This window comes from Oncorhynchus keta, chromosome 11 (genome assembly GCF_023373465.1).
Source record: "Oncorhynchus keta strain PuntledgeMale-10-30-2019 chromosome 11, Oket_V2, whole genome shotgun sequence".
Taxonomy (NCBI): Eukaryota; Metazoa; Chordata; class Actinopteri; order Salmoniformes; family Salmonidae; genus Oncorhynchus; species Oncorhynchus keta.
This window is the reverse complement of record NC_068431.1, coordinates 54,705,426-54,849,604: the sequence shown is the minus strand read 5'-3', so window position 1 is coordinate 54,849,604 and position 144,179 is coordinate 54,705,426. Positions and strand designations below refer to the sequence as shown.

Below are 144,179 nucleotides of genomic sequence, written 5' to 3'. Positions count from 1 at the left end.
CCCCTCTGTTCCGATTAACCGTGTCTCTTTTCGTATGGATGCTTCCGCGCTTCTTGGTTCAATATTCCTAAGGACTGCTACTCTAACTCCCACCGTTCCGCAGCGGATCTCATCCGGCCCATGTCCTTTCTGACAGCAGACCTCAGCTGGCTCGTGTCCTTTCTAACATCGGACCTCAGCCTCATATCCCTTCTCAATTGGGAGCACAGCTGCTGTTGGCTTTGAGATGGCTGAGCACACCTCGCTTCTAGGCTCTGATCTCGTACACGGTCGGCTCTCGCAGAGTGTCTGCGGCAACTGTCCCCGAGCTTGTGTTGGGGACGGTACGGATGGTATCGCGCCGTCCCAACCTTCGCTCTCTCTCCCCCGCTACTCTCTCCTCTTCCATCCTATCATCTCTTCCCTCTGCTCATACCTTCTCCAACCTATCTCCTGATTCTGCCTCTTCAACCCTCCTCTCCTCCCTTTCTGCATCCTTTGACTCTCTATGTCCCCTATCCTCCAGGCCGGCGCGGTCCTCCCCTCCCGCCCCATGGCTCGACGACTCATTGCGAGCTCACAGAACAGGGCTCCGGGCAGCTGAGCGGAAATGGAGGAAAACTCGCCTCCCTGCGGACCTGGCATCCTTTCACTCCCTCCTCTCTACATTTTCCTCCTCTGTCTCTGCTGCTAAAGCCATTTTCTACCACTCTAAATTCCAAGCATCTGCCTCTAACCCTAGGAAGCTCTTTGCCACCTTCTCCTCACTCCTGAATCCTCCTCCCCCTCCCCCCTCCTCCCTCTCTGCAGATGACTTCGTCAACCATTTTGAAAAGAAGGTCGACGACATCCGATCCTCGTTGCTAAGTCAAACGGCACTGCTGGTTCTGCTCACACTGCCCTACCCTGTGCTCTGACCTCTTTCTCCCCTCTCTCTCCAGATGAAATCTCGCGTCTTGTGATGGCCGGCCGCCCAACAACCTGCCCGCTTGACCCTATCCCCTCCTCTCTTCTCCAGACCATTTCCGGAGACCTTCTCCCTTACCTCACCTCCCTCATCAACTCATCCCTGACCGCTGGCTACGTCCCTTCCGTCCTCAAGAGAGCGAGAGTTGCACCCCTTCTGAAAAAACCTACACTCAATCCCTCCGATGTCAACAACTACAGACCAGTATCCCTTCTTTCTTTTCTCTCCAAAACTCTTGAACGTGCCGTCCTTGGCCAGCTCTCCCGCTATCTCTCTCTGAATGACCTTCTTGATCCAAATCAGTCAGGTTTCAAGACTAGTCATTCAACTGAGACTGCTCTTCTCTGTATCACGGAGGCGCTCCGCACCGCTAAAGCTAACTCTCTCTCCTCTGCTCTCATCCTTCTAGACCTATCGGCTGCCTTCGATACTGTGAACCATCAGATCCTCCTCTCCACCCTCTCCGAGTTGGGCATCTCCGGCGCGGCCCACGCTTGATTGCGTCCTACCTGACAGGTCGCTCCTACCAGGTGGCGTGGCGAGAATCTGTCTCCTCACCACGCGCTCTCACCACTGGTGTCCCCCAGGGCTCTGTTCTAGGCCCTCTCCTATTCTCGCTATACTCCAAGTCACTTGGCTCTGTCATAACCTCACATGGTCTCTCCTATCATTGCTATGCAGACGACACACAATTAATCTTCTCCTTTCCCCCTTCTGATGACCAGGTGGCGAATCGCATCTCTGCATGTCTGGCAGACATATCAGTGTGGATGACGGATCACCACCTCAAGCTGAACCTCGGCAAGACGGAGCTGCTCTTCCTCCCGGGGAAGGACTGCCCGTTCCATGATCTCGCCATCACGGTTGACAACTCCATTGTGTCCTCCTCCCAGAGCGCTAAGAACCTTGGCGTGATCCTGGACAACACCCTGTCGTTCTCAACTAACATCAAGGCGGTGGCCCGTTCCTGTAGGTTCATGCTCTACAACATCCGCAGAGTACGACCCTGCCTCACACAGGAAGCGGCGCAGGTCCTAATCCAGGCACTTGTCATCTCCCGTTTGGACTACTGCAACTCGCTGTTGGCTGGGCTCCCTGCCTGTGCCATTAAACCCCTACAACTCATCCAGAACGCCGCAGCCCATCTGGTGTTCAACCTTCCCAAGTTCTCTCACGTCACCCCGCTCCTCCGCTCTCTCCACTGGCTTCCAGTTGAAGCTCGCATCCGCTACAAGACCATGGTGCTTGCCTACGGAGCTGTGAGGGGAACGGCACCTCAGTACCTCCAGGCTCTGATCAGGCCCTACACCCAAACAAGGGCACTGCGTTCATCCACCTCTGGCCTGCTCGCCTCCCTACCACTGAGGAAGTACAGTTCCCGCTCAGCCCAGTCAAAACTGTTCGCTGCTCTGGCCCCCCAATGGTGGAACAAACTCCCTCACGACGCCAGGACAGCGGAGTCAATCACCACCTTCCGGAGACTCCTGAAACCCCACCTCTTTAAGGAATACCTAGGATAGGATAAGTAATCCTTCTCACCCCCCCCCACCCCTTTAAGATTTAGATGCACTATTGTAAAGTGACTATTCTACTGGATGTCATAAGGTGAATGCACCAATTTGTAAGTCGCTCTGGATAAGAGCGTCTGCTAAATGACTTAAATGTAAATGTAAATGTAATAGGTGGCATATACCGTATCAGCGGGCACAGCTGGAGTGTGATAAGCAAAATCTGGGCTTGTGGAGCGTGCTGTGACAGTATTGTGCTCCTGCAACCATGGTGTAGCTTCCTCCTCGCCTTGTTGCTGCTGTACTTGCTCTACCTGCTGATCTTGCAGCATCCGAACATGTGGGCCGAGCCACCTCTGAGTGGTCTTCTCCACCAGTTGTTTATGGTCACATATGAACCTCTCCGTGACACCCATGGCTCGTAGAGCGTTCAGGGGCAAGGCGGTAAAACGATAAAGTTCATCCCCAGGAACTTGGAACTGTCCTTCGCATGATCGTACATATCTAGGAAGGCTTTCACACTGGTGTCAATCTTCTCCATCTCGAGTCCTTCCCTTGTGCTATGTAAGCTATTATCCCAGGCAACAGCAAACACTGACCGGTCAGTGTCTCTGACAGCAACTCCCTTCGCTTTCTACTAAGGCTATGGCAGCCTGGCACGACTGCCTCCTCTTGAAGAACAGGACCCTGACAGATCACGAGAAGGAAAAGCTGGACCGTGTCAACGTGAGATCCACCAGCTCCAACGGTGTCGATGTGATGATAGGCCCAAATGAGAGTGTCTTCACCAGACCCATGTATGTGCAGTTGACACACTACCACCACCTCGACGCCCTACTAGCCCTCATGGCGTGCTACGTCAACCCAGGAGTGAAAAGTTCTTACGGCTATCCCGTGAGACAAGTTCACCCTGGAGAGGGGCAGCCTCCCGACCGATAATGCTAAAGTGAATATTGCCATCCTATTCACACTACACCCACCAGCGGAAAGTCCATGTTCCACCCTGGACCTGTGCCCCGTATCCTTATGCTGTCAGGGAGCACAGCCATTGCTGGAAGAGTCAACCCTCAAGACATTGACTCGGCCGCCAGCTACCGTACACTGTGTCTCATGTGGATGCACGCACGCATGTATGTACGTACTATGGCCGTGAACAAGAATATGAATAAATTGTTCAACTGTCCATCTCACAGTTCCGTGTCTGTTATTACATTGACTATGTATCACTACCCCTACACCTGTCTCTCCCTCAGTACTATGCTAGGCATAGCTCGCAGTGTTTCATATCCCACATAGGATAGGCTTTGCACTCCCATCACTTACAGAGACAAGTGGTAGCACTATGCATCAATTTCCCAAATGTACTTTCAGCTCCAGGTTAGTGTTTACATTGGGAGGGAAATGTAGCATAAACCACCCCCGACAGAGATACGGTTGATTAGTCAGTCCTGCCAAGCAACTCTCCTCCGAATGTACTCTGTGAGACTGTGACATGGGGTAGAGTAGCATAGTGTTGCCGAAGTCAGTTGCATACATTGTCGCCACAGAGACATGTGGACAGAGAACAGGACAGTGTTTCATAGAGACGCCACAATAGCCACCGGTGAGAATCCCCGGACATGTTTCATATCACAGGCCTTGTGGTATGTGGCCCAATGCCACACATATCCCAAGTTCACACATCATCCGGTGCCTGTGCACTAAGCACCATCTAGCAACGGTCCTGGTATACTTGACACCCATTTCATGTGCTGCATCGCACTGAAAAGAGAGATGCGGAACCCTGCCCTCAAGTCAACAGCACCACTGTGGCAGCCAAGTGCAGGGACTATTACCTAGATGGGATAGAGCAGGACGTGAGACCAGCACTAGGGGGAGACTATGGGAAATGACCAAGTACAAGTGCTTTGCTCTACGATTACTATTATGCTCACATGCCACAGTGTTCCTAACCAAGAGATATGTTATTGATATAGTTTTAGAAAAGTTTGAGAATGAGTTTGGTGTAAAGGGGCAGACTGCTGGAAATCACACACGGGTCTGCCCGTGAAATGTCCAGGATGTGAGTTTTTGAGGCAGGACCTCCCACTAGTGTCCACCCGGGGGAACTGTTGTATAACATAAGTGAAATGTGTTTGTGTAATAACCCTCCCGTGGTCCTGGGGGTCGGGGTGACCCAGGTCCTGTGTGTGGAGGGCTCCCCTTTCTGCGCTGTGCGCTCGCGGGTCATAGCGACCCAGGCCCTGTGTTTCCAGGGCTCTGCGCTCTGCACTCATGGGTCAGAGCGACCCTGCCAGCCACTGGCGAGGCGTGTGCCTTTGAGCGTAGTAGAGAGTCTGCGAGTGTTAGAGTCGTGCTCTGCGCTCGTGGGTCAGAGCGACCCAGGCCCCGTGTTTCCAGGGCTCTGCGCTCGTGGGTCAGAGCGACCCAGGCCCCGTGTTTCCAGGGCTCTGCGCTCTGCGCTCGTGGGTCAGAGCGACCCGGCCAGCCGCTGCACAGGTCCGGACGTGCTCTGGGCTCACCGCTCTGCGCTCGTGGGTCAGAGCGACCCGGGCCCCGTGTTTCCAGGGCTCTGCGCTCTGCTCTCGTGGGTCAGAGCGACCCAGGCCCCGTGTTTCCAGGGCTCTGCGCTCTGCGCTCGTGGGTCAGAGCGACCCGGCCAGCCGCTGCACAGGTCCGGACGTGCTCCGCTGTGTGTGTGCTAGAGAGCAGCCGAGTGTTGTAGTTGCGCTCTGCGCTCGTGGGTCAGAGCGACCCGGCCAGCCGCCGCACAGGTCCGGGTACGTGATGCACTGGGGTGGTCTTTGGGACATAGAGCCCTTGTGATAATCTCGTAGGTGGAGATAGTCACACGTCTAACTTTGTACACGGTTCCATATGCACCCGTTGCCTAGAACAGGGCCTCTCTTGTATTTCTCCATTCTGATTGGTATAGTGGTTCAGTTATAGTAGCTTATATATATAGCCTCATTGACTTTTTGAGGGGGTTGTTAAGGTCTGACCAAACAGTGCTTGTGTATTCCACATCTGTCTGACCAATCCGACCACAGATGCACAAGTCAACCATGATGCTGCCTCAAGCCTGGTAATCCGACAATGGTTCCTTTGAGGACCCTGATTAGGACAAGACCGTCCAGCCATTCATTTGCAATATAAGCACGATGATGCTCCTAGCTTGGTAATTGGAGGACCTGTCCTCCAAACACCTGTTCTATCTATCTTGCCTCACTAATCAAAGGGTGCTGTTATCCTGCAAGAATGGCCCAGCACTTATACCGGTCTCACCTACACTTCCAGATAAATGGAACCTTCTCACCACAGAATGGTATCCTGTCCATAGAGACACTGTTAGAGAACCCATCCTTTGACAATGGACCAGGCTCCAAGGGTCTGACAGACCTTAAGATGTGCATTAGGAAATTCCTCGATTGCGCCGCAAGTCATACACTGTCACTGTGTTAAACGGACAAGGGTAAGGTAGTGAGCTTGTGTAACACATTGATTCTGTCTCCTTATCCCCCCCCTCAAGGTTCAGAGACCCCAGGATAAGGGAGTTCCGCTTGCATTCAGCCTGAGTGGATATATCGCCGTGAGAGATCTCACCGAGTCCCAGTTCGGGAGCATAGCATGTCCGGGTCTGTCTATTTACACAGAGGGTAAAATCAGTTTTGGTCGTGCACAAAGCAAGGCTTTGACTGCTTTGGAAATGGCAATACTGTTCTATTTTACTGATTTAATGATTTTTATTTTTATTTTTTCGGGACTTAAAAACGGTGACCCCGGACATGCCGAATTTGCGACATTCTGGAAAGGACCCAAAAAATAATTTTTAACCATTTTCACAAAAAAAGTGATTTTTTTATTTATTTTTTCGGGACTTAAAAACGGTGACCCCGGACATGCCGAATTTGCGACATTCTGGAAAGGACCCAAAAAAATCATTTTTAACCATTTTCACAAAAAAGTGATTTTTTTTGTTTTTTTTTCACGAAAAAGTGATTTTTTTTATTTATTTTTTCGGGACTTAAAAACGGTGACCCCGGACATGCCGAATTGGCGACATTCTGGAAAGGACCCCAAAAATAATTTTAAACCATTTTCACAAAAAAGTGATATTTTTAATTAATTTTTTCACAAAAAGAGTTTTTCGTGACTTAAAAACGGTGACCCCGGACATGCCGAATTGGCGACATTCTGGAAAGGACCCCAAAAATAATTTTAAACCATTTTCACAAAAAAGTGATTTTTTTTGTTTTTTTTTTCACGAAAAGTGATTTTTTTATTTATTTTTTCGGGACTTAAAAACGGTGACCCCGGACATGCCGAATTGGCGACATTCTGGAAAGGACCCCAAAAATAATTTTAAACCATTTTCACAAAAAAGTGATATTTTTAATTAATTTTTTCACAAAAAGAGTTTTTCGTGACTTAAAAACGGTGACCCCGGACATGCCGAATTGGCGACATTCTGGAAAGGACCCCAAAAATAATTTTAAACCATTTTCACAAAAAAGTGATTTTTTTCAATTTATTTTTTCACAAAAAAATAGATTTTTTTTAAAAGTTAGAGATTGGTAGCCCCGATTTGAAATCCAACTTTTTCTATGAAGAGCAGAGAAGCAGGGGCAGATTTTAGCTTGCGGAACTTTTTTCCTCAAAAATGCTCAGAAAGTGGTCAAAACAAAGGTTGAAAAACACATGGTAATGCAGTTACAAAAACCGCTGTACCGTAGTTCCGTGTGGAATATTTTGATTCTGCACACAGCCATGAATAGCGGAGAAGTAGACGAATATCCCATTCATTCTAACTTCTTGTCTAACTTGTTGCAGTATTGGTCAAAATAGACACTTCTTGCCAAAATGTTACAGAAACTGATGTTGGTGCTGTCATATTTACATATATTCATACACATAGCTCATATATCAAGCACATATATTTAGGTGGCCTTAGTGCACTCAGGCTGCTTTAAGAGCCTGTTTGTGACCATAGGATTAAAGCTTGCACAACACACCCCATGACTGAGACACAAACTGCTGTTGCACAAAACATGGCTCCCCATTGTCACAAGGATACTAACCGCACAAACAGTTATAGAGCGCCAAACTAATCCGCCTGACTCAAGTCATTGCACGTACCCCTTCCAAAACAGGAACCAACCTAGCCCCAGCCATTAACTGCCCCTCTCAGTTCCCCTTATCTCACGACTCCTTGACACACAGACATTTCATTGCACGAACACACACACCTCACTCCTCTCGCTACTGGTCGGGTGCCAAGAGTAGAGGACTCTGCTGTGCACCAATGGGGCTCCTGCTCTGGCTAGAGCAGCTCCGCCTCCAACCCTTCGGGACCATTCAGAAGACGAGACGACAAGACTCCACCTACATTATTCCATGTATAAAATCTGCTGAAACCGCTGTCTAATGCCTTTTTTGCTGACTCCTTACTGAGTCATATGACTGGGTCCGTGCACGCTAAAACTGCAGGACAAGATATATTTTGACTCAATAAACTGCCATTTTGTTACAACTGAAATGCACTCTGTCCAGCGTCCATGATTTGGTCTCAACTCTCCAGTATTTGAACACCAACAAAACTTGGTAGCAGAGGATGGTTTTCTTCCTGAATTAGATCCACGATAGGTCGGTGTGAGAGGAGAGACAAATCATCCGGTTCGAATCAGACGGAATTGTGACCTGTAGTCCAGGAGACCTCCAACCATTCGACTTGCCTCGGGAAACTGATCAGAGATCTCAATCAAATGGTAAGCAGAGCCTGTTAAATCAAAATCTGCATATTGTATCTTAGCCTACAACCAAATTTTGATCAGTAGTACTGAGTGTGAGTATGAATCATTGCTAAATTGCTACTAAACTTTTGAAGGCATAGTTCAAAAGATATCTTGTGCATAATAGAACCTTTTATGATTTGTTAATGTGTTGACCCAATGAATAATTGATGAACTGAAATCTGCATAGAAAACCATCCTATTGATTAGGTTGTGTATGAAGTGAAGTTGAATAAATGAACTGAAATCTGCATAGAAAACCATCCTATTGATTAGGTTGTGTATGAAGTGAAGTTGAACAACCACCCAGGACTTAGTCACATGCAGCAGCAACAGCAAGATTTACAACCAACCACAGTTCCAAAGCATGGCAGGGAACACCATGCCCTGACCATGAACATGCCCACCACCCACGGCAGGAGAAGGGAGAGAACACTTTCAACAGCACACTGAACCAACAATGATGTGCGAAGTTGAGGGTGTCCCCCATCAGTTCCTGGTAGACACAGGATGCACCTATTCTGCTATCAAGTTCCCCCAAATGCTGTCATCTGATTCCATATCGGTGGGACACACATCCCCGACTTGACATCCAGAACTGAACCCCTGGCCTGGATGGCTGAAGCATCAACAGCTTTTGCACTCCTGAAAACAGATCTATCAGCGGCAGCAGCGCTGATTGCACCTGACTACAACAACAAGTTCCATTTGGATGTTTCTGAAAATGAAGGATTCACCTCATCCGTTCTTTTCGAGAAACAAGAGGGGGAGAGAAAGGTATTGATGGAGGTAGGACAGACAACATGTTCCAGATACGTTGCTGCAGTAGCAAAAGCTATTAACCTGTTAGAACTCTAGGGGCAGTATTTCATTTTTGGATAAAAAGACGTGCCCGTTTTTAGCGCGATATTTTGTCACGAAAAGATGCTCGACTATGCTTGGAATTGATAGTTTTGGAAAGAAGACACTCTGACGTTTCCAGAACTGCAACGATTTTCACTGTGAGTGCCATAGAACAATATCTACAGGCAAAACCAAGATGTTTGAGTGACCAGGAAATCAACAGGATTTCTGAAGGCACGTTTTCCATGATCTCCTTATATGGCTGTGAATGCCACAGGAATGAACGGACACTTACATTTACATTTACATTTAAGTCATTTAGCAGACGCTCTTATCCAGAGCGACTTACAAATTGGTGCATACACCTTATGACAACCAGTGGAACAGCCACTTGCATCTAAATCTTGTTGGGGGGGAGGGGGGGGGTGAGAAGGATTACTTACCCTTACTTACCCTATCCTAGGTATTCCTTGAAGAGGTGGGGTTTCAGGTGTCTCCGGAAGGTGGTGATTGACTCCGCTGTCCTGGCGTCGTGAGGGAGTTTGTTCCACCATTGGGGGGCCAGGGCAGCGAACAGTTTTGACTGGGCTGAGCGGGAACTGTACTTCCTCAGTGGTAGGGAGGCGAGCAGGCCAGAGGTGGATGAACGCAGTGCCCTTGTTTGGGTGTAGGGCCTGTTTCAGAGCCTGGAGGTACTGAGGTGCCGTTCCCCTCACAGCTCCGTAGGCGAGCACCATGGTCTTGTAGCGGATGCGAGCTTCAACTGGAAGCCAGTGGAGAGAGCGGAGGAGCGGGGTGACGTGAGAGAACTTGGGAAGGTTGAACACCAGACGGGCTGCGGCGTTCTGGATGAGTTGTAGGGGTTTAATGGCACAGGCAGGGAGCCCAGCCAACAGCGAGTTGCAGTAATCAAGACGGGAGATGACAAGTGCCTGGATTAGGACCTGCGCCGCTTCCTGTGTGAGGCAGGGTCGTACTCTGCGGATGTTGTAGAGCATGAACCTACAGGAACGGGACACCGCCTTGATGTTAGTTGAGAACGTCAGGGTGTTGTCCAGGATCACGCCAAGGTTCTTAGCGCTCTGGGAGGAGGACACAATGGAGTTGTCAACCGTGATGGCGAGATCATGGAACGGGCAGTCCTTCCCGGGAGGAAGAGGAGCTCCGTCTTGCTGAGGTTCAGCCTGAGGTGGTGATCCGTCATCCACACTGATATGTCTGCCAGACATGCAGAGATGCGATTCGCCACCTGGTCATCAGAAGGGGGAAAGGAGAAGATTAATTGTGTGTCGTCTGCATAGCAATGATAGGAGAGACCATGTGAGGTTATGACAGAGCCAAGTGACTTGGTGTATAGCGAGAATAAGAGAGGGCCTAGAACAGAGCCCTGGGGACACCAGTGGTGAGAGCGCGTGGTGAGGAGACAGATTCTCGCCACGCCACCTGGTAGGAGCGACCTGTCAGGTAGGACGCAATCCAAGCGTGGGCCGCGCCGGAGATGCCCAACTCGGAGAGGGTGGAGAGGAGGATCTGATGGTTCACAGTATCGAAGGCAGCCGATAGGTCTAGAAGGATGAGAGCAGAGGAGAGAGAGTTAGCTTTAGCAGTGCGGAGCGCCTCCGTGATACAGAGAAGAGCAGTCTCAGTTGAATGACTAGTCTTGAAACCTGACTGATTTGGATCAAGAAGGTCATTCTGAGAGAGATAGCGGTAGAGCTGGCCAAGGACGGCACGCTCAAGAGTTTTGGAGAGAAAAGAGAGAAGGGATACTGGTCTGTAGTTGTTGACATCGGAGGGATCGAGTGTAGGTTTTTTCAGAAGGGGTGCAACTCTCGCTCTCTTGAAGACGGGAGGGACGTAGCCAGTGGTCAGGGATGAGTTGATGAGCGAGGTGAGGTAAGGGAGAAGGTCTCCGGAAATGGTCTGGAGAAGAGAGGAGGGGATAGGGTCAAGCGGGCAGGTTGTTGGGCGGCCGGCCGTCACAAGACGCGAGATTTCATCTGGAGAGAGGGGAGAAAGAGGTCAGAGCATAGGGTAGGGCAGTGTGAGCAGAACCAGCGGTGTTTTTGACTTAGCAAACGAGGATCGGATGTCATCGACCTTCTTTTCGAAATGGTTGACGAAGTCATCTGCAGAGAGGGAGGAGGGGGGAGGATTCAGGAGGGAGGAGAAGGTGGCAAAGAGCTTCCTAGGGTTAGAGGCAGATGCTTGGAATTTAGAATGGTAGAAAGTGGCTTTAGCAGCAGAGACAGAGGAGGAAAATGTAGAGAGGAGGGAGTGAAAGGATGCCAGGTCCGCAGGGAGGCGAGTTTTCCTCCATTTCCGCTCGGCTGCCCGGAGCCCTGTTCTGTGAGCTCGCAATGAGTCGTCGAGCCACGGAGCGGGAGGGGAGGACCGAGCCGGCCTGGAGGATAGGGGACATAGGGAGTCAAAGGATGCAGTAAGGGAGGAGAGGAGGGTTGAGGAGGCAGAATCAGGAGATAGGTTGGAGAAAGTTTGAGCAGAGGGAAGAGAAGATAGGATGGAAGAGGAGAGAGTAGCGGGGGAGAGAGAGCGAAGGTTGGGACGGCGCGATACCATCCGAGTAGGGGCAGTGTGGGAAGTGTTGGATGAGAGCGAGAGGGAAAAGGATACAAGGTAGTGGTCGGAGACTTGGAGGGGAGTTGCAATGAGGTTAGTGGAAGAACAGCATCTAGTAAAGATGAGGTCAAGCGTATTGCCTGCCTTGTGAGTAGGGGGAAGGTGAGAGGGTGAGGTCGAAAGAGGAGAGGAGTGGAAAGAAGGAGGCAGAGAGGAATGAGTCAAAGGTAGACGTGGGGAGGTTAAAGTCGCCCAGAACTGTGAGAGGTGAGCCGTCCTCAGGAAAGGAGCTTATCAAGGCATCAAGCTCATTGATGAACTCTCCGAGGGAACCTGGAGGGCGATAAATGATAAGGATGTTAAGCTTGAAAGGGCTGGTAACTGTGACAGCATGGAATTCAAAGGAGGCAATAGACAGATGGGTAAGGGGAGAAAGAGAGAAAGACCACTTGGGAGAGATGAGGATCCCGGTGCCACCACCCCGCTGACCAGAAGCTCTCGGGGTGTGCGAGAACACGTGGGCGGACGAGGAGAGAGCAGTAGGAGTAGCAGTGTTATCTGTGGTGATCCATGTTTCCGTCAGTGCCAAGAAGTCAAGGGACTGGAGGGAGGCATAGGCTGAGATGAACTCTGCCTTGTTGGCCGCAGATTGGCAGTTCCAGAGGCTACCAGAGACCTGGAACTCCACGTGGGTCGTACGCGCTGGGACCACCAGGTTAGGGTGGTCGCGGCCACGCGGTGTGGAGCGTTTGTATGGTCTGTGCAGAGAGGAGAGAACAGGGATAGACAGACACATAGTTGACAGGCTACAGAAAAGGCTACGCTAATGCAAGGAAATTGGAATGACAAGCGGACTACACGTCTCGAATGTTCAGAAAGTTAAGCTTACGTAGCAAGAATCTTATTGACTAAAATGATTAAAATGATACAGTACTGCTAAAGTAGGCTAGCTGGCAGTAGCTGCGTTGTTGACACTACACTAATCAAGTCGTTCCGTTGAGTGTAATAATTTCTACAGTGCTGCTATTCGGGGCTAGCTGGCTAGCTAGCAGTGTTGTTTACGTTACGTTGAGTTAAAAGAACGACAATAGCTGGCTAGCTAACCTAGGAAATCGGTCTAGACTACACAATTATCTTTGAAACAAAGACGGCTATGTAGCTAGCTATGTAGCTAGCTACGATCAAACAAATCAAACCGTTGTACTGTAATGAAATGAAAATGTGATACTACCTGTGAATGCGACCGGGTTGTTGAGTTCTATTCAGTAGACGTTGGCTAGCTGTTAGCTGTTGGCTAGCTAGCAGAGTCTCCTACGTTAAGGACGACAAATGGCTGGCTAGCGAACCTCAGTGAATTAAGATAATCACTCCAAGGCTACACACACTAAACTACACAATTATCTTGGAAACAAAGACAGCTATGTAGCTAGCTAACACTGAACTAATCAAGTCGTACACTTCCTATCGTTTCCCCCAGGTGTCTGCAGCATTGTGACGTATTTGTAGGCATATCATTGGAAGATTGGCCATAAGAGCCTACAATTACCAAGTGTCCCGCATGGTGTCTGCGTGGAAATTGGTGCGCAAAAGTCAGGTCCCAGTATTTTTCCATCCGAATCAGAGAAGAATGCACGCTTCTAGGACTGGCATTTCAATGAAGAGATATATGACAAAACACCTTGAGGATTGATTCAAACAACGTTTTCCATGTTTCAGTCGATATTATGGAGTTAATTCGGAAAAAAGTTTGACGTTTAGGTGACTGAATTTTCGGTTAGTTTCGGTAGCCAAATGCATAGTAACAAAACGGAACGTTGTGTCCTACACAAGCATCTTTCAGGAAAAACTGGACATCTGCTATGTAACTGAGAGTCTCCTCATTGAAACATCTGAAGTTCTTCAAAGGTAAATTATTTTATTTGATCCCTTTGCTGGTTTTTGTGAATGTTGCGTGCTAAATGCTAACGCTAAATGCTACGCTAGCTATCACCACTCTTACACAAATTATTGATTTTCTCTGGTTCTAAAGCATATTTTGAAAATCTGAGACGACAGGATTGTTAAGAAAAGGATAAGCTTGAGGACAGGCATATTTATTTCATTTATTTTGCAATTTTCAGAAATCGCTAATGTTGCGTTATGGTAATGAGCTTGAGGCTGTAGTCACAATCCCGGATCCGGGATGGGGCGGCCTAACAGGTTAAAAAAACAAAAAAAAACAGCTCACCTCGTGATGTGTCATCCATTGGAGATCCACACCCATCATGGCGTCGCTGCGTATCTGATGAGTAAAGAATTCACGTTCAGTGCTGAAAGAAAAACCAAGATCCAGAACAAATGCACACAGTCACATATCATGTTTGTGAACACAGAGAAAAATATGGCAGATGCACTCAACGCAGAAGAAGGACTGCCCCACTCTTGTGCTGAAAGAGCGGCACAAGAACTAAAACTGAGACCAGACCTGAAAATGAACCACTGACCAATCCCTACCAATGGCTGTACACTGATGGCTGCTGCTACAAAGGAGAAGAAGGAAACATAGCAGCCTATGCGGTGGTGCAGCAACTCCCAGACGGCTCACACGTCACCCTTGAATCAGCCATCATCCCTCAACCAGCATCTGCCCAATTAGCTGAAATCATCGGATTGACGCAGGCCCTGATCAGAGGAAAAGGAAAGACTGAATATCTATACAGACTCAGCCTATGCCCATGGAGCAGTCCACACTGATGGACCCAGAACTTTTACGAGAAGCACATGGCCCCACACACGAAGGCAAACTAAAGACCCTTCAAAAGGTCTCGCACATCTGGTGGCACCCTCACATGAAAGAAATTACCGACTTATTTTGTGACGAATGCAACATATGTGGCAGCCACAACCCAAAGAAACCATATCAAACACCAATGGGCTCATACCCAGTACCTAATGCATGTTTTCAGGACATTAGTATAGACTACACCGACATGGGCCCCGACAATGTATTGTGGCAAACCTCTTCAAGGTTAGGAGCGTTTGTCACAAACTAAGTGGTAAACTGTCACCAAATCACCCAAGTATGAGAGTTCTTTCGAACAGGACAGTACCTGTTTGTTTGTTTCTCCGTCCTGGTCCACCCAGGCCGTAGGCGAGGTCAAGGATAGCAGGGTTCGGTACACGAATCGGGTTCTCGGTAGGTCCAGGTCCAAACGCCAACAGGTAAGTCCAAAACAATCCAGCTCATACACGGTAAATCCAGCCAATCTCTAGTCTCTTTCTCTATTGTTCATAGATCCTTCCAGCACCCTCTCTTCTTCTTCCTGGTTCTTGACCCTTTATCTGTGAGTCGGCTCCACCTTCTGAGGGTTCCCCTTGCTTCTGGGACTTGTAGTTTTGGCGGTCGGCCATTTTGTGATCTGTAGTTCTGACAGGGGTGGCCATTTTAGTGATCGGGCAGAGCCCGTTTATTAGTTCTGCTCTCACATATCTGCCACTTATCACTCGACCCCCTTCTTTGCCACATATCTCTCCCCCTAGATCCGACCCCCTAGGTCGGGCTACCGCAGCAAAATATGCATGCGGGATAACCCATCCACATTTCCCATTTCCTTCCCTGCTCTGTGTTTCAAGTCAAAATGAAACGGTTGGAGACTCAAAAACCACCGCATCACCCGAGCGTTCTTCTCTTTAGCCCTATGCATCCAGGTGAGTGGGGCATGGTCACTGATGAGGGTGAAGTGGCGCCCCAGCAGGTAGTACTTCAGGCTTTCTAGAGCCCACTTTACTGCCAGCGCCTCTTTCTCAACGACTGAGTAGTTGGTTTCCCGTGGTTCCAGCTTCCTGCTTAAAAACAGGATGGGGTGTTCCACCCCTTCTATCTCTTGGGATAACACTGCTCCCAAGCCGACCTCTGAGGCATCCGTCTGAACCACAAACTCTTTCTCGAAGTCTGGTACCACCAGCACTGGGTTACAGCAGAGAGCCTCCTGTAATGTCCTAAATGCTTTGGTGGCCCTTTCATCCCATTTGACCATGTTTGGCCCTCTGGCTCTAGTCATGTCGGTAAGTGGGGCGGCCATGGTGGCATAACTTGGGATGAACTTCCGGTAGTAACCGGTCAGCCCTAGGAAGGCTCGGACCTGCTTCTTATTTACTGGTTTCGGCCATTCTCTAATTGCCTTCACCTTCTTATGTTGGGGTTTGATTAACCCTCTTCCCACAGTGTATCCCAGATACTCTGTTTCCTCTAACCCCACTTGGCAGGGTTTGCCGTGAGCCCTGCCTTTCTAAGGGCATCTAACACTGCCTGTACCCGGGGTAAGTGGGATCCCAATCTGGGCTGTAGATCCCCACGTCATCTAAATAAGCTGCGGCGTATGCTTTGTGCGGTTTTAGGACTTTGTCCATGAGCCGTTGAAAGGTGGCTGGGGCCCCGTGTAAGCCGAATGGCATGACGGTGTATTGAAACAAACCGTCAGGTGTTGCAAAGGCTGTCTTTTCTTTGGCCCTGGGGGTCAGAGGAATTTGCCAGTACCCTTTTGTCAGATCAAGGGTCGTAATGTACCGAGCATGACCAGTTTTCTCCAGTAGTTCATCTACTCGGGGCATGGGGTAGGCATCAAACTTTGAGATTTCATTTACCTTCCGAAAGTCGTTACAGAACCGCAACGACCCATCGGGCTTGGAGACCATCACAATTGGGCTAGACCACTCACTATATGACTCTTCGACCACTCCAGCTGTCAACATTTTCTCAGTCTCTGCTCTAATCGCGGCCCGTCGAGCCTCGGGTACCCGATATGGCCTCATACTCACTTTTCTCCCTGGTAGGGAAACGATATCATGAGCCGTAACCTCAGTTCGGCCAGGTACCTCTGAAAACACATCTCTGTTTTTCTGGATCAGGGTCTTTACTTCCTGTACTTGCGCTGGGGACAGAGTGGGTGAAATATTTACTTCGGCTGTCTCCTGAATGTGTGTGGGGTATGTGACCATTAGTGTTTCTCTCTCCATGCTTTTAACAGGTTTATGTGATAAATCTGTTCCTGGGGCCGTCGACCTGGCTGTCGGATCCGATAATTGACTTCTCCTATTCTCTCCAGTACTTCATATGGCCCTTTCCATGTGGCTAGTAGTTTACACTCTACTGTGGGGATCAGCACTAACACCTTATCTCCCGGTTGAAAATCCCTCAGGGTAGCCTGCCGGTTATAAGTGTGCCTCTGGTGTTCTTGTGTTTGTCTCATGTGCTCTCTGACGATGGGCATGACTCTGGCTATCCTGTCTTGCATTGCCGTGACGTGCTCTATGACACTGGTATACGGGGTGGATTGGTGCTCCCAGGTTTCCCGGGCGATGTCTAAGATTCCCCGGGGATGCCTCCCATATACCAGCTCAAAGGGAGAAAACCCCAGCGAGGCTTGGGGAACCTCTCTAATGGCAAACATCAGATACGGCAACATGCAATCCCAGTTTTTCCCATTCTTATCGATTACCTTCCTGAGCATTGACTTCAGGGTTCGGTTGAATCTCTCAACCAGCCCGTCCGTCTGAGGATGGTAAACCGATGTCCTCAACTGTTTCACCTGCCACAGTTTACAAAGGTCCCCCATAAGGCGGGACATAAAGGGGGTCCCCTGGTCGGTAAGGATCTCCTTTGGAACCCCTACCCTGGTGAACAAGAGCACTAATTCCTTTGCAATATTTTTGGAAGTCATCGTCCGAAGGGGAATGGCTTCTGGGTAGCGAGTGGCATAATCTAGAATGACCAGAATGTATTGGTGCCCTCTGGCGGATTTGGGCAGTGGGCCCACTAAATCCATCGCTATCCTCTCAAATGGCGTTTCGATTATGGGGAGTGGCACTAACGGGCTTCTAAAAGCTGGTCGGGGAGCTGTTAACTGGCACTCCGGGCACTCTCCACAATGCCGAGCCACTTCAGCTTGAATTCCTGGCCAGTAAAACCTCCTTACAATCCGGTCTCGGGTTTTATCGATACCAAGGTGTCCATCCAGAATGTGCCCATGAGCTAGATCCAGTACTGTCCTCCGGTACGAGTGGGAACCAACAACTGTTCCACCACATCAACCCCTATTTTCGAGACTCTGTACACCAAACCCCTTTTCATGATGAAGTGGGGAAAACTATTAGGCATCATCCCACCATTTATGGGAGTACCATCTACGACCTGCACATCTGCTCTGGCTTGTTGCAGGGTTGGATCCTGGTTTTGAGCCGTCCCAAAATTAGTCAAGGACTCTGCCAGGTCTGCTGGTTCTAGATCGTCGTCCTCTGGATTCAGATCGACCCCAGCCCCACTAGTTCCGGGCTGTTCGTTATCAGCGAGGTTTGCCACTTCATCCTCCTCCTCCCCTACTAGCACCTGTGATGTTGTCCCCTGGGAGACCTCTTTTCTTGGCTTTGGTTGAAGGCCCCATGCTTCTTCTTGCTTGGTCAGGGTTGTTGGTTTCTCAAATATGCCATTCTTGTGGACCTAACTTCGCAAAGTTAGGAAAGTCTCTACCCAATATTACATCATATGGCATCTTTGGGACCACGCCGACCTCATAATCCAGCAGACCGTCCTCTGTTTGTATGCTCACTAAGGCCGTGGGGTACAGACGGGTATCCCCATGAATGCATGTAACACTGATATCCTGTCTTGTATCCAGTTTATGAGTCGGCACTAGGCCTGCAACGACCAGGGTTAGCATACTGCCGGAATCCAGCAGTGCTTCAACCTCTTTCCCTTCAACCTTCACCCTGCACATATGATTGTTTCTTGATCTTTCAAGTACAGTGGTTACAACAGGACATGCATACCGTATATAATCTTCATTTTCACCAAGGTTACATTGCATTGGCTCTTCTTTAATAGGGCAGTAGGCTGCAATATGTCCTGGTTGATTACAATTGTAACAGATAATAGGGGTTCGGGGGGGAGACCCCCTCGACACCCAGTCCCGGTTTCCGTTTTTTCCCTTAGTGTCTCGGCCTGATTCGGATTATTTCCTCATGGCCCCACACTGCTCTCTTCCCCCTCTATATGTTGGGACAGCCTTACCCTGTCCGATGGTTCGCCCATGCCTGGGGAACGGGAATCTTTCCTCCTGTGCCTGCTCAGCTGTTCCTGCTGTACAATACCGTTCAACCAGGCCCACGAGATGGTCGGCGGAAAGTACCTCGTTCTGGCCAACCCATCGTCTCACTTCTTGGGGTAGACCTCGCTGAAACTGGTTGAGAACGATGGTCTCGACGATCTCGGCGGATGACTGGGTCTCTGGTCGCAACCATTTCCGTGCCAGGTGAATCAAGTCGAACATCTGTGTTCGTGGGGGTTGCCCCGGTCGGTAGGACCACTGGTGGAAGTGGTGTGCCCTCACGGTATCGGTCACTCCCAGTCTAGTCAGGATCTCTCCCTTTAGTTTATCGTAATCCTGTGCATCTTTCAACTCCAGGTCGAAATATGCTTTTTGAGCGTCCCCTGCCAGGTATGGTGCCAGAAGCCCTGCCCATTCTTCTTTCAGCCACTTCTCCCTCTCTGCCGTCCTTTCGAAGGTGGTAAGATATGCTTCCACATCATCCTTCTGTGGCTCAGTTGGTAGAGCATGGCGCTTGTAACGCCAGGGTAGTGGGTTCGATTCCCAGGACCACCCATACGTAGAATGTATGCACACATGACTGTAAGTCGCTTTGGATAAAAGCGTCAGCTAAATGGCATATATTATTATTATTATTATATTATTATCCTGCGCTGTCATTTTTTGAAGAAAATGATTGGCCCTCCTCTGGGTATTTGCAGCTGGTAATTGAGCCCCAATTTGGTCCGCTAGCCCCTTTAGGCCTTCTCTTAACTCCCGGGTGTTTCTCTCTTGCTCTTCTCTGAGCAGCTGGTTGGTGTGGTGCTGGACCTGTAACGTGTCCTGATACATTCGCATTGCATCCTGATGAGCTATTTGTTGAGCTCTAGTTGCCTCTTGTTGGGCGGCCGCCGCTTGTAACAGGGCCTGTATGGCTCCCTCCATACTAATTTTCCTGAAAAACTGTCCTAACCAAACAAAGCCAAAACAAAAAAAAACAACCTTACTCCCCTTTGAGGTGCTAACTGAACATTTTTTTTTCTTCTACCTAACCAGTGGTATGTAAGGGAAGACCCCCCTGTATTGGACAAAAATGAATGGCAAGTCATTGGCATCGGACAAACCATATACACATTGTCCAATACCACCCAATTCGGCGTTGATTCATGCAAAGTGTATTGCAAATGCCATATGGCAATTGCCAGTTGTAACACTTTAAAAATCCAACAGGTGGCGAATCCGCTCCACCGTGGTTTTTCATATTGGAAATGTAACCCAAGTCAACGTCCAAAAGCAAAATTTAGAAAAAAATATTTTTTTGTAAAAAACTTATCACCCCTTAAAAAAGTGCTTTCTGGACCGTTTTTCGAAATTCTTTCGAATTTTGTGTCAATTACACACGTATAAGAACTGTATCAACATACTTTAGTCGTATTTTATTATCATAATTTATTTTTTATTTTTTTTACTTGTGCATAAGGAATTTTTTGGGGGGCCAAATGCCATAAGAATTTTGACATGGTCAAAAATCCTGCAGAAATGCAAAATTGACTGGCCTGATGAACACAGGATGGCCGAGCAGTGATAGTTGTACCTTTCCATCACTCGTTGTATTGATTTCATCATGTCCATTTGGTGATGTTTTTTCACTATAGAATCATATTGCAAATGCACATGCATTTGCAATATGTTTCAATGTGCATTTACCATATGAAATTTGACATGCTCAAAAATGCAAAATTGACTGGTCTGATGAACACAGGATGGCCGAGCAGTGAGAGTTGTACCTTTCCATCACTCGTTGTGTTGATTTCATCATGTCCATTTGTTTATGTTTTCTCACTTTTGCAAAGTCACTGTACATTTGCAATATGGTTCAATGGGCAGGTACCATCACGAATTTGTCATGCTATAAAAATCCTGCAGGAATGTGAAATTGACTGGCCCGATGAACTCGGGATGGCTGGGCAGTGATTCTGGTTCATCTCAATGGCTCGTTAGGGTTGATTTCAGAATGTCACTTTTGGTGATGGTACCTCACTATTTAAACATATTGCAAATGGACAAGAGTCACCAGCAAGTCACCGTCCATCAGTCAATTAGATATCATTCTGACACCAAACTGATACAAACTGACACTAAACCCACTTTTTCCAACCTGTTTAGTAGCCAACTATCACATACTTCAGAGCTGGCCCAAAATTCACAACGCCTTTGGTTTAAACCATAAAAAAAACATAAAACACGTAGTTACGTTCTAGCTGCGGGTCCATTTCTTATGTTACGTGTAGGCCTAGCTGAGGCGACCCCGAATCCCAAGTTTCGGCTCGATCGGTCATTTGATGTCCGAACAAAACCCTAATTGGTGCTGAAAATCCACTTTTTTCCATGACTTGCTACGGGGTCCTTGAATGAGCTATCGGACAGAAACGTTGGGGTCTGTCTATATGGGCCGAGACGGTCGCAATGCACCTAGTCTTGTGTCTCTGAGACATTTCTAAATGTCGCCATTTTCGTAATGGTCAAAATGAATTGAAGTCATTGCAAATGTACGAAGCTGTTTCTCGGTCCGAGAACCGTCTAGAGCCACGTAACTCACCACGCACTATCGACCTGAGGTCTAGAACAGGATTCTAAAGTTTCGGAACTCTAGGTCTGACGGTTCTTTAAAAGTTCCAACAAGGTTAACTAATGCAGGCAGTGTATGTCTCTACGCACCCCAATGGGTCCCTACTTCCAAGCTGTGTGTATGTGTGATTTAGTTTTCCTTTGAAATTTTATCGGAAAAATGACTGATTTACAGTTCATGGGGGTTGTCTAATCACATATATGAAGTTTTGGAAAGATGTGCCTTAAATGGTGTCACAGTGGCAGTTTCCAAGGGTTAAAAAGGTCAGATCTTTTCAAAACTTCATATGTGTGACTAGGTAACCCTCATGAACTGTAAATCAGTCATTTCTCCCAAAAGATGTCAAAGAAAAGCTCTCACACGCACACACAGCAAGGATGGAGTGAAAAAGTGCGGTTCTCAAAGACACAGAGAGCAGGCAATGGCATAAACATAATCTCTAGGCCGTGCCGAGTTCAACGAGATATCCCGCTTGACCGTAGCTCGCTCGGTCTAAGCACAGCGACCATTAGAAAAGTAGGCCCAAAATGAAGGCTGGCCCTCAATGTCATTTGCTTTTGGGTGACAGTGAGAGAACCGTTAAGGTGAGAAGCACAATTCGATCTCAGGAACGTACCTGAGGTCCTCCTGATCCGTGCAAGCCTAACCTTGACCGTGTGGCATTAACCCTTACCAGTTAAAAGAAGGGGTTTACATACAACAGTTTGCATTGACATCTCTCCCCAATGGAATACATTGCCTGCACCTCTAAATTCAACCTGAAGCCTATGTGGGTTATGAATGCCTTATGAACCTGTCTTCTATGACAGTCCATCAGATCACTGAGGTCTACCTGTGCCAATTCTAAGCTTCCTGAAGCAACCGGAAGTGGTTGAAATCACCTTATCAGTGTTGATCCATACACTGCCTGCAGTTTGATAGACACAGTGCATTCAACCCTGTGTAGATCAGTCTGGCTATGTCAATCAAGACATGTGTTGACTTATAGCTTCCTGTGCCAACCGGAAGTGCCATAATTGGTGTCTCTTGGGCTGTTGAGGGGTTAAAAAAGTCAGATCTTTCCAAAACTTCATATTTGTGATTAGGCAACCCCCATGAACTGTAAATCAGTCATTTGTCCCATAAAATTTCAAAGGAAAACTAAATCACACACACAGCTTGGAAGTAGGTACCCATTGGGGTGCGTAGAGACATACACTGCCTGCATTAGTTAACCTTGTTGGAACTTTTAAAGAACCGCCAGACATAGAGTTCCGAAACTTTAGAATCCTGTTCTAGACCTACGGTCGATAGTGCGTGGTGAGTTACGTGGCTCTAGAAGGTTCCCGGACTGAGAAACAGCCTCGTACATTTGCAATGACTTCAATTCATTTTGACCATTACGAAAATGACGACATTTAGAAAAGTCTCAGAGACAAAAGACTAGGTGCATTGCGACCTTCTCGGCCCATAGAGACGGAACCCAACGTTTCTGTCCGATAGCTCATTCAAGGACCCATGACGCCAAGTCATGGAAAAAAGTGGATTTTCAGCACCAATTAGGGTTTTGCTCGGACACCGAATGACCGATCGAGCCGAAACTTGGCATTCGGAGTCGCCTCAGCTAGGCCTACACATAACATAAGAAATGGACCCGCAGCTAGAACGAAACTATGTGTTTTATGTTTTTTTATGGTTTGAACCGAAGGCGTTGTGAATTTTGGGCCAGCTCTGAAGTATGTGATAGTTGGCTACTAAACGAGTTGGAACAAGTGGGTTTGGTGTCAGTTTGGTGTCAGAATGATATCTAATTGACTGATGGACGTTGACTTGCTGGTGACTCTTGTCCATTTGCAATATGTTTAAACAGTGAGGTACCATCACCAAAGTGACAGTCTGAAATCAACCCTAACGAGCCATGGAGATGAACCAGAATCACTGCCCAGCCATCCCGAGTTCATCGGGCCAGTCAATTTCACATTCCTGCAGGATTTTTATAGCATGACAAATTCGTGATGGTACCTGCCCATTGAACCATATTGCAAATGCACAGTGACTTTGCAAAAGTGAGAAAACATAAACAAATGGACATGATGAAATCAACACAACGAGTGATGGAAAGGAGCAACTATCACTGCCAGGCCATCCCGAGTTCCTCAGGCCAGCCAATTTAGCATTTTTGAGCATGTCAAATTTCATATGGTAAATGCCCATTGAATCATATTGCAAGTGCACGTGCACTTGCAATATGATTCAACAGTGAAAAAACATCACAAAATGGACATGATGAAGTCAACACAACGAGCGATGGAAAGGAGCAACTATCACTGCCAGGCCATCCCGAGTTCATCTGGCCAGTCAATTTTGCACTTCTGCAGGATTTTTGAGCATGTCAAATTTCTTATGGTAAATGCCCATTGAACCATATTGCAAGGGGTGATACGTTTTTGACAAAAAAAAATCATTTTTTCAAAATTTTGCTTTCGGACGTTGACTTGGGTTACATTTCCAATATGAAAAACCAAGGTGGAGCGGATTCGCCACCTGTGTGTTACAACTGGCAATTGCCATATGGCATTTGCAATACACTTTGGATGAATCAACGCCGAATTGGGTGGTATTGGACAATGTGTATATGGTTTGTCCGATGCCAATGACTTCCCATTCATTTTTTTCCCAATACAGGGGGGTATTCCCTTACATTTAAACTAACAAAAGTAAAATTAGACCCCATGAAATAATAAAAATTAAAACATGTAATACACTCAAATACTAAAACCAGACAGAAAAAAACAAAAACAGGAGACTCACCCGATGCTCCCCTGCTTCATATCTACCGGTGATAACACCATCCATACTCCCAACGTCTCTTCCTCCATCTCGCCAACCCAGGATGCAGGAATAGTGTTTGGCTCCGGGGTGCCCTGCACTCTGGGTCTACTTCCACACTCCTCCCCCTCCCCAGCGCTGCAGCTGGTTTGGAAAAAATAGGGGAGGCTGAGTCCCCAAACAAAAAACTCCCCAACTCCTCCTGTACCCAGTCCTGGGTCTTGTTAGGTGTGTCCCCACCCAACAGAAGTTGAGGGCCTGGGGAAACCAGCAGCAACCCAGATGTTTCTCCCACCCCCATCGCTCTCTTGGCCATCCCCGCTCTCTCACTGTCGGCCAATCGCACCCTCTTCACTCTCTTCTTTGGTGATGAAGGAAGTGGAGAGATACCACCCTCCCCCCGCCAGCTCCTCCACCATACCCCTCATCTCTTCCACCAGGGCACTTTCCCCCCACTCCACGTGCTCTTCCACCGTCTCCTTCTCCACCACCCCTCCCTCGCTTTCTTCTCTCTCATGCTCCTCCACTCGCTTGCCTTCTTCCGCCGCTTTTCCTGGTTCTCCTACTGCAGTGCCTTCCGTTTCCTTCTCTTCCATTCGCCACTTCTTGCTCCTCCTTCCTTGCGGCCTTCCCCTCTGGACCTGTACTCTGGTCATGAGACGTGCTTCCTTCCCCTCCTCTTCTTCCCCAATCCCCCGCTCCTGCACCCCCCCCAGCCGCAGACGCCTATGACCTCTGACGAGCCGGGCACCCTCGCCACAGGTGTGCTGACGAGCCACACCCGTGGCACGCCTTAGGCTTGTCACAATCCTTCGCCGTAGGCCATACAGCGCCTGCAAAATGGGGGCTGACGTGCATAAAACAACATCCCCCTGTCAGCCCCTAGGGAGAACATAGCAGGAGGATGGAGGTAGCCACCATGTCCCTTTGGGCCCTCCCTGAGGAGGGCCTGGAAGCCTCTCCTCCCATTCCAAAACCCAAGGGAGTCTGAGGTGCCTTGCTGAGGAGATGTTATCCATGTATCTCCCCAGAAAGGCCCTCACCTCTTCGTCCTTAACGTATGGGTTGTAAATGTTGACAGTTACAACCCTAAAGTTGTTCCTCGCCAGGCTTGTTATTTCATAGTGGCTCATCGGCCTCTCATCTCCCACTGCTCTTGCCCTTCTCAGGATATCATCATGTTTCTCCTCTGTATTTAGTGCCACGTCGTATGCTCCCTCCAACAAGTTGACTTGGAAGCAAAACACGTCCTTCACCGTCAGCTTTAGAATCCCCATCAAGATTGTCCTTCCAAAAGTTTCCCGTCCTAAAGGCTCCAACTCCTTTTCCTTCCAAGCAAACCGAATCGTGTTGGCCAGCCCAATCCCAGGGACCGACCGTATTGATGGATTTTGCACCATCTCCGCAAGGAGAATGGCGCACCCGGCTCACGTTCTCTTCTCTTCCAAAACAAGGAAAAAAGAAAAACCAAAGTGACTGAGCCTATCTCGTGCAACAAACACAGAGACAGGAACAATCACCCATGAAACACCTAAAGAATATGGCTGCCTAAATATGGTTCCCAATCAGAGACAATGATAAACACCTGCCTCTGATTGAGAACCACTCTAGGCAACCATAGACTTTTCTAGACAACTATACTACACCACAATCCAATTACCTACAAAAAAAACCTAGACAAAACACACCACATAAATAACCCATGTCACACCCTGGCCTGACCAAAATAATAAAGAACAAAATACTAAGACCAGGGCGTGACATTGAGTTTCTTGAGAGATCCAATGAAAGCGGAAGGAGGACAAAGAGGACAAGAAAGTGAAAAACGGAAACAGTATAACAAATATAAAAAAATTCTATGCAAACAACTTGATCGAGACCGTTGCGAATTTGTTGATATTGGAACGGCATTTCTAGCTTAAACGGTGTAGGAAGAGCGTCTCGTGATTTTCGCCCTGCAGCGTCTGCAAATATCATAGCCAACGGTTCCGTTTTGGAATATCAGAACTGACACAGAGAGCTGTTAGTGAAGAGCAGGTGAGGGGTTTCTTAAATCGCTCTCTCTCGAGAACGGTAGATCCAATTTTAAAAGCGTTTCCGGCCTTGAGAAGCAGAGAAGTAGAGGAAGAATTTATGCCAAACTATGTTTGTGTAACTGTTTGTTTAGTGGTCAAAACGATAGTTGTTTGGGAAAGTAATAAATTGCCTTGCTTGCTGGCATGATTTACAGACACTTGAAAGTGAGGCGATGGGTTACGAAAACAGCTATAGTTACAGATTGGTACAGTACTGCAAAAATGTACATCCAGAGTGCATCAAACATGATTTATAGACCTTGTTTATGGGAAAGTGTTTGTTTCTGTATTTCAATGTTGCAACTTGTTGAAAATTGTCCAGTGTTCAGTAGCATCTAGTTTAGACAGTACTGCAAAAACTAGTTACATCCAGACTGCATCTAACATGATTTATAGACCTTGTTTATGTAAAAGTGTTTATTTCGTAAATGAATGTTGCAACCTGCTGAAAATTACCCACAGTGTTCCTATCATCTAGTTTAACCATCTTGAGACTAGGGGCAGTTTGATGTTTAGATGAAAAACGTACCCAAATGAAACTGCCTATTTCTCAGGCCCAGAAGCTAGAATATGCATATAGGCAGATTAGGATAGAAAACACGCTAATGTTTCCAAAACTGTCAAAATATTGTCTGTGAGTATAACAGAACTGACATTGCAGGCGAGAACCTGAGGAAAATCCAACCAGGAAGTGCTGTTTTTCTGAAACCTCCCTGTTCCATTGCATGCCTTCCCTCCATTTAAAAGGGATATCAACCAGATTTCTTTCCCAATGGCTTCCACATGGTGTGAACAGTCTTTAGACATAGTGTCAGGCTTTTATTCAGAAAAATGAGCGAGAATGATCACGTCGCGTCAGTGGATAGCTGTGTCCCCAGAGTTTTGCATGCGCGAGCAGCTTGGAGCAGACCTTTTCTCTCTCTCCCATTTGAAAAGCTACCGTCAGGTTGAAATATTATCAATGATTTATTATAAAAACAACATGGATTGATTATAAAAAAACGTTTGACATGTTTCTACGAACTTTACGGATACTATTTGGAAGTTTCATCTGCCCGTCGTGACCTGCACGAGCCTGTGGATTACTGAACAAAACGCGCCAATCAAATGGAGGTTTTTGGATATAAAAATAATCTTTATCGAACATAAAAAGTGTATTGTGTAACTGGGAGTCTCGTGAGTGCAAACATCCGACGATCATCAAAGGTAAGCGATTAATTTTATTGCTTTTCTGATTTGTGACCAAGCTTCCTGATGCTAAGTGTACATAATGCTATGTTAGGCTATCGATAAACTTAAAAATGCTTGGATTGCTTTTCGCTGTAAAGCATAATTTCAAAATCTGAGACGACAGGTGGATTAACAAAAGGCTAAGCTGTGTTTTGCAATATTCCACTTGTGATTTCATGAATATGAATATTTTTTTGTAATATTATTTGACTGTTGCGCTATGCTATTCAGTGGTTGCTGACGAAAATGATCCCGCGACAGGGCAGCGTCAAGAAGTTAAGTTAGTTGTGCATGACATTTAATAGATAAAACAATAAGTAGCATATTGTTTTTAAATGTGTGCAATTTTCTCCTAAGACAAATCAAAAGCTCATTTAACTTCTTAGAGATAGGGGGCAGCATTTCCACTTTTGGATAAATAGCGTGCACAATTTCAACTTCCTGCTACTCATGCCAGGAATATATTATATGCATATGATTAGTAGGTGTGGATAGAAAACACTCTGAAGTTTCTAAAACTGGTTCAATCATGTCTGACTATAACAGAACTTATGTAGCAGGTAAAACCCCAAGGAAAAACTGTTCAGAATATATTTTTTCCCTCTGACAGTTCCCTCGGTTGTCTTTGCCAAGGGAAATTAGATAGCGCCCATTTTATAGTTCGACTTCCACAGGATGTCACCAGTCTTTGGAATTAGGTTGAAGTTAATCATTGGTGAAACGAAGAAGAGGCACATCCTGGAACAACGTTACACTGTTGATAGTTACGCAAGAGGGAAAATGGTGCATGTTTTGTTTACTTTCTCTATCGAATACAGTTTGCCCCATCTACAATTTGATCGATTAACTTTTAAAAATACCTAAAGTTGTATTACAAAAGTAGGTTGAAATATGTTGGCAAAGTTTATAGGCAACTTTTGAAATGTTTTGTAGTGACGTTGTGTTTTGGAAAGCTGTTTTTTTTCAGGATCAAACCTGCTTTTTAAAATGGACATTTTGGGTATACATGGACGGAATTAATCGGGATTTTTTTTTACCAATTGTGATGTTTATGGGACATATTGGAGTGTCAACAAAGAAGCTCGTCAAAGGTAATGCATGTTTTATATTTTATTTCAGCGTTGTGTACCGCCGGCTAAGCTAATTATTTTGTTTACAACTCATTCAGGGGGGTGCATGCTATCAGATAATAGCTTCTCATGGTTTTGCCGAAAAGCATTTTTAAAATCTGACATGTTGGCTGGATTCACAACGAGTGTAGCTTTAATTGAGTACCCTGCATGTGTGATTTAATGAAAGTTTGAGTTTTGTCGCGTTTTATTTTAATTTGGCGCTATGCATTTCCCGAGGCTATTGGCCACTTGAGACGCTAGCGTCTCACTATCCCGAAGAGATTAAAGGAGCTGATTTCAAAACTCTTCCACGGTAGGATACACAAGTAACCTCGGAAGGTGGTTATAGAGAAGGGGAGGACACTTCCGTTTGCCTACTAATGAATTGACACTCCTTGACCACTCATCGGTTTCTGGGTCATGGAGGAGAGAGGACAGAGAAGACAGGATGGAGGACGATCTTTTGCCCAAACAAGAATCACCTCACATCCTCATCATTCCTTGCCATCAAAGACAGTAGTTCCCACTGCTTTCCTGCCATGTCAACGATATTTACTGTATGCCCAGCAGTACAAAAATAAGTTGACTAAAATACCATAACTTCTTGAATTTTCGACTTCGTTAAACAACTTCTGTTTCTCTTCCTGTTTCAAATGTCAGTAAAAATATAACTGACGAGGGAGCATGTGATGCCGCGGAGCTGAGCAGACGTTCACAAACCAAGCTCTTCAAAGTTATTATTATGTAAAGAACATTGAAACAATATTTTAACATTGACTGATTAACTGTCAAGTACTTACCTTCCCAAAGAGCCATGGACCTCCGGCCAAGATGCAAGAAGGATGACCAACATTTTCTTGATTCCCAAGATAATCATAAAGCCACAGCTAGCAAGATTAGTATTAGCCCTCATAACTCAGACGACAGATCCAGCCTGTTGCTCTCAGTAACCTCTTCCGAGCCTGCCGGCATGCTTGCTACTCTCCTCTGGGATATTCAAGATGTTAACAAAGGTCTTGCTCTGAAAATTGACAAGAAATCGGCTGAACGCCATTCTTCCATTGATGACCTGAAATCCTCCCTAAATGACCTCCTTTTGTGAACACCTGAGGCCAAGTTGCGCATTAGCACAGTTGAAGATACCGTCACTCGACATGACCAGGTTCTGATACAGCTGCAGAAGGACAATGCCTATCTCAACAAGGTGGACCAGATGGAGAATGTTACGTTATCCTCTAGGAAAAGGGAACGCAACACCCTGCTACAACTCAACTCCCTGTAGAGTGAAAGATGAATGGGACTGTAGGTGCAGGTAAGGATGACATAGGCATAGAATTGACCATTTACTGGGAATTTATTTATTCCTTCAAACAGTACATTTGGGGAAAAGGGGCTGGATGGAACCAAAGCAAAGAAAGTAAAAAGTTAAAGCCCCTTCTCCTACCTACCCACTACTTACCTAACCTGGTGCGCTAACCAAAATACAGGGGGTAGCCCGCCCAGGTCTTACCTAGTGTGCATAGACAGTAAATACAATGAGTTATGTATGCTCGCAGGCCTCTTGCCTAAGCACTCCCTAGGTGCCTTCCCCTTCCCCCCTGGGAACAAAACCAGAATACAAACAATTTCAATAATCAAACAGTCCTTTGGACATGTTGTAACTTTAATGTGTTACAGAGTTCAAGTTTATTCATTGAGCTGTATCTAAAGATATTTCTTTACAGTTATTTACATATGTAATTGTATTTTTATTCACACACACACACACACATGCATAGATAGCTTTTTAGTATCAACCCAACTGTTTCATAGTGTTAGATACCGATTATCTCCCCAGATTGCTTAGTGACCATTCTCCTCTAGTATTATCAATCTCCATTATTATCAATCTCCATTCCTACCAAGGTAAATAGAGCATATAATTCTACACTCCTGAAGAAACCTGAGCAGATCAATATTTTTACTTTGACAAACAAACCCTCTGCTCCTGACAGTTTCATCCTTTGAGACGCATCGGAAGCCTATCTGAGGGGACAGATCATTTCCTATTCTAAAGGATTGAAGAGAAAACACGGTGCTGAACTGAATGTCCTTGAATCTGAAATATCTGAGCTAGAGAGAACCTACCAAAGAGGCCTGACTAAAGATCTATACAGGCTTTTGGTGAATAAAAAAACTGAAATATAATACTCTGAACACATATGAAGTTGAGAGGGCCATCACTAAATCAAAACAGTGTAACTACGAGCTTGAAGAGAAAGCAAAGTACAAAGTACAAAGTATTGGCATGGCAACTGAGCAGAGGAAAGTAATAGGACAATTAATGCTATAGAAACTCTTACTAAAGAGATATTTTTTGACCCTACTGAAATTAATTATACTTTTAAGAAATATTAAAGACCTCTACACTTCCCAATCAAGAAATTATCTATCAGAGATCAACGCTTTTCTCTCCTCTCTCAACCTCCCATGCCTATCAGAGGAAGACAGAGAGCCCCTCAGTGAACAGTTCTTAGTCCATGAATTGTGGAGGCCATTAAATCCTTACCTTCTAATAAATCTCATTGGGAGGATGGTTTCCCTCCAGAGTTCTATAAAGAATTTAAGGAGCTGTTGGTACCCTACCTTAAAGAGCGACTTAAAAATGCCAGGGAAGACAACCGCTTTCCAGATCCTTTTCTCAAGCAGTGTTTACAGTAATTCACAGGAAAGGGAAAAACACGCTAAAGTGCGCCTCCTACAGATCAATATCCTTTCCCTTAACACAGATTGTAAACTGGTCACCAAGATCCTATCTAAGAGACTGGAGTCATGTCGTCCCATGTTGGTCAACCCAGATCAGACTGGCTTCATAATTAATAGATTGTCCTCCAATAATCTCAGAATGTTCTTTGACATAATTCACCTTGCTAACAAAAACAAAATACCTTGTCACAGCCAAAAAGGCCTTTAATAGGGTTGAATAGCCATATCCCCTTTGCGTCTTGGAAAAGTTTGGTTTAGGCACTGTGTTTGTAATTTTGATAAAGTCACTCTACAAATCTCCTAAAGCTAGGATTGCTTTGAGGTGGGCCCCCATAACCATAAATTATCACTTTTTGTGGACAACCTTATATTATTTCTAACAAACCCAGAACATTCCCTCTCTTTACAGATCTTATTACAGTACTATAGTTCTTTCTCTGGATATAAGGTCAACTTTGATAAAAGTGAAATTTTACTGTTGTCTGTCTTTGACCATCAAGCATAAGTTTCCTTTTAGATGATCGTCAATTGGCTTCACATATTTGGGCATAATGGTGGATGGTAACCTGAACAACCTCTATATACTCAATCTGGCCAGTTTGTTGCAAAAGGTGGAGGGTGACCTGTGTATGAACTTGCCTCTCACCCTACTGGGTAGAATAATGTAATTAAAATGAATGTCCTGCCCATATTTCTATATTTGTTTCAATCTCTCCCTATCCCTGTTCCCGCAGCATTATTTTCCTCTCTCGACAAACTGACCAGACTTTTTATCTGGCACAACAAAACCCCTAGGTTTAGCCTGGATAAACTGACCCTTGATTATGGTCAAGGGGGCTTAAACCTCCCCAATTTCAGAATGTACTAAAAAAGTTTGAGGTAAATGATGACACTGGGGCAGAATTGTTTTACAAATGGACAGGAAATATATAAAAACCATCACAGACAACCCTTTAATTATACATAGAGTCCTGTCATGGTGCAAACGGCATGAGCTGTTCAGATGAGAGTGATTTCTTTCCCTTAAAACCCCTCTATGGAACAATAGATTGATTCCTATGTTTTTCCAGAATAGTGACTTTAGACCATGGTCTGATAAGGGTATCACTCTTCTGGAACATTGTTATGAGGAGGGAATTCTTATGTCTTTTGAACAGCTGAAACAGAAATACCACTTGTCTAACAGGAACTTCTTTAGTTACTTACAACTACGATATTTTATTAGGGTGACACCCAAGGGACAATGGAACCTACCTTAGATGTCACCTATTGAACTATTCTGCCATTCAGACCAACCACTGTTCAAGACCGATTTCCCATGTTTACGATGTTCTTATGTCAGGACTATCACTGCCTGAGCTTGATAAACTCCGACATAGATGGAAAAAGATCTGGGTATTAATCTTGATGACCTATGCAAGGATGGTGTTACATCCACACTGAACTCCAGATACAGACGGATCCAGTTTAATTTCCTCCATCAGCTCTATATCACCCCATCTAGATTGCAGAAGTTCAACTCTCTCCTCCCTATGTTGTAGATGTGGCTCAAATGAAGGAACATTCCTCCATTTCACTTGCAGTGTTCAAAATTACGGGGTTTCTGGCAGGGGGTATGCGATACCATATCCTCAATTCATGGGGTTGCATTCCTTTTAGATCCGGAGGTCTGTCTACTGGGTAACTTTAATAATTCCAATCTTAGGCAAAGCTACACTATAAAGTTAACAGAAATATTGCTAGCAATTGCCAAGAAATGTATGACCTTGAAATGGAAATCGGATTCCCCCCTGCCAGTGGCTATCAGAAGTTAATAGTTGAGGAATAAGTTAGAGACATTTTACAGAATTTGGCAAAGTTTGATTATATGGAGAATCTCCCCTCCCCTCACATCACATCACATTGATTTAATCTCTATATAATCCTCACGTAATATTTCACACTTAATGTATAATATGTAGCCTATGGCAGGTGACCATATGATCCAATGTTTCATTGTGACTTTTTAAAATTGTATTTATGTGTATATATATATATTTTTTTTTACACTCATTTGTTGCCTTGTAAGGTTATTGTCACTTTGTTTTATTGTTGTCTAATATCTTTTCATTTTTGTTTTGAATGTTCTTAATTAGAAAATGCAAAAATAAAATATTTAAAAATGATTAAAAAACGACCAACAGCCATTCATTCAGCTTAGACCGCCATCTTGCGGACAGGAAGAGAAACACTATACAGTGTCCGCAATGCTACTAAAAGTACATTTCTACAACGTTATGGTAAAATTTAAATCAAAGTAAATGGTACAATGTATTTAGAATTTAACTTTTTACAGCTCCTAGACTGCATCTTTTAAAACTGACCATCTGTGTTTATATGCAATATATTTGGGGCTTTCTTCAAGTATTCTGCATTAGATGGAGCCTTTGAGACATATCCTTCCATAACACAATGTGGTCAATCCATTTTAAACAGTCTATGGGCCAATTATTACATGGATAATTTTAAAGTGAACACAATTGATACATTATTATAATTTTAAGCACATTCAGACATTAAAAACCCACACAGAGATCCAAAAAGGTGTACTTTACACCATGTCGAGTTTATTTTACAGTATTTCAGAATATCTTTAGGTAAACAATTTGTTTTCTTTTTTTCCCCAAAATGTTATATCAGTACTGCCACATTTTCATAAAAATAGTTGTTGACTTCAGTCTTTGAAACTACAGTATCAATGGTGCAGTAAACCATATTTTGTAAGAATACAGCTATACAGGGTGGATTATACATGGTTAAGACGACACATGTATACTGAGCTTAATGGTAGATGCATGAACATGTCATCCTTCAGATTTATCATTAGTCAACTTTTTTTTCTGTATACAAAATCACTCACAACAGGCAGGCAGGGAACAGCCTCAAGTGATACACAGAAGGCTCAGTGATATCGTCCTCGTTCCTCGCTGACTACATTGGAGACACATGCCAGATCTCACAATGACTGGAGAGGTGTTTAACATGTCACCTAACCACATACTATGATAAAGCAGTCTGATGCCCGACTGCACAGTCTATAATGTGGCACACAACCATTGGTGGATGCAATGCATTGGGTGGCCTGGAACACAACCAGTTTCAGTAAAAAACAAATACCATAGAAATTACATGTTTATCATCTGGACTGGAACACTGCACTCAGTCTAGTGAATCTGCATTGAGAGAAATATGGTATGAGTCCTAATGTTTGGTGCAAACATGGAGGGCTCTACATGTCTACGGCTAGCCTCTGCTACAAGCTATACATCATCCCCATAGGAAAGCCCAAAGTCCACTTTACTCTAAATGTATTTAGGCACCCATGAGATGATGACAAAGCTAGTAGGCTATAGAAGTCAGACTTTTCATAATTATTTTGTGGCACTGTGAATTTGGGATGTTTCAAAATGTAATCTGGCCCTGTTAGCCAAAAAGCGTCAGTTGGCTTACACCTTTCGCACTAGCCACTTACTGTATGGCGTGCTGTCTGATATGTGTACTGTACAGTATACTGTAATCTCTCAAACCAGTTTTGCATTCTGCTCACTCATGCAAAAAAAAATCGCTAGCGATTGCCAGGTTAACAGCTCTGCTCTACTTTCACTAAGGCACTCCGCCCCACCTCATATCCCATGTATCCTTCTGCTCCTCAATGACTCATATGCCTCCCCTCCCACAGTGGTGTGGTTCATGCAGCACAGTAAAAGGCATAGACATGGGAAATATAGAATGGGCAGCTAGAGTTCTCTGTTTCAAGTGCTGCTGATACATAGCCTATCTAAACATGACCATAGAAATAGAATCAAGATAGTTTATTTCTATGAACATGACTGATTGCATGATTGATAAACGTTGTGTATTATGACTCACAGAGTTCCTAAACAATTGGATTTAACCACCTTGAACGTTCCATTTGATTCGGTAATGGACAAATTTTAATAAATTACGCAAATACACAACTGTTAGCTACAGGTAACTGCGAAATAATGAAAACACTTGAGTAAATTAGGGATACAAAGTATATAGAAAACAGGTGCTTCCACACAGGTGTGGTTCCTGAGTTAATTAAGCAGTTAACAGCCCATTATGCTAATTGTCATGTATAAAAATGTCAGGCAGGCCAGTATTTTGGCCATTTGGCCCATCATCAGGGCACGAGTGGTCACTGAATGGTTTGATGAGCATGATAATGATGTAAACCATATGTCATGGCCATCTTAGTCACCAGATGTCAACCCAATTGAACACTTGTGGGAGATTCCAGAGCGATGCCTGAGACAGCATTTTCCACCAACATCAACAAAACACCAAATTATGGAATTTCTGGTGGAATCTATGCCAATGTGCATTGAAGCTGTTCTGGCTCGTCGTGGCCCAATGCCCTATTAAGACACGTTATGTTGGTGTTTCCTTTATTTAGGCAGTTACCTATACCCAGTGAGGATGTCAGCTCTATATTCTACTTCTAGAAGAAATTCGAGTCCCTGTTTGATGATGGTGGTTCATGCACAAGAACACTGAGGGCCGATTCCTCTGCCCAGGCATTGCTGACATCAGATTTTACAATGCCTGGATTGGTATTTTACGTATCAGCTAACTGCATCATATGCTACAGCAATCTGTCAGTCAATGACACAGTCGATGACGTGGCATGCAACCATTGGTTTATGCACGTAAAATGTTTGAACAGGGGTATGTGACCTGCATCACTCTAGTCCCTTGTCAGCTGACTCCACACAGTCTTTAATATGTAGTATATAATACAAGGCCATGGAAATATGAATCTTAAAATATGGTCCCGATATCTGTATTTTTATGTTCTTCTAAAATGTACCTACAACAATGCATAAAAAATACACTAGGCATATTTTTGGGAGATGACCAAATGTACATATTTTTCACATTTGTACATTTACAGTATGTACAATATATCAATAGGCATGTATGATGTCTGTCGACAGAGCTCTGTCCAAAAAGGTTCACCTTTCAGAAGGATTTTAAATTAACATCCCTCCCTCCGTCTCCCTCAGTTCTATAATCTCATCATTCTCTCCATTGCACAGAAAGTTAAACGATAGGCAAACGACCTCAATATTCCAATCTCTCTTTAGATAAGTGTCATCCCATCAGTGGTTGAAACTGACCATCCATTTTAGGTCTGATGGGGTTGACTGGTGAAACTAGGAACATGTCGATAGCTCACCTTGCCCACACCCAAAGAGCCTAGTGGGATAGCAATGGGATTTGTATCATCAGGTTTCAAAATGGCTACCTGGACTAAAGTGTTGAGTTGAGCGAGTCCTCTTTTTGTTTACACACACCAGCTGTAAAATGTCCTTTGGTTTTGAAGGTGATGGTTATAATCATCTTGAAAGAGGGAAGAACAAGAAAAAAAAACGTTTTGATTTTAAAGAGTGAGAGTGAGAGAGAGAGAGAATAAAAGATTCCTCTGGCATCTGATGGTGTGAGTGGTACTTAGGACTTGGGTGCCTATGTACAGCTAGCCAGTCCAACCCAGTCAGAATCCAGTCGGATCCAATGTAAACCAGTCTGATCCGGATCCGTTTTCCCTGCTGACAGTGTAGGTCCAGGACCTCAGGGTGCCGGGCAGTCTGTCACCCCCAGGTGGGTTCCAGGGCCCTCGGAAGGCGGCTGCACTCCTGCCTGCAGGGCCATCCATGGTTTGAGGGGAGGCGGCAGAGCCCCTTCCTCATCCCTTGGCTGGAGACCTCTCAGCTCAAACCCCTCCTGTAGGTTCACATGTCCCTCCCCACGGACCCAACTGCCTCCGTTCAGACTCACACTCAGGTAGGAAGAGTCCCAGGGCCATGCGGCGGTGTTTGGATCCTGCATGGGTGGGTGCTGCTGCTCTCTCTCCTCTCCGCAGACCTCCATCTAGCTTTCGGGGGCCGCGGCGGAGGTTGGGGCTCTCGGGGCCCCTCCTCCAACTCCTCAGGCCACTGCAGGGTTCTTTGCCCACGGACGGTGCCCCTGGGCTGGGTGCACCTGCCACCTATAGCCCCTTTCGTGGCGCTGGGGTCTGGAGAATGGGCTGCCATACGCGGTGTGGCCTCTAAAAGGAGCTGGTGGGGGGAGTATGGGGTGAAGGCTGGATGGGATGAGAAAGATGAGGTGGACAGCTGCTGGGGGTCAAGGGTCACTTCCTGCAGGGCAGAGAGGGCTGTCTACTGAAAAAGGAGGAGACTCACACTACAGGTTGATACGCAGTGACAAGCACACACACATGCAGGCAAGTACACACACACACACACACGCACACGCACACACACCTACAAAGCTGATCGTTTTGCCTATGAATAGATAATGATAAAGACACGATATATATCTTCATCCACACGCAGATCTCTGTTCACACACATACAGCTACAATATCATCACCAGGACAGTCAGAACTATAAAGATATAGATTATGTCAGCGTCCCAAATGGCACCCTATCCCCTATATAATGCACAACTTTTTTTTACCAGAGCCCTAAAGGGGGAATACGGGTGCCATTTGGGATGCACATTGTGTGTGACAAGAGTAACTTTCTGTGAGTGAAGAGGTGTGTGTGCATTATGTGAGGACGGCCCTGGCCAACACTGAGAGCAGTTTCACGCTACTGAGAGTACACTTCACTGCACACTCAACCGTGGTGGTGGTCCTCTTCAGACCTGATTGTTTTTTCTACTGAGACCACCAGAACCAAGCACAAACCTGATTGTCTCAACAGAAAAAAACAGATCTTACCATACAAACTGATACAGACACATGCAGTGACAGACACACACATGTAGGATATATGCACACATGCCAGCATGCACACACATAGAGTGGGGCAAAAAAATATTTAGTCAGCCACCAACTTAAAAATATGAGAGAGGCCTGTAATTTTCATCATAGGTACACTTCAAATATGACAGACAAAATGAGAAAAAAAAATAAAGAAAATCACATTGTAGGATTTTTAATGAATTTACTTGCAAATTATGGTGGAAAATAAGTATTTGGTCACCTACAAACAAGCAAGATTTCTGGCTCTCACAGACCTGTAACTTTGTCATTAAGAGGCTCCTCTGTCCTTCACTCGTACCTGTATTAATGGCACCTGTTTGAACTTGTTATCAGTATAAAAGACACCTGTCCACAACCTCAAACAGTCACACTCCAAACTCCACTATGGCCAAGACCAAAGAGCTGTCAAAGGACACCAGAAACAAAATTGTAGACCTGCACCAGGCTGGGAAGACTGAATCTGCAATAGGTAAGCAGCTTGGTTTGAAGAATCAACTGTCGGAGCAATTATTAGGAAATGGAAGACATACAAGACCACTGATAATCTCCCTCGATCTGGGGCGTGTGGTCAAAATGATTACAAATCAAATCAAATTTATTTATATAGCCCTTCGTACATCAGCTGATATCTCAAAGTGCTGTACAGAAACCCAGCCTAAAACCCCAAACAGCAAACAATGCAGGTGTAAAAGCACGTACAAAAATCCCAGAACCACACGGGGGGACCTAGTGAAGGACCTGCAGAGAGCTGGGACCAAAGTAACAAAGCCTATCATCTGTAACACACTACGCCGCCAGGGACTCAAATTCTGCAGTGCCAGACGTGTCCCCCTGCTTAAGCCAGTACATGTCCAGGCCCGTCTGAAGTTTGCTAGAGAGCATTTGGATGATCCAGAAGAAGATTTGGAGAATGTCATATGGTCAGATGAAACCAAAATATAACTTTTTGGCAAAAACTCAACTCGTCGTGTTTGGAGGACAAAGAATGCTGAGTTGCATCCGAAAAACACCATACCTACTTTGAAGCATGGGGGTGGAAACATCATGCTTTGGGGCTGTTTTTCTGCAAAGGGTCCAGGACGACTGATCCGTGTAAAGGAAAGAATGAATGGGGCCATGTATCGTGAGATTTTGAGTGAAAACCTCCTTCCATCAGCAAGGGCATTGAAGATGAAACGTGGCTGGGTCTTTCAGCATGACAATGATCCCAAACACACCGCCCGGGCAACGAAGGAGTTGCTTCGTAAGAAGCATTTCAAGGTCCTGGAGTGGCCTAGCCAGTCTCCAGATCTCAACCCCATAGAAAATCTTTGGAGGGAGTTGAAAGTCTGTGTTGCCCAGAAACAGCCCCAAAACATCACTGCTCTGTCATTCCCCAAAAGGGTATATAACAAAGTATTGAGTTAAACTTTTGTTTTTGACCAAATACTTATTTTCCACCATAATTTGCAAATAAATTCATAAAAAATCCAACAATGTGATTTTCTGGATTTTTTTTCTCATTTTGTCTGTCATAGTTGAAGTGTACCTATGATGAAAATTCCAGGCCTCTCTCATCTTTTTAAGTGGGAGAACTTGCACAATTGGTGGCTGACTATTTGCCCCACTGTAGGATACATGCCCGCACACACACTTGCACAAACTCACACACGCACGCACGCACACAAACACAGGTTTAAATTAGAGTCAGAATGGAGAGAAAGACATGCAGATTTTCACGAACCGTGTCTTTAGAGTGGCCCATTAGGAAGAAATAGGGGGAACTTAGCGTGTCACTTTTCATGCACATGGAGAGGTTGGAAGGTACCATTCCTAAGGGAAGGGGAGAAAAAGCCTATACCAATCATTAGAGTTAAAGCAGGGGTTAAAAATAGACCCTTTCACAACTGTTAGCTCACAAAGTATAGTTTGATATGCAGAAAGCATTGGCAGAAGACTGGGCATGGGTTATACTTGAGAGAAATACAGAGGACAGAAGAATATTGACAAAAGATCAGACATAAAGTAGATGCTGTTTGAATGTCGGGTTATGGAAGCAGATTGAATTCGCTAAAGCTTTTGTTGTATCAGTTAATATGTATTTCAGGTTCCACAGGGCAGCAGCAGTAAGAGCAGGTAGTTATAAAAAATGTGAGGTATTATCTGCTGTTAATAGCAAACATCATGGTTAGGGCTGTGGAGGTCATACATTTTGTCAGCCAGTAACTGTCATGCAAATAACTGCTGGTCTCACGGTAATTGACCACTAATTAACATAAACACTTTTAGCATCTCCGGGCTTCCACACATAACCTACAAGCCACTGATGAAGACCGTTTGGAAAATCTACATTTGAAAAAGTTTCACAAATGCATTTAATATAGCCAACACCATCACAGTAAATTATATATTTTAAGCAGGTCTAAAGAAACATGATTTGAAGAAAATGTAGCCTATTTCAGAAGAACAGACTAGCATATTCTGAGTTGTCCTTATCTTAGGCCCTGATCTGGCTATGCCATATAGCTGTGGTTTCAGGGCCTAACATTTAGCAGATAAGATTTGCTTATAATTCCCGTAGCATTATTTATATTATTTTATAGTAAGAAGAATACAACTGAAAATAGCTGGATAAAATAGAAGGGATATATTTTTTAAATGATTTCCGATGGAGTGCGCACATGCGGCTATTCTGTGTTGAGAAGTTAACAAAGTGATAATTTGAAACAGTTTCTCCTATATGCTTAATTCAGAGTTATTCATGCAACTGTATGTCACACTCTGACCATTATTTGCGTTGTTTGTTTGTATGTTTTGTTTGGTCAGGGTGTGTGCGCTCTGCTCTGCTTCTTGTGCAGGCTGCACACACTTCATCTGTCTATCGTTCACAATTTGACAAGCACTTGATAATATTCCTAGCCATCAGACTTTTCTCAATTTAATCTCGTCTTTCCATATACTAAATAATATGTGTGAAATTAGTTTTGATTTAGAATGGGCCATTTTCATGCACCTGTTAAAGACCATCTATAATGCACTTAAATAGCGAAGGGAGGACTCTTTTCCCAGGGTTCATTTTCATGCCAGCCAGGTAGGCTACTCCGGTTGTAAAGTGAAGCAATGTGATTAAAATTAGGAAAAGTTGAGAAATAAACATAGTAGGGCTAGCCTATACAAAGCTTATGGGATCCTCCTCTTTGAAAAAGAGGCCACCAAAACAGTTCTCATGCATTTGCATAGCATAGCCTATTAAAATGTTGCGTAACATGGGCTTAAAGGAACACTTATTCTATGCATCAACCAGCTATGAGGAGCTGGCTCTCCCTGCGCAAGAGCTAATCCTCTTCTACTCAAACTCTGAATGCAGGGCTCTCATGATGTGTTTGATCTGATTTTTGATGGCATTTGCATTGAGGGACAATAGAGCGCTGAGTTCCAGGCCATTAGCGACTGACTGTTACAGTTTTTCTCAATTGCTAAAACACTAAAACCCATTGGCTGAACAAAGTTCTCAGTAGCCTGGACTCATTTAGCTAATTATGCAGTCAGGAGAGAACAAGTATTACACTGCCGATTTTGCAGGTTTTCCTACTTACAAAGCATGTAGAGGTCTGTAATTTTTATCATAGGTACACTTCAACTGTGAGAGACAGTTTTTCACTTTATATATTCACTTTGTATGTTGTCTACCTCACTTGCTTTGGCAATGTTAACACGTTTCCCATGCCAATAAAGCCCTTGAATTGAATTGAATTGACAGAATCTAAAACAAAAATCCAGAAAATCACATTGTATGATTTTTGAGTAATCAATTTGCATTTTATTGCATGACATAAGTATTTGATACATCAGAAAAGCAGAACTTAATATTTGGTACAGAAACCTTTGTTTGCAATTACAGAGATCATACGTTTCCTGTAGTTCTTGACAAGGTTTGCACACACTGCAGCAGGGATTTTGGCCCACTCCTCCATACAGACCATCTCCAGATCCTTCAGGTTTCGGGCCTGTCGCTGGGCAATACAGACTTTCAGCTCCCTCCAAAGATTTTCTATTGGGTTCAGGTCTGGAGACTGGCTAGGCCACTCCAGGACCTTGAGATGCTTCTTACGGGAGCTACTCCTTCGTTGCCCTGGCTGTGTGTTTCAGGTCGTTGTCATGCTGGAAGACCCAGCCACGACCCATCTTCAATGCTCTTACTGAGGGAAGGAGGTTGTTGGCCAAGATCTTGCGATACATGGCCCCATCCATCCTCCCCTCAATACGGTGCAGTCGTCCTGTCCCCTTTGCAGAAAAGCATCCCCAAAGAATGATGTTTCCAACTCCATGCTTCATGGTTGGGATGGTGTTCTTAGGGTTGTACTCATCCTTCTTCTTCCTACAAACACGGCGAGTGGAGTTTAGACCAAAAAGCTCTATTTTCGTCTCATCAGACCACATTACCTTCTCCCATTCCTCCTCTGGGTCATCCAGATGGTTATTGGCAAACTTCAGATGGGCCTGGACATGCGCTGGCTTGAGCAGGGGGACCTTGCATGCGCTGCAGGATTTTAATCCATGACGGCGTAGTGTGTTACTAATGGTTTTCTTTTCTTGCCTATTGTCCTGGAGCCCATCCCAGCCTTGTGCAGGTCTACAATTGTATCCCTGATGTCCTTACACAGCTCTCTGGTCTTGGCCATTGTGGAGAGGATGGAGTCTGTTTGATTGAGTGTGTGGACAGGTGTCTTTTATACAGGTAACGATTTCAAACAGGTGCAGTTAAAACAGGTAATGAGTGGAGAACAGGAGGGCTTCTTAAAGAAAAACGAACAGGTCTGTGAGAGCCGGAATTCTTACTGGTTGGTAGGTGATCAGATACTTGTGATTTTCTGGATTTCCCGTCTCTCACAGTTGATGTGTACCTATGATAAAAATTACAGACCTCTACATGCTTTGTAGGTAGGAAAACCTGCAAAATCGGCAGTGTATCAAATACTTGTTCTCCCCACTGTAACACCCAGCACCGTCTAAGATTAATTGCCAATCTAAGATATATTTTATTTGAGCAGCAGGTTCAAGAGCAGCAGGGTCAAGAGCTAAATGAGAATCCCATTCCCACCTATGTGATAGTGTGGGACAATGTCAGTTTCCACCGAGCTGCTCAGGTAAGGGAATGGTTTAACATCAATGGGCAGTTTATGAACTTGTACCTCCCTCCATACTCGCCTTTCCTGAATCCGATTGAGGAGTTTTTCTCCTCTTGGAGATGGAAAGTGTATGATAGACAACCCTACACCAGAGTAAATCTGCTGCAAGCCATGGATTTAGCCTGTGGTGATATAGGTGAGGAATCATGTCAGGGCTGGATACGGCACACACGAGGCTTCTTCCCCCGTTGCCTCAGGAGTGACAATATTGCTTGTGGTGTCAAATCAAATCAAATCAAATCAAATTTATTTATATAGCCCTTCGTACATCAGCTGATATCTCAAAGTGCTGTACAGAAACCCAGCCTAAAACCCCAAACAGCAAACAATGCAGGTGTAAAAGCACGGTGGCTAGGAAAAACTCCCTAGAAAGGCCAAAACCTAGGAAGAAACCTAGAGAGGAACCGGTGTCGATGAAGTGCTCTGGCCTGACCCAGCCCAAAGACAAGAAGAGGCACATTGATCACATGTTTACTCTTTTGATTGTTGTCCCTTTTAGTATTTATTGTATACTGTAGTACAGTGCATTGTAGGCTGTATACTGTACAATGGACAAATTGTATGGCCCTGAACATTGTGCTTTCCATTTATTAACAGTACTGACTGCTCAATAGATTTTGACTGGTTGCAGGTTCATATCAACAAAGCACAAGAATTACAGTATCACAGAGACAAAGGACAAGTATGTGAGATGCAGGGTACAGTACTGTAAAAATAGGGGTACAAGGAGGAGGAAGAACAAAAAACTAAATTGCAAAGAGCCAAGCAGAGTTGTAATTTCTGATACAATTAGAGCTACTATGATAGAACATGTTTTCGTTCATCAAAAGACAATGACGGAAAAATCTGAATATTTTTTAAGATTAAAAATGTACTTCTCCCTGAGAATTGTATGTTTTGACCAATGTGTTTTCTATTTTTCGGTGTATCGTTTACTGACTGCTTTAGAGTGTATATAATTTTGATCTCTTTGTTTATGATTTGAGAGCAATGTTTGATTTTGAACACAGGTAAAACTGTTTTGAGGCGAATATTTCATTTTGCGAGAGGAGTCAGAGGTTATGTAAATAGTGGTTGAAGATGAGGTTTTGTGTTTAATGTTTTCAGGAAATGGAGCAAGGTTTCATAAATTGTGTTTTAGCAATTGAGAAAAACTGTAACACATTTGGTAGGCTATTAATGACCATCAGCTGCATCAGAGCACAGTTTTGGAGAAGTATAGTTACTGTGACTCACCATTCAAGTCAAGTTTGACTGCTGTCATGACTCGTGACTGTGCCGTAACAGCCCTAATCATGGTTGTAACATTTGCAGTGATGTGTGAGTGAGTGAGTGAGTGAGAGAGCGAGAGAAACGTTGATGCTAAATGCAGAAGTGAGCCGAGCAGCGAATTACAGCTGCAACAAGCCTTGAAATAATCAAGAAGAAAAAGCAGCCATGCAGACCTCTTTCTCCCCTCTCTCTCCAGATGAAATCTCGCGTCTTGTGACGGCCGGCCGCCCAACAACCTGCCCGCTTGACCCTATCCCCTCCTCTCTTCTCCAGACCATTTCCGGAGACCTTCTCCCTTACCTCACCTCGCTCATCAACTCATCCCTGACCGCTGGCTACGTCCCTCCCATCTTCAAGAGAGCGAGAGTTGCACCCCTTCTGAAAAAACCTACACTCGATCCCTCCGATGTCAACAACTACAGACCAGTATCCCTTCTCTCTTTTCTCTCCAAAACTCTTGAGCGTGCCGTCCTTGGCCAGCTCTACCGCTATCTCTCTCAGAATGACCTTCTTGATCCAAATCAGTCAGGTTTCAAGACTAGTCATTCAACTGAGACTGCTCTTCTCTGTATCACGGAGGCGCTCCGCACTGCTAAAGCTAACTCTCTCTCCTCTGCTCTCATCCTTCTAGACCTATCGGCTGCCTTCGATACTGTGAACCATCAGATCCTCCTCTCCACCCTCTCCGAGTTGGGCATCTCCGGCGCGGCCCACGCTTGGATTGCGTCCTACCTGACAGGTCGCTCCTACCAGGTGGCGTGGCGAGAATCTGTCTCCTCACCACGCGCTCTCACCACTGGTGTCCCCAGGGCTCTGTTCTAGGCCCTCTCTTATTCTCGCTATACACCAAGTCACTTGGCTCTGTCATAACCTCACATGGTCTCTCCTATCATTGCTATGCAGACGACACACAATTAATCTTCTCCTTTCCCCCTTCTGATGACCAGGTGGCGAATCGCATCTCTGCATGTCTGGCAGACATATCAGTGTGGATGACGGATCACCACCTCAAGCTGAACCTCAGCAAGACGGAGCTCCTCTTCCTCCCGGGGAAGGACTGCCCGTTCCATGATCTCGCCATCACGGTTGACAACTCCATTGTGTCCTCCTCCCAGAGCGCTAAGAACCTTGGCGTGATCCTGGACAACACCCTGACGTTCTCAACTAACATCAAGGCGGTGTCCCGTTCCTGTAGGTTCATGCTCTACAACATCCGCAGAGTACGAGCCTGCCTCACACAGGAAGCGGCGCAGGTCCTAATCCAGGCACTTGTCATCTCCCGTCTTGATTACTGCAACTCGCTGTTGGCTGGGCTCCCTGCCTGTGCCATTAAACCCCTACAACTCATCCAGAACGCCGCAGCCCGTCTGGTGTTCAACCTTCCCAAGTTCTCTCACGTCACCCCGCTCCTCCGCTCTCTCCACTGGCTTCCAGTTGAAGCTCGCATCCGCTACAAGACCATGGTGCTCGCCACGGAGCTGTGAGGGGAACGGCACCTCAGTACCTCCAGGCCCTGATCAGGCCCTACACCCAAACAAGGGCACTGCGTTCATCCACCTCTGGCCTGCTCGCCTCCCTACCACTGAGGAAGTACAGTTCCCGCTCAGCCCAGTCAAAACTGTTCGCTGCTCTGGCCCCCAATGGTGGAACAAACTCCCTCACGACGCCAGGACAGCGGAGTCAATCACCACCTTCCGGAGACACCTGAAACCCCACCTCTTCAAGGAATACCTAGGATAGGGTAAGTAAGGGTAAGTAATCCTTCTCACCCCCCTTCTCCCCCAACAAGATTTAGATGCAAGTGGCTGTTCCACTGGTTGTCATAGGTGTTTGCACCAATTTGTAAGTCGCTCTGGATAAGAGCGTCTGCTAAATGACTTAAATGTAAATGTAATGGTTGAAAATATAAGTGAATCTTCAACAGAAAAGAGAGAAAGAAAGAGAGAAAGAAAGAAAGAGAGAAAGAAAAAAAGAAAGAGAAAGAAAGAAAGAGAGAAAGAAAGAAAGAAAGAAAGAAAGAAAGAAAGAAAGAGAAAGAAAGAAAGAAAGAAAGAAAGAAAGAAAGAAAGAAAGAACAATAATTAAATTAAATAACGAGAGCAAAAAACAGACAGTCACCCAGAAACAAAAAGATGAAAAATATAATTAAAGAGAGAGATAAATTGATAGAGCAGGAGAAGGAAAGCGCGAGAAAGATAAATAAATATGGGAGGTGTGTTTGGTGGATACCCACCATACTCAGGCCCCTGTCCTGTGCCTCTCTTCAGCAGCAGTCTCACCCACCTCCCCCTGCCTTGATCAGCTCGATGGCCCGGGCGTGAGTCATGTAATAATAATATAATATATGCCATTTAGTCTCGGGTACTATCCCCATTTATCTCAATGATTTGATCCCCCACCTGAGAGAGAGAGAGAGAGCGAGAGATAGAGGGGAGAGGCAGTGAGATAGAGAGAGAGAGAGAGAGAGTGGGGGAGAGATAGAAATAGAGAGAGGGAGAGTTAGAGAGGAGAGAAAAAGCGATTAAAAAGAGAAAGTAAGGATGGGACAGGATGAGCATAGAGAGGTCATACTGTATGAAGTACTGCATCTCTATTGAGATGGAAAATAATGTGGCTGCATTGCAGACAGGACAAGAAGTGATGTCACTTACCCTCATTCTGCCATTGCGGATGGCCGGCCCATCCTCGGCGAGCCGCAGCACAAACAGATCCATCTTGTACTCCCGCCCCCCACGGATACTGAAGCCAAAACCCTTCACACTCTTCTCCAGCTCTACCGTGAAGTAGTCAAAGTCCTGTGCACAACACACAACCAATAACCAACAACCTGTCTGTAGTCTGGGATGTGTAGTTTTACTTGTCTGTAATATGGGATTCTGGGGTGTGTTGTCTTACCTGTGGTGTGTAGTAGGGGATACTCGGATCGGCACTGGTCTGAAGTCTGGGGTGAATCCCGAAATGCAACTGTCCACTGAGTTTTGTCTGTTAAAGGGGATTCTGGGATTTATAGTCTTAACGTTGATGTGTAGAGTAGTCTTACCTGTGGTCTGAAGTATGGGGCAACTGTGCCAGTGGAAGCTGTGCAGTTTTTGTGTGTTGTTTGTACTATGGAATTCTGTGCTAATTCTGGGCTATGGTATGGTGTGTACTGTAGTTTGGAAGTCTGGGATATTCAGTCCTACCTGTGGTCGGAAGTCTGGGGGAAACTGTGCAGCGAGTGATGTTGAGTGCTGTCTGTAGTCGATGAGGGGAGGAGAGTGTCGGAGGTCCAGTGTTGGCGGCTGCCGGTAATCAGTCACTGGAGGGTGCCGGTAGTCGATGGGGGACTGCCGGTAGTCGGTGAACGGAGGCTGGCAGATGTCTGGTTTCACATCCTGCCTGGCTTTCACCTCTGACCTGTGGACAACAGACAGAGGGTTGAGTGTTTATGTCCCAAATGGCACCGTACTCCCTTTGTAGTGCACACACAAACACACACAAAAACCCTTCAGACTTTAACCCTCTATCTAACCCTGGGAGTTAGAGCCAGAAACTGTGGGACTCTTTCAATAGGCACCCTTCCCTTGGCCTTAGTTTCCACATTACTAAGGACCTATCATGGTCCAAACACATCAATACAGTCGTGAAGAGGGCACGACAACGTTTCTTCGCCCAGGAGGCTGAGAAGATTTGGCATGGGCACTCAGATCCTCAAAAGGTTCTACAGCTGCACCATTGAGACCATCTTGACTGGCTGCATCACTGCTTGGTATGGCAACTGCTTGGCATCTGACCGTAAGGACCTACAGAGGGTAGTGCGTACGGCCCAGTACTTCACTGGGGCCGAACTACCTGCCATCCAGGACCTTAATACCAGACAATGTCAGAGGAATGCCCTAAAAATGGTGAAAGACTCCAGTCCTCCCAAGTCAGAGACTGTTCTCTCTGCTACCGCATGGCAAGCGATACCGGAACACAATCTGAGATCAAAAGGCTCCTGAACAGCTTCTACCTAAGACTGGCTACCTGGACTATTTGCTTTGATCCCCTTTTTTTTGCACTTGCAATGGCTCAATGCGTACTCACTTGAATCTACCCACACACTCACACATACTACATTGACACTCCAACACAAACAAACACACAAACATACGCTAACACAAAAACACACACGCATATTGACGCCACACACACACACACACACACACACACACACACACACACACACACACACACACACACACACACACACACACACACACACACAAATATATATATATATATATATACATATATATATATATATATATATATATATATATACACATATACAAATATATATATATATATACACATATACAAATATATATATATATACACATATACAAATATATATATATATATACACATATACAAATATATATATATATATATATATATATATATATACACACTTTAACATACACTGCTCGTATTCTGTTAATTGTCCTGATTGCCTAGTCACTTTTTACCCCTAACTACATGTAGATATTACCTCAATGACCTCCTACCCCTGCACATTGACTCGGTAGTGGTACTCCTTGTATATAGCCTTGTTATTGTATTACTATTTCCTATTTTTATTTAGCACATTTTCTTTACTTTTTAACTCTGCATTGTTGGGAAAGGGCTCGTAAGTAAGCATTTCATAATGAAAGTCTGCACCTGTTATATTTGGCGCAAATACAATTTGATTTAGCACGCCACTGCTAGCTGCTATTGTCTATACAGCCATACTGTGTACTATGCTAGCCCCACTAGCCAATGCTAGTAGCTCTAGTCCCATTGACTTTGGCCTACTAGCCTAGCATGCTAACTGTTAATGCTAGTCGGCCTGGTTCCTATTTTGTGTTAGGTTAGCCTAGCCCCTGTACATAGCAGCCCCTGTTAGCCCTTTGTTAATATCTTATCGCTGTATATATGCCATTACCCTCTATTGCTGCCTATGTTGCTACCATAGCATTACTATTCCTATAGCCTTACTGCTATCCAGGAACTCTACACCAGGCAGTGTCAAAGACCCCAGCCACCCCAGTTATAGACTGTTCTCTCTACTACCGCATGGCAAGCGGTACCGGAGTGCCAAGTCTAGGACAAAAAGGCTTCTCAACAGTTTTACCCCCAAGCCATAAGATTCCTGAACAGGTAATCAAATGGCTACCTGGACTATTTGCATTGTGTGCCCCCCCAACCCCTCTTTTACACTGCTGCTACGCTCTGTTTATCATATATGCATAGTCACTTTAACTATACATTCATGTACATACTACCTAAATTGGCCCGACCAACCAGCGCTCCCCTACATTGGCTACCCGGGCTATCTGCATTGTGTCCCGCCACCCACCACCCGCCAACCCCTCTTTTACGCTACTGCTACTCTCTTCATTATATATGCATAGTCACATTAACCATATCTACATGCACATACATACCTCAATGAGCCTGACTAACCGGTGTCTGTATAACGCCTCGCTACTGTTATTTTCAACTGTTTTTTTACTGTTGTTTTATTTCTTTACTTACCTGTTGTTCACCTAATACCTTTTTTGCACTATTGGTTCGAGCTTGTAAGTAAGCATTTCACTGTAAGGTCTACATCTGTTTTATTCGGCGCACATAACAAATACACTTTGATTTGATTTGATATAACATATTGTAATACACTGTGTATTTCTGTCTCGGTTTAAGAAACCACTTATTTCTATTCACATTCAATCTCCTTCTTGTACTGCCTTCTCTGTCCGGTGTGGTGTGGCAATAAATGTATGAGCTGTGCATCTGTCTCCTGCTGGTCATTTCCGTCCTGTACCTATACTAAACCGGCACCTCTGTCAGAGACCATCACCAGTTGGTGGCACTCTTTTTCACACACACTCACAATTGCCAAGGCCAGCAGCAAGAACCGGATCACTTTCCTTCCTTAAACAGTCCTGCTTTACTCAGTCATCACACACACACACACACACACACACACACACACACACACACACACACACACACACACACACACACACACACACACACACACACACACACACACACACACACACACACACACACACACACACACACACACACACACACACACACACTGTAAATGTATACAAACATCCACACACTGTAAATGTATACAAACATCCACAATGCCCCCCACCCCACACACATGTACACACACAACCAAAATCCACCCTCACCCAATCCGTCATGCACACACACACACACGTCATTGCATCACTGGTATTACTGTACGGCATATTGGTGTTCTGGCATTCAGAGTTGCCCAATTTAATATGTTTTTTGAATATACCTAACTGTTGCTACATTCATTAGTAAACATTTTACATGGTTAGGAAACAAATATGTCAGTTTATAATCTCCCTTTAAGTAACTCTGTAGATACAGAGTACATACGTCTTCCTACAGACACATTGTCTTAATTCTGACCTTGCAGTACTGGGTTCACTGTCTGGAGTGGATGAGTGGGTCAACACTGTCATTCCTGCTCTCAATCTCTCTGTGTTTCGCCTGTCTGACCCGCCATTTCCTACGCTCTTGTCTTTTTTCTCTTTATCTGAGATCCTTCACTCTATTTCTTTTTTGACTCTCTAAATCCTTTAAGTAAATCTGGTGTTTTTGTTTAAGGTAGACTGCTCTGCGGTGTGGGTCAGCATCCCTGCGCTGTCTGTAGAATATTTGCAATGAACCTTTAAACCAGGAAGAATTTGGCAAGGATGTTGCATTTTTTCAAAGTGGTCGTTTTTTATACATTTTAACACCAGTGACATGAAATTGAGGGACAGCTATTACTTGTAAGTAATCCACTAAAAAATATAATACTTTCCTTTGTATTATGACATTTAAAGAGGGAGAAAAATATATTTTAAAACTCAAAATCTGTCACTAAACCATGACTCCTGACCTGAGGGACAAGCCAATTTCATGGTATTGACTGTGCTCTACAATATATATAAAACATGTTTCGCAATATAACGTTCTTACATATGTTTATTAATAATAAAACATTTCAATTTATAAAATTGTGTCATTATCTCACACTTTTAAGTGGTTTCCTTGTGAATAAGGCCAGGACAGGAAAGCCACCATTTTAGTAGAATGACCCAACTAACTCTTAGCACAAAAATGTCAAAGCATAATCAAAAGGGCATGTTTCAAAACTCTAGGCATTAACAACTCACTTGTAAACTGAACAACATCACCTGGTATTAACATCTCCTATTCCACTCCTTGTGGTCACCCACAAGTGGCCAAACACGACTCCAACACCATCATTAAGTTTGCTGACGACACAACAGTGGTAGGCCTGGTCCCTGAAAACAATGAGACAGACTATAGGGAGGAGGTCATAGACCTGGCAGTGTGGTGCGAGGACAACAACGTCTCCCTCAATGTGAGCAAGACAAAGGAGCTGATCGTGGACTACAGGAAACAGTTGCATCATCGCCTGGTATGGCAACTGCTCGGCATCTGACCGTAAGGCGCTACAGAGGGTAGTGCGTATGGCCCAGTACATCACTGGGGCCAAGCTTCCTGCCTTCCAGGACCTATATAATAGGCTGGTCAGAGGAAGCCCCATAAATTGTCAGAGACTCCAAATCACCCTAGTCATAGACTGTTTTCTCTGTTACCGCACGACAAGCGGTACCGGAGCGCCAAGTCTAGGACCAAAGACTCCTTAACAGCTTCTACCCCCAATCCATAAGAACAATTAATCAAATGGCCACCGGACTATTTACATTGACCCCCCCTCCCAATTGTGTTGTACACTGCTGCTACTCACTGTTTATTATCTATGTATAGTCACTTCACCCCTACCTACATGTACAAGTTACCTCTCTCTCTCTCTCTCTCACACACTCTCTCTCTCACACACACTCTCTCTCACACACACTCTCTCTCTCACACACTCTCTCTCTCACACACTCTCTCTCTCACACACTCTCTCTCTCACACACTCTCTCTCTCACACACTCTCTCTCACACACACTCTCTCACACACTCTCTCACACACTCTCACACACACTCACACTCTCTCTCACACACTCACTCTCACACACACACTCTCACACACACACTCTCACACACACACTCTCACACACACACTCTCACACACACACTCTCACACACACTCTCTCACACACACTCTCTCACACACTCTCTCACACACACACTCTCTCACACACACACTCTCTCACACACACACTCTCTCTCACACACACTCTCTCACACACACTCTCTCTCACACACACACTCTCTCTCACACACACACTCTCTCTCTCTCACACACACTCTCTCTCTCGCTCTCTCTCTCTCGCTCTCTCTCTCATACTCTCTCTAACTCACTATCACTCACCTTCCTCTGGTATGATGTGAAGGGTGACAGTGAGACCGGCATCTTTGATGAGCTTGACAATGTCAGCGTGGGGCATGCTGATGATGGACTGCCCATTGACAGCCAGGATCCGGTCACCAATCTTCAGGCTCCCGCAGCGGTCTGCCGGGCTGCTCTCGATGATACGACCGATCTTATGGGGCACAGCTAGTAGGGTGGTAGAAGCAATGGTTGAAATGTTAGAAAAATGAAGAATATGAGGGTTGTCAAGTGCTGGACAGAAGAAGACAAAAAGTAGTAATGTTTTCAACTTTGTATTCTGCTCTCAAGTGTTTTTTGAGAAGTGCACACACAAGAAAATGTTTGATCCTTCTGGGAAACTGAAGAAACTCTGTCTTGTGTGTGACTCAGCAAACCATTGTGGGAGCATACTACAGAGGAATCAAATCAAATGTTATTAGTCACTTGCTCTGAATACAACAGGTGTAGACCTTGAAATGCTTACTTATGAGCCCCTAACCAACAGTGCAGTAACAAAAAAAAAGAAAAATGAAAATAAATAAAAGTAATAAGTAATTAAAGAGCAGCAGTAAAATAACAATAGCGAGACTATATACAGGGGGGTACCGGTACAGAGTCAATGTGCGGGGGCACCGGTTAGTTGAGGTAATATGTACTGTAGGTAGAGTTATTAAAGGGACTATGCATAGATGATAACAACAGAGAGTAGCAGCGGTGTAAAAGGGGGGCAATGCAAATACCTTGGGTAGTCATTTGATTAGATCTTCAGGAGTCTTATGGCTTGGGGGTAGAAGCTGTTCAGAAGCCTCTTGGACCTAGACTTGGTACTCCGGTAATGCTTGATGTACGGTAGCAGAGAGAACAGTCTATGACTAGGGTGGCTGGAGTCTAACAATTTTAAGGGCCTTCCTCTGACACTGCCTGGTATAGAGGTCCTGGATGGCAGGAAGCTTGAGTGATGTGCTGGGCCATACGCACTACCCTCTGTAGTGCCTTGTGGTCGGAGGCCGAGCAGTTGCCATACCAGACAGTGATGCAACCAGTGATGCAATGCTCTTGATGTTGCAGCTGTAGAACATTTTTGAGGACCCATGCCAAATTTATCAGCCTCCTGAGGGGGAATAGGTTTTGTCGTGCCGTCTTCACAACTGTCTTGTTGTGCTTGGACCAAGTTAGTTTGTTGGTGATGTGGACACCAAATAACTTGAAACTCTCAACATGCTCCAATACAGCCCTGTTGATGAGAATGGGGGAGTGCTCGGTCCTCTTTTTCCTGTAGTCCACAATCATCTCCTTTGTCTTGATCACGTTGAGGGAGAGGTTGTTGTCCTGGCACCACATGGCAAGGTCTCTGACCTCCTCCCTATAGGTCTCGTCGTTGTTGGTGATCAGGCCTACCACTGTTGTGTCATCGGCAAACTGAACGATGTTGTTGGAGTCGTTCCTGGCCGTACAGTCATGACTGAACAGGGAGTACAGGAGAGGACTTAGCACGCACCTCTGAGGGGCCCCTATATTGAGGATTAGCGTGGCGGATGTGTTGTTCCCTACCCTTTCCACCTGGTGGAGGCCCGTCCGGAAGTCCAGGATCCAGTTGCAGAGGGAGGTGTTTAGTCACAGGGTCCTTAGAGTAGTGACGAGCTTTGAGGGCACTATGGTGTTGAACACTGAGCTGTAGTCAATGAATAGCATTCTCATATAGGTGTTCCTTTTGTCTAGGTGGGAAAGGGCAGTGTGGAGTGCAATAGAGATTGCATCATCTGTGGATCTGTTGGGGTGGTATGCAAATTGTAGTGGGTCTAGGGTTTCTGGGAAAATAGTCTTGATGTGAGCCATGACCAACCTTTCAAAGCACTTTATGGCTACAGACGTGAGTTCTACGGGTCAGTAGTAAATTAGGCAGGTTAACTTAGTGTTCCTGGGCACAGGGACTATGGTGGTCTGCTTAAAACATGTTGGTTTTACAGACTCGGATAGGGAGAGGTTGAAAATATCAGTGAAGGACACATGCCAGTTGGTCAGCGCATGCTCACAATACACATCCTGGTAATCTGTCTGGCCCTGCGGCCTTGTGAATGTTGACACACTTACTCACATCGGCTGCGAAGAGCGTGATCACACAGTCTTCTGGAACAGCTGGTGCTCTCATGTATGTTTCGGTGTTATTTGTCTCGAAGCGAGCATAGAAGTTATTTAGCTCGTCTGGTATGCTTGTGTCACTGGGCAGCTCTCGGTTGTGCTTCCCTTTGTAGTCTGTAATGGTTTGCAGTCCCTGCCACATCTGATGAGTGTCGGAGCCAGTGTAGTATGACTCGATCTTAGTCCTGTATTGACACATTGCCTGTTTGATGGTTCGTCGGAGGACATAGCGGGATTTCTTATAAGCTTCCGGGTTAGACTCCCGCTCCTTGAAAGCGGCAGCTCTAGCCTTTAGCTCAGTGTGGATGCATGGCTTCTGGTTGGGGTATGTGCGTACAGTCACTGTGGGGATGACGTCATCGATGTTGATGAAGCCAATGACAGATGTGGTGTCCTCCTCAATGCCATTGGAGGAATTCCAGTCTGTGCTAACAAAACAGGCTTAGCATCTGCTTCATCTGACCACTTTTTCATTGATCTAGTCACTGGTGCTTCCATGGTATTATGGTCAGATTTGCCAAATGGAGTGCGAGGGAGAGCTTTGTTTGAATCTCTGTGTGTGGAGTATAGGTGGTCCAGAGTTCTTTTCCCTCTGGTTGCACATTTAACATGCTGATAGATATTTGGTAAAACTGGTTTAAGTTTCCCTGCAGGTTAAAGTCCCTAGCTACTAGGAGTGCTGCCTCTGGGTGAGAGCTTTCTTGTTTGCTTATGGCAGAATACAGCTCATTCAATGCTATCTTAGTGCAAGGCTCTGACTGTAGTGGTATGCAAACAGCTACAAAGAATATAGATGAAAACTATCTCGGTAGGTAGTGTGGTCTGCAGCTTATCATCAGAAACTCTACCTCAGGCGAGCAATAGCTAAAGACTTCTTTAGATATCGTACACCAGCGGTTGTTTACAAAAATACATAGATCTCTGCCCCTTGTCTTAACAGACGCTGCTGTTCTCTCCTGCCGGTACATCGTATAACCAGCCAGCTGTATGTTGATATTGTTGTCGTTCAGCCACGACTCCGTGAAGCAGCAACCGCTGGTGTTAGAGTTTTTAATGTCCCGTTGGTAGTTTAATCTTCCAAGTATCTCGTCCATTTTATTGTCCAAAGATTGCATGTTTGCTTGAGGGAAGTGGGGGTTTATTCGATTGCCTCCGACTTCTCAGAAGGCAGACCGCTCTCCTGCCTCTCTTTCTCCACCTCCTCTTCACGCAGATCACTGGGGTCAGGGCCCTTTCCAGAGGGAGCCGTATGTCCTCCGCCTCGGGCTCGTCAGAGTCGTGAATGAAGAAAAACGATTCTGCTAGTCTGTGGGTGAGTAATCGCAGTCCGGAAGTCTAGAAGTTATTTTCGGTCATAAGAGATGGTAGCGGCAAAATTATGTACAAAAATAGTCAAAAATAAGTTACAAACAACGCAGATAAACAAACAAAAAAACACAATCGGTTGGGGGTACGTAAAATGTCTGCCTTCTGCTCCGGCGCCATCTTATAATAGGGGTTGAATGGGAAAGATAAAATATTTAAGTGCCTTTGAATGGGGTATGGTAGTAGGTGCCAGGCGCACTCGTTCGTGTCAAGAACTGCAATGCTGCTGCAACAGTTTCCCTTGTGAATCAAGAATGGTCTACCGCTCAAAGGACAGTCAACTGAACACAACTGTGGGAAGCATTGGAGTCAACATAATGGATTATTACTTGGAATTGGAGCATCTGCCTTGTTCTATTCTAGAACAATACTCAGAGTGAGACATACAGTGCATTCGGAAAGGATTCAGGCCAATTGACTTTTCCCACATTTTGTTATGTTACAGCCTTATTCTAAAATGTATGAAATTAAATTTTCCCTCAGCAATCTACACACAATACCCCATCATGACAGAGTGAAAACAGGTTTTCAGAAATGCATAAAAGGTATAAAAAAAAACACCTTATTGACGTAAGTATTTAGACCCTGCATCCTGTTTCCAGTATCCATTGACTTAGGACGCCATTTGCAGTTCCTATGCCTTCCACTAGATGTCAACAGTCTTTAGAAATTGTTTCAGGCTTGTATTCTTATAATTAGGGAGTAAGACCAGTCTGAACGAGTGGACCCTAACGTGTCGAGGAGCTTTTTCAGGCGCATGTGCATTTCTTGTTTACCTTTTATATTGACAACGTTATTGTCCGGTTGAAATATTATAGATCATTTAGGCTAAAAAAACAACCTGAGGTTTGAATATAAACATCGTTTGACATGTTTCTATGAACTTTACGGACACAAGTTGGATTTTTTTGTCTGATTGTTTTGACTGAGTTTGAGCCTGTGGATTACTGAAGAAAACGCACTAGCAAAACTGAGGTTTTTGGATATAAAGAGACTTCGTCGAACAAAAGGAACATTTATTGAGTAAATTAATGTCTTCTGATTGCCACCATATGAAGATCATCAAAGGTAAGGGATTAATTGTATCTCTATTTCTGAGTTTTGTAATGCTTCTGCCTGGCTGGTTACTGTTTGTAATAATTTGTCAACTGGGCTATGTTCTGGGCTAGGTATGCTTTTGCCGAAAAGCATTTTATAAATATGACACTGTGGTTGGTTTAACAAGAAGTTAATCTTTAAACCTATGTAAAATATGTTTTGTTTTCTGAATTTTTACAATGAGCATTTCTGTAATTGAATTTGGCGCTCTGCAACATCACTGGATGTTGGCCAGATGGGACGCTAGCATCCCACGTACCCTAGAGAGGTTAAGAGAGAAAAATTAACTGAGAAAAGTACAAAGAGATCCTTGATAAAAACCTGTTCCAGAGCACTCAGGACCTCAGACCGGGGTGAAGGTTCACCTTCCAACAGGACAACAACCCTAAGCACACAGCCAAGACAACGCAGGAGTGGATTCGGGACAGGTCTCTGAATGTCCTTGAGTGGCCCAGCCAGAGCCTGGACTTGAACTCGATCTAGCATCTCTGGAGAGACCTAAAAATAGCTGTGCACCGAAGATTCCCATCCAACCTGACAGAGCTTGAGAGGATCTGCAGAGAAGTATGGGAGAAACTCCCTAAATACAGGTCTGTCAAGTTTGTAGCGTTATTCCCACGAAGACTCGAGGATGTAATCTCTGCCAAAGGTGCTTCAACAATATTGAGTAAAGCGTCTTAATACTTATGTAAATGTGACATTTTTAAAAATGTATTTGTAATAAATTAGCACAAAAAAAACAGACATTATGGAGCATTGTGTGAAGATTGATGAGGAGGAAAAAACTATTTAATCCATTTTAGAATAAGGCTGTAACGTAATAAAGTGTTGAAAAGACAAGTGGTCTGAATACTTTCCAGATGCACGGTATAATCACTTTAGTAGTTTTTCTCGAGTAATTCTATTTCTATGGTGTGTGAGAAAGAATGTCAGACTCACTGATGATGGCAGCATTCTCCGGTCGGTTCAATGAGCTGATGATTACGAAGCCAAAGCCTTCGTTCTCTTTGCGGTGGATGATGATATCATTGGTTTGCAGGGGGACGGCACCCTCCAGGGGGAGGTGACGGAGGGCGGCGGGACGTTGTCGGGGGTGACGGGACAGGAAGCTGAGGCGTCGTCGCTGTGTGGGGAGCTGTGCTGCGTGGACACGGAGCCAGGGCTACGGCCATTCACTCCTAACACCTCACCTACAGAAGGCAGCATAGGGGGAGAGAAAGAGAGAGAGTGTATTTTCTTTGCCCCTCCCTCTGTAGTGTACACTACTCACCAGGGAAATAGATTCTCTTCTGGACCATCAGGCTGACCTGGCCGTTGTATAGTGTGTAAGGTGTGTATAGTGTACAGTACTGTACAATACATTATAATGGTGATTAGTTTCTACTCTGTAGTGTACACTACTCACTGGGGAAGTGGACTCTCCTCCGGACCGCCAGGCTGACCTGGCCATTGCGAGCGGCGGCGTGCATCAGGTCGATCACGTATCTGTGTGGTTTCCCAGCAACCACCATCTTATCCACGGAGATGAGCTCGTCCCCGGGTCGAAGTCGTCCGTCGCGTTCTGCAAGAGTGTTCTCTATGATCGCCCCGATCACAATCTGTTCAACGACAATCTATATTAGCAGCATATATATATATATATATATATATATATATATATATATAACAAAACATTTATAACGCCTGCTATTTCCATGACATAGACTGACCACCAGGTGAATCCAGGTGAAAGCTAACATCCTTTATTTATGTCACTTGTTAAATCCACTTCAATCAGTGTGAATGAAGGGAAGGGGACATGTTAAAGAAGGATTTTAACACCTTCAGACAATTGAGACATGGATTGCGCATGTCCCATTCAGAGGGTGAATGGGAAAGACAAATTATTTAAGTGCCTTTGAATGGGGTATGGTAGTAGGTGCCAGGTGCAACAGTTTGTGTCTTGAACTGCAATGCTGCTGGGTTTTTCACACAACAGTTTCCCATGTGAATCAAGAATGGTCCACCACCCAGCCAACTGGACACAACTGTGGGAAGAATTGGAGTCAACATGGGCCAGCATCCCAGTGGAACTTTTTCAACACCTTGTAGAGTCAATGACACAACAAATTGAGACTGTTCTGAGGGATGCGGGGGGTGAAACTCAATATTAGGAAAGTGTTCCTAATGTTTGGTATACTCAGTGCATTTACCACAGTGTACTGCTAAATCTTCCAACTCACAGATCTGTATACATTGAAGGTTTAGGACCGGCCAAGGGGAGGGGTCCTTTTGGTTCCAGACTTTGCTTTGTGGTAGCAGAGAACACAGTCTATGAATAGGGTGGCTGGAGTCTTTGACAATTGTTTGGGCCTTCCTCTGACACTGCCTGGTATATAGGTCTTGAATGGCAGGAAGCTTGGCCCCAGTGATGTACTGGGCCGTACAAACTACCCTCTGTAGCACTTTACGGTCAGATGCCGAGCAGTTGCCAGGCGTAATGCAACCAGTCAGGATGCTCTTGATGGTAAAGCTGTAGAACGTTTTGAGGATCTGTGGGACCCATGACAAATCTTTTCAGTCTCCTGAAGGTGAAAAGGTGTTGTCATGTCCCCTTCTCGACTGTCTTTGTGTGTTTGGACCATGATAGTTTGTTGGTGATGTGGACACCAAGGAACTTGTCTTGCTGACGTTCAGGGAGTGGTTGTTGTTCTCCGAGGTCTTCGACCTCCTCCCTGTAGACAGTCTCATAGTTGTCAGTGAACAGGCTTACCACCGTTGTGTGGCAAACTTAATAATGGTAGCAAACTTAATTATTATTATTTTTTTCACCTTTATTTAACCAGGTAGGATAGTTGAGAACAGGTTCTCATTTGCAACTGCGACCTGGCCAAGATAAAGCATAGCAGTGTGAACAGACAACACAGAGTTACAAATGGAGTAAACAATTAACAAGTCAATAACACAGTAGAGAAAAAAAGGGGAGTCTATATACAATGTGTGCAAAAGGCATGAGGAGGTAGGCGAATAATTACATTTACATTTTACATTTAAGTCATTTAGCAGACGCTCTTATCCAGAGCGACTTACAAATTGGTGCATTCACCTTATGACATCCAGTGGAACAGCCACTTTACAATAGTGCATCTAAATCTTTTAAGGGGGGATGAGAAGGATTACTTTATCCTATCCTAGGTATTCCTTAAAGAGGTGGGGTTTCAGGTGTCTCCGGAAGGTGGTGATTGACTCCGCTGTCCTGGCGTCGTGAGGGAGTTTGTTCCACCATTGGGGGCCAGAGCAGCGAACAGTTTTGACTGGGCTGAGCGGGAACTGTACTTCCTCAGTGGTAGGGAGGCGAGCAGGCCAGAGGTGGATGAACGCAGTGCCCTTGTTTGGGTGTAGGGCCTGATCAGAGCCTGGAGGTACTGAGGTGCCGTTCCCCTCACAGCTCCGTAGGCAAGCACCATGGTCTTGTAGCGGATGCGAGCTTCAACTGGAAGCCAGTGGAGAGAGCGGAGGAGCGAACACTGGAATGATAAATTATCAGATAATCATGTACAGGTAGAGATATTGGTGTGCAAAAGAGCAGAAAAGTAAATAAATAAAAACTATGGGGATGAGGTAGGTGAAAATGGGTGGGCTATTTACCAATAGATTATGTACAGCTGCAGCGATCGGTTAGCTGCTCAGATAGCTGATGTTTGAAGTTGGTGAGGGAGATAAAAGTCTCCAACTTCAGCGATTTTTGCAATTCGTTCCAGTCACAGGCAGCAGAGTACTGGAACGAAAGGCGGCCGAATGAGGTGTTGGCTTTAGGGATGATCAATGAGATACACCTGCTGGAGCACGTGCTACGGATGGGTGTTGCCATCGTGACCAGTGAGCTGAGATAAGGCGGAGCTTTGCCTAGCATGGCCTTGTAGATGACCTGGAGCCAGTGGGTCTGGCGACGAATATGTAGCGAGGGCCAGCCGACTAGAGCATACAAGTCGTAGTGGTGGGTAGTATAAGGTGCTTTAGTGACAAAACGGATGGCACTGTGATAAACTGCATCCAGTTTGCTGAGAAGAGTGTTGGAAGCAATTTTGTAGATGACATCGCCGAAGTCGAGGATCGGTAGGATAGTCAGTTTTACTAGGGTAAGCTTGGCAGCGTGAGTGAAGGAGGCTTTGTTGCGGAATAGAAAGCCGATTCTTGATTTGATTTTAGATTGGAGATGTTTGATATGGGTCTGGAAGGAGAGTTTGCAGTCTAGCCAGACACCTAGGTACTTATAGGTGTCCACATATTCAAGGTCGGAACCATCCAGTGTGGTGATGCTAGTCGGGCATGCGGGTGCAGGCAGCGATCGGTTGAAAAGCATGCATTTGGTTTTACTAACGTTGAAAAGCAGTTGGAGGCCACGGAAGGAGTGTTGTATGGCATTGAAGCTAGATTGGAGGTTAGATAGCACAGTGTCCAATGACGGGCCGAAAGTGTATACAATGGTGTCGTCTGCGCAGAGGTGGATCAGGGAATCGCCCGCAGCAAGAGCAACATCATTGATATATACAGAGAAAAGAGTCGGCCCGAGAATTGAACCCTGTGGCACCCCCATAGAGACTGCCAGAGGACCGGACAACATGCCCTCCGATTTGACACACTGAACTCTGTCTGCAAAGTAATTGATGAACCAGGCAAGGCAGTCATCCGAAAAACCGAGGCTACTGAGTCTGCCGATAAGAATATGGTGATTGACAGAGTCGAAAGCCTTGGCAAGGTCGATGAAGACGGCTGCACAGTACTGTCTTTTATCGATGGCGGTTATGATGTCGTTTAGTACCTTGAGTGTGGCTGAGGTGCACCCGTGACCGGCTCGGAAACCAGATTGCATAGCGGAGAAGGTACGGTGGGATTCAAGATGGTCAGTGACCTATTTGTTGACTTGGCTTTCGAAGACCTTAGATAGGCAGGGCAGGATGGATATAGGTCTGTAACAGTTTGGGTCCAGGGTGTCTCCCCCTTTGAAGAGGGGATGACTGCGGCAGCTTTCAATCCTTGGGGATCTCAGACGATATGAAAGAGAGGTTGAACAGGCTGGTAATAGGGGTTGCGACAATGGCGGCGGATAGTTTCAGAAATAGAGGGTCCAGATTGTCAAGCCCAGCTGATTTATACGGGTCCAGGTTTTGCAGCTCTTTCAGAACATCTGCTATCTGGATTTGGGTAAGGAGAACCTGGAGAGGCTTGGGCGAGGAGCTGCGGGGGGCCGGAGCTGTTGGCCGAGGTAGGAGTAGCCAGGCGGAAGGCATGGCCAGCCGTTGAGAAATGCTTGTTGAAGTTTTCGATAATCATGGATTTGTCGGTGGTGACCGTGTTCCCTAGCCTCAGTGCAGTGGGCAGCTGGGAGGAGGTGCTCTTGTTCTCCATGGACTTCACAGTGTCCCAGAACTTTTTGGAGTTGGAGCTACAGGATGCAAACTTCTGCCTGAAGAAGCTGGCCTTAGCTTTCCTGACTGACTGCGTGTTTTGGTACCTGACTTCCCTGAACAGTTGCATATCGCGGGGACTGTTCGATGCTATTGAAGTCCGCCACAGGATGTTTTTGTGCTGGTCGAGGGCAGTCAGGCCTGGAGTGAACCAAGGGCTGTATCTGTTCTTAGTTCTGCATTTTTTGAACGGAGCATGCTTATCTAAAATGGTGAGGAAGTTACTCTTAAAGAATGACCAGGCATCCTCAACTGACGGGATGAGGTCAATGTCCTTCCAGGATACCCGGGCCAGGTCGATTAGAAAGGCGTGCTCACAGAAGTGTTTTAGGGAGCGTTTGACAGTGATGAGGGGTGGTCGTTTGACTGCGGCACCGTAGCGGATACAGGCAATGAGGCAGTGGTCGCTGAGATCCTGGTTGAAGACAGCGGAGGTGTATTTGGAGGGCCAGTTGGTCAAGATGACGTCTATGAGGGTGCCCTTGCTTACAGAGTTAGGGTTGTACCTGGTGGGTTCCTTGATGATTTGTGTGAGATTGAGGGCATCTAGCTTAGATTGTAGGACTGCCGGGGTGTTAAGCATATCCCAGTTTAGGTCACCTAACAGAACAAACTCTGAAGCTAGATGGGGGGCAATAATGCTCAGACAGGGGTATGGTGGGGTGCGGGTACGGCGGAGGTAAGCCCAGGCACTGGGTGATGATGAGAGAGGTTTTATCTCTGGACATGCTGGTTGTAATGGGTGAGGTCACCGCATATGTGGGAGGTGGGACAAAGGAGGTATCAGGGGTATGAGGAGTGGGACTAGGGGCTCCATAGTGAACTAAAACAATGATAACTAACCTGAGCAACAGTATACAAGGCATATTGACATTTGAGAGAGACATACAGCGAGGCATACAGTAATCACAGGTGTTGAATTGGGAAATGGTGTTGGGGTCGTGTGTGGCCATGCAGTCATGGGTGACCAGGGAGTACAGGAGGGGATTAAGCAAGCACACGGAAGGGCCCCCGCGTTGAGGGTCAGCGTAGCGAATGTGATGTTGCCTATCCTCACCACCTGGGGGTGTCCCGTCAGGAAATCCAGAATCCAGTTGCCGAGGCAGGTGATCAGTCCCAGGGTCCATAGTTTATTGATGAGCTTGGAGGGCACTACGGTGTTGAACGCTGAGTTGTAGTCAATAAACAGCATGTCCCTCTTGTCTAGGTGGGAAAGGCCAGTGTGGAGTGCAATACAGATCGCGTCATCTGGGGATCAGATGGGGCGGTATGCGAATTTGAGTGTCAATGTGAGCCATGGCCAGCCTTTCAAAGCATTTCATTCCTACAGGAGTGCTACGAGGCGATAGTCATTTTTAAAGATTACCATGGCGTTATTGGGCACAGGGACTATGGTAGTCTGCTTGAAACATGTAGATATTACAGACTGGGTCAAGAAGAGGTTGAAAATATTAGTGAAGACACTTGCTAGCGCATGCTCTGAGTTCACGTCCTGGTAATACGTCTGGCTCTGCGGCCTTGTGAATTAACATTAAAAGGTTATCACCTGTTTAACGGTCTTACTCACGTCAGCTAGAGAGAGCGTGATTATACAGTTGTCAGGTTTAATTTGATTATATTGTGTGTAAAATTACGTTAAGTGTGTGTTATAGTGTATGTGGTTACTATGGTGTTAGGTGTGTATTTTATGATGTTAGGTTGGCATTATATGTTGCTCGGTGTGTATGCTATTAAGTGTGTAGGCAGCAGCAGGCAGCAGGTGTGTTAAATGAGGATATACGTGCTTGTGTGAGGTGTGTATTACATGCTGTTAAGTTTGGTTGTATTATGGTGTGTTAGGTATGCATTATATGGTGTGTGTGTGTGTTGTCCAGCCCGTCCCATACGAGCCTTGTCACGGGCGTCCGGACTCACAGCCTGCACAGCCTCGTCTCCCCCCAGGATGCGGAAGCCAAACCCAGTCTTCTTCCTCAACAGGTGCACCTCCACATGCTGGTACTCTGGACCTGACGAGGGGAGAGAAAGAGAGAGGGGAGAGAGGGGGACAGAGAGAGAGACAGAGTGAGGGGCAGGGAGAGAGGGGGAGGGGAGAGGAATGGAGAGAGAGAGAGAGAGAGAGAGAGAGAGAGAGAGGTGGAGGAAGCAGAGTGAGACAGAGGGAAATAGGGGCAGAAAGATAGGGAGCGGAGAGGGATGGAGAGGGCAAAAGAGATAGGGAGGGTAAAAGGGGGTGGAGACAGACAAAGACAGGTGAGAAAGGAGGAAGAAATAGACCAAAAATTGAATACAGAGAAATAGATTGCACAAACATAGACTAACGTGGCCAAGAGATGAAAGAATGAGGCACTGATTTGTAATCTGTTTGGAGTAAGAGTCCTTTCTTCATCTATGCTGAACAACAAAAACATGATCTGCATAAATTATACTGTTTGCATTTTAGTATTCACATGCAGTGTTGATAATAAAATGACGCGCCCACACATCAATCAATTAACATAATACAACAATCCCCATCAAAATCTGACTGTTTAAATATCTGTTTGCTTTGCATGGGCTGTTTCGCTTCATAGTCAGTTACAAAGGACAATTTGTCATCAATCCAGACACCAAGGTACTTATATTGAGAAACAAGCTAAGTTTGGACAAATATGCAGGTCCTCAGGGTCAACATTTCATAACCTAGAAAACCCGAATGAGCTTGGTTTTACTTGTAAGTAACACTAATTTAATATTTATAAGTGAATCGAAATCATGCACAAGATTACAAAACTGTGTCATCTGCATAGAGATGAATGTTACAAGTATTAACAGTGTTTCCTATGTCATTAATTTACAGAGTGAACAATAATGGACCCATAATCGAACCCTGAGGAACACCTTTTTGAATCTCAAGAAATGCAGATTGAATCCCGTCTGTCAAGATAGCTGGAGTTCTGTCACTAAGATAATTCTGAAACCATAAACAGGGTGTACACTACCGGTCAACATTTTTAGAACACATACTCATTCAAAGGTTTTCTTTATTTTAACTATTTTCAACATTGTAGAATAATAGTGAAGACATAAAAACTATTAAATAACAGATATGGAATCATGTACTAACCAAAAAGTGTTAAACAAATCAAAATATATTTAATATTTGAGATTCTTCAAATAGCCACCCTTTGCCTTGATGACAGCTTTGCACACTCTTGAAATGTATGACTTCCAGGCAGGATGTGTAAAACTTCAGATAGCCCTGGACTGAACCAAGGGCAAGACCTATTTTGAATTCTCAGTTTGTAAAGGGAGCATGTTTATCTACATTACAATTGAAAACATTTGAGAAGTGGTTCAGAGCCAACTCTGGGTCAGGAATAGATGCAATACAATCAAAGTCACCTAAATAAATGCCTCAAAAAAGGCCTGTTCATTGTCATTTTTTAAATTCCTTGTTGATAAAAACAAGGTTTGGATCTAAATCTATCCTTGACACATACAATAGGAAAGTGGTCACTATTATCCAAAGCAAATTGTAATGTGTACGTTGGGAAGCAAGTACAGGGAGTGAAAATGTAATAAATAGAACAAAACGAAAAGCGTCCAGAGATGAAACAGTAATAACGCATGAAATAACGCCCTGAGGAGAGCGTCCAGAGAACCAAGGGGAGTGACAGATATAGGGGAGATAATCAGGATGGTGATATAATCAAGGTGAGTGTCATGAGGCGCAGGTGCACGTAACGATGGTGACAGGTGTTCGTAATGATGAGACAACTGGCAACATCGAGCGCCAGAGGGGGTGACCATTTGGCGACCCCGGCCGCCATATGACGGCTCCAGCCGCCAAGGGATGGTCCCGAAGCCCAGGAGCGGGCCAGTCGCATCTGCTGGAACCTGTAGAGCCGGCTGAGGCTCGGGAAGCGTAGAGCCGGCTGAGGTGCGGGATGGGAGCCTGAAGAGGGAGCCCCATGAGCCGGCTGAGGCGTGAGATGGGCGTCAGATGGGATCCCCCACAAGCCGGCTGAGGCACGGGAAGGGAGCCCCATGAGCCGGCTGAGGAGCGGGGTGGGGGCCAGCTGAGGCACAGGGTGGGATCCCCAAGAGCCAGCTGACGCGCAGGATGGGACGAGTCGGCTGAGGTGCAGGATGGGAACCTGACGAGCCGGCTGAGGCACGGGATGGGAGCCTGAAGAGCCGGTTGAGGCGTGGGGAGACTGCTGAGCCACCTGAGGCTTGAGATACCCGTCGAGCCATGGCATGGAAGCCTGATAAGCCGGCCGACGCGCGGGATGGGAGCCTGACGAGCCGGCTGAGGCGCGGGATGGGAGCCTGATTAGCCGCTGAGGCACGGGATGGGAGAATGACATTTATTTATTTTATTTTTACCCATTTTTCTCCCCAATTTCATGGTATCCAATTGTTTAGTAGCTACTATCTTGTCTCATCGCTACAACTCCCATACGGGCTCGGGAGAGACGAATGTTGAAAGTAATGTGTCCTCCGATACACAACCCAACCAAGCCGCACTGCTTCTTAACACAGCGCACATCCAACCCGGAAGCCAGCAGCACCAATGTGTCGGAGGAAACACCGTGCACCTGGCAACCTTGGTTAGCGCGCACTGCGCCCGGCCCGCCACAGGAGTCGCTGGTGCGCAATGAGACAAGGATATCCCTACCGGCCAAGCCCTCCCTAATCCGGACGACACTAGGCCAATTGTGCGTCGCCCTACGGATCTCCCGGTCGCGGCCGGTTACGACAGAGCCTGGGCGCGAACCCAGAGTCTCTGGTGGCACAGCTGGCACTGCTGTACAGCACCCTTAACCACTGCGCCACCCGGGAGGCCCTGACAAGCCAGCTGAGGCATGGGGAGCCTGACGAGCCATCCGTGGCTTGAGAACCTGTCTAGCTATCTGAGTCATGGAAGCTTGACGAGCCAGCTGAGGCCTCCTCAGTTGCTTCGGCAGTGCCACTTGTACCTGACGTCACCAGTAAAATCAATACTTCCTGTTTTTTCCCCTAGGAAGTTATTCTGTAACGTGTACGCTGGGAGTCGGGAAGCAAGTACAGGGAGTGTAAATGTAATAATAAATAGAACATAACCAAACAAGAAACACGTAAAGCATAGAGACATGAAACAGAGTCAATAAAGCCTGAGGAAAGAACCAAGGGGAATGACAGATAAAGGGGTGGTAGGTAATCAGGAAGGTGATGGAGTTCAGGTAAATGTCATGAGGCGCAGGTGCGTGTAATGATAGTGACAGGTGTGCGTAATGATTGGACAACTGGCGACGTCGAGCGCCGGAGAGGGGGAGCTTGAGTAAACGTGACACAAATACCCCACTATTTGTAAATATGAGGTCAATAAAAGGCAATTCCATAGGGCCATTTAAGTTAGGAGAAGTGGGATTTGTAATCAGCTAGGTCAAATTTAAATTAGTGCAAAAATTATTTAAATAGTGAGCATCCTGCTTTCCCCATGCAAGATTAAGTTTTCCGGTTCCGGGTTGGAGCGAGCGGTCGCATTCGCACTTCGCTCTGCAGGTTGTATAACTTTTTCATTACATTTCATTATAGTACAACGGTTGATTTGTCTAATCTTAGCAATTCTTCTTAGCTAGCTACATAGCCGTCCTTGTATCAGAGATAATTGCATAATTATCGTATTTCGTCGCCCTAACGTAGCCTTCACTGCTATTCGCCCAGGAGCTAGCAAGCGCTAGCTAACGCACACAGATTAGCATCACTGTAGTGCTATTCACTCAACTGTACGACTTGATTAGTCTAGTGTTAGCTAGCTACATAGCTGTCTTTGTTTCCAAGATAATTGTGTAGTTTAGTGTGTGTAGCCTTGGAGTGATTATCTTAATTCACTGAGGTTCGCTAGCCAGCTATTTGTCGTCCTTAACGTAGGAGACTCTGCTAGCTAGCCAACAGCTAACAGCTAACAGCTAGCCAACAACAACCCGGTCGCATTCCGCTTCGCTCCACAGTTAGTATCACATTTTCATTTCATTTCATTACAGTACAACGGTTTGATTTGTTTGATCGTAGCTAGCTACATAGCCGTCTTTGTTTCAAAGATAATTGTGTAGTCTAGAGCGATTTCCTAGGTTAGCTAGCCAGCTATTGTCGTTCTTTTAACGCAACGTAACGTAAACAACACTGCTAGCTAGCCAGCTAGCCCCGATTAGCAGCACTGTAGAAACTATTACACTCAACGGAACGACTTGATTAGTGTAGTGTCAACAACGCAGCCACTGCCAGCTAGCCTACTTTAGCAGTACTGTATCATTTTAATCATTTTAGTCAATAAGACTCTTGCTACGTAAGCTTAACTTTATGAACATTCGAGACGTGTAGTCCACTTGTCATTCCAATCTCCTTGCATTAGCGTAGCCTTTTCTGTAGCCTGTCAACTATGTGTCTGTCTATCCCTGTTCTCTCCTCTCTGCACAGACCATACAAACGCTCCACACCGCGTGGCCGCGACCACCCTAATCTGGTGGTCCCAGCGCGTACGACCCACGTGGAGTTCCAGGTCTCCGGTAGCCTCTGGAACTGCCGATCTGCGGCCAACAAGGCAGAGTTCATCTCAGCCTATGCCTCCCTCCAGTCCCTTGACTTCTTGGCACTGACGGAAACATGGATCACCACAGATAACACTGCTACTCCTACTGCTCATTCCTCGTCCGGCCACGTGTTCTCGCACACCCCGAGAGCTTCTGGTCAGCGGGGTGGTGGCACCGGGATCCTCATCTCTCCCAAGTGGTCTTTCTCTCTTTCTCCCCTTACCCATCTGTCTATCGCCTCCTTTGAATTCCATGCTGTCACAGTTACCAGCCCTTTCAAGCTTAACATCCTTATCATTTATCGCCCTCCAGGTTCCCTCGGAGAGTTCATCAATGAGCTTGATGCCTTGATAAGCTCCTTTCCTGAGGACGGCTCACCTCTCACAGTTCTGGGCGACTTTAACCTCCCCACGTCTACCTTTGACTCATTCCTCTCTGCCTCCTTCTTTCCACTCCTCTCCTCTTTGACCTCACCCTCTCACCTTCCCCCTACTCACAAGGCAGGCAATACGCTTGACCTCATCTTTACTAGATGCTGTTCTTCCACTAACCTCATTGCAACTCCCTCCAAGTCTCCGACCACTACCTTGTATCCTTTTCCCTCTCGCTCTCATCCAACACTTCCCACACTGCCCCTACTCGGATGGTATCGCGCCGTCCCAACCTTCGCTCTCTCTCCCCCGCTACTCTCTCCTCTTCCATCCTATCATCTCTTCCCTCTGCTCAAACTTTCTCCAACCTATCTCCTGATTCTGCCTCCTCAACCCTCCTCTCCTCCCTTACTGCATCCTTTGACTCCCTATGTCCCCTATCCTCCAGGCCGGCTCGGTCCTCCCCTCCCGCTCCGTGGCTCGACGACTCCTTGCGAGCTCACAGAACAGGGCTCCGGGCAGCCGAGCGGAAATGGAGGAAAACTCGCCTCCCTGCGGACCTGGCATCCTTTCACTCCCTCCTCTCTACATTTTCCTCCTCTGTCTCTGCTGCTAAAGCCACTTTCTACCATTCTAAATTCCAAGCATCTGCCTCTAACCCTAGGAAGCTCTTTGCCACCTTCTCCTCCCTCCTGAATCCTCCCCCTCCTCCCTCTCTGCAGATGACTTCGTCAACCATTTTGAAAAGAAGGTCGACGACATCCGATCCTCGTTTGCTAAGTCAAACGACACCGCTGGTTCTGCTCACACTGCCCTACCCTATGCTCTGACCTCTTTCTCCCCTCTCTCTCCAGATGAAATCTCGCGTCTTGTGACGGCCGGCCGCCCAACAACCTGCCCGCTTGACCCTATCCCCTCCTCTCTTCTCCAGACCATTTCCGGAGACCTTCTCCCTTACCTCACCTCGCTCATCAACTCATCCCTGACCGCTGGCTACGTCCCTCCCGTCTTCAAGAGAGCAAGAGTTGCACCCCTTCTGAAAAAACCTACACTCGATCCCTCCGATGTCAACAACTACAGACCAGTATCCCTTCTCTCTTTTCTCTCCAAAACTCTTGAGCGTGCCGTCCTTGGCCAGCTCTACCGCTATCTCTCTCAGAATGACCTTCTTGATCCAAATCAGTCAGGTTTCAAGACTAGTCATTCAACTAAGACTGCTCTTCTCTGTATCACGGAGGCGCTCCGCACTGCTAAAGCTAACTCTCTCTCCTCTGCTCTCATCCTTCTAGACCTATCGGCTGCCTTCGATACTGTGAACCATCAGATCCTCCTCTCCACCCTCTCCGAGCTGGGCATCTCCGGCGCGGCCCACGCTTGGATTGCGTCCTACCTGACAGGTCGCTCCTACCAGGTGGCGTGGCGAGAATCTGTCTCCTCACCACGCGCTCTCACCACTGGTGTCCCCCAGGGCTCTGTTCTAGGCCCTCTCTTATTCTCGCTATACACCAAGTCACTTGGCTCTGTCATAACCTCACATGGTCTCTCCTATCATTGCTATGCAGACGACACACAATTAATCTTCTCCTTTCCCCCTTCTGATGACCAGGTGGCGAATCGCATCTCTGCATGTCTGGCAGACATATCAGTGTGGATGACGGATCACCACCTCAAGCTGAACCTCAGCAAGACGGAGCTCCTCTTCCTCCCGGGGAAGGACTGCCCGTTCCATGATCTCGCCATCACGGTTGACAACTCCATTGTGTCCTCCTCCCAGAGCGCTAAGAACCTTGGCGTGATCCTGGACAACACCCTGACGTTCTCAACTAACATCAAGGCGGTGTCCCGTTCCTGTAGGTTCATGCTCTACAACATCCGCAGAGTACGAGCCTGCCTCACACAGGAAGCGGCGCAGGTCCTAATCCAGGCACTTGTCATCTCCCGTCTTGATTACTGCAACTCGCTGTTGGCTGGGCTCCCTGCCTGTGCCATTAAACCCCTACAACTCATCCAGAACGCCGCAGCCCGTCTGGTGTTCAACCTTCCCAAGTTCTCTCACGTCACCCCGCTCCTCCGCTGTCTCCACTGGCTTCCAGTTGAAGCTCGCATCCGCTACAAGACCATGGTGCTTGCCTACGGAGCTGTGAGGGGAACGGCACCTCAGTACCTCCAGGCTCTGATCAGGCCCTACACCCAAACAAGGGCACTGCGTTCATCCACCTCTGGCCTGCTCGCCTCCCTACCACTGAGGAAGTACAGTTCCCGCTCAGCCCAGTCAAAACTGTTCGCTGCTCTGGCCCCCCAATGGTGGAACAAACTCCCTCACGACGCCAGGACAGCGGAGTCAATCACCACCTTCCGGAGACACCTGAAACCCCACCTCTTCAAGGAATACCTAGGATAGGGTAAGTAAGGGTAAGTAATCCTTCTCACCCCCCTTCCCCCCCAAAAGATTTAGATGCAAGTGGCTGTTCCACTGGATGTCACAAGGTGTATGCACCAATTTGTAAGTCGCTCTGGATAAGAGCGTCTGCTAAATGACTTAAATGTAAATGTAAATGATTAAACTCTCCAGTGATAAACACCTCTGGGGTTGTAAAAATGGCATTTAAATCAGTGAGTTCTAGTACACATTTATTGGTAGAGGGGGAAGGATAGATTCCTTTTACTCTTATTTTTGAGTTTGAACTCAACTGAAGACATAAACCCAACACTTTAAATTGTATAGGATTGGATGTAGCCTTTGACAGAGGGGCGACAGGGTAGCCTAGTGGTTAGAGCGTTGGACTAGTAACCGGAAGGTTGCAAGTTCAAACCCCCGAGCTGACAAGGTATCTGTCGTTCTGCCCCTGAACAGGCAGTTAACTCGCTGTTCCTAGGCCGTCATTGACAATAAGAATTTGTTCTTAACTGACTTGCCTGGTTAAATAAAGGTAAAAAATAAAATAAACAGAGACACAGAAAGAAGATTAGTTGTGTAAATAGCAACACCACAACCTCAGAGTCCAGAGTTGTATCAGTTAACCAGGTTTCAGATCAAATAAAGGGTCTGCCTGAGAGGCCCAGATCTTGACATTATCCGTTTTAGGTAATAAACTATGAATATTAAGATTATTAAACCTTTTCTGAATGTAAAGGTTTAGAGTTTCAATATAAATCAGATTACTTTGAGATTTCAGAACAGGAAAGATTGGATTATAGCAATTAGGAAAATTAAACAAAGTAGGAAGCACCATTAGGCATGTCATCACTTTCAGATACAACATGTTGAACTCTCACAGTGATCAAAGAGGAGATGGTAAAAACTGACTTACATGTAATGCTAACATTGTCCTCACATCAATTTAGTTGACCAAGAACCGCAGACCCCAGTGAAGCAGAACCCACCTTAGACCCCGGCGATGCCATCGCAATGTTGGCCGATATGGAAGGAACCTCCGGCACTCCATGAAAAGATGGTGCTGGAACATCAGGCTCCAGAGCTGCGGAGCTCTTCGATGTTGGCAGCTCATTCATGAATCCCGTCTCAACTTCCACGATGAACAGCAACGTGTCTCCCTGTCTGGCCAGCCAGGTCCAGGAGAGGATCATCCCGCCGACTCCATTTTTTTGTCGGTGAGCAATCACTTCTGAGCAGTGGCCAGTCAACCAAAGCAAATCTGCCTGAAGGCGATATTCCCATCATTCCATTGTGATGCAAGGCCCTCGGAGTGGAGGAAGATGAGAAAATTGCAAGTCTTGGCTTTCCCAGTAGTCTGTGCAAATCAGCTATTTGTATGCCCAGCGTAGCGACTTCTTCTCTGTCGCCCTACGCGAGCAGGCAATTGTCGCACTGAAAGTCAGGGTGTTCGACTTCATCCCGGAACAGGGCGAAGTATATATTACCCCTGCAGCGTTGATAGCGCAACGAGTCCTTCATTATTGCACCCTCATTATCGCACCCTCCTGACTCTCCCAACATGTCTTATATCTCCTAGATATAGGATGTACACTTCCAAAATGTTGTAACAATGACGCTGGGAGTCATGAAGCTGGTGCAGTCGGCTAACTGCTAGTTCGCCTGACCCAGTCGGCTAACTGCTAGCTCGCCTGCCCGGTCTGCTAACTGCTTGCTAACTGCTAGCTTGCCCCGGTCTACTAACTGCCGAGCCCGGCCTGCTATCTGCTAGCTTACCTGCCTGGTCTGTAACTGCTAGCCCATGCTAACTGCTTGCTTGCTAATCCGGCCTGCTAACTGCTAGCTTGCCCCGGTCTACTACCTGCTAGCTTGTTTAGCCCCAGCCTACTAACTGTTAGCTTGTTAGCGTCGGCCTGCTAACTGTCTGAATCGCTGTGTCCCCAGCCAGCCCAACCACTCACTGGACCCATATGTTCACTTGGCTAAGCATGCCTCTCTCTAATATCAATATGCCTTGTCCATTACTGTCCTGGTTAGTGATTACTGTCTTATTTCACTGTAGAGCCTCTAGCCCTGCTCAATATGCTTTAACCAACCATGTTGTTCCACCTCCTACATATGCGATGACATCACCTGGTTTAAACATCTCTAGAGACGTTATCTCTCTCTTCATTACTCAATGCCTAGGTTTACCTACAATGTACTCACATCCTACCTTACCTTTGTCTGTACACTAAGCCTTGAAACTATGCTATCGTGGCCAGAAACCTGCTCCTTTTACTCTATTTTCTGAACGTGCTAGACGGCCAGTTCGTATAGTCTTTAGCCGTACCATTATCCTACTTCTCCTCTGTTCCTCTGGTGATGTGGAGGTTAATCCAGGTCCTGCAGTGCCTAGCTCCACTCCCAATCCACAGGTGCTCTCATTTGTTGACTTCTGTAAACGTAAAAGCCTTGGTTTCATGCATGTTAACATTAGAAGCCTACTCCCTAAGTTTGTTTTACTCACTGCTTTAGCACACTATGCCAACCCAAATGTCTTAGCCGTGTCTGAATCCTGGCTTAGGAAAACCACCAAAAACCTTGAAATGTCCATTCCTAACAATAACGTTTCCGCCAAGATAGAAGGGGGCGGTGTTGCAATCTACTGCAAAGATAGACAGTAATGCAGAACTCTGCAGGCTAAGTCTGTACCCAAACAATTTGAGATTCTACTTCTACTAAAAATGTACCTATCCAGAAACAAGTCTCTCACTGTTGCCACTTGGTATAGACCTCCCTCTGCCCCAAGCTGTGCCCTTGATACCATATGTGAATTGATTGCCCCCCATCTATCTTCTGAGCTCAAGCTCCTAGGTGACCTAAACTGGGACATGTTTAACACCCCGGCCATCCTACAAACTAAGCTTGATGCCCTCAATCTCACAAACGATCAATGAACCTACCAGGTACAACCCCAAAATCAGTAAACACGGCCACCCTCATAGATGTCATCCTAACTAATTCACCCTCCAAATACACCTCTGCTGTTTTCAATCAAGATCTCAGCGATCACTGCCTCATTGCCTGCATCCGTAATGGGTCTGCGACCAAACGACTACCCCTCATCACTGTCAAACGCTCCCTGAAACATGTCTGCGAGCAGGCCTTTCTAATCGACCTGGCCGGGGTATCCTGGAATAACATTGACCTCATCCCGTCAGTAGATGATGCCTGGCTATTCTTTAAAAGTGCCTTCCTCACCATCTTAAATAAGCATGCCCACTCAAAAAATGTAGAACTAGGAATATATATAGTCCTTGGTTCACTCCAGACCTGTCTGCCCTTGACCAGCACAAAAACATCCTGTCGTGTTCTGCATTAGCATCGAATAGCCCCCGTGATATGCAACTTTTCAGGGAAGTTAGGAACAAATATACACAGGCAGTTAGAAAAGCTAAGGCAAGCTTTTTCAAACAGAAATTTGCATCCTGTAGTACTAACTCAAAAAAGTTCTGGGACACTGTAAAGTCCATGGAGAATAAGAGCACCTCCTCCCAGCTGCCCACTGCTCTGAGGCTAGGAAACACTGTCACCACCAATCCACTATAATTGAGAATTTCAATAAGCATTTCTCTACGGCTGGCCATGCTTTCCACTTGGCTACCCCTACCCCGGTCAACTGCCTGGCACGAGCCACAGCAACCGGCTAAAGCCCCCATAATTTCTCCTTTACCCAAATCAAGATAGCTGAATTCCTGAAAGAGCTGCAAAATCTGGGCCCTACAAATCAGCCGAGCTAGACAATCTGGACCCTCTCTTTCTAAAATGATCTGCCGAAATTGTTGCAACCCCTATTACTAGCCTGTTCAACCTCTCTTTCGTATCGTCTGAGATTCCCAAAGATTGGAAAGCTGCCGCGGTCATCCCCCTCTTCAAAGGGGGTGACACTCTAGACCCAAACTGCTACAAACCAATATCTATCCTACCCTCTCTTTCTAAGGTCTTCGAAAGCCAAGTTAACAAACTGATTCCTGACCATTTCGAATCCCACCATACCTTCTCCGCTATGCAATCTGGTTTCAGAGCTGGTCATGGGTGCACCTCAGTTTGAGATTCTACTTCTAAAAAGGTTCTAAACGACATCATAACCGCCATCGATAAGAGACATTACTGTTCAGCCGTATTCATCGACCTGGCCAAGGCTTTCGACTCTGTCAATCACAACATTCTTATTGGCAGACTCGACAGCCTTGGCTTCTCAAATGATTGCCTCGCCTGGTTTACCAGCTACTTCTCTGATAGAGTTCAGTGTGTCAAATCGGAGGGACTGTTATCCCGACCTCTGACAGTCTCTATGGATGTGCCACAGGGTTCACATCTCGGGCCGACTCTCTTTTCTGTATACATCAATGATGTTGCTCTTGCTGCTGGTGATTCTCTGATCCACCTCTACACAGACGACACCATTCTGTATACTTCTGGCCCCTCCTTGGACACTGTGTTAACTAACTTCCAGATGAGCTTCAATGCCATACATATCTCCTTCCGTGGCCTCCAACTGCTCTTAAACGCAAGTAAAACTAAATTTATGCTATTCAATCGATCACTGCCCGCACCTGCTCGCCCGTCGAGCATCACTAATGTGAACGGCTCTGACTTAGAATACGTGGACAACTACAAATACCTGGGTGTCTGGTTAGACTGTAAACTCTCCTTCCAGACTCACATTAAGCATCTCCAATCCAAAATTAAATCTAGAATTGGCTTCCTATATCGCAACAAAGCATCCTTCACTCATGCTGCCGAACATAGCCTCGTAAAACTGACCATCCTACCGATCCTCGACTTCGGTGATGTCATCTATAAAATAACCTAAAACACTCTACTCAAAAACTGGATGCAGTCTATCACAGTGCCATCCGTTTTCTCACCAAAGCCCCATACACTACCCACCATTGCGACCTGTACGCTCTCGTTGGTTGGCCCTCGCTTCATACTTGTCGCCAAATCCACTGGCTACAGGGTATCTACAAGTCTCTGCTAGGTAAAACCCTGCCTTATCTCAGCTCACTGGCCACCGTAGCAGCACCCACTCGTAGCACGCACTCCAGCAGGTATATCTCACTGGTCACCCCCAAAGCCAATTCCTCCTTTGTCTTTCCTCTGCTGCCCATGAATGGAACGAATTGCAAAAATCTCTGAAGCTGGAGACTCACATCTCCATCACTAGCTTTAACCTGTTGATCCTATCCCCTACTTTTTCGAACATTCTGTTAAAAATCGCTCAACATTTCAGCGCCCTGCTACTCATGCCAGGAATATAGTATATGCATATGATTAGTATGTGTGGATAGAAAACACTCAGACGTTTCTAAAACTGGTTAAATCACGGCTGTGACTATAACAGAACGTGCGTTTCATCGAAAAGCGCAGGAAAATCTGATCACTGAAAATGGGAAAATATATCAATGCACCACTTGAATGTATTGTTGAATGGAAACCACATTACCTGGAGCCGAGATTGCAATTCCTACAGCTTCCACACGATGTCACCAGTCTTGTCAATTGCCTAGGTTTTGTTTCTTGGTCAAACGAAGAAGAGACAGCCCATTTCTTCCGGTCTCCGACCGGTTGTTTTGGAGTAGAAATTTCTGAACATGATTTGAAGACGTGAAGCTATTGAATATACATCGCCCCGTGATCAATTTGATAGATTATTAACGTTTACTAATACCTAAAGTTGCATTACAAAAGTATTTCGAAGTGTTTTGTGAAAGTTTATCGTCTACTTTTTAAATTTAAAAAAATGACGTTGCGTTATAAAAGGCTGTTTTTTCCTTGCTCACAGTCTTCATAGATCGATATCTAGGCTATATATGGACCGATTTAATCGAAAAGAAAGACCCAACTATTGGTGCCAACAAAGAGTGCCAACAAAGAAGATCGTCAAAGGTAATGAATGTTTTATATTTCTGTGTTTTGTGTAGCGCCGACTATGCTAATTATTTTGTTTATGTCCCCTGCGGGTCTTTTGGGGTGTTGCATGCTATCAGATAATAGCTTCTCATGCTTTTGCCGAAAAGCATTTTAAAAATCTGACTTGTTGGCTGGATTCACAACGAGTGTAGCTTTAATTCAGTACCCTGCATGTGTGTTTTAATGAACGTTTGAGTTTTAACGAGTGCTATTAGCATTTAGCGTAGCGCATTTGCATTTCCAGATGTCTAGATGGGACGCCTGCGTGTCGGGTCGACCTAAGAGGTTAAATTGCATATCTTGGGTCAAGCGTTGCTGGTAACCTTCCATAAGCGTCGCACAATAAGTTGGGTGAATTTTGGCCCATTCCTCCTGACAGAGCTGGTGTAACTGAGTCCGGATTGTAGGCCTCCTTGCTCGCACACTCTTTTTCAGTTCTGCCCACAAATCTTCTATAGGATTGAGGTTTTGTCATGGCCACTCCAATACCTTGACTTTGTTGTCCAGAACCCAAAACAGCCAGAGGAATATCTGCCATTTTGGAGTTAGAAATTACACCATAAATATTCACTTACCTTTGATGATCTTCATCAGAAGGCACTCTCAGGAATCCCAGTTCAACAATAAATTACTGATTTGTTCCATAAAGTTCCATCATTTATGTCCAAATAGCCACTTGTTGTTAGCGTGTTCAGCCCAGTAATCCATCTTCATGAGGCGCAGGCACTTCGTCCAGACAAACTCGTTACAGTCCTTTAGAAACATGTCAAACGATATGGAATCACTCTTTAGGATGTTTTTAACATAAAACATCAATAATGTTCCAACTGGAGAATTCCTTTGTCTGAAGAAAAGCACTGGAACTCTGGTAACTCTGTCGGTACTGCGTCATGAGACCAAGGCCCTCTGCCAGACCACTGACTCAAAGAGGTCTCATGAGCCCCTCATTTATAGTAGAATCCTCAATCAAGTTTCTAAAGACGGTTGACATCTAGTGGAAGCCATAGGAAGTGCAACCTCATCCATATTTCAATGTGTATTCGGTTGACAAACCTCAGATGTCCCACTTCCTGGTTGGATTTTTCTCAGGTTTTCTCCTGCCATATGAGTTCTGTTATACTCACACACGTCATCCAAACAGTTTTAGAAACTTCAGAGTGTTTTCTATCCAATACCAATAATAATATGCATATGTTAGCATCTGGGCACGCTATTCATCCAAAAGTGAAAATGCTGAACCCTCTCCCAAAAGAGTTAAAGGCACAATCAACTTACTGTATGTAAACTGCTGATACAGTGAAATAATCTGTTTGTAAAAATTACTTGTCATGCACAAGGTAGATGTTCTAACCGACTTGCCAAACTATAGTTTGTTAGCAAGACATTTTGTGGAGCGATTGAAAATTATGTAAACTTCCGACTTGTAACTCTGTCAATCACCAAATTCTTATCGGCAGACTCAACAGCCTCGGTTTTTCGGATGACTGCCTTGCCTGGTTCACCAATTACTTTGCAGACAGAGTTCAGTGTGTCAAATCAGAGGGCATGCTGTCCGGTCCTCTGGCAGTCTCTATGGGGTGCCACAGGGTTCAATTCTCGGGCCGACTCTTTTCTCTGTATATATCAATGATGTTGCTCTTGCTGCGGGCGATTCCCTGATCCACCTCTACGCAGACGACACCATTCTATATACTTTCGGCCCGTCATTGGACACTGTGCTATCAAACCTCCAAACGAGCTTCAATGCCATACAGCACTCCTTCCGTGGCCTCCAACTGCTCTTAAACGCGAGTAAAACCAAATGCATGCTTTTCAACCGATCGCTGCCTGCACCCGCATGCCCGACTAGCATCACCACCCTGGATGGTTCCAACCTTGAATATGTGGACATCTATAAGTACCTAGGTGTCTGGCTAGACTGCAAACTCTCCTTCCAGACTCACATCAAACATCTCCAATCAAAAATCAAATCCAGAGTCGGCTTTCTATTCCGCAACAAAGCCTCCTTCACTCACGCTGCCAAGCTTACCCTAGTAAAACTGACTATCCTACCGATCCTCGACTTCGGCGATGTCATCTACAAAATGGCTTCCAACACTCTACTCAGCAAACTGGATGCAGTCTATCACAGTGCCATCCGTTTTGTCACTAAAGCACCTTATACCACCCACCACTGCGACTTGTATGCTCTAGTCGGCTGGCCCTCACTACATATTCGTCGCCAGACCCACTGGCTCCAGGTCATTTACAAGTCCATGCTAGGTAAAGCTCCGCCTTATCTCAGTTCACTGGTCACGATGGCAACACCCATCCGTAGCACGCGCTCCAGCAGGTGTATCTCACTGATCATCCCTAAAGCCAACACCTCATTTGGCCGCCTTTCGTTCCAGTACTCTGCTGCCTGTGACTGGAACGAATTGCAAAAATCGCTGAAGTTGGAGACTTTTATCTCCCTCACCAACTTCAAACATCAGCTATCCGAGCAGCTAACCGATCGCTGCAGCTGTACATAGTCTATAGGTAAATAGCTCACCCTTTTTCACCTACCTCATTCCCATACTGTTTTTATACTGTTTTTATTTATTTACTTTTCTGCTCTTTTGCACACCAATATCTCTACCTGTACATGCCCATCTGATCATTTATCACTCCAGTGTTAATCTGCAAAATTGTATTATTCGCCTACCTCCTCATGCCTTTTGCACACATTGTATATAGACTGCCCATTTTTTTCTACTGTGTTATTGACTTGCTAATTGTTTACTCCATGTGTAACTCTGTGTTGTCTGTTCACACTGCTATGCTTTATCTTGGCCAGGTCGCAGTTGCAAATGAGAACTTGTTCTCAACTAGCCTACCTGGTTAAATAAAGGTGAAATAAAAAAAATAAAAAAAAATATATATATATACACCTGTAGCTATATATTAGGCCAAAAAACATTTGTTTGTCTCCCCAGATGGTTTGGTCGGCATGGCGATAGTTGGAGGGATAGTTGGAGGAGTCAGCCTTGGCGTCGTTGGATTGGCTGCACTCATTGGGATGGCTGCATCAAAGAAGCTCTAAACTATTTGGACAACCCTACCGCCAAACCCCTCCATATACCCAGAATGCCTCAATATAACACTGGCTGAATTGAGTATAACACTCTCCTACCTACCTATCTTTTCTTTCACTAAATATAACAATTAATCCTCCCTTTCCAAACAAATTAAAAGTGAAATTATATTTTGTAAAAGGTAACATTAAAGGCAATGCTACCAAATACTAATTGAGTGTATGTAAAGTTCTGACCCACTGGGAATGTGATGAAAGAAAAAAAAGCTGAGATAAATCACTCTACTATTATTTTGATATTTCACGTTCTTAAAATAAAGTGGTGATCCTAACTGACCTAAGACAGGGAATTTTTACTAGGATTAAATGTCAGGAATTGTGAAAAACTGAGTTTAAATGTATTTGGCTAAGGTGTATGTAAATTTCCGACTTCAACTGTACATTCAAGAAAGCCAATCCCTGTAGAGTATCTATCAAGTTTCATACTTACATTTTACGCTTTAAAAATGTGTATGTTAAACTACACCAGGTGTTCAAACACACCTATGGTTGTTCTGACTGTAGACTTAAATTGTACCTACTGCTATGCATATAACATTGAAGATTAATCTTCAATACCAAATATTGCTGATGGATGTGTGGGACACAATCAGTAAACTGATTGACCACTCTACCCTACCCTGGTCTGTTTCTGCTTTCTTGTCAACTCTTCATAGAATTGTCATGTTTGGCATGACAATGATTTACAAGGAGTTGGCATGATAACGCAGACTGGTACTCAGACTAACCCTGACCTCACCTTTCCTCATGGCCTTCACTATGAGCTTCTCCAGATCCAGAGCTTGCGTGTTCCCTGGTTCATTCTTCAGCATGTGAAGTTTTTTGCAAATTCTGTGACATCGAGGGCTATTGACCAATCTCAACTCACTATATCTTCCATCACCTACAAGATTGGCTGGCTAGCACCATTTAGTGCATTACTAGAAATGACGGCCTCCTCCATTGGAGGAGAAGTTCAGAGGGGAGGAACCTTTGGCTTTCTCTTCCAATTGGGTTTGAGAATGATTAAAGGAGAATGCAATTGTGATTGTATTATCTTTGTTTTGGGGGGGGTCGTAATTTTTTCTATTTTTTTTGCCACAATAATAACAGTATTACACATCAATACAGGCACATTCCTGTGAATACAATACATAAAATAATAGAACACCAGGCTGCAATTGAGATTTCCCCATAGTGTAAATCCTGTCAGACCAATGGTTGCGCGCCACGTTATCGGCCGTGTCATCGACTGACAGACTGCTGAAACAGATGAAGTGGTTTGCTCATACTTAAAATACAAATCAAGGCGTTGTCAAATCTGGGATGCGTCATCAACGCCCTTGTTTTTCCACCTGGCACATGAAGCTGAAAATTAACTCTTTGTTTCCCTTTTGCATTACAATCTTTGAAGGAAAATGCTACAACAACATTGCTATAATTACTATTAGTGGGGAAGTCTTGACTGTAATATCGCTTAAAAACGGTAGATACATAGCCTATGCAATTAGGCTAATTGTTGATTCACCTGCCAGGTGTGTGGTCCTCACCCAGTCAAAATGGCAGCTGATACAACAAACAAAAAAATAATTTTGGAATTATAAGCATGCACAAGAACCTTGTTTATGGAATCACAATTATGAACGATGAAAGAGTTATCTGGTGAGCTGCTTTGTTTGTTTGTTTTAATTATATTGGGCCTACGAATGTAAAAAATAAAATGTCCAAAGGGTTGGAGTGTAGTTGGTATATTGCATGGGTTTATTCATTACGGAAACCGTTTGTTTATTAAGAACCAAACTAAAGAAAACGGACCTAACTAGTTTCTGTTGGACAAATAGATCCTTCCCAATTTTGTTTGCTTCAGTTTAAGAAATGTTTTGCAACAATCGGTGGAACGAATACACCCCAGAGCAAATAAAACAGGGAGGGACTTACTGAATTTGTACAATAGAAACTCTTGTTTGCTTTTCTTTTTTAAGTAAATGGTTTGTTGCAAAATATTTTGCAACGGAATCACCTTAATGATTTCACCTCGTGTCATGCCCAACTAATTAATTTGTGTGCTGTGACTGACTTATTAGATTTTTTTTTTAGTGTACTCTTGCTTTGCATACTTCCCATCTATGCTACTGACACCATACCCATTGGTAAGTTGGTATCAAACCTGCATCCCTCTAACCAGTGACTACCTACAGTGTAGAAAGTATATGACATCCTCTTTATTTTGTGAAGGAATGTTCAAAACTGAGTGTCAGGATCGCCACTTCTGGCTGTCAGTCAAGTCGAGCCTCCTTGGTCAGAAGTTTAGGTTTGATGTTGAAGGTGAGTCTGGTAAGTAAGTAACTACACTTTGAAATAGTGGTGATATGTGAATGCTTCCATACATACAACTGTTAGACAGGAGGTAGTGTAAATCATAAAGCAGAATTCAGCCAACCTTGGCGATACTTCCTAAATTTCCGACTTAAGACCACACGTCTTCTAAACTTCCATGTCCAGTTGCAGGGGGTTTGTTTGAATTTAGAAATGCTCCATTTAAAAAAAGTTGTTTGTTTTTTTTGCTCCATGAAGTAATCCAACAATGTGAACGCCACCATCTTGTTTATTTCAAATCTTCTCATTGATCGAGATTAGTGAATTTCATCCTGACATGCGGCACTTTGGGGTGGACATCCACCTGTCTCAATCAGTGAACGAAGATTTTAAATAGACAAAATGTCAGTGTACAATATTGTTGGATTACATCACGGAGCAAAACATTTAACATTTCCTAAATTTAAGCTAACCCCCTGTAAATAGGCATGACAATTTAGAAGACTTGTTTTATTCCAAGTTAGGACTTGAGGAAGCACCGCCAAGTAAAGTTTGGTGGTAAATTCCCCATGCTATGCTTTACGGTACATACGGCTGTATGGAACGGCTGTATGGAACAATTCACATATCACTGCTGTTTTAAAATGTAGCTACCAAGTATGCGGCTTGTATCACATGAACAGGTCATAGAAATTACCACTGTACTCTCTACCCCCCCACCACCACCACCAACCAACCAACCAACCAGACGGTAGTGGTGCCCACACCCTCTCAGGCCAGGGGGCTGCAGAATGTGGCTACACCATGGTGCTGGACTCCTGGGGGGACCTGGTCCTCCGTGCTTCCTACCTGGCTTGTCATGTACACAATGAGGTGATTACTACTATCAGTATCTGGAAGCCACAGTTTGGGGATTCATAATGAATAGGGGGGAATCAGGGAGGAGCCTCTAAAGAACTAAGACAAACTTTTAATTGTGAGTGTTCACCTGTTTTTCTTGTAAGGGTTCCTAATGTTTCAAGTGTGAACAAAATGATCATGTGTGCCTGAGCCAGTTTCTACATTTAGCATTTTCGTTAGTATACCTCCTGCTATATTATGTTCTTCAGAAAGACACTGCTTTCCGAATGCTGGTGTGGTTTGTGAACAGAGATGTTGACGGTGAGGATATGTCCTACCCTCTCCAGCTGACCTGCCCTTTACACCAGCCATGGAATCCCCGGGAGATAGTCTGTGAAGAGAACTATATGGAGGTTATGGAACCTTTTAACTGCGCTATATGTGACTGACTGACTACCTTTTTGATGTATTATCGTTTGACATGATTTACATTCTATCCTAATGAATATTGAGTATTTGCATACCGTTGTTCAATTCTTTATTTTCCAATATTAGGTGTCTGCCATAAAACAGGTCCCTCCTGCCAACCACAAGGGTCTGGAATGGATGACACCACGACCTGTGGTGCATATTTCCTTTTGCACAGAGAGGCCAACAAGAGGGCCATTCATGATTTCAAGTGCTTTCCACTGTGATCAAATACACATCTTGTAGATGTATATTTTATCTGTTGGTCAAAATAAAATTAAATTCAATAGTGTTTTGTTGTTCCCCATATCTACCTCTTGTAATGCCTTTGAATTCTTGATTAATACCTTGTAATCTCTCTCCAGTGGTCGGAGGAGGGTCTGAGGGAGTGGCGTGTGGTGTTCCGGGTGCCAGGTGACCAGCAGGGGAGTGATGGGAGACCCTCTATGAAAGAGAAGACCCTGCCTGTAGAGATGGCACATCTCCTGGGCTACCACATCAACACCACAGAGACGCGTGTTCTGCTGCGCTGTGCCTATGGCTCCCGCCTCGCCTACATCCTACAGGTCAGACTGCAGAGCCAGGGCTGTAAGATCTGTTTCCATTGGTATATCAATACTGCTTTAGGTCAGTTTGCTTTGCTCTATTTCCTATGGATTACTGGTCAGATTCACCAATACCCTTTTCACGCTGTCAGGATAACCTAAACCATACTGTTCTGGATTGGATATTTTCTTTTCACAATGTCTTCTCCAATGCAGTTCCAACAACTGTCCAGTACAGCTTGACTCAGTTCTGCTTGGCTAAGTAATGTGGAACATTTTCTAACTATTTCAGGAGAAAGGTATCGAGGTGGAGGTGGTCAGTGCCACCATTCTTTACAAACACCACTGGACACTTCTAAGAGTGGACGCCTCGATTGCTTGCACCACAAGTACATCTCTTTTGATCATTGGAAAATAGACGGGTTATAACTGAATTTCATTCATGTAATTGAATGCATGATATGTGAACATGACTCCATTTGCCTCTAACCTGGTCCCAGATCTGATTGTGTGGTCTTGCCAACATAGTTGAAGTCGGAAGTTTACATACACTTAGGTTGGCTCCACAAATTTCTTGTTAACAAACTATAGTTTTGGCAAATCAGTTAGGATATAATATATAATAATAATATATGCCATTTAGCAGACGCTTTTATCCAAAGCGACTTACAGTCATGTGTGCATACATTCTACGTATGGGTGGTCCCGGGGATCGAACCCACTACCCTGGCGTTACAAGCGCCATGCTCTACCAACTGAGCTACAGAAGGACCATGCACTTTGTGCATGACACAAGTAGTATTTCCAACAATTGTTTACAGATTGTTTACAGACACATTATTGTTTACAGACACATTATTTCACTTGTAATTCACTATCACAATTCCAGTGGGCCAAAAGTTTACATACAGTTGACTGTGCCTTTTAACCGCTTGGAAAATTCCAGAAAATGATGTCATGGCTTTAGAAACTTCTGATAGGCTAATTAACATTATTTGAGTCAGTTGGAGGTGTACCTGTGGATGTATTTCAAGGCCTACCTTCAAACTCAGTGCATCTTTGCTTGACATCATGGGAAAACTAAAAGAAATCAGCTAAGACTTCAGAAAAATAATTGTAGACCTCCACAAGTCTGGTTCATCCTTGGGAGCAATTTCCAAATGCCTGAAAGTACCACGGTCATCTGTACAAACAATAGTATGCAAGAATAAACACCATGGGACCATGCAGCTGTCATACCGCAAGGGAAGGAGAAGCATTCTGTCTCCTAGAAATGAATGTACTTTGGTGCGAAAAGAGCAAATCAATCCCAGAACAACCACAAAGGACCTTTTGAAATGCTAGAGGAAACGGATACAAAAGTATATCTACAGTAAAACAAGTTTATATTTCGACATAACCTGAAAGGCCGCTCGGCAAGGAAGAAGCCACTGCTCCAAAACCGCCATAAAAAAGCCAGACTACGGTTTGCACCTGCACATGGGGACAAAGATTGTACTTTTGGAGAAATGTCCTCTGGTCTGATGAAACAAAAATAGAACTGTTTGGTCATAATGATCATTGTTATGTTTGGAGGAAAAGGGGAGAGGCTTGCAAGCTGAAGAACACCATCCCAACCGTGAAGCACGGGGGTGGCAGCATGTTGTGGGGGTGCTTTGCTACAAGAGGGACTGGTGCACTTCACAAAATAGATGGCATCATGAGGATGGAAAGTTATGTGGATATTTTGAAGCAACCTCTCAAGACATCAGTTACATCAGGAAGTTAAAGCTTGGTTGCAAACGGGTCTTTCAAATGGACAATGACCCCAAGCATACTTACAAAGTTGTGGAAAAATAGCTTAAGGACAACAAAGTCAATGTATTTGAGAGGCCATCACAGAGCCCTGACCTTATTCCTATAGAAATCCATGGGCAGAACTGAAAAAGTGTGCGAGCATGGAGGCCTACAAACCTGACTCAGTTACACCAGCTCTGTCAGGAGGAAATGGGCCAAAATTCACCCAACTTATTGTGTGAAACTTGTGGAAGGCTACCTGAGAAACTTCACCCAAGTCTAACCATTTAAAGGCAATGCTACCAAATACTAATTGTGTATGTAATCTTCTGACCCACTGGGAATGTGATGAAAGATATTAAAGCTGGAATAAATATTTCTCTATTCTGAAATTTCACATTCTTAAAATAAAATGGTGATTCTAACTGACCTAAGACAGGGAATTTTTACTAGGATTAATTGTCAGGAATTGTGAAACTGAGTTTAAATTTATTTGGCTAAGGTGTATGAAGTTACAATGACCAAATACAGTAGAAGTTGGAAGTTTACAAACACACCTGCCCATATCCATAACAGTTGGCAAAACCGCATAAACTGTTCTGGGATCAGGTCTAATTTGCCTATACAGCAGTTTTAGTACCTAACCCCCTCTCCAGACAAGGCCTCCATGGATGGGAAGCACATTCTGTGGAGGTTCCCCAAGTTGCTGTCCACCCTGGTGCAGCCCCCCTTCAGAGACAAGGGCCTGACGGTGGGAGTGGAGGGACGCTACCTGAGTGACTGTGTGGCCCGTCAGCGAGGATATGACATACAGGAACAGGATGGAGCTGTGGAGATCAGGATTCCATTTGGTGCAGAAGGCGGCTACATCAAGGTATTACAGACAAAGGAGATGGAGCTTTAATTTCACCGTTTTTGGTTCTTATCACAGTTTTAATCATGAGCTGTACTTAGTTGATTTCCTTACAAATACAGGTGGTATGTCAGTGAAGTATTTGATTATTTTATTACTATAAATTGTATCAACTATTTTAGTGAAGAAATGGGTGGCTTGATTTGAAGTGTGAGCAGGTGACATGCACAACTGACAAATGTTTCTGTGGAGTCCAATTTTGTGGGGAATAAAGCACTCGGAAGCAGCATATGTACAATGCCCCAGCCTCTCCTTTCTTTGATTTGTCTCCTTGATGCTGCAGCTTCATTCTGCTTTTCATAATGCCATTGATTGCTTTGTTGCCTTAACCTTCACTCTCTCCCTCAGAGCCAGGTGGTGGATGGCCAGTACTCCCAGTCCTATTTCATTGACCTGTTCTACATGCACCAGTGGGAGGATTCTCAGTCGGCTCACACTGAATACCGCTCCTTTAGACCCCTTTCTATCATCGATCTGCCTCAGACACCAATTCTTATCAACGGCAAGTAGTCCTCATACCAGACAAATATAAAAAAGTTGCATATCTCCCCTTTCTGTCGCTTTGGCCAACGTTTCACAGAGCCTCCAGCAGGGCAGTTTTCCCATACTCGGTCCTGGGGCACCCCCCTAGGTGCACATTTTGGATTTTGCCCTAGCACTACACAGCTGACTCAAGTAACCAACTTTGATGATTTGCATCAGCTGTGTAGTGCTAGGGCAAAACCAAAACTTGCACGAAGAGCAGAGCAGGACCAAGACCAAGTTTGGGGAAACTCTGCATCAGGGTGTGCTCATCCCTATTTGTGACGACGACCATAGGATTTGGCAAGACGTCTGACAACATGACCATAGGAGTCCATTCTGTAAGTTATGACTGTTTTTCCTCCTGCAGAAACCAATCCCTCTGAGGGACAGTTCTCTGTGTCTCTGGGCTTGTTCCCCCATGACGTGTCTCTGTCCAACATCACTGTGGGGGACCAGTCCATGGCAGAGCAGCTAGGGGTTTACCTCTCACAGGTCCCCTTCCCCAATGGCACCCATGCCTACCTACTGAAGACACCCTTCTCACACCATCTGGTCTCCCAGAAGGTGAGGGCATGTTAGTACCAGTCGGTGTGATACTAAAAACACTGAAGCAGTTCATGTATAAGATTAAGGAACAGTGAAACTGCTCTGTGTGTGTGTGTTCAATACTTAAGCTCTGACCTTAGTCTACATATTTTTCGCTGATATCGTCCTGTCTCTGGTCCTGTAGTATCTTGGGCAGGGGTACAGGAGGTACAGTCTGGCAGTGACCTTCACTCTTTCCATCTCCCCCCACTCTGACCTGTACCATCACCCTGCCACCGTGGAGGCTGTCCTACAGGATGTTGGTATGTATGACTCGCATGCATTCCCATACAAGCACAGCCCCTCTGAGCGTATAAGTTTAAATTAAACTCAAAAGGTAGGCTTCTGTAAGGTAGGCTAACACCTGAAACCATTCTCTGACTTGAGAATTATGCCTATCTATCCATCAAATCTTCCAACCCATCCATCCCTCCTCTTCTCCCTCCCCTGTCCTCCAGTCCTGCCCAGAGTGGAGGGGGGGTGCTCTGATGAAGGGGTGCGTCTGCAGCTGCACTACGGAAACATGGACACCCAGTGGGAGGTGTACGTGGAGGGTCGCAGGCTAGACTGGGAGCTGGTGGAGATGGGCGACTACGCCCTGGAGACCAGACGGGACTACTTCAGTATGGTGATCCCTCTTTACGGCCTTGGCATGGCCTACGAGGTGTGGGGACTAAACCAGTTTAGCTGTTGGGTTCTATTTGTTTTGGGTGGCAATGTACATTTTTGTAGTGGGTATAACAAAGTCGAATCAGTGGCTCTATACCCATATTTAGCCTTCATCTCTTGATCCCATCCTGTTCCTCTTTTTTGCTCTCCGTCAGGGTCTGAGTTTACAGGGGCTGGTGGTAACTGTGAGAATGACACTGGAGGACAGAGAGACGGCCATACAGGAGCACACCTTCACCCAGCGCTGTATCTTCCTTGTGAAGGAACTACTGGGTAAAACAACCAACGCATTTACAGTACCATCCTACATGCATACATATTATGCAGTGCATTTGGAAAGTATTCAGACTCATTGACTTTTTCCACATCTTGTTACGTTAAAGCCTTACTCTAAAATGGATTAAATAAATGTTTTTCCTCATCAATCTACACACAAAATGACAAAGCAAAAACAGGTTTAGACATTTTTGCAAATATGTAAATAAGGTGTTTTTTTTATTTTTATACAAGTATTTGGACCTGTATTTATGAGACTCGAAATTGAGCTGAGCTGCATCCTGTTTCCATTGATCATTCTTAAGATGTTTCTACAACTTGATTGGACATGATTTGGGAAGGTACACACATGTTTATACAAGGTCCCACAGTTAACGGTGCATGTCAGAGCAAAAACCAAGCCATGAGGTTAAAGGAATTGTCTTTAGAGCTCAGATCTAAAGCTCAGAGACACAGATCTGGGAAGGTCCCCAAGAACACAGTGGCCTCCATTATTCTTAAATTGAAGAAGGACCAGCAAGAGTCTTCCTGCAGCACTCCACCAATCAGGCCTTTATGGTAGAGTGGTCAGACGGAAGCCACTCCTCGGTTAAAGGTACATGACAGCCCGTTTGGAGTTTGCCAAAAGGCACCTAAAGAACTGAGATCATGAAACAAGATTCTCTGGTCTGATGAAACCAAGACTAAACTATTTTGGTCTGAATGCCAAGTGTCATGTCTGGAGGAAACCTGGCACCTTTCTTGCGGTGAAGTGTGGTGGCAGCATGCTGTGGGGATGTTTTTCTGTGGCAGGAACTGGGAGACTAGTCGGGATCGAGGGAAAGATGAATGGAGCAAAGTACAGAGTTCCTTGATGAAAACCTGCTTCAGAGCACTCAGGCCCTGAGACTGGGATGAAGGTTCACCTTCCAACAGGACAATGACCCTAAGCACATAGCCAAGACAACTCAGGAGGGGCTTTGGGAGAAGTCTCTGAATGTCCTTAAGTGGCCTGGACTTGAACCCGATCTAACATCTCTGGAGAGACCTGAAAATAGCTGTGCAGCAACGCTCCCCTTCCAACCTGATTAGAGCTTGAGCGGATCTGCAGAGAAGGGAGAAACTCCCCAAATACAGGTGTCAAGCTTATAGCGTCATACCCAAAACGACTCGAGACTGTAATCGCTGCCAAAGGTGCTTCAAAAAAGTACTGAGTCTGAATAATTATGTAAATGTTAGATATGTGTTTGTTTAATACATTTGCAATAATGTCTGAAACACTTTTTGCTTTGTCATTATGGGATATTGTGTGTAGATTGATGACGGAAAAGCTATTTAATACATTTTAGAATAAGGCTGTAATGCAATGTGGAAAAAGTTCATTTGTTTGAATATTTTCAGAGTGCCCTGTAATACAATACGCTAATGATTATAAACCGAGGTAGGATCTCCTCTCAGTGACGATTTTCTTCATTTTAGGCTCAAAAGAAGCATGTCCTCCTGACAAATGGTATTATCCAGTTTATATTCCGCTGTGGTTTTTTGTTTGGAATAGCACAGTTACTCATCCTACCAATAGTTCCAGCCGGTATTCTTTTAATAATATGGAATTCCCCTCAACCACGCCTATGAATTGGGGAAGACCAACATTATTTCCTATTGACCCCCATTGTAGAAGAGGCAACTTCATTGTTTTTGTTTTGTTATACAGAAAAAAGCTGAGGTGTTGTTGACCTGGCTACAGTACATGTCAAATCCTGACCTGGGGTTGGCAATGCTCCCATGTAGGGAAATAGAGCCTACGAGAAGAGCCCTGGGGCTTCAGGCTATTTGATGTGGAAGACTGGTAAATGTGGGCATGGTGTGTCCAAGTAGAAATAATTAAAATAATTGGCAACATCAAATGGTTTTGTGATGAATAAGCCATCTGATTCGACTGATGGAGTTTAATTTCTTTCTACCCATTTCACAGTAAAACAAATTGACAACAATTTCAACATGCTTATATGGAAGGACATTCAACAAGCACTCAAATTACTTTATTTTACCTTTATTTAACTAGGCAAGTCAGTTAAGAACAAATTCTTATTTTCAATGACTGCCACCAACTCTAAGTGGGTTAACTGCCTGTTCAGGGGCAGAACAACTGATATGTACCTTGTCAGCTCAGGGATTTGAACTTGCAACCTTCCGGTTACTAGTCCAACGCTCTAACCACTAGGCTACCCTGCCACCCCGATGATTGGCTGAGAGAATTTGTCTTGTTAGACTTCAGAGCAGCTTTTGACATTATCGTGCATAGTCTGCTGCTGGAAAAATGTGGATGATGTGGATGAAGTTACTTTTCTAATAGAACACAGAGGGTGTTCTTTAATTGAAGCCTCTCAAATATAATCAGGAATTTCCCAGGGTAGCTGTTTAGACCCCGTGCTTTTTTTTTACTAATGACATGACTTTGAGTAAAGCTAGAGTGTCTATGTATGCGCATGACTCAACACTATACATGTCAGCGACTGAAATAACTGCAACACTCAACAAAAAGCTGCAGTTAGTTTCAGAGTTGGTGGCAAGAAATAAGTTGGCCTTAAATATTTCTAAAACTAAAAGCATTGTATTTGGAACAAAACACTCACTAAACCCTAACCTCATCCAATCCTTTTAATAAATAATATGGAAGTTGAGATGACTAAAATGCTTGGAGTAGCCCTAGATTGTAAACTGTCATGGTCAAAACATATTGATGCAGTAGTAGCTAAGATGGAGAAAAGTTTGTCTATAATAAAGCGATCTTAACAACACTATCAACAAAGCCGGTCCTACAGGCCCTAGTTTTGTCGCACCTTGACTACTGTTCAGTCGTGTGGTCAGATGCCACAAAAAAGGACTTTTGGAAAATTGCAATTGGCTCAGAACAGGGCAGCACTGCTGGCTCTTGGACGTACACAAAGAGCTAATCAATTGTATTAATATTCTACCAACGACCAAATATATCTGCTTATTTTTCTAAATTGCTCAGTAAATCTGGTTGGGGGTCATTGATGGACAGCAATATTTAAACTGGATTTTTTTTAAATGCAGATTTAAGTCAGGACTAGACCACTCGGGAACATTCATCACCTTTTGGAAAGCCATTCTGGTGTCTTTTGCATGAAAACATTTGTAATTGTCCCACAGAGAAATAAAACCCTAAACCCAGGGTTATGTTTTCAGAAGACTGAGGTGGGGTTTCCTCCAACTTTTTACCTAGGCTTTGCTCCTTTGATATTTCATGGATGCCAAAGGAAGCTTAGCTTCCCCAAATATTTGACCAATAGAAACATTTAAATTATACAATTAAATTTTTCTTCTCTGTTTTCATAATTTTCCTTCAATTCACAAGTGACTGAATCTCACCGGAGCGAGGGGAAACGGTGCCCGTCTGTCTCAGTATGTATAGCCCATGTATCTGTTGTCTGGACCCAACTACTATGACATGTAGCCAATCAGCGCTGAGCTCAACTGTAGGTTGCTCCCCCCCCCAGCTTGCTTGCTAAATCATCCCTTTCCTAGACCATGGATTTGGATTTGTGGTTTTCAGTTAATTTTCTGTACAGGCCAATGATTAAGGCAGCGATTCCGATCTAACCATAAATTCTTCTATTGTGCCACTGGCCTGAGACGATTGAAGTTCAATTTGAAGCCTAGTAAGCTTCCTTTAACTAGCTAGCTTAGCTGATTCTTTGTTGCCCATGCGATGAAGCAAGCATTTTAGCTAGGTAGCCTATGACAACAAAAAACAAAAGCGTACTGTATGACAAAGCCAGACTGTTTTGCCAACATGAAAGAGAGGAGGATGGCAACAACTAGGTTGAATCAATTTGACATTTTTTACTTGTGCCGCACATACACAGAAGGAAGTTGGTACCATGAACAGCAACATGATATTTGGGAACATTGATTGGACTAAATAGGTTTTGATATCTTTTAAGATGTTTACATTGTATTAAACTAGCATATATAGCCTAGTTGATTTGATGTTTAAGTTGAAATGGTGCTGGAATAGGGATGCAGTGCTCCTGGTAACTCTGGTTCTAAATCAGTAAACTGACAAACATGGAATCAAATTTAATTTTATTGGTAACGTACACATTTAGCAGATGTTATTGTGGGTGTAGTGAAATGCTTGTGTTCCTAGTTCCAACAATGCAGTAGTATCTAACATCTAAATGTAAAAGAAGGGAATTAAGTGCACTGCTCAAAAAAATAATGGGAACACTTAAACACAATGTAACTCCAAGTCAATCACACTTTTGTGAAATCAAACTGTCCACTTAGGAAGCAACACTGATTGACAATAAATTCCACATGCTGTTGTGCAAATGGAATAGACAACAGGAAATTATAGGCAATTAGCAAGACACCCCCAATAAAGGAGTGGTTCTGCAGGTGGTGACTACAGACCACTTCTCAGTTCCTATGCTTCCTGGCTGATGTTTTGGTCACTTTTGAATGCTGGCGGTGCTTTCACTCTAGTGGTAATATGAGACGGAGTCTACAACCCACACAAGTGGCTCGGGTAGTGCAGCTCATCCAGGATGGCACATTAATGCGGCTGTGGCAAGAAGGTTTGCTGTGTCTGTCAGCGTAGTGTCCAGAGCATGGAGGTGCTACCAGGAGACAGGCCAGTACATCAGGAGACATGGAGGAGGCCGTAGGAGGGCAACAACCCAGCAGCAGGACCGCTACCTCCGCCTAGGTGCAAGGAGGAGCAGGAGGAGCACTGCCAGAGCCCTGCAAAATGACCTCCAGCAGGCCACAAATGTGCATGTGTCTGCTCAAATGGTCAGAAACAGACTCCATGAGGGTGGTATGAGGGCCCGACGTCCACACGTGGGGGTTGTGCTTAGAGCCCAACACCGTGCAGGATGTTTGGCATTTGCCAGAGAACACCAAGATTGGCAAATTCGCCACTGGCGCCCTGTGCTCTTCACAGATGAAAGCAGGTTCACATTGAGCACATGTGAGAGACGTGACAGTCTGGAGATGCCGTGGAGAACGTTCTGCTGCCTGCAACATCCTCCAGCATGACCGGTTTGGCGGTGGGTCAGTCATGGTGTGGGGTGGCATTTCTTTGGGGGGCCGCACTGCCCTCCATGTACTCGCCAGAGGTAGCCTGACTGCCATTAGGTACCGAGATGAGATCCTCAGACCCCTTGTGAGACCATATGCTGGTGCGGTTGGCCCTGGGTTCCTCCTAATGCAAGACAATGCTAGACCTCATGTGGCTGGAGTGGGTCAGCAGTTCCAGCAAGAGGAAGGCATTGATGCTATGGACTGGCCCACCCGTTCCCCCAGACCTCAATCCAATTGAGCACATCTTGGACATAATGTCTCGCTCCATCCACCAACGCCACGTTGCACCACAGACTGTCCAGGAGTTGGCAGATGCTTTAGTCCAGGTCTGGGAGGAGATCCCTCAGGAGACCATCCGCCACCTCATCAGGAGCATGCCCAGGCATTGTAGGGAGGTCATACAGGCACGTGGAGGCCACACACTACTGAGCCTAATTTTGACTTGTTAAGGACATTACATCAAAGTTGGATCAGCCTGTAGTGAGGTTTTCCACTTTAATTTTGAGTGACTGCAAATCCAGACCTCCATGGGTTGATAAATTTGATTTCCATTGATAATTTTTGTGTGATTTAGTTGAATGTGCTGACAACAATGTAAAGAAAAGTATTTAATAAGAATATTTCATTCATTCAGATCTGGGATGTGTTATTTTAGTGTTCCCTTAATTTTTTTTGAGCAGTGTATATAAATATTAGGACGAGTAATGTCAGTGACATTGACTAAAATACAGTAGAAGAGAATACCGTATATACATATGAAATTAATCAATTTGGCCTCTGCAAACCTGTGGAGGCTTCGCAAGTACGTCACACCATCCATATGGCGCCTCCGAACACATTTTCGGATCATGCATAAATTGGCTTTGAGTTGTGCATGTCAATGCAATAGAATCCTACTCCAATGCGCTCTGCCTACAAGAAAACCACTTGCACAGTTTCTCATAGTTCATTTGTTTCGATATGTTCCATTAAAAGTTGCTAATATTACGCTTATTCGAGCACAATTCCCACAACCGAACGAACCGTTGGTGTTAACTTTCTAGAATTTTCCCCTTTAGTTGAGTGAAGTTCAGTCTCGTGCGGGCTGAAATCTCATCTGCATGGCAATCCGAGGGCAGCTATATTTATTTTTATTTAACCTTTACTTAAGTCGGTTAACGGCCTACCAAAAGGCGGGGACTGGGATTGAAAATAAATAAATAATATATAGGACAAAATACACATCACTACTAGAGACACTACATAAAGCGAGACCAAAGACAACCATGTCAGCAACACATGACGACATGGTAACAACACATGGCATCAGCACAAAACATGGTACAAACATTATTGGGCACAGACAACAGCACAAAGGGCAATAAGGTAGAGACAACAATAGTGACGCAGCCACAATTGTCAGTAAGAGTGTCCATGATTGAGGTTTTGAATGAAGATTGAGATAAAACTGTCCAGTTTGAGTTTTTTTGCAGCTCGGTCCAGTCGATGGCTGCAGTGAGCTGGAAAGAGGAGTGATCCATGGATGTGTGTGCTTTGGGGACCTTTAACAGAATGTGACTAGCAGAATGGGTGTTGTATGTGGAGGTTGAGGGCTGTAGTAGGTATCTCAGTATCTTTTGCAACGGTGACTCAAATAATGCATGCACTGGAAGCTATTTCATAACTTTGGATGAAATGGTACTCTCACACAACTATTTGTGGATTCAACTTTTCAGGGAAGCCAGAAACCAATATACACAGGCAGTTAGAAAAGCCAAGGCTAGCTTTTTCAAGCAGAAATGTGCTTCCTGCAACACAAACTCAAAACTTTTGTTTACAGTTCTGGAACACTGTAAAATCCATGGAGAATAAGAACACCTCCTCCCAGCTGCCCACTGCACTGAGGATAGGAAACACGGTCACCACTGATAAATCTACTATAATTGAGAATTTCAATAAGCATTTTTCTACAGCTGGCCATGCTTTCCACCTGGCAGTCTCTATGGGGGTACCACAGGGTTCAATTCTTGGACCGACTCTCTTGTCTGTATACATCAATGATGTCGCTCTTGCTGCTGGTGAGTCTCTGATCCACCTCTACGCAGACAACACCATTCTGTATACTTCTGGCCCTTCTTTGGACACTGTGTGTCTGTGGACAACTGTCCTTCCGTGGCCTCCAATTGCTCTTAAATACAAGTAATACTAAATGCATGCTCTTCAACCGATCGCTGTTTGCACCTGGCCAGCCATCCAACATCACTACTCTGGACGGTTCTGACTTAGAATATGTGGACAACTACAAATACCTAGGTGTCTGGTTAGACTGTAAACTCTCCTTCCAGACTCTCATTAAACATCTCCAATCCAAAGTTAAATTTAGAATTGGCTTCCTATTTCACAACAAAGCATCCTTCACTCGTGCTGCCTAACATTCCCTTTTAAAATTTACCATCCTATCGATTCTCGACTTCGATGTCATTTACAAAATAGCCTCCAATATACCCTCCTCAACAAATTGGATGCAGTCTATCACAGTGCCATCTGTTTTGTCACCAAAGCCCCATATACTACCCACCACTGTGACGTGTATGCTCTCGTTGGCTGGCCCTCGCTTCATACTCATCGCCAAACCCACTGGCTCCAGGTCATCTACAAGATCCTGCTTGGTAAAGTCTCCCCTTATCTCAGCTCGCTGGTCACCATAGTATCACCCACCTGTAGCACGCACTCCAGCAGGTATATCTCTCTGGTCACCCCCAAAACCAATTCTTCCTTTGGCCGCCTCTCCTTCCAGTGCTGCCAATGACTGGAAAGAACTACAAAAATCTCAAACTGGAAACACTTATCTCCCTCACTAGCTTTAAGCACCAGCTGTCAGTGCAGCTCACAGATTACTGCACCTGTACATAAGCCCATCTATAATTTAGCCCAAACAACTACCTCTCCCCATAATGTATTTATTTATTTTGCTACTTTGCACATTCTTCCACTGCAAATTTACCATTCCAGTGTTTTACTTGCTATATTGTATTTACTTTGCCACCATGGCCTTTTTTTGCCTTTACCTCACCTCATTTGCTCACCTTGTATATAGACTTTCTAATGTATTATTGACTCTGTGTAACTCTGTATGTGTCAAATTGCTTTGTTTTATTTTGGCCAGGTCGCAATTGTAAATGAGAACTTGTTCTCAACTTGCCTACCTGGTTAAATAAAGGTGAGAATGCATGTTTCTAAACTTTTTCTTTATCCAGACAAAGGGTACTGCTATGGGATCCCCCTATGGCTCCTAACAATGCCAATTTGTATGTGGGTTACATGGAGAAACAGCCAATTCTCAATCCTCTCAAATATTTTTGGGGCCTAACATTATTTGGAAACGTTACATTTATATTTTTGTTTGTGGAGGGGTGATGAAAAACAGCTCCAGGCGTTCCATGCTTTTAATAACTCTTGTTCTGAGCACCTGAGATTTACTATCCAGTTTGACACACGCCAAATCAGTTTCCTTGAAATTTTGATTTTGTGTGAGGATAATGTTCTATCGACCAATCTTGACAGGAAACCCACCGATAATAACTTTTGAGGTCTTATCACTCGCTGCCCTTGAAAAATAGTTTGCCCTACAGCCAATTCTGTGGAATCTAAGGAATTAGCAAAAAACAATCCAGATTGACAGAAAACATAGCTGAGATGCAAAGAAAGTTCAAGGAGAGGAGTTACAAAAATGGTCAGATCAGTAGTGCTATTGAGAAAATCAAAACCTCAAGGACAGTGTAGCAAAAATAAGCTTTTTTGCGTTCTTACAACAAACTATTCAAAGTGCTCTGAACAAATTAAGGGAATTGTTCACAAACATTGGGACATTCTATGATCCGATGACGGTACTGATAACTGACAATCCCTTGGTTGTATTCTCACGGGGCAGAAATCTCAGATCAATTGGTAAACTTTGATTTACCACCCCAAAATACCCCTGCACACCATCTCTTTGCGCCTCTACCGGATGGAAACTACAAGTGCGATGGCACTTCCAAACAGGGAAACACATCTCAATTAAAGGTGTTATCACATGCTCCACAAAGGCAGTTATTTGTAGTTGTCTTTGCTGTCTTCGTATCCAAGATAATTGTGTAGTTTAGAGTGTGTAGTCTTAGAGTGATTATCTTAATTTACCGAGGTTAGCTAGCCAGCTATTTGTCGTCCTTAACGTAGGAGACACTGCTAGCTAGCCAACAGCTAGCCAACGTCTACCGAATAGTACTTCCGCACTCAACAACCCGGTCGCATTCCGCTTCGCTCCACAGGTAGTATCACATTTTCATTTCATTTCATTACAGCACAACGGTTTGATTTGTTTGATCGTAGCTAGCTACATAGCTAGCTACATAGCCGTCTTTGTATCAAAGATAATTGTGTAGTCTAGAGCGATTTTCTAGGTTAGCTAGCCAGCTATTGTCGTTCTTTTAACGTAACGTAATCAACACTGCTAGCTAGCCAGCTAGCCCCCGAATAGCAGCACTGTAGAAACTATTACACTCAACGGAACGACTTGATTAGTGTAGTGTCAACAACGCAGCCACTGCCAGCTAGCCTACTTCAGCAGTACTGTATCATTTTAATAATTTTAGTCAATAAGATTCTTGCTACGTAAGCTTAACTTGCTGAACATTCGAGACGTGTAGTCCACTTGTCATTCCAATCTCCTTGCATTAGCGTAGCCTCTTCTGTAGCCTGTCAACTATGTGTCTGTCTATCCCTGTTCTCTCCTCTCTGCACAGACCATACAAACGCTCCACACCGCGTGGCCGCGGCCACCCTAATCTGGTGGTCCCAGCGCGCACGACCCACGTGGAGTTCCAGGTCTCCGGTAGCCTCTGGAACTGCCGATCTGCGGCCAACAAGGCAGAGTTCATCTCAGCCTATGCCTCCCTCCAGTCCCTCGACTTCTTGGCACTGACGGAAACATGGATCACCACAGATAACACTGCTACTCCTACTGCTCTCTCTTCGTCCGCCCACGTGTTCTCGCACACCCCGAGAGCTTCTGGTCAGCGGGGTGGTGGCACCGGGATCCTCATCTCTCCCAAGTGGTCATTCTCTCTTTCTCCCCTTACCCATCTGTCTATCGCCTCCTTTGAATTCCATGCTGTCACAGTTACCAGCCCTTTCAAGCTTAACATCCTTATCATTTATCGCCCTCCAGGTCCCCTCGGAGAGTTCATCAATGAGCCTGATGCCTTGATAAGCTCCTTTCCTGAGGACGGCTCACCTCTCACAGTTCTGGGCGACTTTAACCTCCCCACGTCTACCTTTGACTCATTCCTCTCTGCCTCCTTCTTTCCACTCCTCTCCTCTTTTGACCTCACCCTCTCACCTCCCCCCCCCTACTCACAAGGCAGGCAATACGCTCGACCTCATCTTTACTAGATGCTGTTCTTCCACTAACCTCATTGCAACTCCCCTCCAAGTCTCCGACCACTACCTTGTATCCTTTTCCCTCTCGCTCTCATCCAACACTTCCCACACTGCCCCTACTCGGATGGTATCGCGCCGTCCCAACCTTCGCTCTCTCTCCCCCGCTACTCTCTCCTCTTCCATCCTATCATCTCGTCCCTCTGCTCAAACCTGCTCAAACCTATCTCCTGATTCTGCCTCCTCAACCCTCCTCTCCTCCCTTTCTGCATCCTTTGACTCTCTATGTCCCCTATCCTCCAGGCCGGCTCGGTCCTCCCCTCCCGCTCCGTGGCTCGACGACTCACAGACGAGCTCACAGAACAGGGCTCCAGGCAGCCGAGCGGAAATGGAGGAAAACTCGCCTCCCTGCGGACCTGGCATCCTTTCACTCCCTCCTCTCTACATTTTCCTCCTCTGTCTCTGCTGCTAAAGCCACTTTCTACCACTCTAAATTCCAAGCATCTGCCTCTAACCCTAGGAAGCACTTTGCCACCTTCTCCTCCCTCCTGAATCCTCCTCCCCCTCCCCCCCCCCTCCTCCCTCTCTGCAGATGACTTCGTCAACCATTTTGAAAAGAAGGTCGACAACATCCGATCCTCGTTTGCTAAGTCAAACGACACCGCTGGTTCTGCTCACACTGCCCTACCCTGTGCTCTAACCTCTTTCTCCCCTCTCTCTCCAGATGAAATCTCGCGTCTTGTGACGGCCGGCCGCCCAACAACCTGCCCGCTTGACCCTATCCCCTCTCTTCTCCAGACCATTTCCGGAGACCTTCTCCCTTACCTCACCTCGCTCATCAACTCATCCCTGACCGCTGGCTACGTCCCTTCCGTCTTCAAGAGAGCGAGAGTTGCACCCCTTCTGAAAAAACCTACACTCGATCCCTCCGATGTCAACAACTACAGACCAGTATCCCTTCTTTCTTTTCTCTCAAACTCTTGAACGTGCCGTCCTCGGCCAGCTCTCCCGCTATCTCTCTCAGAATGACCTTCTTGATCCAAATCAGTCAGGTTTCAAGACTAGTCATTCAACTGAGACTGCTCTTCTCTGTATCACGGAGGCGCTCCGCACTGCTAAAGCTAACTCTCTCTCTCTGCTCTCATCCTTCTAGACCTATCGGCTGCCTTCGATACTGTGAACCATCAGATCCTCCTCTCACCCTCTCCGAGTTGGGCATCTCCGGCGCGGCCCACGCTTGGATTGCGTCCTACCTGACAGGTCGCTCCTACCAGGTGGCGTGGCGAGAATCTGTCTCCTCACCACGCGCTCTCATCACTGGTGTCCCCCAGGGCTCTGTTCTAGGCCCTCTCCTATTCTCGCTATACACCAAGTCACTTGCCTCTGTCATAACCTCACATGGTCTCTCCTATCATTGCTATGCAGACGATACACAATTAATCTTCTCCTTTCTCCCTTCTGATGACCAGGTGGCGAATCGCATCTCTGCATGTCTGGCAGACATATCAGTGTGGATGACGGATCACCACCTCAAGCTGAACCTCGGCAAGACGGAGCTGCTCTTCCTCCCGGGGAAGGACTGCCCGTTCCATGATCTCGCCATCACGGTTGACAACTCCATTGTGTCCTCCTCCCAGAGCGCTAAGAACCTTGGTGTGATCCTGGACAACACCCTATCGTTCTCAACTAACATCAAGGCGGTGGCCCGCTCCTGTAGGTTCATGCTCTACAACATCCGCAGAGTACGACCCTGCCTCACACAGGAAGCGGCGCAGGTCCTAATCCAGGCACTTGTCATCTCCCGTCTGGATTACTGCAACTCGCTGTTGGCTGGGCTCCCTGCCTGTGCCATTAAACCCCTACAACTCATCCAGAACGCCGCAGCCCGTCTGGTGTTCAACCTTCCCAAGTTCTCTCACGTCACCCCGCTCCTCCGCTCTCTCCACTGGCTTACAGTTGAAGCTCGCATCCGCTACAAGACCATGGTGCTTGCCTACGGAGCTGTGAGGGGAACGGCACCTCAGTACCTCCAGGCTCTGATCAGGCCCTACACCCAAACAAGGGCACTGCGTTCATCCACCTCTGGCCTGCTCGCCTCCCTACCACTGAGGAAGTACAGTTCCCGCTCAGCCCAGTCAAAACTGTTCGCTGCTCTGGCCCCCCAATGGTGGAACAAACTCCCTCACGACGCCAGGACAGCGGAGTCAATCACCACCTTCCGGAGACACCTGAAACCCCACCTCTTTAAGGAATACCTAGGATAGGATAAAGTAATCCTTCTCACCCCCCCCCCCCTTAAAAGTTTTAGATGCACTATTGTAAAGTGGCTGTTCCACTCGATGTCATAAGGTGAATGCACCAATTTGTAAGTCGCTCTGGATAAGAGCGTCTGCTAAATGACTTAAATGTAAATGTTATTTATCTTGTAACTTGTCCTTGTGGTAAATGATGTGGGTAGAACAAAGCACAAGTTAATGGTGCAAAAACCCACCTTACCCAGTCACTTTTTTTTGGGAAGCTATTTCGTCTCTTTGCTACATCGGCATCAAACATGTCACCCTCCCTAGGACAGGGGGTGACCTTGACAATTTATTGTTAAAATGAGAGGCCGCCTGGATCGTTTAATTTATAGACCCTTGCTACCTTCGGTCTCAACGTAGACTTTGATCTGAAGCCATTCTTGTGATTGTGTTTTTGCTATCCATTGTATCTATGATCATATGTTATCATTCATGCTTTTTTTCTATGTTCTGTAAATCAACCAATGAAATCAAGTCACACCCAGCCATGATTAGACACCTATGTGTGTCCTTTTCAAAGTATTTAAATTAGTGACCCACAGTGTTTGTCATTATACCCTGATGAAGATATACAAATATTGCATCTGAGCTCCTAGGGTGTGAGGCTCTCCTTTTTACTTTTCAAGTGTAGAAATAGTTAAGTGCTCTTTTATTTAAGCAGACTAACATCTCGTCTTAAATATTATTCAATTTCTCTTTGACTTCAGTCAATATATTATCACTAGTGATAATACTGTATATTGAACGAAGTCAAACATCTGTGGCTCCTTAAATGCATGTTATCAGTGCTCACAGTAGTTTAGAAAGTGGTCCTCAAAATAAATACAATTATATTACTATGATGGTCCTTTTACTTTTCTGAAGTCTGGATGTTCTTCCCTTTTCTCTCTATGCAGTGTGCCTCCCAGACAGCAGGATGGTGGTGGTGGTGGATACATCCAGGGTTTCTTCAGCCGTCAACCCCAGGCTAACATCCCTGCTGGATGCCTCCTGTGTTCCCATAGAGACTGATGGAGCTAGGGCTCTGTACAGCTTCTCTCTAGACTCCTGTGGCACCTCCACAACTGTGAGTGGACCTCATCTCTACTTTACAGCATCAGCAACTTTGATTTCATCTGTTCAGAAATGCCATGTTAGTTTTGTAGGTCTTTTGTTGTGAGATAGATCTGACTAAATGAAAAATGCACTTTTTGATTGATATCATGGGATAGGGTTCGATAAAGGGAAGAGTTGAAGAATCTCTACTCTTGTACCATTGTTTTCGATTTTATTCTCTAAAACACCTGATGACTCTCCTTTCTACCCAGCTGGTGGAGGATCACCTGGTGTACACCAATGAAGTCCGGTATCGGCCCAAAGTCCCCATAGATCTGAAGACCTTCAGCTCCCCATATCCCCACTTCAGGTGAGACTTTTTTTCTCCACCTTTTGCAACCATATTCCAATATTTCCACTGTCTTTTGATTGATTGGCTCCATTAAATCATTTTATAGTATCCCAATTGGTTGCATCCACCCAGCGAATGGGACCCGTGCCCTGACAATCTACCAGCCCCGGGCCCTCCCTGCCTGGCCCCACAGCCGAGCCTCTCGCTCCCACCATCATCACCAAGGGGCCCAGCAACAGCCCTTCATCAGAGGTGAGATTCATCCATCTGAATAGAACAAGGAGTAATGTGAACTCTATTCTTGACCTTTTTATTGGCAACGTGTGCCAATACTGTCCCTTTAATGCCTCTTCTGACATGGCTACGATTGCATTTTCCAACCACTTGTCCTCTGAGTCCCTATAGGAAGAAAACGTAATGGGCTACCAGCTGGAGGTTGACATCAGTAGCAGGTATGTGTCTCTCAGTTCAGTCTTGCCAGATTTCACTGTTTAAGCATTGCTAATTTACTGTTGAGCAACTTTATTTTTATGTCCTCGGAACATATTTAATGTTGACTTCCAACAACTTTCAATAATTATTACTACTACTATTGTACACAGCTTTGATGCCTCTTTCCAATGCCTTCAAGGTAACTACCTATGATAACACATTTTAGTGACTGTTTATCTTGTTTGTGTGTTGCATGGTATTGTATTTGCAGGCCCCCTGTCCTCTGAGGTGTACCTGTACCAATGATAAACTTGGTCACCATGATGCCAGGGGGTCCTGGCATTATCGATGTATACTGGGCTGGCCCCGATTTGGCCAGTCACAACCCAGCCTTATACAACATCATGGCACGTAATATCTGTCTAATAAAATAATTTGGCATATAAAAATGTTTTTGATAGATCTTTGTCTAGGAAAGATTTCCATCAATACAGTAAATCACAGTCGATGGGGAGCATTTGGCAGCAGATGTAGGTAAGAGTAGTATAGCATTATTCGTTTTACCAATACAGCTACAAAAGTGTATATATACAGTGAGGCAAAAAAGTATTTAGTCAGCCACCAATTGTGCAAGTTCTCCCACTTAAAAAGATGAGGCCTGTAATTTATCATAGGTACACTTCAACTATGACAGACAAAATGGAAAAAAAATCCAGAAAATCACATTGTAGGATTTTTAATTAATTTATTTGCAATTTATGGTGGAAAATAAGTATTTGGTCACCTACAAGCAAGGTTTATGGGTCACACAGATCTGTAACTTCTTCTGGCCTCTAAATGTCCTCCTATCCTCCACTCGTTACTTGTATTAATGGCACCTGTTTGAACTTGTTATCAGTATAAAAGACACCTGTCCACAACCTCAAACAGTCACACTCCAAACTCCACTATGGCCAAGACCAAAGAGCTGTCAAAGGACACCAGAAACAAAATTGTAGACCTGCACCAGGCTGGGAAGACTGAATCTGCAATAGGTAAGCAGCTTGGTTTGAAGAAATCAACTGTGGGAGCAATTATTAGGAAATGGAAGACATACAAGACCACTGATAATATCCCTCGATCTGGGGCTCCACGCAAGATCTCACCCTGTGGGGTCAAAATGATCACAAGAACGGTGAGCAAAAATCCTAGAACCACACGGAAGGACCTAGTGAATGACCTGCAGAGAGCTGGGACCGAAGTAACAAAGCCTACATTCACTAACACACTACGCCACCAGGGACTCAAATCCTGCAGTGCCAGACGTGTCCCCCTGCTTAAGCCAGTACATGTCCAGGCCCGTCTGAAGTTTGCTAGAGAGCATTTGGATGATCCAGAAGAAGACTGGGAGAATTTCATCTGACCATATGACACCAAAATATAACTTTTTGGTTAAACTCAACTCGTCATGTTGAGGGTTCTATTCAGATGGATGAAGCTCACCTCTGAAGGGCTGTTGCTGGGCCCCTGGGTGATGATGGTGGGAGCGAGAGGCTTGGCTTTGGGGCCATGTTGAATGCTGAGTTGCATCCAAAGAACACCATACCTACTGTGAAGCATGGGGGTGGGACCAGGACGATGATCCGTGTAAAGGAAAGAATGAATGGGGCCATGTATCGTGAGATTGAGTGAAAACCCCCCATCAGCAAGGGCATTGAAGATGAAACGTGGCTGGGTCTTTCAGCATGACCATGATCCCAAACACACCGCCCGGGCAACGAAGGAGTGGCTTCGTAAGAAGCATTTCAAGGTCCTGGAGTGGCCTAGCCAGTCTCCAGATCAACACCATAGAAAATCTCTGGAGGGAGTTGAAAGTCTGTGTTGCCCAGCAACGGCCCCAAAACATCACTGCTCTAGAGGAGATCTGCATGGAGGAATGGGCCAAAATACCAGCAACAGTGTGTGAATCTTGTGAAGACTTACAGAAAAAGTTGACCTCTGTTATATACCCTTTGTTGGCAATGACAAAGTATTGAGAAACTTTTGTTATTGACCAAAATACTTATTTTCCACCATAATTTGCAAATAAATTCTACAATGTGATTTTCTGGATTTTTTTACTTCTCATTTTGTCTGTCATAGTTGAAGTGTACCTATGATAAATTACAGGCCTCATCTTTTTAAGTGGGAGAACTTGCACAATTGGTGGCTGACTAAATACTTTTTTGCCCCACTGTATGATGCACTGAGGTTGAAGCTCTGGGTAAAAGAAAACGGAGGGTTAGAGAAATCCTTGGTTTGACATAGGCTTTGTCCCAAATAGCACTGTAATACCTTTTTTTTTATAGTGCACTACTTTTGACCCATTGGACATTTCTCCAAACTAGTGCACTATATGGGGAATAGTGTGTGATTTGGGACACACATACAAATATGCAGGTAGTCAGTTCTTTGTGACTTTAGCTGCAGCTTGAGCGATGCGGTACTGCTCCCGAAGGTTCCGTCTCCTCCGATGCTCGTTGGTTATCTCCACCACGCTTTTGCTAGGGAACCAACCCTTCTCTCCGTCAGACAGACGCATCCCCTTATTCCAACCTAACGGAAGCAGGGCATACCATTAGTCATAAAGGGGAATAGAGACACATTTACTGTGGGGACAAAATATACTTCAGAGGGAGATTACATTTTGATTCATGGAAAAGGTTTTCACATTTTACAGTGCATTCAGAAAGTATTCAGACCCCTTGACTTTTTCAATGTTACGTTAACCTTATTCTTAAATAAAAATGTTTTAAATTCCCTCAATCTATACACAATACCCCATAATGACAAAGCAAAATCAGTTTATTGCATTTACATAAGTATTCGGACCCTTTTACTCAGTACTTTGTTGAAGCACCTTTGGCAATGATTACATCCTAGTGGCGGCTTCTTGGGTATGGCGCTATGTTACGAATCCCTTTTGGCGCGACAGTCTAGGGGAGATGGTAACGAGACCCGTAACATAATTCATGCAAATTATTGTGAAAGTGAGAACGAAATAACCACAGACAACTAAATTACCGTCAAACACATGGTTTATTAGAAAACACATGGTAATCAAATTTTGTCACATACACATGGTTAGCAGATGTTAATGCGAGTGTAGAGAAATGCTTGTGCTTCTAGTTCCAACAATGCAGTAATAACCAACAAGTAATCTAACTAACAATTCCAAAACTACTGTCTTATACACAGTGTAAGGGGATAAAGAATATGTACATAAAGATATATGAATGAGTGATTGTACAAAGCAGCATAGGCAAGATACAGTAGATGGTATCGAGTACAGTATATGCATATGAGATGAGTATGTAAACAAAGTGACATAGTTAAAGTGGCTAGTGATACATGTATTACGTAAGGATGCAGTAGATGAGAGTACAGTATATACGTATGCATATGAGATGAATAATGTTGGGTATGTAACATTATATTAGGTAGCATTGTTTAAAGTGGCTAGTCATATATTTTACATAATTTCCCATCAATTCCCATTATTAGTGGTTGGAGTTGAGTCGGTGTTCGTTGGTGGCTTGTAACAAACAGTCTGATGGCCTTGAGATAGAAGGTGTTTTTCAATTTCTCTGTCCCAGTTTTGATGCACCTGTACTGACCTCTCCTTCTGGATGATAGCGGGGTGAACAGGCAGTGGCTCAGGTGGTTGTTGTCCTTGATGATCTTTATGGCCTTCCTGTAACATCGGGTGGTGTAGGTGTCCTGGAGGGCAGGTAGTTTGCCCCCGGTTATGCGTTGTGCAGACCTCACTACCCTCTGGAGAGCCTTACGGTTGTGGGCGGAGCAGTTGCCGTACCAGGCGGTGATACAGCCCGCCAGGATGCTCTCGATTGTGCATCTGTAGAAGTTTGAGTGCTTTTGGTGACAAGCCAAATTTCTTCAGCCTCCTGAGGTTGAAGAGGCGCTGCTGCGCCTTCTTCACGATGCTGTCTGTGTGAGTGGACCAATTCAGTTTGTCTGTGATGTGTATGCCGAGGAACTTAAAAAACTTACTACCCTCTCCACTACTGTTCCATCGATGTGGATAGGGGGGTGTTCCCTCTGCTGTTTCCTGAAGTCCACAATCATCTCCTTAGTTTTGTTGACGTTGAGTGTGAGGTTATTTTCCTGACACCACACTCCGAGGGCCCTCACCTCCTCCCTGTAGGCCGTCTCGTCGTTGTTGGTAATCAAGCCTACCACTGTCGTGTCAACCGCAAACTTGATGATTGAGTTGGAGGCGTGCGTGGCCACGCAGTCGTGGGTGAACAGGGAGTACAGGAGAGGGCTCAGAACGCACCCTTGTGGGATCAGCGGGGTGGAGATGTTGTTGCCTACCCTCACCACCTGGGGGCGGCCCGTCAGGAAGTCCAGTACCCAGTTGCACAGGGCGGGGTCGAGACCCAGGGTCTCGAGCTTGATGACGAACTTGGAGGGTACTATGGTGTTGAATGCCGAGCTGTAGTCTATGAACAGCATTCTCACATAGGTATTCCTCTTGTCCAGATGGGTTAGGGCAGTGTGCAGTGTGGTTGAGATTGCATCGTCTGTGGACCTATTTGGGCGGTAAGCAAATTGGAGTGGGTCTAGGGTGTCAGGTAGGGTGGAGGTGACATGGTCCTTGACTAGTCTCTCAAAGCACTTCATGATGACTGAAGTGAGCTCAGTTACCTTAGCTTTCTTGGGAACAGGAACAATGGTGGCCCTCTTGAAGCATGTGTTAACAGCAGACTGGTATAGGGATTGATTGAATATGTCCGTAAATACACCGGCCAGCTGGTCTGCGCATGCTCTGAGGGCGCGGCTGGGGATGCCGTCTGGGCCTGCAGCCTTGTGAGGGTTAACACGTTTAAATGTTTTACTCACCTCGACTGCAGTGAAGGAGAGTCGGCATGTTTTCGTTGCAGGCCGTGTCAGTGGCACTGTATTGTCCTCAAAGCGGGCAAAAAAGTTATTTCGTCTGCCTGGGAGCAAGACATCCTGGTCCGTGACTGGGCTGGTTTTCTTCTTGTAATCCGTGATTGACTGTTGACCCTGCCACATACCTCTTGTGTCTGAGCCGTTGAATTTAGATTCTACTTTGTCTCTATACTGACTCTTAGCTTGTTTGATAGCCTTGTGGAGGGAATAGCTGCACTGTTTGTATTCGTTCATGTTACCAGTCATCTCGCCCTGATTAAAAGCAGTGGTTCGCGCTTTCAGTTTCACGCGAATGCTGCCATCAATCCACGGTTTCTGGTTAGGGAATGTTTTAATCGTTGCTATTGGGTAGGAAACAGGAGGAGGTGTGTCTTCTGTTTGATTGATTGGACACACACACACACACACACACACACACACACACACACACACACACACACACACAGGATACCTGTATCCGTAACACGCTACAATGTTGGCAAACCTGTATTTGGGACTTCCTCCCGTTCTTCTATGCAGATCCTCTCAAGCTCTGTCAGGTTGAATGGGGAGTGTTGCTGCACAGCTATATTGCTGCACAGCTATTTTCAGGTCTCTCCAGAGATGTTAGATCGGGTTCAAGTACAAGTACAGGCCCTGGCTGAGCCGCTCAAGGACCTTCAGAGGCTTGTCTCTCTCTTGGCTGTGTGCATTGTCCTGTTAGAAGGTGAACCTTCACCCCAGTCTGAGGTCCTGAGTTCTCTGTAGCAGGTTTTCAAATATCTCATTGTACTTTGCTCTGTTCTTCTTTCCCTTGATCCTGATTAGTGTCCCTGCCCCTGAAAAACATCCCCACAACATGATGCTGCCACCACCATGCTTCACCGTCGGGATGTTGCCAGATTTCCTCCAGATGTGAAGCTTGGCATTCATGCCAAAGAGTTCAATCTTGCTTTCATCAGACCAGAGAATCTTGTTTCTCTTGGTCTGAGATTCATTTTGGTGCCTTTTGGTAACCTGGCTGTCATGTGCCCTTAGAGTGGCCAGACGGAAGCCACTCCTATCATAAAGGTCGGATTGGTGGAGTGCTGCAGAGATGGTTGTCCTTCGGATAGGTTATCCCATCTCCACAGAAATACTCTGGAGCTCTGTCAGTGACCGTAGGGGTTTCTTGGTCAACTTCCTGACCAAAGCCCTTCTCCCTGCATTGCTCAGTTTGGTAGTGCGGCCAGCTGTAGAAAGTCTTGGTGGTTCCAAACTTCTTCCATATAAGAATCACTGTTCTTTTGGGCCTTCAATGCTGAAGAAACTGTTTGGTACCCTTCCCCAGACCTGTGCCTAGACACAATTTTGTCTCTGACAATTCCTTCGACCTCAGCTTGGTTTTTGCTCTGACATGCATTGTCAAATGTGGGACCTTTTTTTGTATAGACAGGTGTGCCTTTCCAAATCATGTTCAATCAACTGAATTTACCACAGGTGAACTGCAATAAAGTTGTAGAAACATCTCAAGGATGATCAATGGAAACAGGTTTCACGTGATCTCAATTGAGTATCATAGCAAAGGGTCTGAATACTTACGTAGATAAGGTATTGTTTCATTGATAAATCTTCAAACAATAAATGGTTCGCATTATCATTATGGGGTATTGATGGGGGAACTAAATCCGTTTTAGAATATGGCTGTAATGTCATTTTGGGGGGGAAATGTCAAGGTCTGAATGCACTGTAAGTCTTCCAATAAAGATGCTTGACAATTCAGTGGGAATTTTGTACTGAAAGTATATTTCCTTGTTTGTTCCACCTACCCTCATGGGTCTTGCATAGCACGTTGATAATGTCAGCAGGCTCCATGGTGAGCTCATCAGCCTGCTGGGCAACGTATCGTTTCACACACTGCACCTGGGGGCAATCTATAATCCCACAAAAGGTTAAGGCTACAATTTCACTTCAGGGAAGTATGTGCATCTAACTAAGAATGTTAATATTTTATAACTGGGTTTGTCATCTATTTACTCACCCCAGTCCTCATAAACCACCTCTTCCTTTCTGTTTGGGTCATTTAAGGAAGGGAATGCTGCCATCCACCGGTGCATATCTGACCTAGAGAGTGAAAGTAGAAACTGGGTACAACACTGTGTGATGCATTTTTGTCTTTATTCTTCAGTGTATAGTGCATTATCTGAGAGTTGGTTGGTTGGGAGGCTGTGTGTGTGTGTTCTCTCACTCTGAGGGGGCCTTCAGCAGGTGTTCACAGGCAATGCCTCGGTGGTTCTCCAGCAGTAGCAGACAGAAGGAGTGCTCCAACTTGGGCCCAGGGCCCTCCGCTCCAACCCCAAACCCCGCGGGCTGGACCTGCACCAGGGAGCGGTGGGTGTGGTCTGTCACCATATAGCGCTCTGAGCTGGACAGGAAAGGAGAGAAACTATACTCAACTTGCATATTCACCACCCAGCAGGCAAAACAAGGTTGAAATATTATGACAACCAGTTGCCCACAGCACATTTTCTGACCATTTAATTAAATGCAACTGTTGGTCAGTATGTGGAGTATATCCTTTTGCTTGCCTCTTTTTGCATGTGATGATGAGTAGGTCATTGAAGAGGAAGAGGTAGATGGGGGTGAGTTTGAGACGAGAACTGAAGAGGGAGGCCCCTTTGGATAGCTCATATAGCTCTCCTCTCTTCTCCAGGAAGCGAGCCTTCGAGACAATGGGAACAGCCTGCATGTGGACATGGTGGAGAGACAGGGTCTCAATCAGTGAGCTTCACCCAATCAAACATTTTTAAAGACCTTTTCTGCAGTTGCCACAAAGGCTTCGTTCACACAAGCAGCCCAAATATATATATTTTTCTCACTCATTTGTCTTCGGACCAACTGGGGCCTGGTTTCCCAAAAGCATTTTAAGGGCATTTTCACCAGATTAAAAAACAAAAAATTCACGAGAATGGCCTTATTTCTATTACAGCACATTGGATTACTCTCATTCATATTCCATTCACCCAGTTCAATGTAACATCGATAGGTGTAGGCTACTACATAATACTCAAATGATCCCGATACTCATCATGAGGTTGTTACAACCTAGCCTATGATTGAAAGTTTACAACGTAGGTGCACACAGATCGAGAGACATTTGAGGTGACAGACGGTGACATTCATTCACGGCTTGCACACTTGCCTGCATCTAGCTGATATTGGGTGTAATCATTAGTCCAACAGTTGCAAACTAGTTTCTATTGGACAAATTAAGGTATGTTTTGTTCCGTTTTCTTCAGTTTAAGACAAGTTTTTCAACAGAATCAGTGGAATGAATACACCCCTGATAACGCCTGAACACAGTTCACTTTCATAGCAGCCACGTTGTATTCCTGGCTTTCCTCTCACCTGCATTGTCGGAACTAGAAGCCCAAGCATTTCGCTACACTCGCATTAACATCTGCTAACCATGTGTGTGTGACAAATAAAATTTGATTTGATTTCCTCTCACCTCTAACCTTCATTTGTGGACTTCAATGCACAACCCATCAGCTGTATGTGACTAGGCGGAAAAAAAATTCCAAGCCAAAACGCTGCACACAGCCTACGTCATTGTCACCATATTAGCTAAATAAAGTCATAGCTAATAGAACTAACGCATTTGTAAACCCACTACAATCACCAGTAATGTTATTGTGCAGTCAGTAAGCAGTCACACCGGAAAATACATTTGTAATACCAAAAGCTTACCTTGACTTGGAGGAGTTCAAGTGTTGTGTTGGAAAGTCATAGCGAGCTACTGTAGCTAACATAGCATCCCTCTGTTTAAGCAGGGTGTTTCAGTAGGGTAAACTAGCTAGATGCATTTGCTAGCTAAGTAAGTGAAAAAGAAAGTGTCACTATTGCTCCTTAATTTTGGAAAAAATGTATTTGTTCAAAACTGTTAAACTATTGTCTTTCTCTCTCTTTGAGCCAAGTACTCACCACATTTTATGCACTGCAGTGCTAGCTAGCTGGAGTTTATGCTTTCAGTACTGGACAACGTGTCAGTTCATGCTGCAAGAGCTCTGATAGGTTGGAGGACCGGAAGTTGTCATAATTACTGTGTAAGTTTATGGAAGGGGGTGAGAACCAAGAGCCTCCTAGGTTTTGTATTGAAGTCAGTCTACGAAGAGGAGGACAGAAGATAGCTGTCCTCTGGGATACACCAATGTGCTATCCCTACAGAGTACTGTTGCAGCTACTGTAGACCTTCAGTGCAAAACAGTGTGTTTTATTGTTATTTGGTGATGTGACTATATTTGGTTTAGTTTTTCAATGTTTTACCATTTTTAATTTGAAGTATTTCACTGAGGAGGATGGTCTTCCCCTTCTTCCTCTGAGGAGCCTCGGTTGCTAGAAACAGAAGTTGTCACATCGACGGTACTGACTTCAGGAAAGTCCTGTGGGGCTTGTGGGGTCCGTCGAGCAAAAACGAAGAACATTGTGTTTTTGAGAGTCTTCCCTTTCAATAGAGTGGTCATTATAGTTTGTAGACTGTTCGGACACTAGAGACATTTTATGAGAAGACAGATTTTCGGATGTTTTCACTCACGAGACTCCCAGGTAGACAGCCAAAGTTAATTTTTTTCCCAAAATATTATTTTTGTAGGCGAAATAGCTCCGTTTGTTCTTCACGTTTGGCTGAGAAATCGCCCAGAGATTGCGGTCACCACAACGCCGAAAAATATTCATAATGAACTCCATAATATCGACAGAAACATGGCAAACGTTGTTTAGAATCCATCCTCAAGGTGTTTTTCTAAGATCTATTCGATAATATATCAGTCGGGACAATTCGTTTTTCACTGTGACCGATTGGCGTAATGGCTACCTCTGTATTTTATGTGGGAATCTCTCTCGGAGCCACCATGTGACCACTTACGTAATGTGGTTTCCTACGGCTATTCTTCAACAGAAATGCGTAAAACTATGTCACAATGCTGTAGACACCTTGGGGAATATGTAGAAAGCGTAAGCTCATTGATGGTACATTCACAGCTGAATAGGGAGTCATTGGAACGCAGCGCTTTCAAAACCTGGGGCACTTCCGGATTGGATTTTTCTCAGGCTTTCGCCGGCAACATCAGTTCTGTTATACTCACAGACAATATCTTTACAGTTTTGGAAACGTTAGTGTTTTCTATCCAAAGCTGTCAATTGTATGCATATTGTAGCATCTTTTCCTGATAAAATATCCCGTTTAAAACGGAAAGTTTGTTTTCCAAAAATGAAAATACTGCCCCTAACACCAACAGGTTAATGTCAGTGGCATGTCATTGGTAAAAATATAAAAGCGTAAAGGGCCTGAAGAGCTACCCTGTGGTACACCACACTTTACATGTTTGATATTAGAGCAGCTTCAATTATTGCCATATCGTGGATTCATAGCCATCTGAGGTTCAAAAGCCATAACATATTCAGTACAAGTCACAAGATTGGACACACCTACTCATTCCAGGACTTTTCTTTATTTGTACTATTTTCTATATTGCACAATAGTGGAGACATCAAAACTATGAAATCACACATATGGAATCATGTAGTAAACAATTTTTTTTAACAAATCAAAATATATTTTATATTTTATATTCTTCAAAGGAGCCTCCCTTTGTCTTAAAGACAATTTTGCACAATCTTGGTATTCTCTCAACCAGTTTCCTGAGGTAAGCATCATAAATAATTTCAATTAACCTTTCTAGCGCAGGGGTTCTGCGAGGAACACCTCGACAAAATATTTTTTTGAAATATGTAACTTTCACACATTGACAAGTCCAATACAGCAAATGAAAGATAAACATCTTGTTAATCTACCCATCGTATCTGATTTAAAAAAAATGCTTTACAGCTAAAGCACAACATATGATTATGTTAGATCACCGCTAAGTCGGAAAAAAACACAGCCATTTATCCAGCCAAAGAGAGGTGTCACAAAAAGCAGAAATATAGATCAAATTAATCACTAACCTTTGATCTTCATCAGATGACACTCATAGGACATCATGTTACACAATACATGTCTTATTTGTTCGATAATGTGCATATTTATATCCAAAAATCTCAGTTTACATTGGCGCCTTACGTGCAGTAATATTTTGATTCAAAAACATCAAGTGATTTTGCAGAAATACCAATAATAAACATTGATAAAAGATACTAGTGTTATTCACATAATTAAAGATAGACTTCTCCTTAATGCAACCGCTGTGTCAGATTTCAAAAATACTTTACCGAAAAAGCATAATCTGAGAACGGCGCTCAGAACCATAAACAGCCAGAGGAATAGCCGCCATTTTGCAATCAACAAAGTTAGAAACAATGCCATAAATATTCACTTACCTTTGATGATCTTCATCAGAAGGCACTCCCAGGAATCCCAGTTCAACAATAAATTACTGATTTGTTCCATAAAGTTCCATCATTTATGTCCAAATAGCCACTTGTTTTTAGCGTGTTCAGCCCAGTAATCCATCTTCAGGAGTCGTGAGCATTTCATCCAGACAAAAACTCAAAGTTCCGTTACAGTCCTTTAGAAACATGTTGATGTATGAAATCAATCGTTAGGATGTTTTTAACATAAAACATCAATGTTCCAACTGGAGAATTCCTTTGTCTGAAGAAAAAGCACTGGAACGTGAGGTAAGTGCACGTCATGAGACCAAGGCTTTCTGCCAGACCACTGACTCAAAGAGGTCTCATGAGCCCCTCCTTTATAATAGAATCCTCATTCAAGTTCCAAAAGACGGTTGACATATAGTGGAAGCCCTAGGAAGTGCAACCTCATCCATATCTCAATGTGTACTCGGTAGGCCAAGCTTTGAAAAACTACAAACCTCAGATGTCCCACTTCCTGGTTGGATTTTTCTCAGGTTTTCACCTGCCATATGAGTTATGTTATACTCACAGACATCATTCAAACAGTTTTAGAAACTCCAGAGTGTTTTCTATCCAATAGTAATAATAATATGCATATACACTGCTCAAAAAAAATAAAGGGAACACTTAAACAACACAATGTAACTCCAAGTCAATCACACTTCTGTGAAATCAAACTGTCCACTTAGGAAGCAACACTGATTGACAATAAATGTCACATGCTGTTGTGCAAATGGAATAGACAACAGGTGGAAATTATAGGCAATTAGCAAGACATCCCCAATAGAGGAGTGGTGACCATACATTTACATTTACATTTAAGTCATTTAGCAGACGCTCTTATCCAGAGCGACTTACAAATTGGTGCATTCACCTTATGACATCCAGTGGAACAGCCACTTTACAATAGTGAATCTAAATCTTTTAGGGGGGTGAGAAGGATTACTTATCCTATCCTAGGTATTCCTTAAAGAGGTGGGGTTTCAGGTGTCTCCGGAAGGTGGTGATTGACTCCGCTGTCCTGGCGTCGTGAGGGAGTTTGTTCCACCATTGGGGGGCCAGAGCAGCGAACAGTTTTGACTGGGCTGAACTTCTCAGTTCCTATGCTTCCTGGCTGATGTTTTGGTCACTTTTGAATGCTGGCGGTGCTTTCACTCTAGTGGTAGCATGAGACGGAGTCTACAAACCACACAAGTGGCTCAGGTAGTGCAGCTCATCCAGGATGACACATCAATGCGAGCTGTGGCAAGAAGGTTTTCTGTGTCTGTCAGCGTAGTGTCCAGAGCATGGAGACGCTACCAGGAGACAGGCCAGTACATCAGGAGATGTGGAGGAGGCCATAGGAGGGCAACAACCCAGCAGCAGGACCGCTACCTCCGCCTTTGTGCAAGGAGGAGCAGGAGGATCACTGCCAGAGCCCTGCAAAATGACCTCCAACAGGCCACAAATGTGCATGTGTCTGCTCAAACGGTCAGAAACGGACTCCATGAGGGTGGTATGAGGGCCCAACGTCCACAGGTGGGGATTGTGCTTACAGCCCAACACCCTGTAGGACGTTTGGCATTTGCCAGAGAACACCAAGATTGGCAAATTCGCCACTGGCGCCCTGTGCTCTTCACAGATGAAAGCAGGTTCACGCTGAGCACTTGACAGACGTGACAGAGTCTGGAGAGGCCGTGGAGAATGTTCTGCTGCCTGCAACATCCTCCAGCATGACAGGTTTGGCGGTGGGTCAGACAATGCTAGACTTCATGTGGCTGGAGTGTGTCAGCAGCTCCTGCAAGAGGAAGGCATTGATGCTATGGACTGGCCAGCCCGTTCCCCAGACCTGAATCCAATAGAGCACATCTGGGACATTATGTTTCGCTCCATTGCACCACAGACTGTCCAGGAGTTGGCGGATGCTTTAGTCCAGGTCTGGGAGGAGATCCCTCAGGAGACCATCCGCCACCTCATCAGGAGCATGCCCAGGCGTTGTAGGGAGGTCATACAGGCACGTGGAGGCCACATACTACTGAGCCTCATTTTGACTTGTTCAGGACATTACATCAAAGTTGGATCAGCCTGTAGTGTGGGTTTCCACTTTAATTTTGAGTGTCACTCCAAATCCAGACCTCCATGGGTTGATACATTTGATTTCCATCGATAATTTTTGTGTGATTTTGTTGTCAGCACATTCAACTATGTAAAGAAAAAGTATTTAATAAGAATATTTAATTCATTCAGATCTAGGATGTGTTATTTTAGTGTTCCCTTTATTTTTTGGAGCAGTGTATTAGCATCTGGGACAGCATAGGAGGCAGTTCACTCTGGGCACGCTATTCATCCAAAAGTGAAAATGCTGCCCCCTATCCCAAAAAGGATAACAGGTGTACCTTGTAAAAAGTTCATTTGTGGAATTTCTTTCCTTAATGCATTTGAGCCAATCAGTTGTGTTGTGACAAGGTAGTGGTTGCATACAGAAGATAGCCCTATTTGGTGAAAGACCAAGTCCATATTATGGCAAGAACATCTCAAATAAGCAAAGAGAAACAACATTCCATCATTACTTTAAGACATGAAGGTCAGTCAATATGGAATATTTCAAGAACTTGAAAGTTTCTTCAAGTGCAGTCACAAAAACCATCAAGCGCTATGATGAAACTGGCTCTCACGAGGACTGCCACAGGAAAGGAAGACTCAGAGTTACTGCACAGGAGAAATTAGAGTTACCAGCCTCAGAAATCGTCATTAACTGCACCTCAGATTGCACCTCACAGAGTTCAAGTAACAGACACATCTCAGAGGTCATACAATAAGTTTAGTTGTGATTCATATGTTGATGATGTAAAGAATATTTGCTGATCTGTGGTGTGTAACGAGGAGCAACCAGACGCTCCACTTGATGCATTTATGAAACTACTTCTTCCAGTTACTAAGAATCCCATTAAGAAAATGACTGTAAAACCTTAAATCCCCTTGGATTGTTTCAATGATGAGGAATTGAAACAATTTATGGTTGAGAGGGATGAGGCAAAAGGTATGGCAATTAAGTCTAGCACCCCAACTGATTGGCAAACATACTGCAAATTAAGAAATCATGTGGTTAAACAAAATAAAAATAAACTACACTATGAAACAAAGATAAATTATATAAACAATTATAGTAAATAGCTCTGGGGAACCTTGATATTAAATTCTGTGGAAAAAAGCAAACTCCGCTCGTTCATTCATTGAACCAGATGGCTCATTCATCACAAAGCCCACTGATATTGCAAACTACCTCATGACTTTTTCATTGGCAAGATAAGCAAACTTAAGGATGACATGCCAGCAACAAACACTGACACTACACATCCAAGTATATGGGACCAAATTATGAAAAACAAGAATTGTACTTTTGAATTCTGTGAAGTCAGTGTGGAAGAGGTGAAACAATTATTGTTGTCTATCAACATTGACAAGCCACTGGGGTCTGACAATCTGGATGGGAAATTATTGAGGATAACAGCAGATGATATTGCCACTCCTATTTGCAACATCTTCAATTTAAGCCTACTAGAGAACGTGTGCCCTTGGGCTTGGAGAGAAGTCATTCCGCCACCCAAGAATACTGGCTCAAATAGCCGACCAATCAGCCTTTTTACCAACCCTTTAGTGAACTTCTGGAAAAAATGTTGTTTGACCAGATACAATGCTATTTCACAGTAAACAAATTGACAACAGAATTTCAGCATGCATATAGGTGTCACGTTCTGACCTTAGTTCTTTTGTTATGTCTTTGTTTTAGTATGGTCAGGGTGTGAGTTGGGTGGGTTGTCTATGTTCCTTTTTCTATGTTTTGGGATATCTGTGTTTGGCCTGGTATGGTTCTCAATCAGAGGCAGCTGTCAATCGTTGTCCCTGATTGAGAACCATACTTAGGTAGCCTGGTTTCACTTTTGAGTGGTAGGTGATTATGTATCCTGTATTAGTGTTTTCACCATACGGGACTGTTTTGTTTGTTTGTTTATACTTTTGTTATTTTGTTCAGTGTTCTGGTGATTTATTAAATATATCATTATGGACACTTACCACTCTGCACATTGGTCTGATCCTTGCTACTCCTCCTCTGAAGAAGAGGAATTCTGTTACAGAACCACCCACCACTCAAGGACCAAGCAGCATGGTAACGGGCAGCAGCAGAAATCTCGGGACTCATGGACATGGGAGGAGATTCTGGACGGCAACGGACCCTGGGCACAGGCTGGGGAATATCGCCCATCTGTCCTGACCTGCCGGAGTCGCCCGTCTGTCCTGAGAGCTGCTGGAGCCGCCCGTCTGTCCGGAGCTGCCGGGGCCGCCCGTCTGTCCTGAGCTGCCGGGGCCGCCCGTCTGTCCTGAGCTGCCGGGGCCGCCCGTCTGTCCTGAGCTGCCGGGGCCGCCCGTCTGTCCTGAGCTGCCGGGGCCGCCCGTCTGTCCTGAGCTGCCGGGGCCGCCCGTCTGTCCTGAGCTGCCGGGGCCGCCCGTCACTCCGGCGCTGACGGAATCGTCCTTCACTCCGGAGCTGTCCTTCACTCCGGAGCTGCCGGAGTCTTCCGCCTGTCCGGTGCTAGTGGAATCTCCCGTTTGTCCGGTGCTGCCGGAATCTCCCGTCCATTCAGGACCCGTGGCTTGGGTCCCCAGTCCGAGATCGGCGGCGAGGGTCGCCGCTCTAAAGCGGCCACAGAGGTGGAGAAAGACTATGGTGGAGTGGGGTCCACGTCCCGCACCAGAGCCAGAGCCGCGGACAGACACCCACCCAGACCCTCCCCTATAGGTTCAGGTTTTGCGGCCGGAGTCCGCACCTTTGGGAGGGGGGTACTGTCACGTTCTGACCTTAGTTCTTTTGTTATGTCCTTGTTTTAGTATGGTCGGTGCTTGCGTTGGGTGGGTTGTCTATGTTCCTTTTTCTATGTTTTGGGATTTCTGTGTTCAATCAGAGGCAGCTGTCAATCATTGTCCCTGATTGAGAACCATATTTAGGTAGCCTGGTTTCACTTTTGAGTGGTGGGTGATTATGTATCCTGTGTTAGTGTTTTCACCATACGGGACTGTTTCGGTTGTTTGTACTTTTGTTATTTTGTTCAGTGTTCTGTTGATTTATTAAATATATCATTATGGACACTTACCACGCTGCACATTGGTCTGATCCTTAATGCTCCTCTGAAGAAGAGCAATTCCGTTACAATAGGTAAGGACACTCAAGAAGCACAGCACTTACACAAATGACTGATGATTGGTTGAGAGAAATTGATGATAAAATGATTGTGGGGGCTGTCTTGCTAGACCTCAGAGCAGCTTTTGACATTATCGATCATATTCTGCCACAGGAAAAACTTGTGTTAAGGCTTTACATCCCCTGCTATAATTTGGATACAGAGTTACTTGTCTAACAGAACACCGAGGGTGTTCTTTAATGGAAGCTTCTCAAATATAATCCAGTTAGAATCAGGTAGCTGTTTAGGCCCCTTGCTTTTTTCAATTTTTACTAACTTTGAGTAAACTTTGAGTGTCAATGTATGCAGATGACTCAACACTATACACATCAGCTACTACAGTGACTGAAATGACTGTGTTCACTTAACAAAGAGCTGCAGTTAGTTTCAGAGTAGGTGACAAGGAATAAGATAGCCCTAAATATTTCTAAATCTAAAAGCATTATATTTGGAACAAAACACTCACTAAACCCAAACCTCAACTAAATCTTGAAATAAAATAATGTGGAAATTGAGTAAGTTGAGATGACTAAAATGCTTGGAGTAACCCTAGATTGTAAACTGTCATGGTCAAAACATATTGATGCAGTAGTAGCTAAGATGGGGAAAAGTTTGTCTATAATAAAGCAATGCTCTTCCTTCTTAACAAAACTATCCACAAGGCAGGTCCTACAGGCCCTAGTTTTGTCGCACCTTGACTACTGTTCAGTCGTGTGGTCAGATGCCACAAAAAAGGACTTAGGAAAATTGCAATTGGCTCCGAACAGGGCAGCACGGCTGAAAGAGCTAATATTTTTTTTAAATGCATGTCAATCTCTCCTGGCTGGAAGTAGAAGAGAGATTTTTTCTTCATCACTACTTTTATTTATGAGAGGTATTGACATGTTGAATGCACCGAGCTCTGTCTAAACTACTGGCACACAGCTCGGCCACCCATGCATACCCCCACAAGACATTCCACAAGAGGTTTCTTCACAGTCCCCAAGTCTAGAACAGACTATGGGAGGCACACAGTACAACATGTATGTGACTACATGGCTACATGGAACTCTATTCCACATCAAGTAACTGATGCAAGCAGTAAAATTAGATTTAAAGAACTGATAAAAAACACCTTGTGGAACAGCGGGGACTGTGAAGCAACACAAACATTGGCAAAGACAGACACATACATACTTACACACACACGATAACATACACACTATTCATTTAGTACTGTAGATCTGTGGTAGTGTTGGAGTAGGGGCCTGAGGCCACACAGTGTGTTGTGAAATCTGTCAAAGTATAAAGTATAAACATACCTTGAGTTTGTGGAACTCTCAAAAGTTTGGACACACCTTCTCATTCAAGGAGTTTTCTTTATTTTTACTATTTGCTACATTGTAGAAAAAAAGTGAAGACATCAAAACTATGAAATCACACATGGAATCATGTTGTAACCAAAAAAGTCCAATCAAAATCAAATCAAATTGTATTGGTCACATAAACATATTTAGCAGATGTTATTAAAGGTATGCCGAAATGCAGTAGTATCTAAGAACTCACAACAATATACACGTATCTAAATGTAAAATAATGGAATTAAGAAATATATAAACATTAGATTGAGCAATGTCAGTGGCATTGACTAAAATACAGTATAATGGACTACATATGAGATGAGAAATGTATTTAAACATTATTAAAGTGACTAGTGTTCCAGTGATTCCAAGTCTATGTATATAGAGCAGCGGTCTCTATGGTGCAGGGTTGCAAAACCGGGAGGAAGCCGGCTAGTGATGGCTATTTAACAGTCTAATGGCCTTGAGCTCAAAGCTATTTTTCAGTCTCTCGGTCCCAGCTTTGATGCACCTGTACTGACCCTGCCTTCTGGATGATAGCGGGGTGAACAGGCAGGGGCTCGGGTGGTTGATGTCCTTGAGGATCATTTTGGCCTTTCTGTGACATCGGGTGCTGTAGGTGTCCTGGAGGGCAGGCAGTTTGCCCGCAGTGATGTGTTGCACAGACCGTACCACCCTCTGGAGAGCTCTGCGGTTGCGGGCGGTGCAGTTGCCGTACCAGGTGGTGATACAGCCCAACAGGATGCTCTCAATTGTACATCTGTGAAGGTTTTAGGGACACATTTCTTTAGCCTCCTGAGGTTAAAGAGGCGCTGTCTTTGTGGGTGGACCATTTAATTTTGTCAGTGATGTGTACCCCAAGGAACTTGAAGCTTTCCACCTTCTCCACTGCGGTTCCGTCGATGTGGATAGGGGCGTGCTCCCTCTGCTGTTCCTGAAGTCCACGATCAGTTCCTTTGTTTTGTTGACGTTGAGTAAGAGATGATTTTCCTGGCACCACTCTCCCAGGGCCCTCATCTCCTCCCTGTAGGCTTTCTCCTCATTGTTGGTAATCAGGTGTTGTTTCCTACTTTCACCACCTGGGAGCGGCCATCAGGAGGTCCAGGACCCAGTTGCACAGGGCGGGGTTCAGACCCAGGGCCCCAAGCTTAATGATGAGCTTGGAGGGTACTATGGGTTTGAATGGTGAGCTATAGTCAATGAACAGCATTCTTACATAGCTATTCCTCTTGTCCAGATGGGATAAGGCAGTGAGCATTGCGATGACGATTGCGTCGTCTGTGTATCTACTGGGGCGGTAAGCAAATTGAAGTGGGTCTAGGTGTCAGGTAAGGTAGAGGTGATATGATCCTTAACTGGCTTCTCAAAGCACTTCATTGTGACAGAAGTGAGTGCTACGTGGCGATAATCATTTAGTTCAGTTACCTTTGCTTTCTTGGATACAGGAACAATGGTGGACATCTTGAAGCAAGTGGGGACAGCAGACTGGGATAGGGAGAGATTGAATATGTCTGTAAACACTCCACCTAGCTGGTCTGCACATGCTCTGAGGACGCGGCTAGGGATGCCGTCCGGGCCGGCAGCCTTGCCAGGGTTAACACGCTTAAATGTCTTACTGACATCGGCCACAGAGAAGGAGAGCCGACAGTCCTTGGTTGCGGGCCTTGCCAGTGGCACTGTGTTATCCTCAAAGCGGGCGCAGAAGGTGTTCGGCTTGTCCGGGAGCAAGACATCGGTGTCCGCTATGTGACTGGTTTTCCCTTTCTAGCCGTGATTGTCTATAGACCCTGCCACATACGTCTTGTGTCTGAGCCGTTGAATTGCGACTCCATTTTGTCCTTTGTACTGACGTTTTGCCTTTTTGATTGCCTTACGAAGGGAATAACTACACTGTGTTTGGTAATATTCCCAGTCACCTTGCCATGGTAAAATAAGGTGGTTTGTGCTTTCAGTTTTGTGAGAATGCTGCCATCTATCCACGGTTTCTGGTTTGGGTAGGTTTTAATAGTCACAGTGGGTACGACATCTCCTATACACTTCCTGATCAACTCAGTCACCATATTCGTCAATGTTATTCTCAGAGTCTACCTGGAACATATCCCAGTCCGCATTATCAAAACAATCTTGAAGCATGGATTCCGATAGGTCAGACCAGCATTGAATAGATCTTAGCACGGGTACTTTCTGTTTGAGTTTCTGCCTATAGGAAGGGAAAAGCAAAATAGAGTCGTGATCAGATTTGCTGAAGGGAGGGCAGGGGAGAGCCTTGTAGGCATTTCTAAAAGTTGAGTGGCAGTGGTCCAATGTTTTTGCAGCACGAGTACTGCATTCAATGTGTTGGTAGAACTTCGGTAGCGTTTCCCTCAAATTGCTTTGTTAAAATCCCCAACTACAATAAATGCGGCTTCAGGATATGTGGTTTGCATGAAGTCCACCTCTGGCCTGCTCGCCTCCCTACCACTGAGGAAGTACAGTTCCCGCTCAGCCCAGTCAAAACTGTTCGCTGCTCTGGCTCCCCAATGGTGGAACAAACTCCCTCACGACGCCAGGACAGCGGAGTCAATCATCACCTTCCGGAGACACCTGAAACCCCACCTCTTTAAGGAATACCTAGGATAGGATAAAGTAATCCTTCTCACCCCCCTTAAAAGATTTAGATGCACTATTGTAAAGTGGCTGTTCCACTGGATGTCATAAGGTGAATGCACCAATTTGTAAGTCGCTCTGGATAAGAGCGTCTGCTAAATGACTTAAATGTAAATGTAAATGTAAGTCCAGCGTAGTTCTTTGAGGGCCGTCGTGGTACTGGCTTGAGGAATATACACGGCTGTGACTATAACTGAAGAGAATTCTCTTGGGAATTCTCTTGGGATGTCATACAGTCGGCATTTGCATGAGGTATTCTAGGTTGGGTAAACAAAAGGACTTGATTTTCCAAATGTTATGACAATCGCACCATGAGTAGTTAATCATGAAACATACACTCCCAGCTTTCTTCTTCCCGGAGAGTTCTTTTTTCCTATCTGCACAATGTACTGAGAACCCAGCTGGCTGCATAGATGGGGACAGTATATCCCGAGAGAGAGAGCCATGTTTCTGTGAAACAGAGTATGTTACAATCCCTGATATCTCTCTGGAAAGAGATCCTCGCCCTGAGCCCGTCTACTTTATTATCCAGAGACTGAACATTAGCAAGTAATATACTCTGAAGCGGTGGAAGGTGTGTACGCTTCCTGAGTCAGACTAGAAGTCCACTGCGAATACCTCTTTTCCGCCGGCGGTGTTTTGGAGTAGCCTCTGGAATAAGTTATATTGCCCTGGGAGGTACGAACAAAAGATCCAATTCGGGAAAGTCGTATTCCTGGTCGTAATGCTAGTTACCGGCTGTATGTAGTAACACAAAAAAATCTGGGCTAATAATGTAAGAAATAACACACAAAAAACAAAATACTGCAAAGTTGCTTAGGTTTCTTAGGAGCTATATCTGTCGGCGCCCAAATCAAAATATATTTTACATTTTAGATTCTTCAAACTATCCACATGTTTGCCTTGATGACAGCTTTGCATTCTCTCAACCAGCTTCATGAGGTAGTCACCTCGAATGCTTTTCCAACAGTCTTGGAGGAGGAGTTCCCAAATTAGCTGAGCACTAGTTGGCTGCTATCCCTTCACTCTGCGGTCCAACTCTCCCAAACCATCTCAATTGGGTTGAGGTCGGGTGATTGTGGAGGCCATCTGATGCAGCACTCCATCACTCTCTATTCTTCTGTTGAGATGTGTCTGTTATTTGAACTCTGAGGTTCAATCTGAGGTGCAGTGAATTGTCAATTTTTGAGGCTGGTAACTCTAATGAACTTATCCTCTGCAGCAGATGTAACTCTGGGTCTTCTTTTCCTGTGACGGTCCTCACGAGAGCCAGTTTCATCATTGCGCTTGATGGTTTTTGCTGCACTTGAAGAAAGTTTCAAAGTTCTTAACATTTTCAGTACTGACTGACCTTCATGTCTTAAAGTAATAATGGACTGTCATTTATGTTTGCTTATGTATAACACAATTGATTGGCTCAAACGCATTTAGAAGGAAATAAATTCCACAAATGTACGTTTAACAAAGCACACCTGTTAACTGAAATGCATTCCAGGTGACTACCTCATGAAGCTGATTGAGAGAATGCCAAGAGTGAGGGTGACTACTTTGAAGAATCTCATTAACACTTTTTTTGGTTACTACATGATTCCATATGTGTTATTTCAGAGTTTTAATGTCTTCACTATTATTCTACAATGTGTGTCCAAATCTTTGTCTGGTACTATGTATGAAGATACCTTGAGTTTATGGAACGCCAATGTGGTAATAATGACATGTTTATGAACATACCTTTCATTTGATGAACTCCAGTGTGGTAATGACATGTATATAAACAGACCTTGAGTTTGTTGAACTCCAATGTGTTATTGACTTGTATGAGTTCCTCCATCTGCTTCATCTGGCCCACCTGTGTGTTGGACTCCTTGATGATCTGGAAGAGGGAGAATAACAACAAAGAGTGGAGTTGTAGTGGAGCACATTTTGGTAAGGTTTTGTTGGCCCAGTATTTTGAAGAAGTATCCAACAGAAAGACTGCTGTCCATTTCCTAATGGATTTCAAATATTTTTAACAGGCCTACTTATTTTCAATGGCACATTGTTCGTAGTGTATGTGTAATATTTTATAGTGCTTGCATGTCTACAGTGACCAATACGTACTGTTAGGTTCTAATTATCAGTAAATAATTCAACGGACACTATGAAAGTTTAACCAAGTTTAATTCTTCCCAGGGGATCAATACAGCTGCTTTAAACAAAACATCTTTCCACCACCACAGGTATATACAGTGCCTTGCGAAAGTATTCGGCCCCCTTGAATGATCAGTCTCTCGATGTGCAAAACTGATAGAGACATACCCCAAGCAACGTACAGCTGTAATCGCAGCAAAAGGTGGCGCTACAAAGTATTAATTTAAGGGGGCTGAATAATTTTGCATGCCCAATTGTTCAGTTTTTGATTTGATAAAATAGTTTGAAATATCCAATAAATGTCGTTCCACTTCATGATTGTGTCCCACTTGTTGTTGATTCTTCACAAAAAAATACAGTTTTATATCTTTATGTTTGAAGCCTGAAATGTGGCAAAAGGTCGCAAAGTTCAAGGGGGCCAAATACTTTCGCAAGGCACTGTATATACTCCCATTTAGGCACTCCTCCTTCTCCCCAATCCTTACATATTTTATGGTTCGACAGGAAGACGAAGTGATTGGGTAATAAACCATTGTTTCTCCCTTAAGGGGATCTGACCTGACCTCAACCCCGTTGATGCCTAATCCAAAGATCTCTCCACCCATATCCCCTATAGCAATCATGTGACTTCACCCTGTCCACCCAGCACATTCCAAAGCCATCTGGCTCCTACAGATAACCATTAACTTCTGATGTAAAAACCAGTCTCTAGGATAGCAATGTTCCAAGTTTAATCCAGAATTCAATGGTACACTATATATACAGAAGGATGTGGACACCCCAAATTAGTGGATTCGGCTATTTCAGTCACACCCATTGCTGACAGGTGTATAAAATCGAGCACACAACCATGTGATCTCCATAGACAAACATTGACAATAGAATTGCCTTACTCAAGAGCTCAGTGACTTTCAACATGGCAACGTCATAGGATGCCACCTTTCCAACAAGTCAGTTCGGAAAATGTCTCCCCTGTTAGAGCTGCCCCGGTCATCTCTTCATTCAAAGACTCTTACTGACAGTTGTGGCTGCTTCGTGTGATGTATTGTTGTCTCTGCCTTCTTGCCTTTGTGCTGTTGTCTGTGCCCAATGATGTTTGTACTATGTTGTTGTCATGTTGTGTTGCCACCGTGCTGTGTTGTCATGTGTTGCTGCCATGCTATGTTATTGTCTTAGGTTTCTCTTTATGTGGTGTTTTGGTGTCTCTTGTCGTGATGTGTGTTTTGTCCGATATTCTTTTTATCCCAGTCCCTGTCCCCGCAGGAGGCCTTTTGTTATGCTGTCATTGTAAATAAGAATTTATTCTTAACTGACTTGCCTAGTTCAATAAAGTTTTTTTTAAATATAACAAAAATAAGTGCTGTTATTGTGAAGTGGAAACGTCTAGGAGCAACAACAGATCAGCAGCGAAGTGGTAGGCCACACAAGCTCACAGAACGGGACTGCCGAGTGCTGAAGCGTGTCTGTCCTCAGTTGCTACACTCACTGAGTTCCAAACGGCCTCTGGAAGCAACGTCAGCACAATAAGTGTTTGTTGGGAGCTTCGTGAAATGGGTCTCCATAGCCGAACAGCCACACACAAGTCTAAGATCGCAATGCCAAGTCTAGGCTGGAGTGGTGTAAAGCTTACCCCCATTGTACTCTGGAGCAGTGGAAACGCGTTCTCTGGAGTGATTAATCACTCTTCACCATCCGGCAGTCCGAAAGACCAATCTGAGTTTGGTGGATGCCAGGAGAACGTTACCTGCCCCAATGCATACGTTCAACTGTATACTGTAGTTTGATGGAGAGGAACAATGGTCTGTGAATGTTTTTCATGGTTTGGGCTAAGCCACTTAGTTCCAGTAAAGGGAAATTTTAACGCTACAGCACACAATGACATTCTAGATGATTCTGTGATTCTAACTTTGTGGCATCAGTTTGGAGAATGCCCTTTTCTATTTCAGCATTACAATACCACTGTGCACAAAGTGAGGTCCATGCAGAAATGGTGTGTCGAGATCGGTGTGGAAGAACTTGACTGGCCTGCATAGAGTCCTGACCTCAACCCCATCGAATACTTTTGGGATAAATTGGAACGCCGACTGCGAGCCAGGTCTAATCGCCCACATCAGTGCTCACCCTCACTAACACTCTTGTGGCTGAATGGAAGTCCCTGCAGCAATGTTCCAACACCTGTTGGAAAGCCTTCCCAGAAGAGTGGAGTCTGTTATAGCAGTAAAGGGGGGACCAGTTCCATATTAATGCCCATGATTTTGGAATGAGATGTTCGACGAGCAGGTGTCCACATACCTTTGGTCATATAGTGTATCAAATTGGGGTGGATGGAATAGGTGTTACCTCAGACACTGAGGTCAGGGCTCTAGAGGCAGTGTTCTCCTCCCTAGTGCCCTCTTTAGTCCTCTTCAGGATGTTCTGTGTGGAAAAGCAGACTTAGGTTGTGTCCCAATTGCACCCTATTCCCTATATAGTGAAGTACTTTTGACCAGGACCAATAGGGCTCTGGTCAAAAGTAGTGCACTGTATAGAAAAGGGTGCCATTTGGGATGCAACCGTACAGTAAAGTGAGTGCATACATTTTCTTTGCATTGGTATGTAATTTGACCTGTGACCTGGAGATGTTGCCAGCCGCTGTTACTGACCAGGGCCCGATGCATCTTTCTTACAATGGCCGAAGATGTACCATGCATTTCGCAAAACACCACGCAGAGAGAACGTTCTCTAAGTGCATCGTTGAGGCATTTGTTGATACTGATAGGATCGAAAAAAAGACAGCGCTGCTCTCGGAACAGTTTTATCCATGGAAATCTTACCCTAACATTAAAATTATTCCACAATATTGACGATGCTTAGCCTGTAATATAATGCACTAAATCAAGATTTGGCACATCACTGAGCACATGTTATTACATATCATGAAATATATTGAGGTAAAATTGCAGACAGTAATAGAACTCAATGAAATGAACATTAAATTGATTTCAATATGATTGTAATTTATTGGTCTACGTAGCCTAAAGGCCTACAGTATTCAACACTGCAGTCATCTCGGTTTTCATCCTTTGCTTTTTTGTAATAATTGCAAAGAGATTTGCAACTTTTTATTTGTAGTCAACTTTGTTCAGAAGTTATCGGTGGTCACAGAGAGACAGATAAACATCTTGATTCTATGTTTAGCGGTTGCCTGTGTATAAAGGGATGTACATATACAAGGGCAATTGACGCACTTAGCTGTTCTATGAGTGGCTGAGGCAGTTGTTAAATAACAAGCATTTTCAAGTGTAACTTCAGCAACAATGGTTTTTGGAGATTTAACGATTATCCTATGAAAGTTCTAACAATTAACTTAGCCATAAGTTGCTTTGGTGAAATCGGACACTGGATGTTGATGCATGTGATGGAATTGCAACTATCTAATTGATTCTAATTATTATTACATTATGATGATTCTGGGTTGGAGAGATGCAGCCACTGACCTGTACAAGGATCTTGATGCGTGTGATCCTCTGGAAAGGAAGGAGCAGAAAGGAGGAGAAGGGAAGACGACGACATAGAGGAGACTCCTCCAGCCTCCGCATCACCAACGCAAATGGGTTGTTGGTCTGCCTGCAAAGTGGATTGGTGGGTTAACGAATAGTAATGGGAAGGTCGGCCCTTTTTTCTCTGACTCTGATCTTTCCGACTGAATCTTTCAACTGATTTTGTTCATTTGAGTCAGTAAAGGACGATTTATGCTTTGTCGGCCAATGCAGAAACCGGATAGACCATGCAGAGCATTTACCGCATCGCCTTGCCCCCCCCCAAAAAAAAATAACAATGAGGAGGGCTCCGTATAGCTCTGCATTGACATGATTGTTTAGGTGGGGTTGGTAAGATCTGTATAAACACAAACTCACTTCCTTGACAACTTCCTTCACAACAGCTCTGCTCTGCAAAGCACAAGAAGTATGAATGCCCTGACTTCTGCAGAGGCTGCATCACAGTAAATGCTGTATGGCCAATGCAGAGTCCAGAAAGACCACAAATTGACATTAATACCCAGAGCACGCAGGACCCCCTACAGGCGACCGATGAACTAAAAACAAAATAATCATGATTCTACAAGCTTCTTGTTCACCATAGATGTCTTATTGGAGCTGTCATCTGTGACTGAAACTTATAAAACTGTGCTTCAAACAATGTACATTTGGGATTGCTAGGCATACAAATAAGATCATTTATTGACACCTTTTAAATTAGGTCTAGTTGCTGCCGCAACTAGACTAGATTGTGAATGACTGCCATGAAGGAGATTTGCCCAACAGCCTAGGTATCATTTGCAAACTGCAGCAAGCCCCCAAAATGATTCTTCTTGAGTTTGAGAGATGTGTATGTTTTGGTTCTACAAAGCTGTGTCCATCGATAACGTTCAATAATCAATGCGATCACGGACATACTTTTTTTGGGGTGGGAGTGGTCGAGTAGGGATTTTTTCTCTGCCATCTTTTTTTCAGAGGGTTGGTAATGGGTTGTTGTTTTTTTTGTGGGTACTTGTAGGTGGAATGGCTTGTCACTGTGTCTACCTCAGGGTTTGTGTGGGGGACTCGGGGAAGGGACAGGACCTTGTTTAATTCCATTGCTGTTGTGTCTTTAAATATATTTTATGAATCACATCACACCTTTGTCTTGGAATGTAGATTGTTTAAATATGCCTCGCAAGCGGGCTAGCAGCTTAGATTTACCTGTTGAGTGTAGGGGGCAGGATTTTTGTTTTTGGCTAAAAAACGTATCCATTTGAAACTGCCTATTTCTCAGGCCCAGAAACGAGAATATGCATATAATTGTCAGATTAGGATAGAAAACACTCTAAAGTTTACAAAACTGTCAAAATATTGTCTGTGAGTATAACAGAACTGATATTGCAGGCAAAAACCTGAGGAAAATCAAACCAGGAAGTGGCTGCTATTTTGAAAGCTCCATGTTCCATAGCCTGCCTTCGCTCCATTTAAAGGGATATCAATCAGATTTATTTTTCCTATCGCTTCCTCAAGGTGTCAACAGTCTTTAGACATAGTTTCAGGCTTTTATTTTGAAAAATTAGCGAGAAAGATAACATCGCATCAGTTAGCTGGGTGTTCGCATGAGTTTTGCTTACGCAACAGAGTGGGGCAGCCATTGTCTCTCCCTCTCCTATTGAAAAAGCGACAGTCCCGGTTGATATATTATCGATTATATATTTTAAAAAGAACCTGAGGATTGATTATAAAAAACGTTTGACATGTTTCTGTGGACATTACGGATACTATTTGGAATTTTCGTCTGCGATTTCGTGACCGCTCGAGCCTGTGGATTTCTGAACATAAGGGCGCCAAACAAATGGAGGTATTTTGGATATTAAAAAAAAATCTTAATGGAACAAAAGGAACATTTATTGTGTAACTGGGAGTCTCGTGAGTGAAAACATCAGAAGATCATCAAAGGTAAGCGATTTAATCTATTGCTTTTCTGACTTTTGTGACCAATCTACTTGGCTGCTAGGTGTTTGTAATATTTTGTCTACTGAGAGAGATGTTCTTACATAAACTCTTGTTATGCTTTCGCCGAAAAGCTGTGTTGAAATCAGACACATGCCAGGTGGATTAACAACAAGCTAAACTGTGTTTTGCTATATTGCACTTGTGATTTCATGAAAATTAAATATGTTTAGTAATTTAATTTAAATTTGGCGCGCTGCAATTCAGCGGGTGTTGATGAAAATGATCCCACTACCGGGATGGGTGCGTCAAGAAGTTTTAAGAAGGAAATATTTTACAAAAATATGTGAATTGACTCGGCAACAAGCAATATCAAGTGATATCCTCGTACAATAAAAAAGAGGGGCAATGATATTAGTAGCAAAGTGAAATTTCCAATTTTTTTACTTAATGGCTATGAGGGTATAATAACTTTTATGAAAACTACAATCAATATGCATACGATTGCTCTGGTGTCAGTCTGTGCACCAAACACATTTGAGAAAAACTTTCACGGCTCATTAACAAATATTTTGCAACAATTGCATGATTTCAGACTGATTATTGGTGGTGATTTTAAATGCTGTATGGGATCATGTGCGTAATAGAACTGGACCAACAGAGGTGAGAGACCAATGACTATCAACTATGGCGCTATGGTGCTAGGCTCATGAAATCGCAATTATATTATATTAATTATATTATATTAATCTAATTTTAACAATGCAAAATTACTGATTTGGAATTTAAATGATCACCACTAGAAACAAAAATGCACTCTGACATCTCCACAAGCTATTCTTGATCAGTAGACTATCAGAAAATAACTTAATTATTCACATAGACACTGGGCAGAATCTCAGTTTCCTAAAACACTTCTATTATTTTCATGGGTCTCGCCCAAGCCTTCTATTAGCCTATTCTATTAGACTAACCAAACTAACCAAAACTTTAAAAATATAACTTCAAATAAATCAATGGACGGCATCATACACTGACCCAGTATTAATAAATTCAACATTCCGGGACTTTATATAGATCTGAGATCCCACATGATAATGATAAATGTATCTCCTTTCTCCGTGACTTGCAACTGCCACAGCATCACCCTGATGCTCATTCCTGCAACACTAGAGGCACTTGTTACTCCCTATTACTCTGATTTGAACTAAAAAAAAAAAACTAGCCAAACAATGAATACCAGGAAACCACAGTTATTTGTATCTTTTTAGATCAACTACTTCTAGACATTATTCATTATTTCAGTAATAGGGGCTCCTTCAATAGAGACGTGAACACTGCTATAATTTCACTTGCTTTATAATTTGTATGGGTCTATAACTACTGCATCATCTCCATCACCTACGTATATTTTCATTAGACACAGAAAAAGCGCCTATAATGGGGATTGTTATGGTTCGTCCTACGACGTATGGGAATGGGTGAACAATTCATATGCATGATCCAAGTCCTTTATACCAATCCCACTGCCATGGTATCAACTGGCAAAATATGCTCATCCCACCTCAACATAGGCAGATCTTGTTGCCAAGGTTGTCAGAGTCCTTTGGTATTTGCTTTATCCCTAGAACCGCTTGTGTGCAAGTAGTCCGACAGTCCGAACATTATGATCCTATTACTGTACTTAGCACAGAGCACCACATGCTGTATCTCTGTATGCAGATGATAAACTGCTCTATGTTGGCAATGCACCTCAGTCATTACTTAACCTTATCAGCGTTTTTAATAACTACAGCTTTATATCTGGGTATAAAAACTGGACAAAATCTGCTCTTTTACCCCTGAACTAGGCAATGTGTAATTCACAGCTGCCTCGAAGCATTCTCAGAGTCCAGCATTTCCGCAAACTGGAAATAGAAATCTATCACTTCTTTCTAATCAATAGTCAAAAACAACTTCAATTACCATCTTAAGAAGCAGAGAGTCTGATGTGGAAAGATGGGAGCAAATCCCAAACTCATTCCAGGCTCAAGACACGATAATTAAAATGAATATACTGCCAAGAATCAACTTTTATAGTTCTTCTTAGATCCTTCTTTCACCACCATCAGTATGTTGGGATAGGCTACATTCATTGCTGCCCAAATTCATTTGGAAAGAGGAACTCATATTAAATTCTCTACCCTTCAGTGGGGGAAAAATGTGCAGGTGGACAAATCTTATTTTACGCCCTCTGTATTTATGGCTAAATCCAAATACCGCTGGTGCCCCCTGGAGGAAAATCTAGTTGCCCTTCACAGACTCCAAGACATAACCCATTCTGATATCCCACTCAAACACTGCAAACTCAAATTTGGCACTAACGTTTCACAACTTATTTCAGTCTGGCACCTGTTTGGAAAACATATCTCTTTTCCTCAATGGTCTCAGACATTACTGAAGGCTACTGTTTCCGTGCATTACAAGACCTACAGAAACATTTTAACCTAGCTGGCACTTCCTTTTTCTATTACTTACAGCTCCGTTCTGCTTTGCATGCCTATGGGGGAATGAATGCTCTATATACCCAACTCACAAATTGTTTATTCAATACACAGGGATTTATTTCAAAATTACATTGTCTGTTAATTAAAATGACCCACAATGGGTACCTTCCCATGCTTCTTGGAAGAAAGAACAATCCATGCGTACTACTGTAATCAATTGGACTAGAGCGTGATCCAATATATAAATTGCTTCAAGAATCCCCGATCATCAAATAAAACATTACAATTTTGCCCACTGCACAACAATCCCCAAATTGCTCACTGTGCCCTCAGGGGGCTCCTGGCAATTTTTTTCATTTCTGCAGATGTGTTTCATCCTGTTTCTCTGACATAATGGGGAGAAATGTACCATATTCACCATCTATTTTACTGTTAAATGATGACACTACTTTGGACCTGTCTCTGAAGCAGTGACACATTTCTCTGACTGGGTTAACAGCAGCCAAAAAATTATAACCTAAAGTTGGTGGGCTCATTTTTCAAACAGACATCAGTGTCTGCTGTCATTCAAAGACATTATAAACATGTAAATATCTTTAGCACAGGCTAGTGAAAGAAACATAACAGCTCTTTCATCAGCATATGACTCAGTAAGATTGCTAGCATGAACTACTAATCTAACTATTAGTCAGGGAAGTCCTGTGAGTGGGGGGGACATGTTTGTCTTGTTCTTGTTCCGTCTGTTTATTTGTCCATGTGTACTTGTTTTACCAATAACAATAAAAACATTTGATGACAAAAAACTAAAAAATATGCTGGAGTACAGAGCAAAATGTGAAAATGTTACTTCACTGTCCAAATACATGAGGGAAGTTGTCATTTAAAATGTGGCTCTATGCTCCAGCAAATGTTTTGTATGAGGTGACAAAAGGTCACCTTTTATTTGAGGGTATTTTCATACATATGTTTTACCGTTTAGAAATGTATTTAGCCCCCGAAGAAGCCATAAGTATTTGTACAAATACTCTTATAGTATCTTTAGTTCAATATTTCGTCCCATATTCATTGTGACTCTACAAACTTGTTGGATGCATTTTAAGTTTGTTTTGGTTGTGTTTTGGGTTATGTTTTCCCGATAAATAAATAATTTCAAAACTCAGAAGCACACAATCCATAAGTACATGGGCCTTATAAGGTGTGGTGGGTGAATTTATTTACTCACACGAGGGAGCTGTAGGCCCTCTCCTGGTAACCCTGGTTACGGATGTAATCAATGTAGACTGAGAAGTCGTACAGGGCGTATTGGTGGATGATGTCACACACATCAGTTATCAGAATGTTCTCATCGATCCTACTCAGAAGATCCTTCAAGAACCTGTGAGAAGAATTTGAGAGTGAGGGATGTTTCAACTTACGTAGGTTGGATCTCTCTTTCTTTACAGTCCCCTGTCTCATCCCTTCTCTATTCCCTCTCACTCCATCCCCCTCTCTCTCCAAACCCTCTCCCCTATCCCCTCTCTTTCCAACCACTCTCCTTCTATCCCCTCTCCCCCATCCCCTTTCTCTCCATCCCTTCCCCCTAATCCACTCTCTTTCCATCCCTTCTCTTTCATCCCCTCTCCTTCCATCCACTCTTCCTCCATCTGTCTGTTTTCCAGACATCATTTACCTCTGGCTGACCTCATACACATGGAGTATGTTGGAGAAGAGGGTCTTCTTGTCATGGATCACCAGTGTGTCATCAAGGTCCCGACACATCAGGAAGTGATCAGTGAGAACGTTCAGTGAGTGGAGGTACGAGGCTTCCGATGTCAATACTTCAAACATGCTCTGATAGAAAAAACATTTGTGAAATATTGTTGAACTGTTAAGAAAATGTTTCAGATAGGAATTTGGTACGGTAAAGGACTGGTATAATGTAACTGACAATATAACTCACTACTCCCCCCCCCCCTCCTTTCCTCACCCCGTCCTCCCATCCCCAACCTTCTTCTTTCCCTTCCCTTCCCTCCTTCTCCTTCCCTCCCTCCTCCCCCTGCCCTTCCCTCTCTCCTCCGCCCCTCCTCTCACCTCCTGTCTCTGCAGCTCCTCTGGACTGAGTCTCTCCAGGATCCCACTGTCTCTGACCACCGGTAGCTCCTGCCACAGTGTGACCTCCGCGGAGTCAAAAAAACAATCATATTTGAGTGCTGGCCTTTTTCATTTTTATGTGATACATTTTTGGTTCAAAACACCCTTTTTGCTTGTTTATAGAAGAGGATTTAGAGTTGAGCACTCTCATTCTTCACTGAGACTGACCTCTGCGGGGCCATTCCTGGCCCTGAAGAACTGGCCCTTAGGGGCCCCTAAGGACCCACCGCCCCTGAGCCTCATATGGAGGTCCACGGTGGCCCTGCTGGCACTCCGGCTGATGCTCTGGAGCTGGATCGCCTCCTTGATGGACTTAGCCTGGTAGATCTGGTACAGAGGTTCTGGGAGGGGAGGGGGTTGGCAGTGGTGGGGTGAGGTGAGGTGGGGGAGCAATAACAAGGGAGGAGAGTGGGGGGGCAGGGAGAGAGAGGAAGAGAGGATAGGTAAAAAGATACACTGAGTAAACAAAACATTAAGAACACCTGCTCTCTGCATGACAGACTGACAAGGTCAATTCAGGTGAAAGCTATGATCCCTTATTGATGTCATTTGTTAAATATGCTTCAATCAGTGTAGAATAAGGGGAGGAGACAGGTTAAAAAATGATTTGTAAGCCTTGAGACAATTGAGACATGGATTGTGTGGGTGTGTCATTCAGAGGGTGAATGGGCAAGACAATATTTAGGTGCATTTGAACAGGGTACGGTAGTAGGTGCCAGGTGCACTGTTTTGTGTCAAGAATTGCAATGCTGCTAGGTTTTTCACGCTCAACAGTTACCCGTGTGAATCAAGAATGGGTGCAACTCAATATGTGTTCCTATTTGGTGTATATGGTGTATATTGTCTCCGTGTTGTAATCTCAGAAATAAAACAAAACCGAGAGACTCTGTACCGTCCAGCCTCAAAGGTCCCCAGTCTGAGGAGATCCTCCTGGGACTATCTGCCTGTTCCTGTGGCCTGTGGAAACACAATGCTGAATGTAAAACATATTTATCAATCTTTTAAACGTTTGAGATGATTCATAACATAGACGTAAACACATTTATGGTGTTTGTGTTGTACTGTATGTTGAGAGTTGCCACTATGGCAGCGCAGACTTACTCCTCTACGTCCTCCCCGTCTACAGTCACCCAGTCATCCCTAACATCAGCATCTGGGAGGGAAAGTGGTGAATTCATCTGGTTTCTAATATTTCTCCATTGATTCATTGTTGAATTGTGAGCATTATCCTCATATAAATAAAATTTCTAGATTCATAACCAAATCAACCATATAATCCATATTTATAAGTTCTTCCCCTACCAACCTGTGGATGAGTGTCGGCTGAGACAGCTAGGGCCACTGGGCTCAGGGTTAGGTGGAAGAGGTTTCATTGGAATCTGAGGTCTGAGTTGAGGAGGGCGGGGCATGATGGGGCAGGGGAGAAGGCAGAGATCATGTAAAACAGGAAGTGGAGGCAGAGGTCGCAGGATTGGCTGATGGGGGTTGCCATGGGAGATGGAGGGAGGAGTCTGAGGGGAAGGGGTACTCTTCTGGATGTCTGACTTTGAAATTGAGGTTAGTAGGCCAGAGAGAGAGGACGTGGACATGCTCTGGAGATTATCCTTCGGAGGAGAGGGATGCTGCGTCTTGTGCATCAGTGGAGGTTTCATTAGGCGTGGGAGTGGGAGTGGATGTGGTTCTTCTCTGTCAGACATGGGCATGGCCTCATATGTAACCTCATCATATGTCTCAGTTTTGTTTTGATGGGGTCTGGTGTGTGAACTGTGCTGGTGTGAGCTGTGCTTGGTGTTTGAGCTGTGCTGTCGTGTGCTATGCTGATATGAGCTGTGCTGTGAGCAGATCATCAGGGCCAGGGAAGATTCTGCGTTGGATGATGTGTTATGTTTTGAAGGGAAGGATCTCTGGCTGTTATTCTCGCTGACCTTGTGAACTCTGACCTCTCTGTGCTCACTGAACACAGCAGCTGTCTCTGTTTGGCACCCTGTCTGACTTTTCCCCCCACGCTCTTCTGCTCTGAAAGATCCCAACATTTCTTCATTCACCTCCTTCCTCTCTCTCTTCTGGTCCTGATTCCCTCGTTTTTCTTTCTCTTCATCCCCTGTCACTTCTATGTAGTCATCTTCATCCTCTTCCTTCCCCTCCTTCACCACTCTCTTCTGGTGCTCATTCCCTCGTTTCTCTTTTTCTTCATCCCCTATCACCTCTACATAGTTATCTTCCTCTTCCTCCAGAGGAACCCAGACTAACTTCATGCCAGTTCTCCTCAGGTGACAGATGCACTGGCACTGTGTCATGTTGCCATGGTGACCACTAGGGGTGTCTGCCGAGCCTGTGGTTTGTCTGCTCTCAATGGTAACACACACAGGCGCTTCATCCACCTCACTTCCATCGGGAGCTGAAAGAGAGTGCGTGTTATTGTGTTGTGACTGTGAAATACAATGTGCTTGTTTGTTCATTTGTTACTTATTTAGTGCAACATTATTATATCAAATAATCCATTCCATGTGAACCTAACCTCGGCACCCAGAACCTCGGCATCCTAACCTCGGCACCCAGAACCAAATTTCCCGCTACTCAATTTTTACATTAATGTCATAAGAGACTACTTGGAACATAAAACAGATTCTGTACGTCCGAGACATGATCGTTTTTTACTCTTTCTCTTCCTCATAGACATATGGACATGGATATATAGGAACATCAATATACCACAAGGTTTTCTCTGTTCCTTCATGTGCAGGAACACACCCTTTTCATGTATTCATTGTCAGAAAATAGCGCTGACTACTAATCATTTTACAAAGGAACATTCTGAGGTTAAGAGATGTGACTTGGCTTACCTGATCTGTTTCCTCGTCCATGTCCAGGTGTGAGAAGGGTGCCCAGATGGTTGTCTGTCTTCTGCCCCAGGGGCACGGCATCACTCTGTGCTGTGGGTTGTGCTGTAGGTTGTGTGTGAGGGCCAGAACGTGGCTTTCTCAATGGTACTGGAGGTGGTATGAGGCTGAGTTCCACAGTGCTCGTTATTATAGCATCATAGTCGGCCTGCTGGGCCCTTGTCTGTCCTCTGTTACTGTCTGCCTGCTGTCCTGCCTCTGTCCTTGTACTTGTCCACCCCACCACCCCACCGTCTCCCTGCTTTGCCCCAGTCACTGTCTCTGCCCCAGCCTCTACCCCTGTTCTTGTCTCTAGTCCTGCCTGCCCCATCTCCTGGCTGCTGAACTTACGCACAATCCTCTTCACCTTCCCCTCCGGTAGTTGATGTTGTTTCCTCTCCTGGCTCCTCTCCCCTGATGGGGGTTGGTTCTGGTTCGGGTTTGGTCTGTTCTGGTTTATGGTCTGGAAGTGGTTTGGGATGTTTGGCCCCAAGGATTTGAGGTTAGAAGGCTTTGGGGGAACGACGGATCTGGGTCGAAGTCTTGACTTCATTAACAACAAGAATATTGATAAAACTTTATTATCAAAGCAATTCTTCTTATGACTCACCACTATTTGTTACTTTTACACTGAACAAAAATATCAACACAACATGTAAAGTATTGGTCCCATGTTTCATGATCTGAAATAAAAGATCCCTGACATTTTCCATAGGCACAAAACGTGTATTTCTCTCAAATTTGGTATATACACAAGCTGAATAAACAGCATGATGATTACACAGGTGCACTTGTGCTGGGGGGCAATAAAAGTCCACTCTAAAATGTACAGTTTTGTCACACAACACAATGCCACAGATCTTAAATTGCCAGATAATCTCATGCCATCAGAGCTGTTGCCAGATATTTGAATGTTCATTTCTCTAACATAAGCCACCTCCAAAGTTGTTTTAGAGAACTTGGCAGTACATCCAACTGGCATCACAACTGCAGACCACATCCGGCTTCTTCAACTACAGGATCGTCTGAGACCAGCCATTCGGACAGCTGATGAAACTGTTGGTTTGCACAACTAAAGAATCTCTGCACATATCAGCGTTGTGTGGGTGAGCGGTTTGCTGATGTGAACAGAGTGCACCCATGGTGGCAGTCTGGCTATGGTATGGGCAGGCATAAGCTATGGACAATGAACAAAATTGCATTTATCGATGGCAATTCGAATGCACAGGGATACTGAAAAGGAGTGGGACAACAATCCACAGGCCACAATCAACAGCATGATCAACTCTATGCCAAACAGATGTGTTGCGCTGCATGAGGCAAATGGTGGTCAAACCAGATACTGACTGGTTTTCTGATCCACGCCCCTATTGTTTTTATGTATCTGTGACCAAAAGATAAATATCTGTATTCCTAGTCATGTCTAATTCATTTATTTCAATTGGCTGATTTGCTTATATAAGCTGTAATCCTTGAAATTGTTTCAAGTTGCTTTTATATTTTTGTTCAGTGCAGCTGAAACGGGCCTCCGCTAATTACTACCCCCTAATCTTTGAAATGCGACATAGATCAGCAAGGAAAGTAAGTTAACTCCCTTGTAGTGATCTTTGACACAGGAGAACTCAATCACTTTCATAAAATGATCATTCAGCAGAAGCGTTTACCCAAAGCATCATAAATAACTGTCAACATTAACAGTGACACTTTCAGTATGTGAAGTTGAACCATGAAGTTGAATAGGGTGCCATTAGGGACGCCACAATGACTTTGATGATAATTAGTAGATATTATTAATATTTACATACCACGATCATGTCTTTTCCTGCATGCAGTCCTCTGTGAGACTAAGAGTGGTGTGCTGTAGACTACTTTCATTTTACAGTGGGCCAGATAGGGGGTCACTTCTGCATTTTGTCTGTAGAATTACCCCGTACTCTCTTAGTCATAGGGGAAGTCCTTAAAGGGGAAGTTCACCAAAAAACACTTCTGGGCCCTTTATAACAGTTGCCTGGTCGTTTTTCAGTTCCCCAGACAGTTTTTAGGGTCATTGCTTGAGTATTTAGATGTACGGTGCATTCTGAATGTATTCAGACCCCTTGACTTTTTCCACATTTTACCACATAATGACAAAGCAAAAACTGTTTTTTAGATATATATATATATATTTAATAATATATATATATTACATTTACGTAGGTATTCAGACTCTTTACTCAGTACTTTGTTGAAGCATCTTTGGGAGTGATTAAAGCCTTGAGTCTTCTTTGGTATGATGCTTACAAGAATGGCACATCTGTATTTGGGAGTTTCTCCCATTCTTCTCTGCAGATCCTCTGAAGCTCTGTCAGGTTGGATGAGGAGCGTCGCTGCACAGCTATTTTCAGGTCTCTCCAGAGCTGTTCGATCGGGTTCAAGTCCAGGCTCTGACTGGGCCATTCAACGACATTCAGAGACTTGTCCCGAAGCCACTCCTGTGTTGTCTTGGCTGTGTGCTTAGGGTGGTTGTCCTGTTGAAAGGTGAACCTTTGCCCCCAGTCTGAGGTCTGTATTCAGACCCTTGACCTTTTGACACCACACGGCCAGGTCTCTGACCTCCTTTCATCGTTGTCGTTGGCAAACTTAATGATGGTATTGGAGTCGTGCCTGGCCATGCAGTCTTGGGTGAACAGGGAGTACAGGAGGGGACTGAGCATGCACCCCTGAGGGGCCCCCGTGTTGAGGATCAGCTTGGCATATGTGTTGTTACCTACCCTTACCGCCTGGGAGTCCAGGATCCAACTGCAAAGGGAGGTGTTTAGTCCAAGGGTCCTTAGCTTAGTGATGAGTTTTGAGGACACTATGGTGTTGAACGCTGAGCTGTAGTCAATGAACAGCCTACTCACAAAGGTGTTCCTTTTTGTCCAGGTAGGAAAGGGCAGTGTGGAGTGCAACAGAAATTGCATCATCTATGGATCTGTTGGGGCGGTATGCAAATTGGAGTGGGGTCTAGGGTTTCTGAGATAATGGTGTTGATGTGAGCCATGACCAGTCTTTCAAAGCACTTCGTGGCTACAGACGTGAGTGCTACAGGTCAGTAGTCATTTAGACATGTTACCTTAGTGTTCTTGAGCACAGAGAATATTGTGGTCTGCTTGAAACATGTTGGTATTACAGACTCAGACAGGGAGAGGTTGAAAATGTCAGAGAAGACACTTGCCAGTTGGTCAGCGCATGTTCGGAGAACACGTCCTGGTAATCCGTCTGGCAGCTTTTACTGGAGGCAGCTATTCTATCTTGCCGATACAGCGTAAAACCCGCCAGCTGTATTTTATGAATGTCGTTGTTCAGCCACGACTCGGTGAAACATAAGATATTACAGTTTTAATGTCTCATTGGTAGGATATTTGTGATCATAGCTCGTCTACTTTGTTATCCATCGATTGTACGTTAGCTAACAGGACTGACGGTAGAGGCAGATTACCCACTCGCCTTTGGATCCTAACAAGAAAACCTATGTCCCCAATATCTCCATCTCTTTCTCATGTGAATGATGGGGATTTGGGCCTTGTCGGGTGTCTGAAAATAAATCCTTTGTGTACAACTCGTTAAAGAAAAATTATTTGTCCAGTACGAGGTGAAAAATCGCTGTCCTGATAACCAGAAGCTCTTTTCGGTCATAAGA

The 144,179-nt window shown here is 44.7% G+C and overlaps 2 protein-coding genes and 1 pseudogene across 5 annotated transcripts; 1 reads left to right on the top strand and 2 right to left on the bottom strand.

Annotated features, from left to right (window-relative positions):
- Positions 1-39,769: 39,769 nt before the first annotated feature.
- LOC118383309 (membrane-associated guanylate kinase, WW and PDZ domain-containing protein 2-like) lies at positions 39,770-73,552 on the bottom strand (annotated as a pseudogene).
- Positions 73,553-82,719: 9,167 nt separating this feature from the next.
- On the top strand, positions 82,720-105,380 carry LOC118390624 (uncharacterized). Of its 4 annotated transcripts, none has more exons than XM_035781346.2 (19): positions 82,727-83,073; positions 83,509-83,561; positions 83,647-83,745; positions 84,476-84,600; positions 84,837-84,980; positions 85,123-85,191; positions 85,401-85,601; positions 85,873-85,969; positions 88,013-88,230; positions 88,618-88,771; positions 89,162-89,358; positions 89,525-89,642; positions 89,838-90,043; positions 90,204-90,321; positions 104,009-104,178; positions 104,420-104,517; positions 104,606-104,751; positions 104,905-104,951; positions 105,203-105,380. In XM_035781346.2, the coding sequence occupies exons 1-18, from the start codon at positions 83,018-83,020 to the stop codon at positions 104,937-104,939; spliced, it is 2,304 nt and encodes a 767-aa protein (XP_035637239.1). In that variant the 5' UTR covers positions 82,727-83,017; the 3' UTR covers positions 104,940-104,951; positions 105,203-105,380. The 4 variants fall into 4 exon arrangements, with proteins under 4 accessions (XP_035637242.1, XP_035637239.1, XP_035637240.1 ...); XM_035781347.2 differs by having other exon boundaries at positions 82,729-83,073; positions 83,647-83,736; XM_052457480.1 differs by lacking the exons at positions 83,509-83,561; positions 83,647-83,745 and having other exon boundaries at positions 82,729-83,073.
- LOC118390623 (rho guanine nucleotide exchange factor 15-like) lies at positions 105,002-142,419 on the bottom strand. Its single transcript, XM_052457479.1, has 17 exons — positions 142,324-142,419; positions 140,483-141,065; positions 138,946-140,037; positions 138,741-138,792; positions 138,532-138,596; positions 137,808-137,980; positions 137,580-137,663; positions 137,179-137,339; positions 136,732-136,884; positions 131,047-131,176; positions 129,911-129,985; positions 127,221-127,313; positions 112,413-112,567; positions 112,073-112,249; positions 111,866-111,948; positions 111,654-111,758; positions 105,002-107,505 (listed from the first exon to the last, which is right to left on the bottom strand). The coding sequence occupies exons 1-17, from the start codon at positions 142,330-142,332 to the stop codon at positions 107,354-107,356; spliced, it is 3,342 nt and encodes a 1,113-aa protein (XP_052313439.1). The 5' UTR covers positions 142,333-142,419; the 3' UTR covers positions 105,002-107,353.
- Between the last annotated feature and the right edge of the window lie 1,760 nt (positions 142,420-144,179).

Coding starts and splice junctions, on each gene's coding strand:
- LOC118390623 (XM_052457479.1), bottom strand. Junction 137,981..138,531: donor GGGACCTTTGAGGCTGGACG/GTACAGAGTCTC, acceptor CTCCCCTCCCAG/AACCTCTGTACCAGATCTAC. Junction 112,568..127,220: donor TGGAGTTCAACAAACTCAAG/GTCTGTTTATAT, acceptor GTCCACATGCAG/GCTGTTCCCATTGTCTCGAA.
- LOC118390624 (XM_035781346.2), top strand. CDS start 83,018: ATGCACAAGAACCTTGTTTATGGAATCACAATTATGAACGATGAAAGA. Junction 85,602..85,872: donor GCCTCGCCTACATCCTACAG/GTCAGACTGCAG, acceptor TAACTATTTCAG/GAGAAAGGTATCGAGGTGGA. Junction 89,359..89,524: donor ACCATCTGGTCTCCCAGAAG/GTGAGGGCATGT, acceptor CTGGTCCTGTAG/TATCTTGGGCAGGGGTACAG.